General features: G+C 28.2%; 1 protein-coding gene across 4 annotated transcripts; it reads right to left on the bottom strand.

Moving 5' to 3' along the window:
* Nucleotides 1–1831: 1831 nt before the first annotated feature.
* LOC129962617 (hepatocyte nuclear factor 4-gamma-like) lies at nt 1832–101075 on the bottom strand. Of its 4 annotated transcripts, none has more exons than XM_056076445.1 (7): nt 100782–101075; nt 12864–13166; nt 12585–12700; nt 8871–9017; nt 7709–7949; nt 3651–3887; nt 1832–2331 (listed from the first exon to the last, which is right to left on the bottom strand). In XM_056076445.1, the coding sequence occupies exons 1-7, from the start codon at nt 100933–100935 to the stop codon at nt 2090–2092; spliced, it is 1440 nt and encodes a 479-aa protein (XP_055932420.1). In that variant the 5' UTR covers nt 100936–101075; the 3' UTR covers nt 1832–2089. The 4 variants fall into 4 exon arrangements, with proteins under 4 accessions (XP_055932420.1, XP_055932419.1, XP_055932421.1 ...); XM_056076444.1 differs by lacking the exon at nt 100782–101075 and adding an exon at nt 41407–41845; XM_056076446.1 differs by lacking the exon at nt 100782–101075 and adding an exon at nt 30288–30538.
* Nucleotides 101076–105187: the final 4112 nt, after the last annotated feature.

Below are 105187 nucleotides of genomic sequence, written 5' to 3'. Positions count from 1 at the left end.
AAATAAGAGAAGGGACAATTATACTAGACAATATATGAATACCAACATTATATTTCATAAAATGTATTTTCTTTCAAATTAGCTTAGTTGGCCACAGGTTAATAATATTCTTTTATTTGGCCTGCAATCCCTTTCCTCGGTCACACGAACTCATGGAGTTGCACAGTCGAAAATCCACCATTGATACCAATAAGCTAACCAGCATAGCTAATGCGAAGAAGCGGCATAGTAATCAACTTCAAGAGTTACATATGAGTATACTTGTCATGGAAACAAAAATACCAGCAATGGAATGTAGAATTACATATTAAATGGTATTTTCAAATAATCAATTCTTCTGCATGCAAAATTTCATTTCTCTAGTATTTATCTTTAATGAACCATATTAAACTGTGCATTGCTTTTCCATCTACTCAAATTTTTTATTTGAATTATTTTCTATTTTTTAATTTATAAATTACTATTATAAATTTTATAGAATTTTGATTGAACTCAATTTGTTTATAAATTAAATATTAGGAAGTGTCATGATTATAGAGAATCAAATTGTAATCAAATTAATTGACCATTTATAATTAAATTTCTGAAAACATTAAATTAGAATATTGCTATCGAAAACAATCAACGAAATTTCAAAACTTTAGCATATCTGTACGTGAATCAAAAATTAATTTCGAAATTCAATCTTTACATACATGAAAGATCAAATAAAAAGTATGTAAAATTTCTACGTTTACAATTCAATTTGTCGAATTTTTTGATAATAGCTCAGAAAAAAATTTATATGCAGATATAAAAATATAAGAAGAGGGAATAATCGAAGAGTTAATTTAATTGCTTGATAAAAGGAATATAAAGAGTTTAAAAATCATTGCAAGGTAAAAAGTGTGTTGAAAGATACTCATATTTTGTAGTGCTCCTGCAATAGTTTTTGAGAACATGAAACAAATAAATGCACTTATAAGACTTCACATAGCGAAGTCACAAAAGTGCATTTATTCTTTTCAAAATACTCTTAATTTCTATAGAATGAAAATTTATTTTAGCTGCAAAGGGAAAAGTCCCGAGATAAAATACAGGGTGTCCCAAAAAATGTATACACACTTTAAATAATTGTAAATTTGGGGTTTATTATAATTCGAATAATTTTCAACATGTAAAAGATTCAACAAATATCATTCTATTGTCTTGTTATCGCATGTTCTCAAACTGTTATCCGTTCTGCTCCAGACACTGCTGACAACGCGAAGAGATGGAATAGCACACATGATGGAACAATTCCCTTGGGATATTCGTACATTCATGTTCAATGGTGCCCTCAATTTAACAACTGTTGCAGGTTTATGGACGTCCTGAACAGTTCCATCAGCTTCAAACTTATCTCTAATTCGAGTGATGGTAACTCGTGTAGGTGGTTCTTTGTTAAACTCCCTCTTAAATTGTCTTTGCACTTCTACTGCATTTTCATACTTCCAGTAGCATTTTAGAATAAATTTCCTTTCTTCAAATTCAAGTCTGTCTGCCATCACTCGGTTCAATGGGTTCAGTCCGTAAAGAAAGAAGAAATAACTTAGTTATCAGCTGCTAAAATGTGTATACATTTTTTTGGGACACCCTGTATAGAGTAACAATTAACTGCTAATGAATTATTATTGAAATTATATGATTTCTATTACTTAAAATATATAAATAAATTTCATCGAATGGTTTTCACATTAAAAAAAAAGAAAATAATAAAATATTAATGAAAATTATGTTTTCACAACAATTTTCTTCTTAAAAATGCTCTTTCAAAAAAAATCAACTTTTTTTTTTTAAAGTACAGACCCGGTAAAGAAAATGAAAAGGTCTTTATTTCCATGATTACATAAACAACTGATCTTTTACAATAAAACACTTTCCTTCCAAAAATCAAATAGCTTTAAGAATCAAGGTGATTATGTATGGCACGGAGCTTTACTTTTCAGGTGGATAAAATATCACTCACATAACAGCACTTGAAGTATAATCTCCTGGAATGAAAGACTCACTTATGATTTAAAAAGAGAAAATAGTTGAGTATTATCTGTGATTAAAAATAATTATGCTGCTAGTAACTTTCAGGTTCCGTTTTAAAACCTTGATTAACTATGGACGGAATTTTTACAAAAGCTTCTGTTGGAGATGGAATGGGGGTTTCGGGATGACCGTTTCCGATGTGGTCCGATAAATGACCGTTGGTCAGAGGGTCTGCTGGAGCCTGGACAACGGCATGCTGTATGGATGCGGTATCGCTGGCAGTTTCGTTGGAGCTTGTTGAATTATTCGAGGCGGAAGATTCGGCAGATGCACCTACAAAATAAAGCATCAAGAAGCATTGAAAAATTTCATTGGTACGAATGATAATATTGGATATTGTATAAGTTCATTTACATTTTAAGCTTTAGAAATTCAGATTCCAAACAGCAAATAAACTCTTAAACAGTAAACCAAGACATTCATTATTCACCTTCCTTACGATATACATTGAAAATGATTGAACTGTTCCCAAATTTAATACAAAAATGACAAATTTAAGTAAACTGTTGTGGGAAAAAATTGTGCAGTAGGTATAATATATTTTGCTTGTCATTCAAAAAAAAAAGTCGCAAATATATAGGGTATTGGGCATTATTTTTAGTTTAAGTATCACATTATATTCATTATTTGTTTATATGGATTGATTCTTGAAATCCGGCTGAAGTTTTTATTGGTACCACATTTTTTTATGACGAGAAAATTTTTTTTATCAAATGCAGATCTCTCAAATTAAATTCTAAATATAATGTAAAAAGTTTCATCCACTATTTCTTCATCGTTAAGGTTAGTGTTGAATTAGTAATACCCCAAAATAAAAATAACCAATTAAGAAACTATGAATGCTATAACTTCTTTTGTATAGAAAAAAATTAGTATAATCAAATATTGCTCTTATAATACAAAACTCAACTAAATCTAATATAAGGAAATAAATTCTTAATCACTTTTATAACATCAGCAAATAAATAATCTAAAGCACTTAATTACAATAAAATTCCGCACTGAAACATATTTGTTTTTACTCTCACTGTAAGCCTCAAGTACCATCAAGCCAAACCAAATAAATTCTAAAAAGACGAAATTAACATTTGTTGACTTTAATTCTTACTGATTAAAATATAATAGCATGCCATCTCTTCAAATTTGTGAATATTTATTGCTTGAAGTTGCATTTCATTAAATGATTGATATGTGAATTTCAGGAGATGAAAGAATATCAAATTTCAGGCCGAATTAGATATTCTCTGTCTTCATAAAAAGGATTGGATTTTTAGAAAACTTATTATTTGACTTATTATTGAACTTATTATTTGACTTATTATTAAAACTTGAAAATTTCACTTTGAAATTATTGTTTTTATCCCTAGAATTAAAAAGAATTGGTTCTTGGCTGAAATAGTATTGTAGCATAGATAAAATAATTATAAATCAGATAATACATATAGTTCTGTACAACCAGTATATTATAAATTCAACAAGGAAACAGAAATCCTTGGTTCAAAACAATCATGAATAATCTTTAAAAAACAATACAAGAAGTTTTAAATTGCTATTAAATGACGAATAATCATTTACGTCTCATTTGTACCCACCTCCAAGTAGCATTTCTTGTAAAAGATTGTCTATCTTCGCCATTCCGAACAGTTTCGCGAACTGGATCTGCTCTATCATCTGCCATGTGATACTTTGAAGGGCTGGTAATAGCAGTAAAATATCACCAAATCTGCCTCGAGATTCATATTGGCGATCGTTAATGTAATCTTCGAGACTGGTCTGAATCTGATCTCGAAGAGCCTTGATTCGAGCCGAGTCGCCTAATCCTTTGGCATCTGGAACAGAAAAAGAAAAGAAAAATCATCTTTATACAAGAAATATTTTTGATAAGACAAAAATATTGTTAACTGTTTAGGTATTTTATGTCATGTATTTTCATCAAAACAGGAGTGCACTGAGTTAAAAGATTGAGAGCCTCAGTTATTGACAAAAGCCGGACAAGCATATGCACAAGAAAGAGCAGCAATAAAATCGTTTACTATACCTTGGTGCTTCCTTAGGTAGAATGTATGTATTAGTACTACATTAATCGACACATCTTAGACAAACAAAAAAATCAACAAAGGTGTATGGTTAAAACTATTAACCCTGTAATGGTAGCATGGAATCACTTCGAATCCTTCTCGTACTAGTACTAAAATCCTGCCATTTCACTTTTCTCAAACATTGCTGTATAGACTTGGGAGATAGTTGATGTGTAGGTACCTTCGGTATACTAGCTGCTATTTCAGTAGGTATCTTTTAGAATGCTATGAGTTAAATTGCTTCCTTATATGCAACAGAGGATGAAAGGTGTAGACAATTTGATACCTCGTTTCTATTCAATGTATATATAAAAGGAATCAGTTCGATTTTTCATCTCCATTTTGTTCCCTTTGGATTTCTTATAGTTTTACATGGAATTATAAAATTTACTAATTATATATATGTAGTAACGAACGCCTGATGACGAGCGCCATCTGCTGGCCAACAGGTGTTGATGCTTGTTAGACGGAGTACAGACGAGACGGGTCTGAACGAAAGTAAAGACGTGTGACATCAGACGGATCTCTGAACGAAAGACGCGACGTAGTTCTGGACGAGAAATGCCAGACGATGAATGCAGCTGACGAATATTGCCATGCAATGACTGCGATATTAACATGTGAATTAATCCTGCGACGTATTCGACGAAATCTGTTTAATCTTCATTTCCTTTATATTAATGTAATTGTCCGTCCTAAATGTAATTAAATGTGCGTGATTCTAAAATGGTCGTGATTCCTGAGTCCTACATATATATTTACGAAATAGTGAAATGTATATTACAAAAGTTCTAATTCTTCCTCAAAAAAAGTGACAAGAAGAAAACATGGGGCTTTTACAACTAGAAGAGTTGCTATCTTTTGACTAGATAACTCTTTAATGATTAAGAGGATAACAATTAAATAATGATAATGATTATTTGCGGCTGTTTTTCATAAATTACTTTTAAATATAAAATAGCCATCTCTTATAGATATGTATATAATTTACTTTCGCCAACATAAGACAGTGCCTTTTAAAAAATTTAAAAAAAAAATTATATTTGGTCATTAAAAAAACCAAAAGTTTTTTTTTCATGTGAATTTCATTTATTTTCATTTACATAAAACTTAATATTGTATTTCTTTTTATTTTGACACTTTATTACACGTAATATAAAGTGATAACGATACCTGCCTATCCTTCCCTAATATTTTGTTTCATTCATTACCGAATACTACTTTCTTTAATGTTTATAAAGGTCATTTTTAAGTCTTTTAAGGTGTTTTTTAGGAAGTACAAATATAAAATCTATTTTTATTCTTTCGCATACGAAGAGAAACTATCAAAATCGTCAAAAAATTCGAATTGAGATTTTGAATGAAATACCACGGTTCAGACCATCCCAAAAAGCACCAACTCGAAACCGCTATAAGGTAGATTAATGACATTTGTATATCATCTTAACATTGAATTTGTCTATTTCTATCAAATTTTGGACGGAAAGCATGGAGAAGTCCATCTGTATGGCTGTCCACATGTAACATAATACGTAAAGAGCTAAATAGGTAAAATCTGGGACACAAGTTCAGCATCCAAAATGCATATGCTGAATAAATTTTGAACCAAATCTGTCAAAGGGTTGACCATCTATCGGTTCGTATTTCGTATCTATCGAATTTGAAAGATAATTACAATTTTTGTCACACATTTTAATTACAAAATGTAAACGCGATAGTTAAAAAAAAAAGCAATGACTTAAATGAATGAAATTTAGAATAAAATCAATGCCATTACAATTGTAGTTCTGGTTCAAATTCCGGTCTCAATGGGTCGAAAAAAGAATTCCAATACATAATAGGCTTCCTGGTACTTGCATATTTGCATGCCAGCGATAAATCGTCAAAATAAATAAGTAAAATAAAATACCCGAAGGTCGAAGGCTTAATACGCTTTTTCATGACGTTTACAGTTAATATACAAATACTTTCTCTTCATACTATATGAAGAAGCATAATATTTTCATGTGCAGCACTCAAATGATAACGATTTGAGCACTGATGACGTTCCACAATTTTATGCAAGGGATAAAGATAAGGCTTTTATTAGACAGTATGCAAGAAAATTTCTTGCAGACCACTAGCGGCTATTTAATTTACACCGTTTAAATTAATTATAGAAATTTATTAATTATAAACGCTTTTGTTTTATTAATATTTAGTTTTAGTTTAAAATGCATTACGTATATTTGCTTCTGTTTCAAAAAATGGCCAGTTCATCTCTGTTTTACCTAATATACCATTATAGAACCGAAAATGCTGTTCTTTAAAAATCTTGTATTTTTAAAACATTACTATACATTTTGGGCTCTCAAATTTGTATTGAAAATGAGATTAGCTCAACATGTTATTTATGTACTGACTAGTCAGCATGTTTTAATAAATGCAAGTCCTTTTTTAATTAAATTCAGCAATACTTCAAAATAGACTGTAGGAGTGAAATTTGGATGACGGTACCATTCCAGGGTTAATTGTACTTACTTAAAGCTGAATGTTAGTTAAAACATATTACGGTATTAGATAAGGAGTTCTATATCAGGCCAAAGCATTACGGAAAGTATTCAACACTTACCTTTTAGTCATATTTAATTAATGATTTGTGTAAATGCTTTATACATTATATGCACATTTTCATACAAGAATAAAATCTTAGATCATAACTAAATTACATAAAATAACTTTATCCATTTAAAAAAAATAACATTTCAAAAAAGACATTCAAATTAAATTGCTAAAATCCCCGATGATCCAGGAAGAGAGGCTGAAAATTATATTCTGAAAAAAAAGCTTATATTTTCTTGCAAAGTTTATATTAATAATTAGAGTCCCTAAATCGAGTTTAGAAACTTTTTAAATTTTAGCTTATTCCCGTTTCATTTTAACCTTAATTCATAAATACTCTGTTATAAAAAAAATCTGATATTTATTTATTCAATATATATCAAACTAATAAGATACGTACCCATTTATAATTGCCATAGTAGTGGCATATCAAAGAATTTTCAAGGGGAGGAATATTGATCTAATTTAAGAAAAACGAGCTTCGCACAGACAAATGCGCCAGCATGCGTTTCACCTTTTCAAAAGCAAAATTTGTAGAAGGAACAAGAAATTTTTAAGTCCTTGGCAACATTGAACACGCTATATAACGTAATTATATTTTTAATGCTTACATAGTTTTCGAATATGATCCGTGAAGATGGAAGGTTGTTTGGGGCTTAAAAAAAAAACCTACCCAGGAATTTCTAAAAACTAATTTAGATCAATAATGTAATGATATTTAAAAAGACCAGAACAGAATAACCTTTTTTTCGTTATTTTTTTTTTTTTTCTTTCCTTTCCGAGTCCAGGTCTAACACAAAAAGTCCAGCATAGCAAAGAACAAGCTTACAATAAAAACACATAACACATACAGAGAGAGAGACAAAAAGAATGGCTTTACAACAAAAGACTGGCACAGAAGAAACAACTTGAAATCATGCAATGTTCGTACCATAGAAACTGATTTCATTCACAGAAAATCTGAAGCTTACATGGATCGAAAAACACAATAGCTTTAAGGCAGGCAAACTCTGTGTCGTCGACGTGAGCTTCCCGAAGAGTAGTGGTCAGTTCGTCCATTATCCGGCATCCGATGCGACTGATTTCTATTTCTTGAGATTGTCGGGGAATTACAAAATCGTTACCTAATAGAAGAGTGTCTTTGAGATGCATAGAACGTCTTGCCAGACCTAATAGTAAATGCTCTCCGGCATGAGCACGTAACAGAGCTACCTGAAAATGAACGAATTCCTTTGATGAGAATAGGTATGGAATCATCCTGCTTTTGAACAGAAAGATAACAAATGAAATTTGAATAACATTAGAATGCAAAGAGAATAAGGTATTTCCCAGTTTTATAAAACAATATTCAAAGAGAACTGAAGCCCCAAAAAATCAGTTAATAATGTTATGGACGAAATAATCGTCAATAATTACCTATTTACAATTAAAGTTAAGGCAGTTGAAAAAAAGGCAATTTCTCAACAAAAATACCAAAAAGTTAATACTTTATAAGTAGAAGTATCAGGAGAAAATTTTGAAAATATGACTTTTGTAATAATGAAATATGAATTTGCAATCTGAAAGTATCTCATGCACTTTCTATTAATCGGATCTTTTTTCTAAAATGAGAAGTTAAAAAATAATAGGAACAAAATTTGAATTACAAACATGAATTATTAAATTGTATTTCATTATAATAACTGTTTAAAACCGTGTTAAGTTCAATTCATTATAAAAATTCTTCAAAATGATAGTCTTTTATTTTGAAATAAGTCTAAATCAGTTTAAAATACTGTTTGTTTCAAGATCCAGCGGCTAGAACTATTCGATGATTGTACTTTGCTCAGGGGTGATATGCATAAAGATGAGCGGTTATTACGCCTCCTAATTCCACGAATAGTCTAAGTTTGCCTTATTGATAAATGCAAACATTTTTTTCTTTCATCTCAGCTCTCACTGTTTTTAACGAAATAAATGCCTCCTGACGCATGCGCAAAAACGCAAAGTGCTTCCGAAACCGAGAATAAACAGTATTCCATTTTTTTTTTTTATCATGAAAGCCGGAAGCCATTCAAAATGCTTTTTTTTATTACAATGAAGCTACAGAATTAATTTCGTGAAAATATTAAACCGAAAGGATTAGAGCCTTACCTGATCATCCAGAGGTAGGTCACAAAACTGAGGAATGTACTTTGCCCAATCAACAAGTATTAGCAGTTGTTGTTTCATCGACTCGCACACATCCGAGATATTTGCTACTTTCTTCGACGAAATGTCTCCGTCTCCTGATGGAGTCATCTGGAATGATTTAAAAACGCTAATCCCACAAACGCTTCATTGAATCCACAGAATGTATGCATTTGAAATGAGAATCAGCGTTAAAGAAATGCTCCCTCATTTGTTCTTCAGAAGATTCTGTTTTCGTTGTTTAACATATAATAGAACTTAATGACAGATTTTTAAAAAAGGAAAAGCCTTTAAACTATGTAATATATCAAACAAAGGAATGATGTAATAATCTAGATAGTAAAAAAGTTGATTTTTAATGCAAGGTAACATAAAAGAGTACAAGGAAATTAATTGTACGTTGTACCATTGATAACAAATTTTTCAATTATTACTAATAATCCAGTAACGTTAGTAAAAAATGGGTGTTTCTACAGGAAAATTTTAAACCAAGATTATTGTTGTTGTTGTTTTTTCACAGAAATCTAATTTATGTCATTATAAATGAAATCTCAAAAGTTCCTAACAACAGCATTTTAATAATCCGGGCAGAGGCTAATGATTGCAGAGAATAAATTTGGGAATAATTATTTAATTTAGTTAGATATAAGTTTTCTTCTGGCGAAATAAACATAGTCTAGTTGGTAGTAGGACAAAAAGTGAAGTGTATTTTCATTTATTCCTACATTATTATAAAACAAACTTTCAAACCTAAAATGATACACATAAAAGTAATAGACCATAAAATTCTAAGTAAATTGAATGCTAACATTATACATTTTGTTTCAGAAGCCTGAATACAAGCTTTATTAAAAATTATGATGTTTTTTCTAATTTTTTTTAAATCGTGTTTATAAGTATAAGGTTAAAGCATAAGCGGAAATAAATATTCATGCGAAAATAATGATTTTTGCATGCATATAAATATATTGGTACACCAGTACCAGACGCTAGTGTGGTGCAAAGTTTGGAGAAGGCGTTCTGACATTTCACCTTATTCCTGTAAATCTGGAAGCCCTTTTCTACAGGGTTGTTCTCATTCAGTGGGTATTATAATTGCATATTAAGTAGGAACAAAGAAAGTAAATATGAGAAAAATAAGATTAATATAATTCAAAGCTTAAAAAAATAAGAAAACAATTGTTTTTTTATTATTAATTCAACCACGCAACATTAACGATAATATACCATTACGTTTCATTACTACAGCATCGTCTAGTCTTTCATCTTCCTCAATCAGCTGCAGTATTCTTTCACTGATATGAACATCATCTCTAGTAATAATTTCTACAACAGTTGGAGGCATTAGTGAATGAATGCCTTTTGCAATTCGCATAAATCGGTGAGTCATTGAATCCCGATTTTGTATGACTAAAAGTACAGGTGGTAGCTTCTTGATACATTTGCAGAGTATAGTTCTCAAAGGAAAAATTGGACAGACCATATCTGGTAATTTACCAAACTCAGTTCATCTCTTTACCTAAACAGATTTGTACATGTCAAGATACTCAATGTTGGGTACAGCTTTCAATGTTGTAGGTAGTATAGAACAAATTGAAATTTACTTTGACAAGTGTTTTACTAAACAAGTGAAATTTTAAATTCTTCAAGGTGTCATCTTCTTTCTTTCATAGAGAACTACCATGAAATTTTGCCTTGCATACATGACATTGTTCGTAGATGTTTTATTCACGAAAACACAAGGGATTTGTGAAGGTGTTTCATTACAAAAAAAAAAACAATTTAACATTTATGAAAGTGTTTCATTTAAAAAAAATCAATTTAACAATCTGCCTCTTCCTTTGCCTGTAAACTGAATAGGTTTTAATATAATCACTGATAGCAAGAAGAAATGGATGAACGTCCTTCATGCATTGAGAATGTTTGGAACTTGTGATAGAAAAATTCGGTGAATAACCTTTTCCTAATTTCAAGAAAAAGCGTTTACAAATAAAAATAATGATCAATAAGTACGCCTATAAGATGTACCGTTGAAAATAAAAAACAGCAACAGTGTTCCCTTAATTATTAACTTTTTTAATGGATATTTATCTAAAACTGCAGAAAAAATACCAACAATTGCTTCCATATTATACGGTATAGGTAATACCACTAAACGGACTTTACTGGATATTGGATAATCACTAAAACCAAACTTAATTTTTTTTTTCTTATACCCTAATTATTGAAGAGTGATAATGGATAAAGCGCTTGTTCATGCACAAAATATTCCTGTAATCATTATGTGACTTCTTCTAGAAGGCGATCCTGCAGAAACACTTTTCCAGATTCACAAACATTTCTTCATTTCTGATTTTCACATTGGATTTGAATACTTAGAGCAACGACACCTACTTATTTTTTCTTACATGTATTGAATTTATTTTGTATATTCAAATAAAATACCTAATGTAGACAAAGTTTTATGCATAGTAACTTTATATTCTCTCCTGCCTTTACTTATTTTTATTTAAGTTGAAAAACAGTTAGTAAGTTTCCAACATATGATCCAACAGTTGATACATATGGTAATTTTATTTAATACCATAAGTATATTTAGACTAAAGTCCCATTAGAACGTACAAAAAAGATATTTTGCTATGAACCTTAAAATTTTGAACCATGATCAATTAAATGGGGTCGAATCTTAGCTGGAACGTTATTTCCAAATTTTCACACTATATTCACCTAGATCTTTGGTACAGTTGTATACGTACATATTTATAAGCTTACAAAAATAAATATTTTGTATTGAATATTACATACAAATATAAATATTTTTGTATATAATATTAATTTACGTCAATCATTAGGTTCTGTATGTGTCCTCTTTTGGAAAAAATAAGACTTTTTTTGAAAATTGGGAAAAATACTTAATTTTAATAAATTTTAGTACTTATACTTCTGCAGCAAAATATATGATATTATTATTCATTTTAAGCAAAATTTGCTGCTCTTTAATTAAACTTTTAATTAAAGGTGCGGTTTTAGTCGTTTCAATTTATAATTGGAGGTACCTTTTTTAAAGTTCTAGGCGTCATTTCCGAGCAATTCTAGAGAAAAAACCTCAAATAAAAATCTCATTCCAATTCACATTTTTATTTTGATCAAATTTACTTCTCCGAACGGGTAAAACATGGGCTAGTCATACTGGATTTTAACTATATTGATTAAATCAATCAAATTTAGCCATAATTTTTCCCGATTTAAATTCTCCTACCAGTGGCCTATCTTCAGTTTGCTAAAATGCAACTTCTGCCCCTCCCCCACCTTCCGCCCCCCCAAAAAAACCATGAGATGCATTCCAAAAATGTGGGGGAAATTTGAGTTTCATTTTATAACAACATAAATGAGGCTTCTATAAAGGGGAAAAGCCTTAGTTAAAAAATTTCTGAAGTAAAATACAAGTTTACTGTATTATAAACTAAATGGGATAAAATTTCGCACATCATATCCTTTTATTAATGTATTTCAAGAAAAGCAATTTTTTTTTTTTCACAAATTCGCTGCATAATATTTAACAGAAAATTAATCTAGAAGCTGTTATATGAAATTCCTTACAGAAAAATCTTTAAGAAATTCGTAATTTAAATATAAATTTTAAAAAAGTATTAAAAAAATGTAAAAAACAAAAACTACCTGTCTAGAATACATTTCTGCATTAAGAAGTGCTGTTAAACTTATGCCAGAATTATTTGTGGCTTCATCGTAGCTTGGCCGCCGACAGCTGATTCTGTCTCTTTCATTTTGTACAGCTACGAGTACAAAAACAACATTAGGGAAATAAATAATAATATTATCAAATTCGCTTATTATGGCACGTCGAAGTATCACTACTATCTCAGAATGAAAAAAAATATATATGTTCTAATATTTTAGAATGTTTGAATAAAAAAATTTATAGCAAACTCTGATTACCTTCTTTTTTCATTCCCGCTCTAAAACATTTCTTTAATCTGCAGTACCGACATTGGTTTCTTTTGTCTTTGTCCATTACGCAGCTCCTTGTGAAACGGCACGTATACACGTGATTCTTCCGAACACTTCTTCGGAAAAAACCTTTGCAGCCATCGCAGCTGGAAGCCCCGTAATGTTTGCCAGTGGCTCGATCTCCACAGATAGCACATAATTGATTCAGGCCATTGATCGAGTTATTTGCTGCAGCTGCAACTCTGTTGAGTTGGTTGTTAGTAACTTGCTGCAAACTGATCTTGGAGTCCCCTGCAAAATTAACAAGAAATTGTTAAATTAACAAGTAAGGCAAAATAACAGCTAGAAATAATACAAAAATTAAAATACTGTTATTTTAAAAATATTTTTAAATAAACATAATGTTATTCCCTTTCCCTCTCAAACGTATTTGATAAATGTTCGTCGATATGTAGGTGTGGTTTTATTTTAGTTAAGCATAGGGGATGGCATAAAAGTGCCACAACAATGAGACACTTACCTATTAAAGAAAATGTCATCTGTTCTTCGGATTTCCGACTTTCATAACAAAATTTAAAATGCAGGTTGCGTTTAAATCTCACTGTAAGCGTATTACTAAACATATAAATACATTTAAATGCATACACATATATTTAATGAATACTTTAAAATGCAAGTTAATAAGCATTATAGAAAATTTTCTTTTTCCTAGAATTTAAACATTTTATGCACCAACTACTTTGATAATATTGTTTTTAACGAAGACTTGATAATTAATCTTACAAAACACAGCGAGCATCCAGAGTTGTTGCGCCAGATGGCCCTCGAGGGCATTAGTGATATCCCCGATCAAGCCTTGAAAATCTACATTGAGGGAAGAAAAAGGAAGTCTGGGAGAACTGGAAGTGGCATATTTTTAAAATCAAGTAGAGGGGAATTAAGGCATTGTTTTATAAACTCAGACCATGATTCAGTTTTTCGATCTGCACTTCTTGCTATTAACAGAACTTTGGACCCCGCCTTGGAGACTGATAATTCCCAAATTTGGATCCTCTCAGACAGCAAGAGCTCAATACAATACTTAAAGAACTGGTCACACATTCTTGACAAGTTGAACCAAGACATTATCTCCAAATTAACTAAATTCGCAAGGACCGGGTCAGTAGCATACAGTGGATCCATTCTCATGTAGGCATCCACGGAAATAAAATTGCAGATGCTTTGGCCAAGGAAGGAAGCATATTGCCCTAAGTTCCAATACCCACTCTTCTAGAACTACAGGCCACGGAGATCCACGCCTTGTTTAAACTAAGAACTAAAACGAAATGGAGGATTCCCCCACAGCATGATTGCTATGCCAGTAGGTGTCCAGGCTTGTTTCTGGCGTGCACCAGTCCAAGGGGTATTCAGACGCTCTCATCTAGTCTAAGGTCAGGCCATATAAAAAGTCTTATCTTCATCAGAGGCCAAACGATGTAATCCCCTTGCCACTGCACGCTTTCCCCCCCCCTCATATCATTAACTGTATTGACGCCTCTGTGAGGCAGTTAGTAAATGAGGGTGAGTCAGTTCACAATCTTGTGCGAATCGATCTCTTGGACTTGGTTTGAAATGGTGTTCAATCCAAGGGAGATAAGCCCCAACAACAACAAACTTTTATTGGACAAGGAAACCATCCTCACTTGGTTTTCTTTGTCTCGGACGCATGAATATTTCTCTGTCTCAGACCTAGCTATCCTTGCAACAGTTCTATTGGTGGCAAGAATAAATGGAAAGCATAAAAAAAAGGTGATGTTTACTTTATTTAAAGTTTTCTAGTCTACTTTATCATCAGCCGGCGTCCGAGCCCAGGAGTAGTGCGTCTTCCCCGTGATCTGGGCGTCCCGCGTTCGAGTCCTGCTTCGGGCATGGTTGTTCTTTCTGCGAGGTGTGTGAATGATACCCCCTGTAAAAAGGGGTTGTGCAAGCCGTTGTATGTGTGTGTAAGTGTCATCTTCATATGAGCTAGAAGTCAGACTTCTGCCTTCGGGTGCTCAGGGGTCTTTACCCTCAGAAGCAACTGCACCCTTCTTTCCTTTGTAACACATTATCGTCTTCATCATACACAACTCAGCATCGTGCGCTTTATCTTCTTTAATGCTGTGAAAACTGTATTTAAATTTTCAATGCCTTTCTATCCAACAACTAGGTTCAAATTTTAATAAGGGTGCGCAATGCTGATGACATGACCACACGCCACATTTTATTTGTCTAAGTTGTTACACTTTCGGATTAACTCATTCACATACTCTCAAACACAGAAATCTACAGATGACCAACCCTTTGATCTGACAACCCTTTCAAAATCTGGTATAAATTTACAATTCCAATGAAAACGCTAACATGCTTAATTTCACATGTCAAGCTATTTGCGTTTTTAAACTATCACAGTCACTTGGACATGGACAGACGAACAATCAGAGAGCCTTTGTCCTAAATTTAATAGATATTAGTAAATATGGCGGGAAGATCGCACACCAAATTTCATGCCTGTTGCACAAGGTGTTTTTAGTTATCAGATTCACAGACTAGCAAATAAACAGACATAATTTTGGAAAAATGATTTTCAAATGCAAGAGGTATAAAATGTGAAGATTCTGGAAAAAGATTTAAAAACTGGAAGCTGATTTTTTTTCCTCCTTTTTGCTTTTGAAACACTAGTATATAAGAAAAGAAAAAAAATCCTCAGTTCTACCCTATTTTAATTTTGATCACATAATTTCTAAATAAATGTGTATAAATCCTTTTTGAACAAAAAATGAAGTCATTATAGAATAAATCTGCTGTATATTATAAAAATCTGCTGTATATGCTATATATATATAATGTCATGTTTGAAGTGTATATTGAATTATCTGCACTACACTATAAAGTTATAAAAAAACATGCCATATATTTTAACATTTAAGTTATCATTTACGCTAAAGAGAAATGGTGCACACATCTTGAGTTATATTCATATTTACTAGGGATTGCAATACCGGTACACCGGGATACCGAATACCGGTATTTTGAGCCATTTGTACAATTTTGTAATACCGGTATTCACAAGTTTAAATACCGGTTTTTCGGTATTTACTAGAAATTTTTAAAAATGTTTCCACTGTATGTTCAGGTATCGCGAACATAGCAAAATAGTATACGTTTTTGTTTTTATGTCTCCCTAACGGGCGAAATTAAATAGATAATTAATGGCTTAATTAATTGCTTAAATCTAAATTAGCAAAACATGGATTATCCCTGAAAGAAAATATTGTATCCATAACGAATGATGGAGCCACAATTATGAAAAAAGTTGGAAAGTTGATTGGTTCAAATCAGCAGTTGTGCTATGCACATGGAATTCAATTAGAAGTAATAAATGTATTATACCAAAAAAATAAAGAACAGTAGAATCCAAATACTGTGGATATAGAAACTTCGGATTCCAACTTTGAAAAGAGTAAGAGTAAGAGTGAGAGTGATATTGACAATGAAGATAATGACAATGTAATTGTTGAAGAAGATATTGCTAATGAGGCTGAAATATTAACCCATCAAGACTTGCTTCCTATAAAGTTCGAAAAATTGTTAAGATATTTAAATGTTCCCCTATAAAAAGGATATATTACTAAAATATATATACTAACTGAAAATAAAACAGAATATATGTTAATATTAGATTCTAAAACTCGTTGGAACAGTTTAATCCAAATGATGAAACAGTTTTTGAAACTGAGAAATCCAATCCAAAAAGCAATAATCGACTTAAACCTGCAAATTAATTTTTCAGATAGTGAATTCGACTTAATATCCAGAACTCTATCAGCTCTACTTCCAATAAAACAGACTATTGGAGGTATTATGTCGGAGAGATTCTAATTTAATAACAGCTTATGCAACAATAAATTTCATGTTGCAGTCACTGAAAGAACAGCACACATCACTATCTGAAGAATTATTAATTGCATTGAAAAATCGCACAGAAGAAAGGCATATCGAAATAGAAAATGTCTTAGGGTGTTTACATAATTATAATGATTTTAAAAATTAAAATGAAAAAGAAGAAAATAACCAATTCAAATCTGATTAAGTTTAGAGTAAATTTTCTTAAAATGTTTTACCCACAAACCTATCCACATTCAGAAGAATTCGGTTCAGTTATCGAAGATTATGATGATACTAACGTCGATAGTGAAAAGGAATTGTCTCTTGAAGAAAAATTAGAATTAGCGATAAATAAAAAAAATTTCAACGAACCAAAATAATATACAGAAATCAGCTATATCCAAAACCATCCGACGAGAAATCGATTTATTTGAAGATGAGGGATTTAGAGGTAAATACTTGGAAAAAGTATATCGCGCATTGCTAACAGTATCACAAACTAGCGTAGATGCCGAAAGAGCGTTTTCGACAGATGGTCATTTTTATATAAAATTACTTTTCAGGCTTAATGATAGTACAATTGATGTATTATGTTTTTTGAAATCCCATTTCAAAAATTTGTAATAGTACCACAAACTAAATAGATATTTACATTTTTTTTTTTTTTTTTTTTTTTTGCGATTTAAATAAATAAGATGTTTCTTTACTTTTTTGTGATTATATACTGTTATCATTTATAAGTTACAAATTATTTTTTGTGATATTTACTCTAACAAAACTGGCATAATAAAACAAAGATACACCTGTGTTTTCTTTCTTTTTCTAAAATTTCTAATACCGGTATTAAAACCGGTATCCCGGTATTAAGATTTAAAAAATACCGAAAACCGGTATTGAAATTTTGGTCCGGTACTGCAATCCCTAATATTTACACAACCTCGTTGTCAATTCATTTCCTGAAAATTTTAAATACATTTACTTGCCTGTGTTCAAAATGACATTACTAAACGGATATTTCCCCGCCCCTCACCCTTTTTTTTCACTTTAAAGTAACATATTTTTTCCTTTATTAATAATGTTTGAAGTTATGGCCACTATGACATCAAAATAACAAAATCGGAGGGAAGTCAGCCATCTAACTCTCTGACCCGCCACGAAGGCACACGGATTTAAACCATAAAACTGAATGACCGGACCGCCGCAACAGCAACATTGGCGGGAACTGTGGTTGAGTCCTAAGGGCCGTCACCGGCCACGGTACAACCCTCCCCGAAGGAAGTACGTCCCGTCATCGATGGGAGGAGTCAGATCCCCCACCTATTAGACGGGGAAAATTGGAGGAAAATACAACTATAAACTACTCTTTCTGCAATAACTTTGAATTATTTTTTAATTTAGTGAAAAAAAAATTTGCAGCGGTAAAATGGTTTTCTCACACACTGTGACATTTTAGTGTAAAAATATCCTATAACAGAACTCTTCCTATTTTTAATTTGAAACAATGAATCTAAGCAACAAATATATCTAGAAAGGAAATATTTTTTCTTTGTTAATAATTAAAATGTCTTCTTTAACTAAACATCAACATTTTATTGCCCATTAGCAAAAGATAACTACTTCTATTCTGAAACAATTAAATTGTATCTTCAGAGTTATTTCAGTAAGTGTTTGATTGCAAAAAATATATATTTATGTACATGCATTTAATTTCACTATTGTGTGGGTAAATTCAACTCCATTTTTAAAATGTATTTGTAATTTTAGCAAATTTTTTAAGGGTATCTTTAATATAAACATTTTTAAAAATGTGTTTGCTTAATAAGCGTCTGCAATATGCCAGCAACAACTTGAATCAAATGTAACTAAGCAAATCTTTAGTTTATTGACTTGCTATTTGTATAAGGAACGTCTGTAGATAAAATTGCGATATCATATCAAAATCTTAGGTTTTCCAACCTGATATTTATATGCTACTTCATTTCTTTTGTGCTGTAGGAGATAATTTAGTTCTTTTAAGTTATTAATGCTTTAAACAACTTTTAAAACAAATAAAATATTCCAAATGTGTAAAAGAAATTTAAGAAATTTTATTTAAATATACGAGAATATTACTCGACATTTTTAAAACTGCAGTTTATTATGGATGTACTATTTTTTCTTTGGGTATAAAACGATCACTTAAAAATGTGTACACCTTCTATGAATATAAAAATATTTTCAATATATACATATATGAAAAAAGTATCTTAAATAACAATTTTAGAAACTTGTTCCTCAACAACTTCTTAATCTATCTAATTTTATATTCTTAAATTAAAGTAAATACTTCTATCTATTAATTAAAAAGTATGTTATTGATAAAATGATTCACTTTCCGGTAATATATAATAAAAATATTTTATGCATTGCGTTATAAAGATATTCTAAATACTTGAAGATGCACTATTCTTAAAATTCTACCTCCCTATTTTGCTCATCAATGAATTATTTAATTATTTAAATGTTAGGTTCTAACAGAAACACACCTCACTTTGAAAATATGTCAGATTTCATAAGATGGATTATACATTTAAACATTATTTTTTAGCGACAAGGATTATAAAGATTGACATAGAATAAATTCGATGAGTTTTCTGTTGGACTGTGTTAAAACTCGAATATAAATTGCTTTATAAAAAGAGCAAAAAAAAAAAAAAAGAAAAGAAAAAGGGAAAAGCATGCATAATTTTAAAAAAATCAAACAGAAGAAACATGTGATCTGTTTAGTAGCCCCACTGATAAAAACAATAAGTGTTCGTCCATTTATTATAAAAATGGATTATGTAAGAATGGATTATTAATGGATATTTATATACAAGAAATTTGAGTATGGTCATTTTCTCTGAGAACAGAAACAGCTTAAAATTATAAAGAAATTCATCCACAACACGCTTATTTTTGCATCTTATTTTTTCTCCAATCCCACAAACCGATAATTCATTTTCAAATGTTATTCTGAATATTAAGTTTACAAATAATTTCCAATACGGACTCATAAAACATATTTAATCAGTTCATTTCTAACAGCTTTGAAAACAATTAATAAAACCGAAATCATTTTGAATGTGAAACATTTCAACATTTTATATGATTAAAATATGGAACCTTCATAAAAAGGAAACGAGTACCAAATACCATGAAGGACATAGAACATTAATAAATGAATTCACAGTTAAAATTATCAAAATAAACAAAAAAAGATACTTAAAACAATAATATACGCAAACATAATCACTTACACATTTCCATTGTATGATTACGTTTTCCACAAAATTTGAATTCATTCTTAAATTAGAACTAGTTATTGTAAAAGAAGTCAGGGGAAAATTGCAGTTTATCTCTGAGGTTTTTATCTTACAAAATATTAACCAATAGAATGTTTTATTTTCAATCATCGCTGAAAAATTAGATTTTATGAGAGGAAAGAAATTCGGCAGTCAAAGTCCAATCTAAAAAAATATCGTTATCAATTTCTTCAACACTACTTAAGTTTTATCATTAGAGTATGTATTTAGAATTGTTGATAATCTTAAGTTTAATTCGGCTTTCTGATTCGTTGATTCGTTCATATTTTCTATGCCATTCATTTTTATCAGTTCAGAACAACCTAAAAATAGCTTGTGTAAGTTACAACGTGATTTTTATGATACGTTTATCCATTCATTGTATGACGATTCTCAAATAAATAACTTAGTGTAAAAGAATGTAGCAAAAAAAAAATCACTAATACAATTAAATTTTCCAATTTCTATAAAGTATTTGAAAAAAAATTAATTAAAACATAAGCTCAATTTTTTAATATAGAAATTGAAAAAAAAAACCGCTATACTGAAAATACATGTAAGCCGTAAGAATTTTTGAAAATGCTGTTTATCTAAGGGATCCATCAACAACATTTCGTGGATTAGTATTAGGTGCAAACAAAATATTAAAAAAGTATTATCATCATAAATTGATTTTAAAAATATCCAGCAAGTTCGTATATCAACTACTTTCAAGTATAAAACACAATATTTAAAAAATGCGCAGCTATTTCATGATATAACAAATAAAATCAATTAAATGGAAAGTACATTTATGTTCTAAGGTTTAATTCATTATTCATAAAGCATACACCTATACCTTTTACAGAGATTTTTAGATTACAGAGGACATGTTCAAATCTATTTTTCTGTCACAATACATGGGTTAACTTTATCGTATTTTGATTTTGCTATGTAACCGATTATTAGTTAATATTTAGAATACTAATTATTTCATAAAATAGTGAATATCTTATAATAGATAATGAACAATTGCTGTACGAGAATATACGATTCTCAGTGTGTGATATTTAATGTTCACTTTTCTTCTTTATCATCTTTCTGAATATATATTGAAAAATCTTTATTTGTGGATGACAGTTAAGATTTTTTAACGAAAGTTTATATTTCAAGTGATCTCACATTATAACCCTTTATTATTAAAATTATTAATGGTTAAATATTTTTTTAAAAATTCTCAGAACTAAAAAAAAATTATTGATTATTAAAAATTTTATACACGTTTTTTCGGCAACATTTTATATTTCTATGTAATCAGTAATTATATAAATTAATGACAATACTGCTAACAATTAAATTTGAAATGCGGTATTGGCAACCAACAGAAATAAGTTGAAGATTATTTACTATAATATAAGAGATTGAACTTATGGAATCTTAAAAATAAAATAAATGTTTTATAATGTTCTAAATTGATAAATTGATTTATAATCACTCTAGTTAGCAAATGGATGCTAACATAAAAATACTTTTTTAATGAATACAAAATTTGCTTACCAAACCTATATTTTTCAGTAACATTAATGCATTTTATAAAAGTTATTTCACAACACAATCATTTTTAACTATTTCCAAATTCATATTCTATCTGCCGTCAACAAATTTAAAATGACATCTAAACGTTTCCGTTCGACGTTTATAACGACATTCAAGTCTTTATTCAAATACAAATATTTAACTACATTTTCAAAATTGCAGACATTCCAGTATAATTATTTAAATTTTATTCTATTTGTAGAGCAATAAAGCTAAATTTATCTAAAAACTATTACAGCAAATTAATCAACTCTATAAAATTTCTTTAACTTTTTTAACAGGCAAATTCTTCAAAGATCTTACTTCTACTTTTGCAGTAATAGCATTTTAATAAAAACTAGAATGAAATTTAAAACTATTTTTTTTATAAAAAGTAGCCGACTCTATACTATAAAAACTGTTTTATAAAACAAGAAATTAGTAATCAAGCGAGTAAGGAAGCCTTAGTCTCTTGATATATCACATAAACACTTCAAGAACCTGTAGTTTTAATTATAACAATCTATAATAATTAACTGAAATCTTGGCCAAATTTTTCTAAATAGAATAATATTAAACAAAATAAGTTATTGAATGTGAAAGTCTATTCAAACAACCATAGTTAAATTGCGCAAGTTTCATTATTTTATCGTTTTCGGTAAAGGTGAATTTCCAGATAGTTAGATTTCTGTTACATTTTATTGTTATCCGAAATATTTTACATTCATAGAATAAATAGCTCGATAAAAAAAAAGACAGTGGTATCTTAAAAAAATGTTTTAACTTAAAAAAATTTTCAGCGAACATTTTCGTGAAAACTATTTTGATAAGTGGAAAGATTTTTGAAAAATTTACTACAATCTGTTATATTTATGTCTATTCTATAACAGTTATCTCCAATGTTGTTAATTGTGTCCCATTAGATTCGCAAAATTTTCCATTGTTCATCTTATCATTTCGTCAGTTTCTGGCTTTCAAAGCTTAAAATCACATACACACGCACGCACGCAGGCACGCACACAACAACAACAACAATAACAACAACAAAACATTGGTATTGAGAACATTTATACAGTCATTCCCAAACACTGCGCTATGGCATAGTTAATAAGTTAAATTATTATTTCATCACGACTTTAAATGTCTCCATTATTTCATAAAATAACTAAAAGCCTAGAATATATTTTATCAAAAAAAATTGGAATTATACACCTCAACACTTATACAGATAAGTAATAAGTAATGAACTAATCTCGACTGTTTTCAAGCTAGAATAATCGAACAAGTCCACAAATCTTTTCTAAAAGTTTTTTAAAGAATAATATTAAAATATGATCGCTTACTAAATTTTACTGCAGCTTAAGATTTTACTTACTTACGATATTTTATAATTCTCTGAATTATAATACATCAAATCTATAACATGTATATACATTGAATTATTAAAATCATTATTAAATATATTAAGGAATAATTAATTATTTATTTATAGTGTTTCTAGATATCAATTTTTCATTGAACAGATTATATTATAATCTACTTGCCATGTTCTGCAAAATATTAATTTTTAATACAATATTTGTTAGAAGTTTAATATTTGGTTGTAATTTATTAATTCGTCACATCATTTAATGGTTTCGTTTGTAAGAATTCATTAAAAATAATCAATAAAATAATTAATTTTTTGAGTTTTATAACCTTAGTTATTTTTTCATAATATACATATCACAAAAATAGATTTTGAAAAAAAAAATACATCTTTATAAATTTATAAAATAAAATTTTTGATTGAAATAAATCTTTAGCATATTGAATTTTTAAAAAAATTGTTAAAATGCAAGATTAAATTGATTAAAGAAGAGCCTCATATTGTACACTGTTTGGGGTCCATAAATGCCTAAATCCACCACTAAAGGGGAGGGGAGACAGAAACAATTGAAAATAACTTCCACAAACAAAACCTCCACATTTCCACACAAAATGACCATACACTACGCACATTTGAAACAATGGAAGAATATTTTAAATTGAGTCACTCGGAATTTATTCATTTATGTATTTTTCAGATATCATATCAGCTAAATATGGTTTAGGATAGTTATGCCCAATTTACTATGGGATCCAAAAAGATCTGCATTTGGCAAGTATTCAATTTATACTATTATAAAGAATTTTTATTTATATATATATATTTAACTTTTCTAAGCATTAGTAAAATTGTGATGCGAAAGAAATCCTCGTTTCTCTAGTAAACAATTAATTTTCATTTGCATATTTTTTCAAACAAACAAAAATTGCGCTACGGCTTATCAGAAGAAAAACAAGTGTTTGTCGATTTGTCACGCGCCTTGAAAAATGAGAATACTAAAAAAAATTGATTTCAAACTAGAGAAAAATATAATACAACTGAATTATTTTCGATTTATATAATTTATTAAATCATCTAAAAATATCTTAATTCCTTCAAGTATGGTGGTCTATTTCCTGAATTACTTTTATCAAAATATTTGAAGCATGGGAATCCATTAATATATATTTTTAATATTTATTTTAACTTTCAAAATATTACATTTTTAATTTACTTTTTTCATTAATATTTTTTGAACTGATCACCATGCATGAAATACTTTGAAATAAGTGGTTCAGGATAAAAACGTCATCAATAACTTGAGAGAATTAAAATATTGTTCTACGCATCAAAATTTTAAAAATTGAAATTTAAAAGTTGAATTACCAATTCTTACAAATTAATTAATACGTTAATAATAAGTTAAAATAGCGCAAATTGAATACATTTAACTGAATTAAATTTAATAGAATTTAATTAAAGTAATTAAATTGAATATATTTTGAATTCATGTTTTACAATTTTACATAACCTAATTCCTCAATTATTTGAAACTTCATTTTGAACTTGTTATGTTTTTCTCTGATATGCAATATTTTATGCTGAACGTAATGAAAGAAGCTGCATCATTATGGATCAAACTTGATTCGTATCTGTAATCATTATTAAAATAATAGGGCTTATTAGATGTTTAATTATTAGAAGTTACATATGATCCTTGAAGTTACATATAGTAATAGAGGTTACATCTATATTTCGGGAAACAGCAATAGAAATGCACAGCTGTATAAAATGCATAGCAAATGAAATATCAAACAGAAGACATATTTATAAAGAAACATTAATACTTGTATAAAAATTACATTTTTTATTTATACTAAGAATATGATTAGATAGGAAGAGAAAAAAAATTTTTTAGTTATAAAGGAAATTTTTGTTCACATTTACAAAGGAGAAAAAGTATTTCATTAATTTTTTTTAAATATTGATTGAATAAAAGAGTTCAGATTTTTTTTTTCTTATAACAAGTATAAGAAAAATTTGTTTATTTGTTCAAATTAAACACAAACTTTATCAATTAATTTATATTTATACTAAGAATACGATCAGATAAGAAGAGAACAAAAATTTTTATAGTTATAAAGGAAATTTTTGTTCACATTTACAAAGAAGGAAAGTATTTCATTAATTTTTTTAAATATGGATTGAATAAAAGATTTAAGAATTATTTTTTTGCTTATAACAACTATAGGAAGAATTTTTTTTATTTGTTCAAATTAAACACAAACTTTATCAATTAATTTTTATATATACTAAAAATACGATCAGATAGGAAGAGAATACAATTTTTTATAGTTATAAAGGAAATTTCTGTTCACATTTACAAAGGAGAAAAAGTATTTCATTTATTTTTTTATATATTGTTTGAATAAAAGAGTTCAAAATTATTATTATTATTATTTTTTGCTTGTAACAAGTATAGGAAGAATTTGTTTATTTGTTCAAATTAAACACAAACTTTATCAATTTCGCTCACTTTTAAATATTTCTGTAGTGTCATCATACCCTTTCAAAAGTATGAACTGTCCCCTTCTAAATCATCATCTTGTAGAACAGCTATATATGAATATTTAATTTCCTTTCGTTTTTTAGCAATTCGACTAATAAATAATTTCCTTTTTTCATTTTAACAACCATGACAACATTGTACTGACTGGAAACAACTTTACCTCCTTCAGCCTTATTTCAATAATGAAAAAAGATATCTAAATTCACTTCTTGCATCATATCATCTTGGAGTGTTGAATTTTACATATATTTTTTAATGTCAATTTCTTTAAACGTGAAAACAGGAGTTTCATTCATTCTGCTTACCTTAAGCACAGCTCAAAATTATATATTAGGGCAATCGTAGTTTTGAAGTTGTTATTAAGTGAATTTTTGTGAGTGTTTTTAGAGATGTTATATTCCGGAGGAAAGCTTAACAGATTAAATCTTTATCCTTTTCCCTCAATCCAAAATACTTTTATATTAGTGTTCTTAGGAGGATCTTCATAAAACTGGAAAACATGTTTCATCCTAACCAAGGGCTATAAGCGTGTCTGCTTTTCTTTTAAAAATAGCTCTTATTCCCTTTGTTGAATCTTTACCATCACTGTCTAAAAAATCATACCTGTGTAAAGCTTAAGTAAATAGCTGATTAATTAATTAATTAATTAATTGTTTCTACCGATATTGGATGTTTGGATCCTGCGAAACGAAATGTATAGTTTTAGCTTGATCATTTTAAAATAAGGATTCAAGCGTGCCTATATTGCTGAACAGTCACGTTTATGTCTTTATCCCACTAAGGATATTTGTGAGGTTTTATTATACAGTATAGGGATGAAAGAATAAAAATAAGAATAGAATTTTTTCCAAAATAAAAGCTGAATTTCTTCATTCATTTTATACGAAAAATTAAAAAAAAAATCATTATGTATCTCTTTCTCTATGCTCCTCATTTTATCACGACAATTTTAGTAAGCAAGATATTATATAGAAAACATGGTGATAAAATTGGTTAAGTTGTAAATGCAATTTTTCATGCATTTTTCAATTGAATCATGTTGCAAATCCTTTTCATCATTTTTTTTTATTTTGTATTTCACTGACATTCTTTATTCAAATTTACACTATCTAAGCAATATCGTAAATGCCATTGCTTATTCAATGCAATTTTATTTCTTTAAAATTTAAGAATTGCTTATATGTGCATTCTCTGTTTTCTGTAATGCAAGTTATAAAAATTATTATTTCATCCATATTTCATTTTTCCTTCGCTGCGATTTTATTAATGCCAGTAGTTGAGTAAAATTTTTAAATTCTGGCTTCTTGAGACTCAACGCTTTGTTATTTCTTTGAATTTTTAAGTAGTATTGTTATATTGACGAAATTTAATTTTTTAATTTGCTACATCAAAAAAATTTTATAGTTCATTCTTCAGCAAATATAGAACAAAGTATATAGATCTAATAAAAGTAAAACTTCTATTACTCTAATATGATTGTTTGCCACAAAATCATGTTTACACATATTACATATTAATAATATTATTTTTATATGCAGTAAAAATAGTAAGAATAAATGAGTGAAATACATTTTAAATGCTATCATCTAGAGTTTTATTTAAAATTGAAATAACAGATTTATTAAAACACACATACCTGAAACTCAGAACATTTTGCCTCAATACCATACTATGTGAATATATGTATAATAAAATGACTATGATTCGTTTTTTTACTTAACTGTAAGTATTTAAAACAAATATTGCCCTCTAATCGCCTGAATATTCAACATAAGTTTTTAAAAATATATTGATGTAACTCATGTTAAAAATTTCTTCTTTACACTTCGAAATTTAATTTCAAAATAAAAAATAAACATAATATATAAAGAATACCACTATCTTATTCAATAAGCAATAAAGAGAATAAAAACATTTTAAAATACAAAATGCTTTGAAATTAGTAGCATTTTGTAATAGGACTCCCTGAAAACAATAGCATAGTTAAATGGAACATCTTGTTTACATAGGGAGAAAAAAAAATCCGACATAAACAAACAAAAAAAAATTAATTCCACGTGTTTTGGTTGTTAGATTATATATTTTTATTCCATCTACAAATTGAAATAAAAATAATGTGCATATAAATTTCATGTATATATATTTGTATACAAATATATATACAAAACAAAGATCGATGTTTGTATATATATTTGCAAATATGTTTCGGTGTATCGTAGCGTGATAATGTACACAATCAGTTCCACAACATAATTTGGAATAATAACTTAAAATTTATGGTTTGTAAAAAAACTAATTTAATTGAAAATATTTTGATAAGAGCGTAAAGCTCTAAAGTCGGATGGATTTCATGTAATTTTTTGGATGGATTTAATGTTATTACGTTATTAGTGCTTTTTTATGGTAAGACTGATTTTAATAGTTTTTGGCTATTTTAAAATGGTTGAAAATTTCTCAAATTTCATCGTAACTTTAAAAAAAATCGTATCTATCGAGATTCAAAATCGGGAAAATTTTAATCCTCCAGATTCGCAACGGTGCGTTTGATTCTTTGTCTTTAAGATGAGAAATTGATATAAAAATTATCAAATGCAGCTTTAGGTATCTTTTTGGTATTGAAAACCGCAGGATTATATGCCAGACACATATATATATATATATAAATATCAACAAGAACATGCTTTTTTTTCATAAGTATACGATATAGAAAAGTAAGTCTTGCATTTTTAAGTTTTCTCTAATTGAAGTCATAGTATTAACATGTCCCAAAAGATTAAAAAGCATTCGAAAATTTTCTTACGGTGCAAATATTGTGGTCTCTGTTTTCAAAAATAAACAAATAAATATTAATACAGTTATTTTCCCAACGCTCAATAAAATTCAAAATTCTTCAGGACTATGTTTAAAAAAAGATATAGGTTTAGGAAACATATAGGAAAATATAAATACATAGTACATACATATAGGAAAAACATAAACGTTTAAAAAAACAGATTTCATGAACTATTTCGTTAATTCATTAAATTTGCATACTAAAACTCATATTGCAAATTTCGTCAATATTCTTAGTGTAACATTTAAAAACCGGGTGATACGTTAAGAAAATACTTAAGAATTTTGGTGAGAAATTTGGGGCAGTTTTTTTTTCTTTCATTCTATATTTAAAATGTTGAATATAATGGATTAAAAGTAATTAAACTGATAAATTGATAAATAATAATAATCCTGATAATAAGAATATTTATGAAAGAGACAAATTCAAAGAACATATCCAAGCCAAGATAATCTATTAAGATAATATATAGTGTTATTTAAGCCTGTTTCACCTAAGAAAAAACAATTTCGTGGATTACAAATGTCATGCTCGAAGATAAATCTGGATTGACTTTAATATTTATAACTTAAAAAAATAATAATACTTTACAGTAAAAATATTTATAGAAATTAAATGAAAATTCATATACATAATAGCAAAATAACTTAATCATAAACTGACAAAAAAAAGAGAATATAACTAAATCATTGATATCATTCACAAATTTTGATATATTAGGAGAAAATGTATCTAAAGTAAATATAAATCATTATAAGCAACTAAAAATGAAAATCCGAAAGATCAAATTATTTGCAAATTACTCGATGTTATTCAAATTAGTAAACGTCTTTTTATATAAATATTTCAATTATAAGATTTGATTTTTAAATCCATTAAATGATCATTAAAATATCAGAAAGAAAAAAATTAATTGCTTCGAATTGTCTGAATAATTCTATTTTAATAATGGTAGCATCTTAAAAGAATAGAATTAAGCATAAAATAAATTAAATCACTTATCAGAAAATATTTAGAATCGCTTCTTTTCTTCCTGTTTAGAAATATCTCTAAACAGGAAGAAAAGAAGGACAAGAAATTATATATTCTTTAATTAAAAAATAATAAATAATAAAATTCACCTTATAAGTCTCTTTTACTATTGAGAAACACGCGAAAATTTACAAACACTTGTAGGTTTAGAATACACATCTTTAAAACTACTTCTAAAATTCTTTTCCGATGGAGAAGTTAAAAAAAATTAATTTATTTAATTAATTTAAAAGAATGGATAATTCTGAAAAGAACGTCATAAGTACAGTAAAAACTCCAATTATGAAACATATTCCGACTTATCTGTGGTTAGAACCCACAAACTGAAAATAACTGACATGCTATACTTTCCCTTCGAATCATTACCACAATGAACTTTATCACAAAGAAAAGGGTCAATCTTTAAACATGACGTCAAAGGAACTTTCATCCTAAACAAAAAAGATTCTAAACATCAATGAAGTAATAAGGTGGTTTAAGGTATCATGGCATAACCAGACAGCGTAGCAAAGATAATGAATAATTATTGATCTTTGGATTTTGCACGCCCTAACTATCGGAAGCGTGAAATAATCCAGAGAGGAAAACAGTTAGTCTTCAGAGCTGTTCCTGAAGCAGAGAAAACAAGTCAACTTTCCGGAAACTTCCCGATTATCTAAAATAACCATATACATATGCTTTTCATTAACTCAGGTGAGATATTAAATTTTTAAATAATTGGGTGTTAGTTTCGAAGGCGCGAATTAAATTTAATATTCGTTATCTATTATCTCATTCATTATCTGATGATAGGGAAAATATGACCACCATAATGCAGTTCCCGAGGCAAAGAAATGTAACAGTTTACCTGGCAATATATACTCCCAATCCATGATCTTCATTTCTTTGTAAATTCATTCAACAAAGTTCGTTCTGCGTCACTAAATGAAATAAATATGATAGGAAACATCAAATATGAACCTGATCTCCACTGAATAACAACGTAGTTTACCAATTACTAATCAATATTTCGCGAAGCACAGATTTTTTTCTGCCATCATGGTGGCAAAAAAGATGTTCACGTCTTGAGCACGTGAAGGCAAAAGAGCTACTTTGATGGCATAGAGATCGTCTCTGGTGGCTCACGAGATTACCACGTGACGAAATCGCTTTCTGATAAAAGTTCTGTTTTCTTCGGCTTATCTCCGTCATGGGAACTTTCATTTACTTTAAAGCGGTCATGATGACCCCAAACGTTGTTAGAGGTTAAAGGTGCAATTATTCACAAGTTTAGTTTAGGAAAGCAAAATTGTGTCCACAAACATAAAAGTAAACTTGTCAACAGTCACATTTGATTTTTGATAGCTCCATGTAGACAATTATCGTACGCCAGATGCTGTAATCGTTCTATAAAGAACCTGGTTCTTAACAGAAGCAACCAGAACGAAGAAAGTCAAGCTGAGTATTAAAAGAGTTTTGTGTCACGACACTACAATCGAGTATTAGCATCTATTTAAAGTGGGGATCAAAGCCCGATAATGAATGAAACCTCTGCCGACAAACTCTCTCCAAACATCCACTACACAATAGTAGGTTAACGATTGACACACATAGGATTAAGTAGGCATCAAGTCAATATATATAGGGTATTTTCCATGTAACAAGAGTTTTGAATACAAACTTGTCGCTAGGCGATTCCAGACTAGAATTAATACTTGATTTAAATGGCAATTTATTTTTTCTTGGGGATAACTAAAATACTCATTTATTGCGACCACATAAGATAATGTATTGGGAACTGATATAAAAAACAAATATAAAAAAACTAACAGATAAAATCAACATCTTATGTGCCCTTACTAATTATAGCTATTCAATAACTGAAATGAGGCATTAACTCAATCATGCACTTATATGAATATGTGCTATATTTTTTTAATGCGGAAATAACAGAACTTCACCGATGCAGAATAAAATATTTTGTTTATATTTCAGGAACTTTCTTGTTAATATTTTACTATACTTATTTACTATACTAATACCATACTTAGGTGAAATTTAGGTTTCACTTTCAGAATTTTTTTTATCCAACAAGATTTAAAAATTTCGTTTCAAATTAATTTAGACCTGTTGATTCATTCTTTGTATAATGGTATAATCTGTAAAATATCTACTTACTTTTAAAATTATTGCAGAAGTTTTCAAATCGCAATTTTTTCATAGTAAGCTATTCAAACTTAAAATGCAATCTTACCCAAGGTGTTCAGTTATGACAAGTGCGAAAGTTTCCTATTTATTTTTAATCTGCATATCAATTGACTAATCATTTGCTGTCAAAGCAGAGCCTGAACACACAGATTTAGATGAGATGTATCAATATAATACCTACTACTGTCATAATACTGGATAATTCCAGGCAATATTTCAATGAATTAACAAATGGTACAGTTCTCAGTCATGAAACTTTTTCTCCATACTTTTATTACATATAATAGAGTGTCATTATATGTGATAAAGCATCAAATTCATCAGAATAAATACTTGAGCAAATAAAATAATAATTAAAACTTGTTTAATTGTCTTCTAGCTTACGATAGAAACAAAAATTTTATGTTACCAACATTCACTTCACAAAATATTTCGATAAATTGTGTTTTAAATAAAAAGTTCAGTACCCCATGGAATTATCAAAATTAAGCAATATAAAGAACATCATATTTCTGAAGTTGCTAAAATATTTAAATATCTTTTTCGGGAATAAAATCGCGGATTATTTTTTTTTTTCCCTTCTTTACATTCTGTATTTTTTCATTGAAAATAGCCGCATCACCCAATTCACTAGTATTATAAAATACATGATTTTTCTCTACTTTCGAAATACAATATTACAGTATTTGTTGCTTGCATTAGTACATTTTTAACGACAAACAGACGGTGAAGTCATATTTCCTACTAATTGAAACATGCAGCAATTGAAGGACAAGCATACTGATTTTACGAGTCAATTTTAAAATCTTTGTTAAATACTATGTTCTGAAATTAAAGAATATAAACAACAAGTAATTTTTAAATATACACTTCTATTTAAACAATCTACTCTATTCTCTGAATCTACACACTAGTGCATTTTTTTTTTCTTTCATCATTATGAAAAACGTACTATTAATATAATACAATAACTCTTAAATACGCATTTTAAACTTTAAAAGGTATTCCTATAGAAACAATTTATTATTATCACATTTTAAAATATTCTAAATTAATTTCTTTCATAAATTATTCAATTAAAAAAATTAATAATTTACAGAAGAAAAAGTTTTAGAAAATATTTCGAATAGTTTTAAAATTTTATATTTTGCAAAGAAAATTTTATAATTTTTTAATTGGTAGGTATAACTATTTTAAAATTGATATCCTATAATTTTAAATTAATTTAATGAATTAATAAAAATGATATACAAAATACAGGATTATGCCGAGAATTTTATAAGATACAACATGTTTAATTTTTATCTGCGTTTCGCATTAACTGCCGGACAACTCTTCCTACTGACGAAATGATATCATTTTTAAAAAAAATCCCAGCTCTTTTAAATGTAATTGTGTGCGTGCGTGTGTTTGAATGAAATAGCTTGATTTCTCTAGTTGATGGATTAATGTAAATAACAAATAAATTATTAAGTTCATATTTGTAGATATTAGTAGGGGAAACCGGGGCAAGTTGGCACTCGGCTAATAACGCTGTTAAAAGCCACTAAATGGCAGTAGAAGTGAGAACATAATGTGCAGGAAGTATGACTTCATACGCTCAGAAATTGTCAGTCAGTTTCATAGGAATCTGCAGACACTAGAGGTCAAATTGTTATTTTTTGTTTGAAAAGCAATTATTTACCACTCACTTGTTTTCTTCTAGAGTATACTATATTAGCAATGAAGTTTACTGCGTGATACATTTAGTATTTTGAAAATTCATGAGCGTATTCATGAGAATATGTCTTTTATTTAATTCAGTATTTCTTTTTAAAAAATGGAATCAAAATAAAAATGGCATGACGGGGCATGTTGGCACGAGACCGGGCGGGGCAAGTTGGCCTTGTGTTTTGAATGATGTCGACGACTAATATTTTTTTTTCAGGGTCATGGTTAGAAACAGAAAGAGCACGACAAATTGCGCTTCGACTCTCGGGAGGCCATTTGTGAAGCAATGATAGAGATATCTCATAAAGAATTGTATTCAAAGGCTGCTAAAAGTATGGGATACCTTTGCTTTCCCTAAAACGCTACAGTCAAAAAGCTTCAAAAGACGGGAGTGCCTATCAGAGACCTGCCAACACGAGATTTTTCCACCTGTCAGGAGGAGAATATGTAAAACAAACCTCAGATGTTTATTTTAGTCTCAGTCCGAAAAAAGACCACAAATATACTTACCAGTTTGCTCTTTTATTAAAACGGGAAATGTTTGATTCATGGAAGTTTAGTTATATTAGGTCCCGTTTGAAAGCAACACTAAAGCTATTTGTGTACGGATCTCGTAATTTTGAACCGCAGTCAGATGACAAGGACGACCCTTGAGCTGGCACTCCTTCCTCTCCAAACTTCAACAACACACGAGAAGGAGGAGGTTTGGACCGATGGATTTAACGTCACCAGACCCACTTACATCGGGTCTTGAACTTGAACCCTCCGGTTCCAAAACCGAGACCTTACCACGAAGCCACCAGGACGAGGAATAAGAAAAGGATAAAGGAAGAGGCAGGCTACTATTCTGACAGATACCTCCGTGAAAGAAGCACTTCAAACAAAATAAAACAAACTGTTATGATAAAAGGATTAAAAACAACTGTGAAAATCAAGACAGAAGTCTACACAATAAAAAAAAATTGAAGGCAAGTTAAAAAATAGGAAAGTGGGAAAAAATGAAATGCAGAGAAAGAAAATGAAATTCAGGAGACAAATCTTTCATTCTGAATGGTGAAGAAGAATGTGCGTCTCCCGATGAAGACGATTTTGATATTAACTGTGATTTGATTGAGGGCTCGGATTATTTGAATTTAGAAAAATATCCAGGGATTAATAATTTTATATTAGTGAAACAGTTAGCTGAAGATAAAAAAAAAATTCAAAATGTTCGTGGCTAAAATTTTGAACCGAAAGTGTCTCCAAGAATGGAAGGTGAGTTTCCTCAAAAAAAAAAAAAAAAAAAAAAGCTCTAAAATGGCAAATGCATTTATTTTTCCCAGTAACGCTGAAATATCAGTTGTCTCAAGGTGTGATTTAAAGATGTTTCTGCCACTGCCTTTGAACACTGAATCAACAAAGATGTACAAATATGTTTGCAATTTGAAGTCGATCTCAATTCGTTATATCTTGATTAAATGTTTCTAAATTCGGGAAATAAAAGTGCAACTTTTGGTTAAATTCAATTATTTAAATTTTAGTTTGATAAAAATTCTTAGTTAAAACATTTTTTAAAATTTTCTTTTTAGATAAATACCTACAGTATAATTAAAAAAAGTGCAAATATATAATGCCAACCTGCCCCGCGTATGCTGTCAGCGTACCTCGTCCCAGGGGCACTTTCACACCGATGGAATTAGCTCATTCAACTTGATATTGTTCACTTATTTTTTAACCCAATTGTTATTAATTCCGTTTTGTACTAGCCAAAGAATGTAAGAATGGGTTGGGATATATATCAGCTATTTAATCATTACCAAAAAAAAAAAAAAAAAAATTCGGCCAACTTTTGACTGATTCTCTTTAATATATTTCGGGTATGCTGAAAACAGGCTTACATTAAATTAACTTGGTAGAAAAAAAAATTTCGAAATAAGAGTCTAAGAAGACCCTATTAGCAATTTATGATGTCATTTTAGCATAGAATTGAAAAATTTGGTGGTTTAGTTTAAGTCATTCAAACAATGCTTAATTCAGAAAGCAGGAAATATCAGTATTCACGGAAAAGTAAAAACTCTAAGACTTCGCAAGATATCAGCTGTTATCAGAGACAGATTGCATAATTTATTATCTTTCTACAAATGTGAAAGAGTGATCATTCTGAGAATGAAATAATTTTCAAAAATTAAAAAAAAATAATGTTTGTAAACCAATTAAATGAAATATAATTCTTAATATATATATATATATATATATATATTACCCACGCAAGCGTTTTCGGGAATCTGATTGCATTGTTTTGAATATAAATCATTAGATATACGGAAATGGCCCTGCCGTTAAAGGTCTGTGAAAAGGTTGCTATTAGAATCTAAATAAAAATACCATTAATAAAATTAGAATTATAAAGAAAAGGCAAACATTTGTATTTAAAAATGTTTAACGATAATTTAGTTCAAATACCTGATAGAAAAACTTTACGACAGTAAAATCCCGATTTAACATGGTTTTAATTTAGAGGAAAATGAAAAAAGGTACAAAAACTATAAATAATAGTGAAAATAACATTGCTAAATAATATAAAACATTAAGACAGATTTTGTACAAAAATTCTTCCTTGAAAATAAAAATTAAAAAAAAACCCTCAGAAATTTTGATTTTATTTATAAATATATTGATAGAATTTTAAAATCAGCTCACAAACTGTTCCTCCGCTTCATTCTATAATGTATATAATTACATAGTTCAGCATGAGATTATAAATGCTAGGCGATATTAAAGTTTTAAATGTAGTGTTGGACCTTTTTATAGTGTGGCAATTTCACTCCAGTTCCTTTATTAAAACATCACTCAAAATAAAATGCCTATGAGATTTTTACTTGTGGTTAAATAATAGCATTCATGTGTAGAAATATATAAAAAATAAAATAAAATAATAAATGATTGATACTTATACTCTTTTTTTTTTTCAAAAATGAAGGCGACTGCCAGACTCTAGAATATCACTGTTATCACTTATATGATAATAAAACCTGTTGCGATAATTTTTTAGTATGAATTTCAAACATGTTCTCTACAAACAAGTGTTCTTAAAACTTATCTATTACAACTGTAGCATAGCCTTGGCTGATAAATGAGCTTGCAATCTCACTTTTATCTCTTTTCTTTAACACCCCCTTTCTACGTTGTATTTGTTCTTCCTTTGCAAAACTAGAAGATAACAATCATCCGCTTTTTCTTCGTTTTCATGCCCTAATACTGTTATCTGACACCCTCACTCCCGAGACGGTATATGTCACTCACTGGCAAATAGACCAATCACTTTAATACCTACTTTAAGAAAATACACATACATTACACACACAATGTAACAGTAATACTCTTCATTTCCACCAAACATAACTCAAGATACAGAAAACCAGCATCCGAGGTAAAAATGAACCGCATGAAGTTAAAACTTACAAACGAAACAACACACACAGAATAATGGAATCTTTTGAAACAAAATAACAACCAAATAAATTTTGAGTGATTCTAATTTTTAATAAAAAATGAAGTGTCTCATAAAGTTACCAAAACAAAAACAAAAAATTTTATAGAATTAAAATTTAATTGTCATTTACCCATTTAGGAACATATTTCTAGAAGTGAAAAGTAAATCATCTTAAAACTTATTTTCAGAATTTGAGTTTTGAAATATATATTTTTCAAAATAACGAAAATTTCACTATATATATAGATATATATCCAAATCGAGTTTAATTATCTCTAAGTAATCAAAACAAATTTTCTTCAAAGGATGATTAATTAAAGAAGTTTGGCAGATAAAAATACTCCCTTCTTCCTATATGAATGGTGTGCGCCATTCTTTGAATCATACAATAAAGAGAAATAAAATTCTTAACAATTATTAGTTTAAAAGCATCAACACAATTTTGTTAAAGTAAATCTCACGATGAATTCATGAAAGATTATTTTTACTTTAAATTTTGGTTAAAACTCTACAAGAATAAAATAGAAACGGATATCATTTTTGGAAATTCCTAATGAAAAATTATTCGTTACAAACGATTAATTTGCAACTTAATGTAGGCCTCGAACAAAACAAAATTGAATGATGTCACCATATGAATCATAGAAATTCACAAATGACTTTAATGATTGCATAAATGTTTACTCAACATGAGAGCCATCTTAAAAATATTTGAACGCGCTGCACAAGAATAATTTCATTCGTCATTAGAAAAAAAAACAAGAAATTTCAGCGCCTATAACCCAAAAAATTATTCTTATTGATTAAAATACTTGAAAAGCAAAAGAAAAAAACTTTTACTCAGAATTTGTGTTTGTGGGTGCGTGTCTGTGTGCTAGCACTCTATAAATGAGATCGTTTGAACCAGAGCTACCACAAACTTGGTATTTATACTTTGGAGGGTGGAAATGTGCACTTCTATGAAATTTTTTGAAATTTTGTTAAAATTAAGCAAATTGTGTCGTTTTTTCCGCAATAACTTCCAAAAATATAACAGTTAAAAATGAATTTTACATCATCTTAAAATTCAAAAAATTATCTTTTCAGCAATACGAATTTTTCCGTATTATCTTTTTCTATATTTAATCAATTTTTAAAAATATTTTAAACTATATTACAAGAATAATTCTAAACAAATATTACACATTCCATGAATGTTAATAAAAAAAAGATTTTTGGAAGAATACCAAAGTTATTGATAAAAGTCACTATTAAAGTTGCAGATATTTTTCATTTTTGTTTTACAAGCCGAATTACTATCAATATTAATACAAAAATAATGAAAAACATGCAAATTATAAAATTCAACTTCTATCCTTAATACAAGTCATTATTAGCAAAGAAAGCGAATGGGAAGAAAGCAATATATTTACTTAATTCTGTAAAAATTTGTAAAAGATTTAAATTTATATTTAAAATGCTATTAATTTAAAGAAAAAAGCTAAAGTTTGCATCTTTTTTGGTTAGAAATTAGGTTACATTGTTAAGACTAGAAATTGGTGAATGTATCCTTTTTTTTTTTTTTTTTTTTACAAATCTTAGGGAAGTTAACAGAAGAAAAAAAATACATAATAAAAAATTCAGAACGACGCAAGGCTTCTAAAACAGTATAGATTAAATATCTATCAAAAGTTGAAGCTTAAAAATATTTTGCTATTAAGACCAAGTTACACATAAAATACTTAATTGAAAGTTTTAGAAGGCGTTAATCCAAGCGAACCAGCAACTAGTCTAAGACGTCTAACAATATATGTCAGAGACAGATTTTCTGTACGAAGCAAAACACCTTTATATTTAATTTGGAATACATGTATTTGGTCAACGGAAAAAAGTTCAGTTACATAAAACAAACAGAAGTTATCTTGAAAATGAATGACATGAGGACAAAGGAGAATATAATAAGGAGCCTGCAGTACTCTTTCCTATGGGACTGATACGAGAATATGATAATTAATCAGTAAGTAATTGAAAAATCTAATTTAATGTCTTATTTTGTTTGTAAAATCGAAAGGAATATAAAGTATTAAATTTACGTATAAAAGTAAGTGCTTAATCAAATAAAGTATATTTTCAGACGCTTCACGTTTTATGTAATTCTCTGTTGCACTAAATAGAAAATATGTATCTTAAGTCATTTTCTTGCTTGTGAACTTTGAAAAGAAGTATAAAGTATTGTATAAAAAGCAGTTGTGTTGTTCTTAATTGTTTTCAATGAAGCATCTTTTCACTTGCTGACACTTGTAAATTATTCACGTGCAAAAATAGTTCCTTCTAGTTTTAATAAGACAAAAAATGAATGCTTTTAATATATTATTAATAGAATGCCAAAATTCTGCGCATTGAAAATAAACTAAAAATCAACGCTGCACAAAAAAATGAAAATAATTTTAAGCAGACAATTTTAAACACAATAGATTTTTTATGGACTGACTACTCAGTTATCAGCCATAGACATTTCGTAACAAGATGAAATACAACTTGCGTAATTCATTTTCGGTCGTTAGATAAACTTACATCAACAAGAAACATAAAATATAACTTTTCATTCTGTTAGTTAATAGCTCTATTCCTCCTCTTTAAATATGAGCAAAACATAAAATTAGATTACTTTTTAACGAAAGCAATCCAAATTAAAAAAAAAAAGATTATTACAATTTAACTATAGACCCTCTCGATATTTTTTTATACCTAACGACCTGTTTTCTTGCAATTATGAATAAATAATTGACGCAAAAACACAAAAAAATTCTAATTATAGAAAAAAAATCGCTTTAGAATAAAATTATTTTTTGCCGACAATCATTAAAATAAAACAAGTAAATTCCCTCTTCATTTTTAATAATACTTTCTTTTCTGATTTGCAAAAAAAAAACTTTTAGAGTAACTATAAACTGTATGGAGTATATCCAGTGACGAATTTAAAATGCAGCGGCCGTAAGCGTTACATATGTTAAGGACCTTTCTTTCATAAACTGATGAACTTACTTTCACATTTCAGCACATTCTTAACTCACATTTTAACGATTTATTTGAGATTAATTTTTAATAACTTTATAAATGTTTTTAAACATTTCGAAATCGATAATCGAACTTTAATTTTCGATTTATCTATTTATGTATAATTGCTTAGCATTTAAGTTTGTATCCAATATTATTAAAGCAGATATTTAATGTTAATAAATATTACAATAATTAAGTGAATTTAATGAAACAGAGAGGAGCCTTATCTAATACGCTTAATAAAATATTAAAATATTTTTTAAGTCATAAAATTTGCATTTTTTACAAACTTCTTTATTTGACAAGTCTAATAATATTTCTTAGCCAATTTTTTCTTTCCATTCTCATATCAAAACCACTGAGTTTATCATGATCCTTAATTTAATACTGAAATAATGTGAATACTACCGAGAAACCTGGAAAATGCATTGCATACATAGCAAGTTCTGTAACTGATATGGTCAGGGGCCATTCATAAATAAGCAGTGGCAGAAAATACATTATAAAGAGAAAGTCATTTTAATTCCTATGAACTGATAATCAAATATAATGGCAGAAAATTAACTTTCAGCAATTAGTAGCCCAACGTACGCTAGATCTTTTTATCTTCTCTGTTCCTAATGAATGAATATTCTTCAAAATAGGTTTATCTTCATTCTTGAAAAGTGATGACTTTTATCCAAATTACTTATAAAAAAAAACTAAAAGGAAATACAAATAATTCATTCATTCTAATAATGAAACAAAACGATTTAAACGAACAGAGAATTTATAGAATATAATATATATCAATATAGAAAACATAGAGAATTTAAAAGAACGAAAAGAAAATACCAGAATGAGATTGGCAGAGAGCCAATTCTTTATTTACTCCATGATTAGAGAGTAATTAAGATTCTTTAATTAAGTCAGGCATCAATTTTAAAATTTGGATTTTTTACATTAAACACATGTTATACAGGAGTAACCTAAACCTAATTCCAAAAATAGTTTAAAAGTATGAAAATTAATGAATAAACAAGATAAAAATGATATGATAAACTGGACATTCACATGGACAAGAAATTAAGAAACAATACACATGTTCTTAGAAACTATACTCAGATTTTTCTACAAACGATCTCATACTATTTACAATATTGAACACTTTCTTTCCTTGTCAGATATCATACGTTGTCGTAACATCTTTCTCTGTTTAGATAATTCATGTTTAAATTTTGCCAGCTGCAACGATATTCATTATCTGTTTACCATTTAGAGAATAAGAAGTCTCACAGGCAGTCTGAAATATTTTTTCTCTTTTCGCTTCACAGATTTTTTTAAAGCTATTCTTGAATTAATGAATTAACTGAATAACTTTTAAAAGTCTTTAAAAGTAAATTATTATCAAATTCTTCTTTCTTTAAAATTATTTCAAAAAATCACTTGGAAAAGAAACACGGATTTGCTTAACAATACCACGTGACTTTCCTGTAGGTAGATCAAATTAATAATCCTAATTCGTATATCACACAAAAATATAAGAAATATTGAATTAATTTCTGAAATAATACCTTACCATTTAGAGAAGTAGAATTAAAGATAAATTTTTGACGTGAACTAAAAGGTTTCTTTAAGTATTCGGCATACAAGCAATCAGTTGTCGGGAGTTCATAGTTCCAAAATTCTAATATCGATACTTCACGATGTTGGTCAAGGCTGTTTTCTGGCAAGTTCAAAGTAGAAGACACAGGGTATATTCGCTCACAGTTTCTAGAGGAGAAGGTACACGTAGATACATCCATGATAAACAGAATTACGTCCCTTTTTTTCTATGCTACAACTTCAGATTTCAATCCTTAAAATCCTTTTACAGATCCGATAACTACATGATTAATGGCAAACAATCATCGCGAAAATGAATTGAAGAGTATAAGTTAAAATGTTTTCGAAATTCTCCTATCACCCTTTCAAATAAAGCACATGGCGCGGTTTAGCCGCCAAAACATCTAAGCGATCGGACGAATGTCAATGAGTTATGGAGAAGTTGAAGGCATAAATGTTTTTCTCCTTTTTGTTTCCCCTTTCTCTTTCACCCACTCTGCTTTCCCGTCTCTCCATTGGCTGCGGTTTCGTATCAATCCAAGAAGGTTCATTTGAACGAGATGTTTTCTTTTTCCGCCTCTACAAATTATGCAAAGTACCGTAAAACCAAATTCTTTGATATATGAATACTTAGTTAAATAAAAAAGGTTGAAGGCAGTAAAAAATAGTGCATTAATAAAAAAGTGAAATCTACAAATTATCTCAACTTTTAATGTTACTTTTCCTATGAAACTAACTCTGTTAGCTTACTTATTCTCTAAAGCTTGCAAAACTGAAGAGATTTTTCTCAGAATAAATGAATGAAAATAAGTAGAAAATGGTATATCAATTTCTGTTGTAACTCTAAAGGCAATCAAATTTATTCTCCCACTTGATGCGATAAGGTACTCTTTCTTGTTTTATCATTTTATTTTTTCAAAATGAATCACCTGTTTGATTAACAACCTAATTCTTAGTTTAATACTAAGCTTTTCGTTATTTTTCACTTTTATAAATTGTCTGGAACTAATAGCACTTGAAGTTGACAAATTGTTCTATCCGCCAAGAATCTAGTAGAATGATTTAAAAATGCATTATAAGATAAAAATAAATGTTAATTTAACAAGCATAAATCATGTTTTATTAAGTAGCTATTTGTCTCTAGTTTGAAGATAACGGCTTAGAGAATCTAATTCTTGGCTGTTTTAATCTAATTCTTCAATTATCAGTCATTTCTGTTATTGTAATTAATTCTTAAAAAATCATTTGTTTATTAATTTACAGTCATTTTTCTTTTATTTCGCTTTGATTATTTTCTTGATAAGTAATTTCATACTGCATCGAATTGACTTATTTTTAAACTTGATAAAAGAAAACTTGTAATAGCTATTGAAATAGTATGTCATAAGTATGAAATTGTAATTATAAGTGTGTCACTGCTCTCAAAATATCTTGGTACTACATGTTATCATTATTATTATTATATTGCTGATTATCATGAATTTAAAAAAAACTCAGAATTCATTCTTCTAAAAAACTCTTGGTCACATAATCATGTATTGAGAATATTTTATTCGTAATTAGTGTATCAATAATTATTTTTAGACTGTCAATTTAAAAAAGCAAAGCTTGAATTAATTATGCATGAATTTACTAGAATTTTTTAATAAATATGTTTGATAGTATTTTTCCAATGTAAATAAACAGATTATAATAAAAAAAACATGTCTTAAATTCTAGTGCCAGAAAAAAAATCACCTCTAATTCTTGCCTGTCAGCATTTAGTTGTGATTTGAAATATATATTATTACGGAAAATCAACAACGTCACAAAAACATCCTAAGAGAATGCAACTATTCTCTCTCTCTCTCTCTCTCGACTACTACAGCTCAGTCTTGTAGCTTTTTATAATTCCTTGATGGAGCAAATAAGATTCTGGAAAGATATCGTATCTTTTCTCCTAATGGAGGTATCACCAAAATTCTTCTTCATTTTAGTCGTCAAATTCATCACTAAAGTCGTCAGACGGTCGCAAGACCGGAAGTTATTGATCCGGCATCCATTCAGCATTTGCGTTAGAACTGGATGAATATATATATATATATAACCATAATTTTTGAAGAAAAATCGTGGCCGAAGACGGAGATACATTTTCGAATTTTAAACTCGCTTTATTTCCCTCCCGGAAGGCATGGTTTATGTACAAGCAGCACGGATAAAACATGTCCGTTCACAACGCGGCACAAGTGCACAAGACAGCAAAAAAGGGCAAGAGAGAGACAATGTTTTTCTCCCAGTGCTTATATACTATGAGATTTTGATAGGGATTTCTTTACACATATCGAATTAGGCAAGGAAATCATAGGGATCTTTTAAAAAGAATTCGCTTGGTTCACAATTTTTTATCCCTTTACTCGGAGCGTGTGAACCGCCGACCTCAACATTTTTACAAAACTTCAGGTGAATTAATTAAATAGAAAGAGTAGAATGGGATTAGGGAATAAGAGAATATTTTTAGAATGAATTTAATATGGCCTAAATTAATCTAAAAACTAGGATATTAATTGTTTAAATTGGATATATATATATATATATATATATATATATATATATATAATGTAAGCACATATTTTGTGAAACAGATGGCAGGTGCGACAAGCAGTGAAGGCACTTTGCATTTTTAAGTTCTCTCTAATCCATCCAGGGAGGGCATAATTTATTTACCAAGAAGGCGCGGACAAGGCACGTCCGCTCACAGCAACAGATTAGGCAAGAAGAGGGGAAGAGAGCGATAAGTAAATTATCCCTAGTCTTATATAACATGAGATATTGATATCGAAAATATTTTTTCACAGTGCTAATATATTATTAAGATTCTGATAGGGACTTCTGACGCATGTCAATCACAAGTAAAGGAAACACAGGGATCTTTTAAAAAGAATGTCTTACTGGACATTCTTCTATCCCGTCACGCTGAGCGCGTGAATTGCCGACCTAAGCAGTTTACAAAGCTTCTCTTGAATTAATTAAATAGAAAAAGTGAAAAAGTGAAATACGATCAGGAAATAAGAGAATATTTTAGAATGAAGTTATTGTGGGCTAAATTAAGATAAAACCTTGGAAATTAATTAAATTGAAAATTAGAGTTTAAAATATCATTACGTGTGTGTGTGTGTGTGTGTGTGTGTGTGTGTGTGTGTGTGTGTGTGTGTGTGTGTGTGTGTGTGTGTGGACGAAATGAAGGTACACTTGGAATCAACTTCAATTTTTTCCATGGTAAAGTATTCGTACAAGAGGAAAACAAATGAAACGCGTCTGTTTTCAGAGCGATACAATAAATTCGTATTTTAAAATTTTTCCGTTTGGGCTTTTACTACCAGATTCTGGTAGGGATTTCTTTGATATGAAAGTGAATCTTAAGTATCTTTAAAAAATGCCCTAGAGTTAGGGATCCATTTGTTTGAGTGTAGGAAGTTTTTTTAGAGCGCATATTAGAAATAATTAAATAAAAAAGTGATATTTGGAACAGGAAGTACGAGAAAATTTTAGAATAAATTAACATGGGCTAATTCAAGGTTAAAATAGGAAATTAATTAAGATATAAATTAGATTATGAGATACTATTACATATATGAATAAGAATTTGTTTTCCAAATATATCCATTTCTGATTTTTTCAAAATATATGCATCTTTTATAAATACAAATTAAAAATATTATACGTACATATGAAATGGTCACATTTTGTAAAAAAGTCTCAAATCAAACAGCATGATCGTGGTTTCAAATTACTACCGTTCATTTACAAAATGCATACTAAAATTGCTGCAAACAAAAATGGAGGCACAGTTCATTTTTTTATTCAATAAAGTAGGAAAATTTTTTTCAAACTGCATGAACTAATGTAGAAAACCAGCAATAATCTTCTAACCAGCAATACGATTACTATTTTTAAAATTAAATATATTTCTTCTAATAAAAATGAATGCATGTGTTTGTTGGCGTTCTACAGATCAGACACTTTGACATACAGCTACCAAATTTGGATTTACCTGTCATATTTCCTTTGGAGAGTGGAAATGAGTATCTAGGAGCCATTTATTTAAAATTTTATTTAATTAAAAATTAACCAAAATTTTGGCGTTTTCCGAAAACTTCCAAAAATATTACAACACAAATTTCATCTTTACTTCATTTTCAAATTTAAAAAAGAAACTTTTCAATATTAATTTTTTGCCATTTTTTTTTCTATTTTTAATGAATTTTCAAAAAATATTTTAAACATATTTTCTATCAATACATTTCACATTTTTTAAAAAGTTATTAAGCTGTACGAGCACGTTACACGAGCATAAGAGAAATGAGCTTTAATCAAATATGTTGCCATAATGTAGACAAAATCTTAAATTAAAAGATTAAGTTCACTCTCACTATAAACTAAACCTAGAAAACTTTAATTTTCAGCACAAATCTATATGAAATGAAATAAATATGAACATATTATTTTTCATAAAAAAATAAGCGCAGCTAAAAGTTTTCTGCACCCTTTTAAGATATCTATATTATTTATTTAATTATTTTGCATTATTTAAGACACACATGGTTTATTGCTGTCTTAAGCTGTTGGGTCCATTGCAACCACGACCCAATTGCTCTTAACCATTAGTAACAGGGATATACATCCAATAAGAAAAAATTGTCTAAATTAAGTATAGAATACTATCTTATGTACTTTGTGTGAATAAATATTCGATTGAATTAAGAGGTTTAAACTTTTGTACAAATCCTCGGTCCTATGAATTAGATTTAATAAAATATTCCTAAATCACTAATATTTTAAATATAAAAGAAAGATCCACTTTATTATTTTTTTAAAACTGAGTGAGTTATGAAAACTTGAATGCTGCTATCTTATAATGGAGAGCAATTTTATACCATTCCATTGATCGTCTCAAAAAAAAAATCCAACCAATCAGCGTCCAGAGTTTTCTCAAGACTAATTGGTCTAAAATTATGAAATTTTTGATTGTCCTAAAATAATGATATTAAAAATTTCCTAACTCATTCAGGTTTCGTAACATAAGATAAAAAGTTTTTTTTTTTAATTTAAAAGTTTGTATGTCTAGAATAATTCACTTAATATGAGACCAAAAGACTGCTTAAAACCTAGAATTCATAATTTTTTCAGAAGTATTAAATCAAACTAAATGTTATTATTTACGTCATTTGAGTGCTTTTGAAAATAAATCTGAAAAGTGAATTTCAGATTGTATCAGAGAAATTTTTGTTGAATAATTCTTTGAGATATTACATAAACTATAAAAATATATATATATATTCTGCAGTACATAAAATTTCAAAGCTAAAATTTTCCATTTTCTGTACTCAAAATTTCAAAAAGCATATTTGCTTTTAGTAAAAAAAAGTTATATGACTTTTAACTTCATCAGTCCCACTTAAAATTCAAATCTTAGGGAAGATGACGGAAAATTAGAGAAAAAAAAATTATACAATAAAAAATATACGGTGTACGGTTTTTAAACCAGTAGGAATTATACGAACATCTGAAACTTACAAACATTTTACTGGAGAAATCACTAAAATGATGCAACGACACTAAATGCTTTATAAAATAACTAATCGAAAATTCCAGTAACAATTAATCCTCTCAAACCATCAAGTCGCAGAAGTCGACCAGTTATACATATGTTGACAGAAAAAAATATGCAGCTTTCTTTATGTATGATTGGAGTGTCAATAGAATGAATTTTTAAAAATAAAAAAAAGTAATTACAATAATTGTAGCATTTTAAAATGCTTTTTTTTCTGTAATTATAGTAAATGTAGAATTTTAAAATACAACTTTAATTACAAAAACATTATTACGACACTGAATAAATTATATTAAAAATTAGAAATTTCTTTGCTTATAGGTATGTTTTTCTTCTTATTAATAATCCTTTTTATTGAATTATATTTGAATGCGTATACTTGAATCGAATATTGAAGATTACGTGAAATTTATAAACATTTTAAATCGTCTGAAAAATAATTCCGTGAATAGAAATCAAATTCATCTACTTCTATTGAAATTATTGTTTAAAAGGGAAAATCTCATGTATTCAGGTAATTTTTTATAAATATATAAATCAGAGTAATACTGCACTAAATTTTACGCAAATTATTGAAATTCTCTATTTTATCAAATTTTAAATGCAAAACTTAAAAATACAGCCTTTTATGTTTTCCTTAAATAATATTCGCGAATCATTTAAGATATGCAAGTTTTTATCTCAATTCATGAGCATAAAATTCATCTAAAATTATTCTTTATATTAACTACTTAGCTTGTTAAAGCTTAGAACACAAACTAGAACGATGGGAATTAGAATAGTTAAGAGGAAAATAACAAATAATTAAGCATGCTTAAGAAAACTCAACATATAATTAAATATCGTCAAAGTAGGAGGAAAAATAAAGAAAATTAACTTCCACTTAAAGAAGAGCTTTATTTCTTATCATTTTACCCATAAGAAACCTCTATTATTACCTGTCAACACGTCACGATAGTATAAACATGAAGATATCAGGAAAATAAATTGTCGAACGAATCTAGACAACCAGTTTCATGAAAGGATTCTCTGTCATCAAAATAATGAGAAAAAAGACTGAAAAACTATCAGCTTTTTTTAAAAAAAATTTCCCCACCCTGATTTCTTTCCTCCGAATGTGGCGACATCTTAAACAATGTTAACTATCTTTATCCAGAACGAATTCTCTTATCAGACGAGCGTTATCAAGAATTGTTAAATCTTTCCTTAACGTTTACTCTCCTTTCGGTCAATAAGAGGGGTGGGCATTTTATCGCCACTTCTTCCACAAGTTCCGCCCCTTAAGTTTTGTCCTCAGTAATACAGCAAACCTGTGTCAATATTTACCGCAACCATGAGCCACACTCAGTCCCTACCCAGGATTCGACTGCACACCAACTCCCTGTGAACAAACTCTAGGACTTGTCGCCCATGTTTACTACTTTTTATTTACGAGCTAGAACGTTGCTGTTAATGTTTTCTATTGTATAACTAAGTTTTAAAAAAAGGAAGAAAGAAACTGGATGAAACTTGTCCGATAAGAAATATTGTGGACAAATCTTGTAGGAGATAAAACTACGAGAAAAATGATTTAAATTCTGCATTATCTACCTTTATGTTTTTGAACCACTATAAATTTCAGAAATGAATAGATGGTAAAAATGTTGCGTCTGTGAATGAAATTGAAAGTTTAGAAGCGAATGAAAAGAAAATTAACAACAAAAGTAAAAAAATAATACGTTACATTTTACCAGAATTAATAACTGCAAGTTTTTTTTTTTTTTTTCTTCAGTGAAATAAAAGAATAGTAGATGGACAATTTAAAATGCTTCTAAACATTTTCAAGTATACGTTACTCCACTATTCGCTTGTTTTCATGCAATGAAAATTTAATCTACTAAATGTTTGTTGTATGAATTAACAAGAAAATGTTCAATTTAAAAAAGAAAAAAGAAGCCAGGAAATTTTGCAGTGTTGAATTTCTACTTCTATTACTCAACCAGTAACAGAAAACATTTCTTCTCATTACATATAACAAGAAAATCTTTCCATTGTAATAATTTAAATTATTCTATGTAGACCAAAGAATATGAATAAGAAATTATTAATATTTAATCAAGAAAGAATATATTTATGTTGTGTTTTTTCTTAACTAAGTATAATAAATCCAGAATTCTTCACAAAGGAAGCTCGCGATTTATATAAAGAAGAAAGGAAAATATTTTGAAAATTTGTTTGAAAAATGCATCTCCATTTTTCTATTTCATCAAAAGTAGATCATCCGAAATATGTAATAAATTTTCAGTAACGTTTATCAAAACCAAATAAATGATTAAATTTTCTCACTCTATAGAAATTGTACATTTTTTTACAAAAAAAAAACTATAATTGAGTAATTAACAGTCTACGTTATTTCCGCGAATTCTAATTTTCATAAATTCACTTATAAAATGCTAAAGATTATAATTACCATTGAAACAGAAATGATCAATTCCTCCAGAAAAATATTTTGTATTTATTCAAGGCTTTCATATTCATGTATTCTTCATTTATAAGTCGTATAAAGAAATGGAATTCATATTTTTCGCTCAGTTAGCAATTTTTTTTTCTTCTTAATGGTAATCATTGAGGTCATACTTCGTAGAGTAACGCGACCCCACTGAGAGTTTTCAAAACATTTCCCACAAGCTCGCAGCAGACATAACATTTCCGAACTTGACGCTATTAATTAGGAATTTTCTGCATAGCTGTATCATCAGAAAATTTATGCGTACGCCTTTTCGTGTTTGGAACGTTGAACTACATTTTGATTGACAGGTGCAAGTGTGAGGGTTTGAAATGAAGGAACAAGTACAAGTAGTCGAGGATTTTAAACTAGGCAACTGCCTAGGTCCGGTGGATTGAAAGGAGATTGCAAGCAGGTAGATTAAAAAAAAATGTTATTAGTCAAATAAATAAATTTCCAAAAAATACAAATACTATGTTACAAAACATTGTGATTACAAAATTAATGTGAATATTTGTTATGTATATACCATTAAGTCCGAATAAATATCATTCTGTACAAATAAGAATGCTGATCAGTTATGAATCATAATAAATAAACAGAAGCATATATATTTTTATAAAGTTACTGAAATTAAAACAAGAATCATTAAAAATGTTAATTTACATTAAAAATGTATTAAAATGTGAAACTAAATCTACTGGTTTATTAAAAGGATCTCATTATGCGAATTGTCCAGGACCGCAAATTACCTAAATACACCACTAAGTACAAGCAATTGTATATACAATATCAATGATATTTTTTTTAATTACGTTGTTTCTTTTATTGTTTTGTTATCTTAAAGGTGAAAAAAAAGCAGATGGTGATTATATCATTTTCTCACAAACAGTTAAATCATCTAATGCAAAAAAATCATATGTGATAAACTGGTGATACCATATTTGATCATCTATATAATTCTATATTTTTATCTATATTTTTAATGCTTAAATCTATATAATTTTTCCAACTTTTTGGACATATTACACATATTTTCCAGTCGATTTGAGAAGAAAAAAAAGCTTGCACAATGTATTTTATCGATATTCTGGCAATTTTTAAAAGCATGAAATGTATTTTTCCGAAATCAATCCTTTTTTAAAGATTACTAATCCCGAAGTATCGTTGAAGAAAATGGGGGAAATGTGTGAAATTTTGAATGGTAGTTGTGACGAAATTCGTAAGAAGCTGGAAAGTGGAGTGGTGGGTCTCAGGATTGTTTGCTATCTTGTATTGTTTTTTGCTTATTTATTTCTTTTGGTCTCAACCCCTGATGGCTTTTTTATGTGAAGAACTTTATTTGTTAATATTTTTACATTGTTCTTCACAATGTTTATTTTACTTACCTAAGTGAATGTGGGTGTATATTTTGTTACATTTGCCATGGTTGAAATCTTTAATTGTCCCTTTTCTTTGTATAAATTACTTGTATGTCTTACTTGTATGCCGGGCTTTAAATTCTTGTTTGAATATTTATGTAATTTTATTCTTCGATTGGTGGTGGCGGTTTATTTTAGGATATTTGGGATTATATTAGGAAATATTATTTATATTAGGAAATTTGTCTAATTATTCCTTTATCTTATAAAATTGATTGTATTTTAAATAATAATATTTTGCCGTTTGATATTAATGTGCAATGCACTATTTTTTCCGTCCGTTGTGATTTTATTCCTCTGCGTATACGTGCTTTCAGCTTTTTTTTGCAAGACTTTTATATTATTTGACTCTACAGTAAACATTTTTATTAAGTAATTTAGTTATTTTATTTTTATTGTAATTACCTACGGTATTCCAGCGATAATTGTAAGCTTTCCGTTGAATAAATAATAATTCTCTCCGTGGTGGCTTTCAGTCTTAACCCTTTCAGATGCATGGATCCTCATGGTGTTGACCAAGCTTAAAATTCTTGATGGATAAGTTGCTAGAGTAATGATCAACATAATGGTTTTGATAGCATTTACTGGCAATTAAGAATTTCAGACGATTCAAACGAAATTCGTTACAATTGTTAAGTAATCTTTTCTAGGAGACAGATGCCGCTGAGTTTGCAAATAATTTTTGCAGCGAGAAGTAAGCCATCTAGCGTTTTAATATAAACAATTTACTGGTTAATAAAAATGACAGCAATTCAGGACATTTTATTAAACTGGGACATATAATCGAAATTTTCAACTGTCGTGACTAATTTGTAACGCCTGATCCCTTTTATTAAATCTGCTAACTTTAAAAACTTTCAATAAATTCTACACACTTTGTATAAAATTTCAGTTCTATAGAAGAACTGCCAAATTTATAGTTTCATTGAAGTTTCAGAAAAATACGTGATGTACTTTTTCTGTAGGAAATTAAGTAAAATGATTTAATTAATTTCTCACGAAGAAAAAAATATGGTACGGAATGGTATGGAAGTCTGAAGTTCGAGATTCGACTTCTGAAAATTATTGTTTATTTATGATTGATTCCTTATCATGGTGAACTGGCGTATGTACGCTCCTATGTTTCGTTATATTTTCATAAGTATGTACATACAAAGTAATTTAACAAATTAAAATTTTTATTAAAAAATTATTAATTGCATGCGCATGCAGACCATCTTATTTGAAAATGCTAAGCTATGAAATATGTAATGTTTAAATTGATGTCTTATGGAAATTCGGATAAAAAAATCGTGCCGGTAATTGCAAATTCTTTGAAAGCATTTGCTTTCTAAAACGTTAACCTTAAAAACGAATTCATTCTAATTATATTCAATTCGAAATAACTAATTATATTCAGTTCAAAATATTAGTAAAATGTTTTCATAAAAGAATAAATTATTAATTATATTTTATATATTGATAAACAAAATCCACTGAAGATTTTTGTAGATTCTCCACTCCTCCCTCTCCCTTACCTTACTTTTTCTCATTTAAAGTGAAAAAAAGATAATTATAGAAATATTGATTTTTTATTCACTTATTGCGTTTTTCAAAATAACACAATGTATAAATCTTATTTCATTAAAATGGAAAGATGTACAAATCTCAATAAGAATAACATATTCAGTTTAACTCTATAGAGTTCGAAAGGTAATTATCATTTATATATAAATGTAAAATTCAGTTTAATGTATGAGAGTTTAAATTTCAAACGAATAATTAAGTCAATTTCTTAAGAAATAAATTTATAACTTCTTTAAGATGGACAATTTTCATAATGCTCGAAAACTCTACCAAGCATTTCTAGTGTATTCATTTCTTATTATGATTAGGATTAGCAGCATATTGTGACATATTCAAAAGCTTTCTATCTTTGGAGACAATATTTGTGACATTGCTTTTAATATCATGTTAGTCTAAAGATATTACTTAGAAAAATATTTATGTTTCGATAAAGGAGAAAAAAAATGGCACATTTTTAAAATTCAAAGAGAATATATTTATACGAAAATCAAATCCTATAAGTCATGAAATGGAAAGAGAATTGCTTCATAATTAATAAGATATTTTAAGATACTTCAAAATACTGCTATGATATTGACCTTCCGTATGTCGTAATGATTATTTAAAATGAAAATTCTGTTAAAAGAGCTCCATGAAATGAAAGAGCTTGTCTGAAATTGATATCGTCACATGTCATGTGTGCTTTAAATTTAAGATAATATGATTTCATCGATTCAAAATCACAGAAGTCCTGATGAATTGATGTATTCAATATGGAAAATAGTTGGACGGTTTTTATTCTGTGCTTTTTGTTAAAATAAATAAGCATTCATTAGAAATGGCAATGTTGTAATTTATTTATCATAATATATAAATTTGATATAATTGCATTCATGACTATTCCTAGGACTGATATAATTGCATTCATGACTATTCTTTTCTAAAAAATTCATTAAAATAGGAATATTAATGACAATACTTTATAATCAAGTTAATTTAATTGTAAATAAGACAATCCTTCGCTTTCTAAAACAATAAACACACAATATACATTAACCAACACTTTTCATCTATATTGCTATATATAGTTGGATTTTCATGCTTCGTAATTTTAAAAATAAAATTAAAATTAATAGTGATTTTTTTCAAAATATAATAAAAATAATTGTAATGTATAATGCTTTAATCTTTTTAAGCTTCATTTAGGCATGTTTCAGCTATTGAAAGATGTATATATAATCCAAAGCCATCACTGTATTGGCTAATCCGAAATGCTTGGCGACATTGCCTTTGTTATTAATGGTTATTTGAGCCTATATCCAAATTAAAAGAAAAAGATTTATAGGAATTACAATGCTGCATTAATATTCAGAAATTATACTATATAAATATGGAAACCAGTTTCAGAGCAAATAATTAATGAGCGCCAACTCGACAACTTGAGATGAGATTCTTCACAACTCTCCTTAAAAGTAAATCTCAAAGCCTAATATTGAACTGCACAAGTTTAGAAACCCATAGTTAAAAAAAGACATTTTTGGAAAATCAACGTTAAGCGTAGAGTGTTTTCAACGCTCACTTGTTTATTCACGATTTGCTACATTGTTATGTTGACAAATGGGCATTATGTCCGAAATGGGCAATTAGTTGTGATTTCGAGTGTTCAATATTCAATATACATCTCCATTCAAACATAGTGCACATCTCAACTCCCAGAAGAGACTCACACAGTATATTTGTTTAGCAATACGTATTGTATACACTGGCTCAAGCATCAGTGGCATCGATGGTGTAGCAAACTTGTTACATAGGATTGTTTCACACTTGTGTTCATTGAAGTAGCTCCATAAGAAGATATTTAATGCTGTGAGATTCATTGTGTGCTTAAAACTTTCTATATAACATCGTTTTTCTATTTCCATGCATCAAACAGGTTTCGCGAGCATATGCACATCACAAAAAAATAAACATATTCCTAATTATTGTACTATCAAGACTTTCCTATCGAAAGCGAAAGGTGATATTATTTCCTTTGTGTTATGCTTTATCGTAAAACATTGTAGAAAATCTTGATAAAAGCCGTAACTTTGTAACTGAACTTTTATTTCCAATCTCTAATGACTTTTCTAATACGACCTAACTCTACACTTTACAACTATGTGGAGCTGCAATGCTTTATATAATCCATCGTATAACAATTATTGTACTTAGATTCCACATTTGTTGAAGTAGCTAGGATGTGGAGTTTCCGAAATAGATAAATTAATTATACTTTGCTAATAAATCTTATTTTATTAGAACTTCTATTAAATTGAATTTTAAAAATTACATGCAGTTAACTTACTTAAATAAAAAGAACATAGAACTCTGTATAACGTAGTCTGCAGAAAAAAATATCGGTAGAAAAATGTTTTTTAAATATCTAGAAACGATATTTTTTTTATTTTGTGAAGAATATGTCAATATGTTTTTATTCTATAAAGTATATTTACATTTACTTGGTTTTTGATTCTATATATTTATTCATTCCTTTTTTTTAAAGTACGGGTACAAATTTTCTTTTCTTATCTTAAAATCAAAATATTTATTGGGTTATTTCTTAAAACAAGATAACTTTCCACGGGACATATTTCAAAAATCTCTCAAAAAATATTTTTTTACGCCATAAGCAGATTTATATCAAGATTGCTATAAATAACCGTGTTATCTGTATTTTATGTAAACCTTCACAGAAATTTATAGATTAAGTTCCAATTTTAGCTTACAACCAAGTTTTACGAAACTCATCATCTCCTTTATCGAGGGCCAATGTTCACTGCGATAGGATAATTTATATCATTTTAATTTTCATTTTTTTTTTAAGATTCTTTCTTTTTTATTTATCTTGAGCTGTATTCTAGACTTCCTTAACTCTTAAGAAACTGTTTCATGTTAAAAGTTATTGTTAATTGCCTACCATAAATAAAACAGGTACATACCAGCGAATAAAAGAATTTTTAGTAAATGCCTAATTTTACAAATGTCGATTAAATAATTCTATAAATCTGACTAAAATGTGGAGTTTCCGAAATAGATAAATTAATTATACTTTGCTAATAAATCTTATTTTATTAGAACTTCTATTAAATTGAATTTTAAAAATTACATGCAGCTAAATAAATTTTAATATTTTTGAAGAACTCCATGCTTTGCCTAATTTTAGACAATTGTGGAAATCGGAATCAAATGTCAATAAAAAATATTAAAATGAAGTACACTAAAAATAATCAAATATATTTAATGAAACATAAATTTAACCTATCCCCAAAGAAAAGAAGCTCAATATATATACTTTATGGTTAATTACATTAAAGTGATAAAAAGATAATATTTAAACTTTGAATCATGAATATGTTTCAGGCAATTTGGCTTATGAGATAAAATGAAATAGTTTCCATTTCATTGATTAATTCATAATGGCATACAAACACAGAAAACAAAATCATGACTAGAAAGTAAAAAGATAAAAGTTTGCCGAGGCAGTCCTTTTGAGAATTTAATTTCATTTTAAAAAATTTCAAATGTGTTCATGTTGGAATAAAATATCCTAACTTCTGATTATAAATAAACATCTAACATTTAAAAAATTGAAAACTAAGTATCAATGAAATTTAATTTAAAAAATAATATCTGGGTAATTTTTCGTCTTTACTTTTACTACATTAGAAGGTGATCAACTTATTATAATCTAATGTAAGAAGGAGGAGATGATTCAGTTTGAAAACAATTATAATTAAGCGTTGTTTTATCGTTTCTTTGTTTTTTTTGTTTTTTCTTCTTATTTCTTTCTTCTTTCTCTTCTTCTTACCTCAATAATTTAAGCTTTTTCGCTACTTTTTTCATTTTTATTTTATCAATTTTCTTCTTTCTCTCTTTTGGGGCTCCGGTTCCTAAAATGTCCAGGTTTGAAGTTTAAAAATCTAGTCATATTAATTTCATCCAAACTAATATATCCAAAGGAATTGAAAGAGAAAAAAATTACCCTTTCAGTAATTGCTTTTAATTTACATAAAAAAATTTTTAAAAATTAATATCCTATAGACATAAATAAAATATCTGAACTTATTCGGCGAAATCTTTTCGACTTATTTCAAAGGACTTTTTAAACCCAAGAAGGAATTAGAACAATTTAATTTCAAAAAATGGGTACTTAGACAAGAGAGGAAGGAAAAGAACTAGCCCAACTGAGTAAGAAAAGCAAAAGAACAGGCATCAAAGTTTTAATATATTTTTATAATTAATCAATTTTGCACCATAATTAGATCTGCACCAAGATTGATTACCATGTATAATTTTTGTAATTAGCAATATTTTCTAATTAAAAAAATTATTATTACGTACATTATTTTTAATAGATTTAGAGTTTCAACAGTAAAAACAAGTTTTAAAATAATTTTAATATTAAAAAATATAACTAATGAAATATTCTAAAAATATAATAAGATATATTAAAAAATGTTACCAGAATATATGTGTTAGTAAAAAGAATAATCCACACATATGAAACTTTCAAAATAAAATCCCGATCTAAAGGATAAAGCACGAATTGATTCCTATTAGGGATTGCAATACTGGTTTACCGGGATACCTAATACCGGTATTTTGAGCCATTTTACAATTTCGTAATACCGGTATTCACAAGTTTAGATACCGGTTTTTCGGTATTTACTAGAAATATTTTAAATTGTCTCCACAGGGATCGCCAACATAGCAAAATAGTATACGTTTTTGTTTTTATGTCTCCCCAACTGGCGAAATTAATTAGCTAATTAATGGCTTAATTAATTGCTTAAATCTAAATTAGCGAAACATGGATTATCCCTGGAAGAAGATATTGTATCTATAACGACTCATAGAGCAACAGTTATGAAAAAATTTGGAAAGTTGATTGGTGCAAATCAGCAATTGTGCTTTGCTCATGGATTTCAATTAGGAGTAAATACCAAATATACCAAAAAAATAAAGAATAGAAGAATCCAAATATTGTGGATATAGAAACTTCGGATTCCGACATTGAAGAGAGTAAGAGTGAGAGTGATATTGACAATGAAGATAATGACAATGTAATTGTGGAAGAAGATATTGCTAATGAGGATGAAATATTAACCCATCAAGAATTGCTTCCTATAATTTATAAAGTTCGAAAAATAGTTAAAATATTGAAACGTTCCCCTATAAAAAGGATATATTACTAAAATATATACTAACTGAAAATAAAATAGAATATATGTTAATATTAGATTCTAAAATACGTTGGAAGAGTTTACTCCTAAGGATGGAACGATTTTTGAAACTGGGAAATCCAATCCAAAAAGCAATAATTGACTTAAACCTGCAAATTAATTTTTTCAGACAGTGAATTCGTCTTAATATCCAGAACTATACCAGTTCTACTTCCAATAAAACTGACTATAGAGGCATTATGTCGGAGAGATTTTAATTTATTAACAGCTAATGCAACAATAAATTTCATGTTGCAATCATGAAAGAACAGCACAAATCACTATCTGAAGAACGTAGACGTAGATGCCGAAAGAGCGTTTACGACAGCTGGTAATTTTTACACAAAATTACTTTTCAGCTTTAATGACAGTACAACTGATGCATTATGTTTTTTAAGATCATATTTCAAAAATTTGTATTAGTACCACAGACTGAATAGTGATATTTACAATTTTTTTTGTGATTTAAATAAATAAGTTGTTTCTTTACTTTTTTTGTGATTCTTTATATACTGTTATAATTTATAAGTTCCATATTATTTTTTGTGATAATACACTCTTTTATAAAACTGGCTAATAAAACAAAAAAACACCTTGTTTTCTTACTTTTTCTAAAATTTCTAATACCGGTATTAAAACCGGTATCCCGGTATTAAGATCTATAAAATACCGAATACCGGTATTGAAATTTTGGTCCGGTATTGCAATCCCTAATTCCTATAGATAAATATTATATTCGGAGTAGGCATTTTTGCGAATTTAAATTTCATTTTCGCAGTAGACATTTCTGAAATAGAATTATTATTATTTCTGTATAAAAAGAAACATAATTATCTGAATATAAGTATGAGGTGTTCTATAGCCTAAAAATATTTGCTACCTTAAATATTTTTTTAAAAAAGAGAATTGAGAAGACTTGTACTGTCATTTACTCTTAAAATTAAAATAATTTTCAGAGTAAATGTAAAATTCTGTAGATAAGGTTAATTAAATTTTGTTTGCAGAAGCATAATAGAGAAACAAATTTCATTATTAATTCGTCATTTTAGAATGTTTGAAATTTGAAAATTACATATGAATTTAGAAATTTAATTTTTTGAAAAAAGAAAATTTTCTAAAAAAATATCCTTATTGTTCAGTAATTATTTTTTTTATTGTTATTCAATACTTGAAGGATATTATTTTAACTGAATTGTGGTTAATTTCAGAATGATTTGTCCTGCATCAGCAGATATCATACAGGATGCGGTAAAAGTGAGATTGCAAAATCCATTTACAGACACACTACTATATCTCTGTAAGTTCATGATAAGAAATTAATTGCTTCGAAGATGGAAGGAGGATAGAAAGAGATTAGCAATTTCTGAGTGAAAAAAATTCTGATTATGTAAAGAATGGATAACAATTAGTGTGCTGCTGCCATCTGTTGACAAATTTAAAATCAACATGAACGTTTGGGCATTTTAAATATTTTCATCTTTAATCTTTTTTTAAAAAAGGGTTTTCTTATATGACAAATCAGTTGTTACAATCATATCAATGTTTATAATCATATCTTCCAATTTCTTCCGCCTTTGCTTCTGAATCTTCTGTACTTCATTTCGTATTAAATAAAGTTGGTAATTCAAAAGTAAAAAAATTATGTATTGAAAAATTATAGAAGAATCTAAAACAAATTACTACGCTAATTCCATTTTTATGAATCGTTTTATCAAGCGCATTAAATATCTTGCTCTTATATTTCACCAGACGATTTTTTTTTTTGTATCCAATATATTTTTATTAAAATTAAGTATGTTAACTAATTTATACAAGTAGTTTAAACTTATTAATCATCCGAAATAAATAGAATTTAAACTACAAAGTATTTAAAGTAAAATTAATCTTAAACATCTTACCTGAACATGTTTTGAATAATCGTTCTAATATCGTCACGTTGGGAAAAAATTAAACTAGATTCTACTTTACAAGAATTATGTTTCGTTCTCTAAACAATTCGTTGTGATTTCCTTCATTACATTACAAATAAAGTTGCGACCTTTAAAAAGTGATATTTTTAAATATTAATAAAATGAAAATATAGAATTAAAAATTACACTAAACAACATTAGTCGAAATATAATTCCGATTCCAACTGATTTTGAAAATGCGATTAAACGAAAAGTTTTATTCATGATGTTGCCACACAATAGAGAGAAACAGTGCAACTTGCCTTAAATAACTTATTTTCAAAATTATTTCTATTAGAAAAATAATCTATTAACGAAGTTATTTAAATATATATTTATTTATTTTAATTAATTAACTAAGATTCAAAGAGAATATTGTAATAAATGAAGTATGAAATAAAAATTGTGGTGAAACAGTTATTTATGACTTGCAAACTGTTTTTGAAAACGGAAGTATTAATTTTTAATACAGAACAGTAAAAAAAAAAAATATATATCGATTCTTATATCAAAACTTTTTTAAATCTGCTTATAAAATTCGAAATTATTTTCTTATAACAATTTTGGAAAATACTTATATACATTTTCACTTACATCATATTCTAATTTCTCATTTCAACCTTATTGATTGAGTTTAATTGATAAAGAAAAAAAAATTCTTGTGTTTTTAAGCAGCTGTCTTACTAGATTTTGTAGTAAAAAAAGAAAGAAAATTTTCAAATAAAAGTTGGGAGAGGTCTCGTCAAAACTTTCTCGCATATTCTCTAATAAAGTTGTGATCACAGAGAACACCTTGCTTGACGCTGGCATACAATAAGTACAAAAATATTACCCTTTGGAATGAATTTAGCATTTTTACTGAAGCCACTGTGTGATCCTTGACGAGTATTTTTGCGGTTAATCCCTCGCATGTGGTTAATAGTATTGAAAAATCGAATATGTGTTTTAGAGCATTTTTCCCGACCGATTGAAACCAAAATATGTCACAAAATTACGCTTGTAGTCACAAGATCCTAAATGAAATTGGATGTATCTAAGTCATTGCAGCTTTGAGTTATTGCAGTTACATGCTTCTGAAAGTACAGACCAACAAGACAGACCTCCATGACATATTAAATAAAGAGAAAGAAATTTGTACTTTCTGGATCAATGCGTAGTTAATATTTTTATTTCCTTTCTTAGTTACAACGAATTTTATATTCATAACATTCAATATCATGTTTAAAACTTTACACCACATTTGAGCATTTTATAAAATCTCATAAGAAGGTATGAGTTAAATTCATTGATATAATATAAAGAACAGCAATAACATTTCTGGGGTATAAATAATCCGTATATAATTCCAATTAGAAACTAGAGAGAAAAATTCTTTTTTTAACTAATTAAAATTTTATTTTTAATCTTTAAAATTTATAAAATGCATTCGTTTGGAATTAATCCGTTAAGAAATTAAAGAAAAGTATTTTTAGGCTGGTTTCAAGTCTTGTTTTATCCATTTTTCCTAGTACAAGTATTATTTTACCAATATTTGTTCCTAAATGAACGCTCATTGATTCAAAGAAGCATTGAAGTCTAACATTACAAATAAGTCAGTGCAATATACATTATGAGTGCCATGAAATGTTTTTAATCTATTTGTAATGTTTTTCTCTGTGACTGTTTAATCTCTACTAATAATAAAGATGTACGAATGTGTGTGTTGTTATTCTAAAAGCCAACTGCAGTAATGAAATTTGACTCATACATATCTTAGAGGGTGAAAATGTACATCACTGAATTTTGTTTTTTAAATTTTAATTAGAATTTCAATTAGGTAAAAATTAAGTTCAATTTTAGAGTTGATAAAAATGATAAATACAGGATATAAAGAAGCCATATAACTACTATCAATATTTTTTTAAAAAGAGGAACCGAAACATAATTTTTCTTCTGTACTGTTCATTTTATACTTTTCCACATCATATTGCATCAATATTTATCACTAATATATGCATACGATTTTTTAACCCCAAACTTGCATAAAAACTTTTAAAATAAAAATCTATTTTTTCGAATATGATCTTTTGATAATTCAATTAGTAATAATAATAATAAAGGAAACGATTTGATTATTTTTTAAATATTAATTTTCAAAAGCATTTTAAAATATATTTATTTGGACAAGTCAGATATTTGACATTTACTGTTTACTTCACAGAGTGGACTGCGTATCATTTGTTCGCTTATCTTTCCAGACTGTTATCTAAGCGGTGATATCAAATATGCTGCGAAAGCTTAAGTTTGCAGCCATTGGCTGATTTCGTGATCTCGAGACTGAAAGAAATACTTTCAGATGCGTGAAAGCTGATTTTACATCTACTTTCAATACAATTTATGTCAAGTGCCTAATTTGATGCGCAGTATAATATGCACTTCTTACAACGCAATAATTTCCTGACGTAGGTCTTCTAATACGTAGGGCTGTTTTAAATGCGCAAAACCAGAGAGCACGAAAGTAGCAACGTGATATATTAAATGAGCATAAAAAGCCAAAACATACAGAGATACATTTACAATCGCAAGGAAATTTGACGCGCTATGCATCATTTTGATATTGTTCATGCCATTGACATTATTCATCATATTTGCAAATAAAAAAATACTGTCTAAAAAAAAAAGAAATATGGCCTGCTGAAAGTTTTGCGTTAATCCTTAAGATCTTCACTGATCTCAAAATTTCGATAATAATCCTTATAGGTATCAAAATCCAGAAACTTTGAAATTTATCATTTCAGGACCATTTGTTAAATGATCGTATTGTGTGTGTGAGAGAGAGACAGAGAGAGAGAGAGAAAGTGTGTGTGTGTGTGAGAGAGAGAGAGACAGAGAGAGAGAGAGAAAGTGTGTGTGTGTGTGTGTGCGTGCGTGCGTGCGTGCGTGCGTGTGTGTGTGTTAGCGCTCTATCGGCTGTAAAAGACCATTTGATTTAAAATTGCCGAATTTGAAAGGAAAATAACTCGAAAATGCGCAGCTTCGAGTAATATTTTGAAATTTTCATTAATTAAAAATTAAGAGAGATTTAGGAGTTTTTCTATGATAATTCTTGAAAATATTATAGCAGAAATAAAATTTTCAAGCAATTTTGACATTAAAATTTTTTTTCATGATATCAGTTTAATATGCATGTAATTTTTTTCTTGAATTTTGACAATTTAAAAACATTTTCTGCGTCAATTTCAACTACCGATTTCGTTTTTGTAATGAAATGCAAGCTGTTTTCTTTCTTTCATCAAATATACGCTATTTTTCATTATTTCAGCGCAATTTTCTTCCTTTCTTTAAAGTTAAGGATGAAAGATTATGTTAATTATGTGATCAATGAACATGAGGAATTAAAAAGAGAAATTACATTCTCACAAAAGATAACGTATAATTTAAAATGGATTATCCAGACACATGGAATTCGATTCCGCATGAAAAGTTGATGTGCACAGTAAATAGAGCTGTGTAAAACAATTAAAATATCATCTCTTTAGTGTCTACGCAATTTCATATTTTGTTGAGAGAATTATGAACAGGAAGTTATACATAAAAAATGTAATTGAAATTAAATATAACCAATATGTTTGGCGAATCAACTGAACATAATAGGCGGCTAGTCCTTAATAACTATCATATTTAGAACACTTCATCTGATGGGTAATTATATTGTACGTTTTTAAAAAAGAGCAAACAAACCAATAAAAAATGAAGCTATTTCAAAGCGGTTTCTTATTCTTTAAGTTATTTCCTTTTTAAATTTCTTATCGAATCATGCTTTGTGAAATATCTGACATAAATTGATCGGATGAAGCAATCTAAAATTGTTCTGCTGGGAAGCTAGAATCGTAGAGCTATTTGGCATGTATGGTGATTCGTAGCAACTGGAGTTCTCAAGTTTAATTGCAATATAATGCAAATTATTCAACAATATAATTCAGAAGATTATAATTGTGTCACTAACAATTAATTAATGCTTCAAATCATAATTTACACATGGTTAGATTTTATGAATTACTGTACAGTAGTACAGATAGTAGTAGCAATTTGTACATTGTAACCACGAAGGAATTGTGATTTGATTCATGTTGCGCAGTTATATTTTTCGATATAACTTAAATTTTGCCAATTAATTTTGAATAATTCTGCTATCAGTAATTAAAAATAACAAGAGGATTTTCTACTTGATATAAATAAATTTTAACAAAGAAATAACAAATTTTTATTAAAAATAAATTTTAAAAATAATTAACAACTTAAAGAAATTTCTTATTGTTATTATTATTATTATTATTGTATTCCTTACTCTTGTTTTTGCTCAACAACTGCTGAAACAAAGCAAGAAACTTTAAGATTAAAATATACACACATGTACTGATGTTAATTTCGTAAATTAACATCAGTAACTAACTTTAACACTAAAAAATTCAATAATAACACTATTTTTTATTTAATTTTGTTTATTAATAATTGTACTTTCTTATTGTATCTATAATAAGAAAAAAAAATGAAAATAATAAATAATTGTTTGTGGGGCAATACTTTCCTCCCATAACAAACTATGGAGTGAGACTAATGTTCTTATTTACATATATTCACAGCAGTAGAAGTCGGTATTTTGTGGAAGATTACTTTTTTCAAAGAAAGGCATACCATTTTTTAATACATTTCCCCTGAATACTGAAACTTCTAAAGGAAATCCTGTTACATTTTCCTTGATTGTTAACGGAATTATATATAGAGTTAAATAAATTAACCCAGAGAAAAATTTGAAGGGCATTTGAATGTGCCACTCCTGATAGACAATAATAGCTTATATAATACCGTTGCAAATATTCAGCACTAACACAATGGATTCAAAAGTATAAATTTTATCTATTCATAACATTCGTTAAATTTTCTGTTTTGAAAACTAAATAATAATATATATAAAGAAATTCAGTTCACTTGTTCAAATTAGTTTTTATAAGAGTAAGAAGATCAATTCCCCCCTTTCCCCAAGGAATATCATTTGCAGTAAAAATAAAAAACATGTTTAGACTTGCAAAAATTTTAGTTCGAAATTTAAGCAAGATTGCTTAGTGCATATGGCAAATTGGTGTAAACAAAAAAGGAAAAAAAAAACAAAAACATTTTAGCACTTCTTGAACCAGCAAAGGAATTGGCATTTTTAACCAAAGATCGGTAGCTGTTTAAAGACACTCAATTGCTTGTTTGTTTTAACCCATTTTTCTCTTCTAGTTTTCTTCTAATTCTTTTTCTTTTCATTATTTGTACCATTTCGTTAATTATTCTGGTGTAAAAAAATATTTGCAACTTAGTTATATTATTTTATATCGAATTTCTTTCTTTCTTGTGGGTGAATTCTTCAGATGAAAGAATTAATTTATTAAGGAAACTCAAGTCAGAATCCTTATAAAGAATATTTTTTGTTAATAAATAATTAAATATAATAATAAAAATTTACTAAAATAAGTGATTAAAACCCCTTTCAAAATTTTTATCTCTAAATAAAGATTTTCATCATTACGTATAATACAGTAGTCCGCAGCTGAGACATCATTGGTAAAAGAGTATGCATTGTATGCGTAACATATATAAGAAAAACTTGGCAAATGTTAAAACATGATTGGTTATTTACTTTCTTAAAATAGCAAATCACATCATTTTATGAATTCGACACTAAAAGAATCATAACAAAAAATTATCACTTCTTAATTAAGTCTTATTTATGCAATTATAAAAATTGCAATTTATTTTTTCTGGTTTTTTTTTTTTTTTTTTTTTGCTGTGAAATTTGATTCTTTACGACAAACTTAATGAATATTCTTTACACTTTCCAGTCACTTTCATACAGGTTTGAAAATGGAACTTTATCTTATTATCTGTCTTTGACGTCACTATATATAAGAAATTTTTGTCGGATTTGTAAGGATAGCATGTATGAAACTTCGCTTATTTAAGCTGGCAGAAGGATTTAAATCGAGAAATATTGTTCTAAATTCTTCTCCACACACAAAATGGAACCCCTTTATTTTCAGTTAATTAATATCATTTCTATGAAGCTAAACAAAACGCATCTTAAATTAACCTCCATTATGTCTCATGAACAGAGCTTGCTACTTTATATATTAAAAAAATAAAGTGGAAACGAACGCAACAGAATCTGAATGGGCGGGTAAATATCAAATATATACGTAAAAAAAGTAATCAATAATCCGTAGAGAACTTTCTACAAAATTGCCACAGAGTTAGTGTTATCTATTCTAAATCTTTCTCTTGATATAGATAAATTGTAATCATTTAAGAGGTTAATGATCGTATCTTCGATGCAGCAAGCTATGAGCTTAATTTCTCACGAATCTAAGCGCAATTCTTGGCTATACCTTGTGCAGTTTATTTATATGCTTTATTTATAATGTAAATTTATTTATATGGGTTATTTACATTGCAAATTTCTTTATATGGATTATTTATATTGCAAATTTTTTTATATGTCTTATGTGTTCTTCGACAAGTAGGAATTCATATGTCTACTTTTTTCTAAGTAGGAGTTTCTTTAATTAAAAAGACAGTTGTATATTAGATAAAAAAATATATTAACAATTTAACTATTATTCTAATTAACCCTATAACTATTTTTACTTTTTTCATCATCTAATTATATGACAGCTTCCGTTTCAGGTATGGGCCATCATATTGATCCAATTAAAAATCAACAGGATACTTCAAATGTTTAGGGATTATATGTAATTATTTTAACGAATTATAGCATATATGAATTTCAGATTATATATTTTAAAAGCAGCAGTTCAGTTCGATGCCCATGTGATGCAAGGCCACGATTATTAAGAGGTTAAAGCCATAGTTTGAAAGTCAAAATCTGGGATTAAAAGCAAGATGTTTTATGAAAAATTATGATCACAAAATCTTCAATTACCGATATAAGTGATCAATTAAAGAAATTTGAGCCTTTCTATGTTTTGTTTTCTATTTTTATTATACTAATATAATTTATTTATGAAAAATATGCTAATAATTTAAACTGAATGAATATTATGAATCTCTTTTTTTTTCAGGATGCCTGTTTATTTCACCTTTTACTCTTTCCTATCATAGCAAATTACAAAAACTGAAAAGAATTGAGAAAAGGCCAAAATTGATAATATAACATATATTTTGAGAACAAGGACTGATATATTTAAAACCCCATTAATATGAAATAAAAGGAAATTTTAATTCAAATTATATTTGTAAGCAAATATATTCATTATGGCCAGGCTTTAAAACGACAAGTTGATTACTAAAAGAAATATATTTTTGTGTGTTTTGTCTTATTTGAAAGGATATTATATCTGCAATCAACAACTCGATTAAGATTTTTCGTCCAATAATTTGATAAAATCGTGATACGGATGTCTTATACAGTGGGAAGAAATTTTATAAATAAGTATATTCTTGGAACTAGATAAAAAAAATTATCTCGGGTCAGAGTTCATGTTCAAAGTTCACTGCTTACGTAAACTAGCCTTACTATGTGAGAGGTTAGTATTTTTCTCAGCTTACTCCAAGTGATGGTAGTAGTGGCAAATAATTACTTTCCTTGCATTTTAGAGGAGTACTTCTAACAGTAAGATTCTTGTTTAAGCTAAAGAATATTTATATAAAAAATGGTCTAAGTATCTTCAAAGTTAAAAGGATTTTTTAAAGAAATTAAAAAATTTAAAAAATTTTGAAAAACTAAATGTCTGTTCTGTATTTGTTTGTACTGCCTATGCAATTTTTTTTTCGTTTCATATTTAAAAAGAAAAGAAATGAAATAATCTTTATTGTTCTTACTTTGTTATTTACTGTTGATATTTGAATTCCTCTATAGATTTAAAGTGGGAAGCATCAAAAAATTTGAGCACGCAGCATTAAAATCAGATTTTTTCAGAGCGTAGATCTTTGTGAGAAACAGAATCAGTCAATCTATCTATTTTGTAAAATGATAAAGTCACAATGTCCGGACTGTTTTAATCCCCATTTTGTAACAATTAAATAAAAAGATGTTTTCAAATTAGGTCCGTTTTATATGGATTGTGTCTCAGATCATTTAAATGTAAGCACTGGGAAATACAAGATTACAATTGGCGATTAAAGAAAAATTGAAGCAACTTGAAAGGAAAAAAAAAATATGTATTATAGTTGTAACAATCTTTACACATAATAAGGTTTCTAGCAACGAAATCAATCCTGTGTGCCAACTATAGTTCTCGGTAAATTTGAACATCTTCCAACGCAATAAATTTTTTCACAGAAATTTTATGAATAAAATTAAATACAGAAAATCTCAGAAAGCATGTACTGGAACATTTGACAATAATCCTTATATATACATGTGTGTGTGTGTGTGCGCGCGAGTGTGTGCGTGTGTGTGTGCGCGCACGCGAGTATGTGTGTGTGTGTGTGTGCGAATAATTTCAATATATTCGTATTCTAGAAAACAATATTTCTTAATTACTCGAGCACCGGTCACTTTCATTTAAACTTCTAAATTGCATGGATTATTATTTTTCTACAGAACCAAACCGCTGTGTCTGCAAATTCTTTTCTGAAACTATTTGAGCTCAAAATGCTTTCTCACGCTCTCTCTCATTTTTTTCTGACCCCGATCCTCCTGTTCGGTACGCTACACATCGCTCTTCATGGCTGTGGCAAAAAATCTTGATATTAGGTAAAAAATTTGGATCATTTCTTTAAAATTCCTAAAAAAAGTAAAAAACTTACTTAAAGAATTCCACTATTTCTTCAAAGAATGTTTTGATTATCGTCCTATACTCATGCACACAATATTTAATGTTTCTTACCAAATATTCATTTTTAATCGTCTTTTGGTAGTCAACATCTTATTGTGTTTTTCACATGTAACCAAAGGCCGAATCCTCTCCACTTTTTTTCGTATACTAACATAACTTTCGTATACTTCTTGTCTTTTGAATTTATTATAATGAAGAGAAAAGCAAGGAAGTGATCTCCTCCATCTCGCATATTTTCAGGTAAAGGTACTATCCCTCCCCACCCCACCCCCATATAAAATTGTGAACTTTGGATAAGGTCACGAATACATTACATAGCAAAAAATAGTTTCGAAATATTGAACTTTGGTGTAAATTAAACACTTTTTCTGAAACTATCGTGAGTTCCTTGGCAATTTTTTGGCGATTAATCCTTAAAATCCGTTTAACAGTACCCGAGAATCGAATTTGTATTTTAGACGAGTTTTTCCCAATCATTTGTACCCGGAATTGGACAAAGAAATACCATTGTAAAAACTTTTGGTGATTTGTTTGGCGATTAATTTCTGATAATCACTAAATGGACACAGAACTGCCATTATAAGAATTTTTGGCGATTAATCCCTAATATGTGGTAAATAGCACCTGTATATCAAATTTGTGTTTTAGTCGCGTCTTTTATAACCTAGTGAAGTCAAAATCTACACAGAACAATAATTGCAATCACAAAATCGCGTATCAAATTTGATATATTTAAATAATTGCGTTTGTGTGCGTATGAAAGTACAGCCCGAGAGACGATCAACCCCTTTGACGGATTTGGTTCCAAATTTGTATCTATCGTCTACACTTCAGACGTTATCTACACTTCACACGTTAAATCTGTGTATCAAATTTGATCCATATAGCTCTCTGTATTTTGAAGCTATCATTTTAACTTACATTCGGTCAGCTGGGCTGACAGATTTCTTATTAATGAATTTCGTTTAAAATTTGATAGAATTCTATAAATTTGGTGTGGAAGTCATATGCTAAATTACACCCATTTAGTTTAATGCATTTTTTTTGTTATCACGTTCACATATTCATTCACAGACAGACACAATGCCAAAAATGTATTTTTAGAACACAGGATGGTTTGAAACGCGAAGATTCGTCAAAATCTCGAAATAGATTTTTACAACAATTGCAATACTTTCTCTATATTTCGTATACGGAAAGTAAAAATGGGCTTTAAAGGTAATTTCTACCTATTCGTATCAACCTTTAGCATAGAAATATATACATAGTGTAAAGAAGTACATGTTAATTTTTTTATTTAAATCATTGCACTTTTCAAGTGTCTGTATTCATATACAAGCAGGTGTGGAGATCGATAAAAAAGAAGACGGGTCTGAAACAAAATTTGATGCTTGTTTGCAATTCGTATGATAAATCCTTATTAAAATTTCATTTATCTGATTTTTCAGGGGCTTTTTGTTGTTTCGTCCACATGTGCAAGAACTACCTATTAGCCTTCATCTAAAATTTGATACAAAATTACAATTTTGATACAAAGAACATATACCACAGTTTATCAGTCAAATTCTTTGCTTTTTTGTTCCCTTGTGCACAGTGAGATACAATTCCAAAAACTTATCTTTGGGACACAAAGAGATATAAAACGTGAAAAATTCATCAAAAGGTCGAATGAATTTTTTAATGGTTACAATATTTTCTTTTTGTATATCTCCGTATACAATAAAAAGGAGAATTTCCACTCAAATTTAAAGGAAGAAGTCATATTGCATTAAAACATATATCGAATGCCCATTGACACAAAAAAGGGTTCGAATCAATTATCAAAAGGGAATGAAAAATATATAGTGCAGAGAAATTCTCCGATAAGTATTTACTACATGTTAACAAAGATAATCTAAAACAAATATTAACTATTTTATTATTGAAGCACCGCCCAATGCTTATAAATATTCATTTAGTGTACATTTGCAATTTCCAGGAACATAGGTAAGAGGTGTTTATAATATAACCAAACCTTCATGTTTGATGAATCAGAATTGCCTTTCCTATTGCAACTGATATTAAAAGAAATATGCGTCAGTGTTTGACCTCGAATAAATTAAAACATGCCTGAAATGGGAGTCAGATGGTCATGCTTTTTTCATTCATACTGTATGCTATTGAAAACAAAATCTAAACGCATCTTGTTACACCGCTTTTATTAACTACTGCGTTAAAATTCTAATCAAAGACAGATTAACTAAAATTTTGTTACGTTATTCTTGTTTTGAGTGTTTAAATAATATATATTCTGCATACTTAATATTTAATAAAAATTTTATTGTGCAGAATCAAATAAGATCAAAAGATAAAAATAAAAATAAAAATTTAAATAATTTTTAACTATAGTTTCTATTACAGCTTTTAATTTTAATTTTTGGTTTGAAATTTTTTATTTGCCTTGTGTATAGAAAATTACTGTAGTAAAGTACGATGGAGTAAACAATATTCAAAAGTATATAATATACAGTATTTGTGCAAATTCAATGAAAATTTTTGAAAATTCGAATGCTAAAATTCTTGGTTTATTTTCACTGACAAAAAGAAATCACCTTTAGCATTTACAGGTTTTACCGAAGCCAGTTTACAAATTTAAAATCTCCGAATAAGACAGATCAAGGAAATATGAAGAAACCTTATAGTTTCAAATAAAATGTGTATATTAAATTTTCTCATAAAAATCATTTTGTGTGTTAGAAACAAATAAAAATTATGCTTTATCACAGAAAAAATTTTCAGTAAGAAAAAAAATTGTCACTCTTTTTATTTTATTTTTTTGTTTTGCAATCGAGTAACTCAAGAATCATTTACCCAGCATGATGCATATGCAACATGCATTTTCTTTTGGAAGATTTGTGGAAGTTGACTTCAGAAGAAAAGTGAAGCCAAATATTTTCTTTTTAAGCTTCTTACATAACGAATTGAACGAATACGAATACGAACATTACGAATTATAAATAATGCATGATTCCAGCAACAACTTAGATTTACATAAAATTTTGGAGATGCTAATTAAAACTTAATTTGAGAAATATGAAGAAATCTTATAGTTTCAAATAAAATGTGTATATTAAATTTTCTCATAAAAATCATTTTGTGTGTTAGAAACAAATAAAAATTATGCTTTATCACAGAAAAAATTTTCAGTAAGAAAAAAATCGTCACTCTTTTTATTTTATTTTTTTATTTTACAATCGAGTAACTCAAGAATCATTTACCCAGCATGATGCATATGCAACATGCATTTTCTTTTGGAAGATTTGTGGAAGTTGACTTCAGAAGAAATGTGAAGCAAAATATTTTCTTTTTAAGCTTCTTACATAACGAATTGAACGAATACGAATACGAACATTACGAATTATAAATAATGCATGATTCCAGCAACAACTTCTATTTACACAAACTTTTTGAGAAGCTAATTAAAACTTAATTTGAGTAAATTTTTCATTCTATCTACCTTTACATACGAATTATATCAAAAGATTAGTATGGTATATTGCTCATAATTATTAAAATTATTTGTTAATTATCAGAATGAGGGATTGAGCTGTGGTTGGTTGGGTATATCTGGTTGCATACCATATATTACAACAGTCAGTTTAATCTGGCATGCAATTACATTTAAGCTCAGTTCCTCAACGAATATCCAGTGAGATCACCAAGATTTACAAAATTTGCTGTTTAAATAATTAGTGTTGCCACCATATGTGAAATTAAATATATGTATTCGTTACATCTATAAAAAATAAGACGAAACCTATAACATTTATGAAAAGTATTCTTAATTAACTTATTTTAAATCCAACACTTATATGGTATACTGCTAGATTATTTTAAATTGAATTCATTTAGAAGTTCAAAATTCCACTGCATTTGAAAGTATGAGCTAAAATTGCCATAATATAATAATTTTTGCGTTTCTCATCCACAGATGGCAGCACAACTGTAATTATAACGTGTTTCTTAATTTTGATTATTTTCAGTTGAATTATTAATTTTATTACATCATCCTGCTTTCAGATTCATTTATTGATGTATTATCACTTCATATTGAGATAGTATATGATTAAATAATATACTTAAATGTTGATATTAGATATACTTATGATCATAGTCCCTGATTCTATTCCTTACTTTTTATTTTTATTTATTTATTTATTGACTTAAAATGCGTTTGAATAGAAGCGATCGAAAAAACGCAGTCGCTCTATGTGAAACTAGCTTCATAGCTGTTTTTTTTTTAAATCACAGTCTACAAAATAATTGAACTCATTATAATGAATTTAACTCATTATAATGCTCATTTAAATGAATTTCGTGTATGAAAGCATGTTAATCTAGCAGATCTCAAATAGTTCAAAGTATATACAGTGGTGGCCAAAATTGTGGACTCTTTCGGAAATTTTTATGTTTTCAAACTTTGTATGCTTACAGAAAATATAACTTTTCACAAAATGCAAACTCTTATTTATCACTTTAAAGAGAATTTAATGCTGATTTCAATACAAAAAGCAAAATTCAAATATTTGCAATAAAAAAAAGTTGATTGGCAATAATTATCGACATACATTAGACGCTGATGACTACAGTGAGTTATCAGTATTTAGTAGGGTAGCCTTTATTTTTTATTACAGCTTCAATTTGATATTTCATTGAACTGACTAGAGTTTTAAGTTCTTCCTTTGTTATTGCCAGGAAACAATTACAGCCTCAAATAATTTTCATTTATTTGACGAACGCTTCATATGTACAAGGGTGTTCAAACGGTGCCATAAGTTCTCAATAATTTTGAAGTCATGACTGTTTCCTGCCCATGATAACAATTCAATGCTCTTTGTACTAAAGCACTCTTTCGATATTTTTGCTGTATAGCAAGGAGTTGAATCCTGCTGAAAAATAAATGGTGCGTTGTTGGGAAATAGATCACTGATGGGAGGTGTAAATTTTGATTCTAGAATTGTATCAATGTATTTTCTTGAATTTAATGTCCCATCGATAACACGAAGGAGACCAATATCGTCTACTGACATGAATGACCAAATCATAACACTAACTGAATTCTTCATAGTTACCTGAATGAAGTTAGGATGTAGTTCTACGCCTATTCTACGTCTTACATATTTTCACCATCTCTACCGAATAACAATATGTTTGTTTCCTCACTCCGAATAACTTGTAATTACTGATCATCTGCCCAATTAAAGCGTTCCTTTCATCCACTGTAATCTGCTTAAATTGAGATAAGGATTTTATTCTTTCAATTCTGCCTCTTAATCCAACATCTAACAATTTTCTCCTGGTTGTTCTTGAACTGACATAAATGCCAACATTATTCAATTGACTACTGATGGCCGCTGATGACATTGTTCTATCTTGGAGACATAGTCTTTTTATTTTTCTGTCATCAACAGATGTGGTTCACCTTTTTCTTTGTGGTTCACCTTGCTTTATTGAATTTATCCCCTGATATCGTAAATAAAATTTTCGAACTCCAGATGTAGTCACTGAACTACCCACCTGTCTTGCAATTATATCATAGGGAAGACCACATTCATGTAACACAATAATCTTAGTTCTCTTTTTAGGTGTCTAATCTATTCTTTTATTTGATGTCATTGTTTCTTGACTAAATATTAGAAATATTTACATAAGTTCCAACTGTGTATTAAAAAGTGTTACAAAACTTCTAATTTGCAATTTAATTACATAAAAAACAGTCATACTCCTACAGAAAAAGCACAATAATGGTTTGTTCAAACTTTAAACATGATGTCAGCTTCTGCTAGCCGTTAATAACATTTGATTGGTTCCCAGAACAAGAACAGTGATTTGCCAGGAAAGTTAGAAATTACAAGCCACTTCATCACTTTGTTTGTTATTCATATTAAAGTAAGAATAACTTTTTTTGTATTGCAAATATTTGAATTTTGATTTTTGTATTGAAATCAGCATTTAATTCTCTTTAAAATGATATGTAAGAGTTTACAATTTGTGGAATGTAACATTTTCTATAAGCATACAATGTTAGAAAACATAACAATTTTCAAAGGTGTCCACAATTTTGGCCACCACTGTATCTTACCTATTCTGCTTATTTTACCAGTACAACAGTTTAGTTTAAGTTTCGACTGTCACTTTCAAGATTTCTAACTATAAAAAGTAAATATTAATCGAATTCAGGTGAAAATATATGATATTAAAAAATATCAAACATCCCCAAAAGAGATTCCTCAAAATCTTGTGGTCGAATCTTTTGAATATTACAATGCTTTCTTATTGTATGCTTCGTATAAAATAAAAATATTTTTTTAAAATAAATTAGGTATTTATTTTGTTATTTTATGGCATCAAAACGCACCAAAAATACGCCAAGATTATTTTACAAAGCAATCAATTTATAAATTAACTTTTTTTAATTAAAAATCCAATCTCATTTTTATGCCATTTATGATTTGAGTATGATATCATTGTGTGTGAAGAAAATTATCGAGTCATCAAGAAAACATTAAGAGTTTGGAATAAAAATATAGAACTCTACATCACGGTCATGGAGTACACCGAACCAGTTAATTATATTATCAGCAAAATACAACACAATATCATAAAAGTATCGAATGAGTCCATCGCATTTTAGAAAGAAAAAAAAAGAACATAAATCATGAAATAATAGTGGCTTGTAAAAAAAAAAAAGCATTTTTCTTTTTTTAAACAAGTGACGCAAAGCTCGACCGATAAGCTGATAACGATTATAGCTGTTCTTTCAGTTAGACTAGACCTGACTTTTTCCCTGTCGTCATGGCGATAAGCGATATTTAGAAGCAGGTCCCGAATAGTGTAGATTTTTGAAAAGTAAGTTCGGCTGTCTGACATTAAATTGAGCATGCAAAAAGTTTAAGCTCACTAAAAAGAAGAAAAAAATGCTTTGTTTGCAATAATTTTATTTCTCAAAAAAAAAAAAAAACGATCTTAGTGACAATGAGAATTTTAGTAACAGTATAACTTTTATAACAATACTTAAAATAAATAATTAAGCTTGCCCGAGTTTAGTAATTTCAATGTTTATTATGAAAAGTAGTGGCTTACATTGAAACCGTAGAGGTGTTGTTGTAAGGATCTTTTGTAGGATATGTTGTAAGGATCTTTTGTAGGATATGTTGTAAGGATCTTTTGTAAGGATATGTTGTAGTAATCTTTTATGCATTTCCTCATTACAAATTTTGACCTTCTTAATTAATTTTGAATAATTTAATAATTAGTTAATAAAAAATAATTAGATTTTTGAGTTGATGTAGTTCAAGTTTTAATAAATGTATCTAAGCAATTGCTAATTTTGCGTTAATTTGAATTAAAAAATTAAAGTTTTCGAACATTTTTCTAGCATTCCTCCTTTTTAACATTCATTTAACTGGGTTTGAAAAATAAAAAAAGTCATGAAACTGTAAAGTTAAAAAGAACTTAATCTTACTTTCATATTTATTTATGAAAAAATTTGATAGTTTAAAATTATTTAGTTAATTTTTGTTCATCAGTAAGAATAAATCAATTAAAAGAATTTTATAGTTCAGATTTCAGGTTCGCAAAAAATATTTCTGGTATAAAAAAAAGTTTACATCTCTGAAATCTGTACAATGTCCTGTATCTCCGATAGTAACTTCTTCCTTTCACAGACTATACGACAGTGCGAGTGTATTTCGTTACAGCGCATGCGCATGGGGATAAATTAGTGTTGAGTTAAATCGCAGTATTATGTAAGATTTCTTCTCTACAAAAATTATGACACAGAAATTTCAGTAAAAGATATATAAATGAATTCATTGTTTAAGTCTGTTTCGGACAGTATTTAATTTAATAATGGTTTAGTTTGAAAATGCAAAATTTGTCACAGAACTACATTTTTAGTCACAAAATCACATAACAAATTTGATATATTTAAGTCATTGCATTTTAAAATTATCGTTTTTAGACGTTTCTGAAAGTACAGACGATCAATCCTAGAATTTGGCACAAAATTTAATAGTGTCTATGTCATAGATGTTAAATCTGTGTACCGAATTTTATCAATCTAGCTCTCTTCGTTTTGTAGTTATTGTGTTAACTTATTTTAGAATTAGCTGTACAGGCAGACTTCCTCTGAACAGATTTTGCTTCAAATTTCATAGAAACTTACAATTTGGTGTAAAGACCATATACCAAATTTCAACTTTCTCGCTCAAAGCGTTTTGCTGTTATATTTGTCACATACAGACATACGGGCAAATCATCAAACATTTGTTTTCGAACTCAGGGTGGTCAGAAACATGGAGATTTTTCAAATTTTTGGACGATTATAATACCTTCTCTATTCGTCTTATACGAGAAAGTAAAAATACATGTTTTACAAATTGTCAGTCTCCAGCATTTAAAATTATTTTTGGTTGCAAAGGCGACGACAACTTATTTCTGGTCGCTGTTTCCTGATGTTTGGCTTTGTTATCGGCATTTAAATCAACGAATTCTGTATAGTCCGTATTAAATTTGTCTTCATGATTCAAACTATCTCGAATCTTTTAGAGAATTCTATGCTTCATCTCCTCGCAATTATTTAAAAGTCTTTTCCATTCTTTTTTTCGTAATATTTACCGACTACTCGTAACAGACTTTCCTATTATCTTAGGAATTAAAGATGAAAATAATTTATTAAAGACACCCGAAATATGTTAGCAAAGAAGAGATATCAATCCGCGATATGCTAATTTTTCAAATTGTCAGAATGCGTCAAGACATTGCATTCAAAAATATTCAAAATATAGCTTTATGCTTAAAGCAATGAATACGTAAAGTAGCATATAATTAAGAGGAAAATACAATTTCTTGTAATCTTATCGAGTATTTTTTTTAACATTTTAATGTTTACAGGCTGACATATTAACTGTAAGCTGCGATGTGCATGATATAAAAATTATCCGAAACACTGTACAGAGCAGATCATTCGTTGTAGAGCTTACACTTTTAATGATTTTTTTATTTTATTTTTAATTACAATTTTTTAATTAAAAATTAACTAAAATGTTAGTTTTTTTGCTTTTTAAATAACATTTTAATAGCACTTTAAAAGTAATATTACCTTTCCATGATACTAATTTTATTTCTATGAAAAATTCTTTTATTTTTCGCAAATTTTATTTAAAAAATACTTCTAAGTATATTTTACAATAATATTTTTCATTGTTTTGATTATTAGATTTATATGTAATATTGAGTGGCACCACAATATTACATTTTAACATGTACATTATCAATGCCATAATTAAGAATAAATTTTAAAAATAAAATAGACAAATCAAATAAAACAGTATCATGTTACTATGCTTCGATTTATAATTCGAATATCTTTTATTTTTAAAAGAACATCTTTTGCTTTTTTCGTAGCGAAATTCAAAGAGCAAACCCTTAAAGAAGCTATTGCTACTTTCCTATTGTAACCCTTTATTCTTCTATCTCAGTCATGTAAAAACGTAGACTTAATTAAATTAATTTCTTGGATCTTAGAAATGTTACATTTTAATCTCACCTCTAAACAAATGCTTAAATTTGGTTTTAAGACGTAGTTATTTCTTTATAAGTCGATGCTGATCCACGGTTTTTATGCTGCTCAAGTGCGACTTCAATTCATCCAAAAAAATCGTCTGCATAGTAAATTTATGAATAAAAGATGGCATCTCGCGTTATATTCTTAAATTTACAAAAGAATTTTGATACATTTAACAATTTTTCAAAGAATTCTGCTGCGTAATTTTCTTTTTATATGAATTATTATTTTAATTCTTTTCATAATTAATGAGCCATTATTTCTAATCCATGATAATAAATCTAATAGAATTTTAATCTAAATATTCTTATGGATTCCTTTAAAGTAAAAACTTGTAAGAACTGAAAATCTGAAAACTAAGTGAATATCTCTCATTATATTCGGAATATTCAGAAACTAATTCTATTCTGTGAGCAGTATCTGAAATAAATGTGGACGGAAACTCAGGAATTGGTGAAAACATAAACCAGTGAACTCCGGTAAGTTTCAGTCTTTGAAATTAATTTTTTTTACATCTTTCCGTATAAAAATGTTTTAAATGAATTTTTTTTAATATTGTAAATAATTTTAATTGCAATTTTTAATATTACAATTAATTTTAATTGCAATTTTTAATATTACAATTAATTTTAATTGCAATTTTTAATATTACAATTAATTTTAATTGCAATTTTTAATATTACAATTAATTTTTTAAACAAAAAAAATTAATATTACAATTTTTTGATTAAGTTTGTAATTAGGTGGCTAAAATAAATCTGCCAGCATTAATTAATTCAACTTCTCTCTATAAAATCGATTTTTAATTACAAAAATGGAACCAGGAAACATATTATGATTTATTTCTTATAGTTTTATGTAAAATTCTTTTGTAATGTATAAATTTTGAGAAATCAATTTTTTATAATTATTTTCAATTTTTATTTTCACTATATATTTGAAAATTTGATGAATGATACCACAATAATGATCGATGGTTTCTTATACATGATAAAGTTTATAAGCTGTATATTTTCTATGAATTGCGAAATACATAGTAAAAAAAAATCACTTAGAACGCTCTCTACGGCAGAACCGGGCTCAAAACCATCACATTTATGGCTTCTGACTCCATGGTAATAGAGGTTCATTAGAAAAAGTTTTCGAAACCTCTAATTCGATTTTTAACTAACAATTGATCAAAAGTTTGACATTTTTCTTCACTTACTTCAGAGCAAATTGTTGCACAAGAATTTTAAAATTTGAAGAATACTAATTTCAGTGATATTAGTTTTATATGAGTACATTTTTTTCTCTAATTTTTAAATAATTTGTTATAAATATTTAAAAATAAATTTTGCAGCAAAGTTTCTCATTATTTTAGGTCATAGATTTACACTCAAAAGCATTGTGATAATATTAAATACAATTTTTGTGTGAACCCTATTGCTACTATATCGCTGAAAAAAATTAAAAAATAAAATTAAGATGGCTGAATCAAGCCTAAAATGTTTAAACATTTACAACGCTGTTCAATTTTAAAGAGACCAGGTTATGTGAATTTCAAGCTGGGTGCTTTAGAAGCCGTGTGCCGCGGAGAGAACGGTAATAAATAAATGAAATAAAAAATACACAGATTATGAAAAAAAAGTTAAACAATCTTTAAAAAAAAAAAGAAGAAGAGACAGATAGAGAAATAAAATATTTTGCAATTATTTTTTTCTATTTTTCCCCCCTTTCCCTTTTCTCCAGGAGTGGCTCTTCTTTGAAGTAGAGAAGAAGAATATATCAGAGGCTAATATTTAAAAAAGTAAAATTTAGTTTTAAAATATTTAAAAAATAACTATGAATAAAAAATAGAAAGTATGTGTAAGCGGGGTTATTAGTGATAGTTAATTCGAAATCAAGACTAACTTTCAATGGCGGATTAAGGTATTTTACGGACTTACTCAGTGCATATTAAGACACCCCACTTTCAACAGGATGATCAATTTAGCTTCATATTTCGGAACATTTTTAATTTGTTAAAGATTTACTTTTGGTTAAACATTTTTTTTTTACTTTATTAATTTTTTGAAATTATATATTAATCTTTGTTATGGTTCCAAATTCCCCGCATCCACATTCGAATTAGTATTGAAGTTGAAGTTTGGGGTTTATAACTATTCAAATAACTAAGTGAACGTAATGAAACATTTAGGAACCTGACCCATTATATTTGATTATGTGTTAATATTATCCTGATATTCATTATTTTACATTAATATTCATTATGGTTCCAAATTTCCCGCATCCACATTCGAATTAGTACTGAAGTTGTTTGAGGTTTATAAATATTCAAATAACTAAGTGAACGTAATGAAACATTTAGGAACCTGGCCCATTATATTTGATTTTGTGTTAATATTATCCTGATGTTCATTATTTTACATTAATACTCATTATGGTTCCAAATTTCCCGCATCCACATTCGAATTATTAGTGAAGTTGATGTTTGGTGTTTATAAATATTCAAATAACTAAGTGAACGTAATGAAACATTTAGGAACCTGACCTATTATATTTGATTATGTGTTAAAATTATCCTGATATTCATTATTTTTACATAATATATACTTTTTACACCCTTATCTATTTGGCAACCAGGAAAAGAATTTTTTCAATCGAAATGCTTGCAGTGCTATCTCATTCTAGGCTGCTGCCTAGAAATCCGCCACTACTAATTCTAGACACTTCTATCTAGGTAAGAGAAATGAGAATCGAAAGCCATCTCATTTAATCCAAATTGTAGGATCACTTTTTTTTTTTTTTTTTTTTTTTAGTAGAAGACCCGTTGCTGTAATTCAGTGTTGCATAACTTTCTGGAGACTGGATGACAATTAAATTGCATTTCCGTTATATAATCAGGATTTAAAATAGTAAAATCATCTTTAATAGTCTTTGCATGGCTTCAAAGTGAAAAGTTTTGTAACAGATCAATTAAATATTAATCTAGTGTCCATTGCGTTCGATTTTAATTTGTGAGTGAGAAAAATTTATTTATTTTCAAAATTATGTCAAACATTGAAAAAAATTATAGGTATTTTTTTTTTCTTTTTAAAGACAATCACTTTTTACAGAGGGGGGGGGGGGAGCTCTTTCACACACCTCACAGATAGAACGTAGAGGAGGAATAGCCATGCCCGCACCAGGACTCGAAACTGGGACGCCCAGATCATGGGGAAGACCCCTAGGCCAGGAAGCCGGCTTTATTTCAGATATAACGTTTAAATGCATTTTATGAAAATTTTGCTTAAAAGTGCAATTTTTTAACCCCAAATCTTTTAAACATCATAAAAATTGTCTCATGATGAGTTTTTTTAAAGTCTAAATGCATTTTTATTAAATTTCATAGTTCAGAATCATTTTTCTCTAAGTTGAACTCGTTTTACTTTTATAGCCTGTTATTGTAGTAAGACAGAGTAAAAGCTCCATGATAATGCCTTTCGCTTGCGAAATTATTAGGTAATGTTACGTAATAATATTTTTACGGGAGAAATTCATGTATGCAACAAAAAAAGAGATAATTTAACATTATCGTTCTAAGAACTTATATTCGAGATGCTGATAAAAAGGGGAAAAAGCATAAGTACAAAATTATCGTTTATAACAAGATAAAGATTACCGCTATATTTGTCGAGATAAAGAACCAGCAAGGCCGCAGCAACAAAATGAAGTTGCAAAATTACTCTAGAAAAATTTACTCTCATATGCTTCAGACACTACGAGATAGCACTATTACACATAGGCCATAAAAAATTCAAAATGAAATTTCACGAAAACATAAGAGATTCTGGTCATAAATAACCTTCAAAAAATCATTTTGAAACAGTTCCTGTTTAGAATATTTATTTATTTATTTATCTGAAATAATTATTCCCGCAAATCTTGGTAAGTTGTTTCTTATCGACAGTAAATTCGAAATTTCATTTCAAAGTAAATAACATTTAATTCTTATTTTAAAATTAATCATTAAATTAAACATTTAGGCTGTTCAGATAAATTTTAGTAATATCATGAAAATATACGTTAAAAATTTGGATATTCGCAGTGGTTTGAACTATTTTTTGAGACTATAGAATTTTAGAGATTGCGCTGTTTTTACCCGCACCAATAAAACAAGGCTTAAAAAAACCTACTGTTTCAAAGGAAAGATGATTTTTTTTTTTTAGTGCTTTACGCATTGAAAACTGAACATTATTAATTATCGATCTTTCAGACTTATTCTGATGTATTTCTGAACTACATTAAAAAAAGAATAAATAAAATTAAAAACTTCCAATAGAATTTTCATGGCCTTTAAAAGTGTAGAGAATTAAAATATATTTTCTTCTAAAATATATTTTCAGGAACATTAAAATTTATAAAATTTCATATTGTTCAGTTATTTGTTGTTTTGAAAGTTTCTTAATATTTAATACTAATTGTGATGATTTTGTAGCCATATCTCTTTCTGTTAAAAAGTTGTTTTGTTAATTTTAATTTGGGAAAACATTAACTGTATTCCTTTATCACTTGCTTTTATTTCATTGATTTGAATATCGTGAAATTAATTTGAATTTTACGTCGATATTCTCAATTTTATAAGTTCAAATATTATGTGTATTAAAAAAAATATGCAATAGTGTAGACCCCGCCCAAAGCCGAGGATTTCAGCTAATTTGTAATAAAGTGTGATTACGTAACGTTTTTCATTGGGAAATTCATATTTCGCTGTAAATTATTCAGTTTCAGATCATGATGCAGTTAAATAACAGTGATGCAGTTAAATATACATATTTTTTTTAATAAAGTCCACCAATATCTATTCCTAACCGAACAGGAGGTCACATGAACTTTAGAAACGGAGGTGTGGTCTTAACGTGTAAAATGTTAAGTGTAATTAGATTAATTTATACTGTGGAGGAAAAAAATTAAATGCAAACATTTTTTTAGAATTTTAATGTTTTAAGGATATTATTGCATTGTGCTAATAATTAATATGTAAAGATAAAAATTCGCCACATTTTAACACTTTTTAATGACACGCGCAATATGATCACATTATTAAAATTTTTCAAGGTAAAAATGTTTTCTCCTGAAAATTTATACATTTTAATGTTTGCTCGTTTTAAAAATCAAATAAGGTCTTAAATAATAATAATTTATAATAAAAATGAAATTAAGTGGTCGTACTTCCTAAAATACCTGATTTAGTAACGATTTTCTATTCTTTGCCTCGGATATATCGCGAATTTAAATCAATTGTTCTAAATCATTGTAATTTCATTTTTCAGGAAAAAAAGGGGCTAACTATATTTAAATTGCGAAATGTTAAATTTTGGAAAACTCTAATTCCAGTTTTACCCTACTAATAGAGAATGGTAATCCCATTATGACCAAAATAAACGTATCAGATAAAGGGAGGGAAAAGCAAAATTTATTACTGAAATTTGCTTACCTCCTCTTATTTTTTCTTGTGTTTTTTTTAAATTTCATTAATAATCTATTCCATTGTTTCTTAAGTACTTCCTTTTGTTTAATTTTTAGATACTGTTCAATATGCCTTCCTCCCGCGTTACTCAAATGCACTCTCCCACTATTCGCGATTAGACTTCCGATTTATGGTAAAAAATTTTGATCACATTTATAAATCTAAATGGACACTATGAAATCGTGTTCCTATTTTTAAAAACAACTTTGCACGCAAATAGAGTGTTCTCTCTTATCTCGACCCAAAAGTTCGTTTTCACTTTCTAAACTATTAAAAGCAAGCATAAATTTTCAATTTGAAATATGCTTAAAATAGCGAAAATAATTATATTTTGTGTTGTTTCAGTTAATAAATTCACTGCTAAAGAAATTTGCAAGGCGCAAACTTATGCATAGTTTCCTCAATTTGATTAATCTTCTATTTTAATAATAAAGATAAATATGTATGTTTGTGTATATTGGCGCTCAACAGGCCAAACATTTTGACCTACAGCTACCAAATTCAATACATGTATATAATGTAGTGCGGAACTGGGAATCTCACAGCGGATTTTTTAAATACTATTTAGAATTTTAATTATTTGAAAGATTAAGGGAATTTTTGAGTTATTCTATGATAACTTCCAAAAATATTATTGCACAAAAATAAATTTTACACCTTTTCAAATTGTGTTTTAACATGTCTCCTGTCAAACTGTCTTTCACACCTGTCAAAAAATAGTCATATCAATTTAATAGTTGTGAGAATGTTGGCCATTTTTTAAAAATATTTTTTTCTTCTTGATTTCGAGCAATAGATTGCATTGTTGCATTGAAATTGAAGCATTTTCATTGTTTCATCTAGCACTTAATCGTGCGATTTTCTTCCATTGTTGAAAGGTAAAAAAGAAAGATTCCGTTTAATATCTCTGTGTAGTTCACGTGACAAATAAAAAAGTTTACAATTATTGCGAAATTAAGAAGATAGAGGAACCGGATATTTACGTTTTTAATAGCTCGATAATGTTATGGACAATCAACATTAGATAGTTACATGTACATGATAAACAGAATTAAGATTATTAAAATGATTCGGCGTTAATATCAGACAATTTGATACAATCATGAGCATGAAATTATAAAAGATGATTTATCCGAAATAAATATGATCAATATTACTGGTAAACCATCTAGTCGCCGGAGGCGATTAGTAATTATTAAAATATTCTTAGAAAATTATCCTTTTAAAGAAAAAATTCCACTCCTCTGCGACCAAAATTGAACGAATTATACACTTCTGAATATTGCTGCTTTAGATTACATTAAAACTTTTCAACGACTGCCTCAAGTAAAATCATCCAAGCAACGGACACTGTGGTCTCGAGACAGACATTGTTGGTCTAAAATAGAGAAAATTAAAAATTCCATATCTCAGTCAGTTGATTGCAGAAAAATAGAACTTTTTTCTAATAATATTTGTAAGCCAAGAACATTTCATTAAAGACTAATAAGAATCCGGGAACTGTATAAGAATTTAGATTTCGTAATTTTTCAACATTACATTCATTAACTGAAACAATATGAATTAACAACTGAAACTATAATTCTTCATGGAGTTCAAAACAATTTTTTTCCGATTCGAACTATACAAATATATTCAATAGTTTAAAAATTAACAATTGGACCGCGATTAGAAAAAAACTGTCTGTATATTTAAAATTAGAAACGCAATGAAATAAGAATTGCATAGAGCTTATTGTACAGATAAAAGGCTGTAGAATACTAAGAACTTCGCAAAATTTCTTATCCGCAGAAAACGGAAAATAAAAATGCCCATTTACTATCGTATTGTGCAAGCACGTGAAATAGTTTTAAACGAAACGTATCAAAGGCCTGATAATAAAAAGTTATATTTTTCTCCTAAAAGGCAATTATCTTAACTAGAAGTGAAAGTGAACTGTACATAGAATCTAGATGACAGAAATATCAAACAATTCCATCTGGAATTCGCTTTATCTCGAAATTCGAAGCTATGATCCCATATTATTATGCTTAGTAAAATTTAGATGATGTATTTAGAAATAACAACCATGAAAAAATTACTCCGAACGGTATTGAAGTTACAAGAAAAATATTTAGATAATTAAAAAAAATTATTATTTAAGCATATGAATTTTTATATACATTTATATATGCAATTAACTCTGGATGAACTAAATGATCCAACAATCAAATTTCCAATGATTGTAGCAATTTTTTAAAAATAAAAATCTGAATATGACAACTTGTAAAGCTGTTTGTAGAAATCAGGATAAGTTGTCTAAAATTTTCTTGCCTTTTTGCAGTCAGTTTTTTTCTTCTCACTATTACGATATTTATAGGCTAATATCTACAAATTGAGTTTTGTGAATTACATGATGAGTCGTTCAAAACATTTTATAAAACGGTGTTAGAGTTACAAATTTAGCAAGTAGGTACTCATAGCAGATATAATATGGGTTTATTTAAAAATGATTTTTCAAAATTTTAAATAAATTTTTCATTAAAAAATAAATAAAAAATCCAAACAATTTTTTCAGTAATTTCGGAATATATTATTGCACTAACACTATTTTTAAAAAATTTTAAATTCAAAAAATAAGTTTTTCAGTATTATTCCGCGCAATTTTTTCTCTAATTTTAATAAATAATAAAAATTATTTTTAAGTTCATTTTTAAAAATACTTTTAATTGTTTTAATTTAGAGGTTTATATTAACATGTGCTATGGATGCATTTTTTATGTATACGTTATCGCTGTTATATCGTTAAGAACACATTTTAAGAATAAAATAAAGATTAAGGATTCAAGCCTATATCCCCACAATATTTATGAATAGAAATTCGTATCTAATGCTAACTTCTTTTTATTACAGTGTTTTCTCGAGAAATGGAAACATCTTAAAAATTATTTTCTATAGTTATAAAAATATATATCTTTTTTTTTTTTATTTTAGTTATTAAATTAAGGTAAAATTATTAAATTAATAAGATTTTTAATAATAAAAAGTAAGATGCTTAAAATCAAAACTATACTGCATAAAATTCTTATATACTTCTTATAAAATTCTTATAACTGCAAAAAATTCTTTTAATCGATTTAATAAAACATCTCAAATTTTCCACTTTTTCATTTGTAAGAAAATAATTAATAATAAAGAATAAATGTTGTTATTTATACATCTGCAGAAATTATATTATCTCGTGTGAATGATATTTGAATAAATAAAAAAACTCAGCTGGATTCCAAAACCTCAAAATTACCAAGATTAATTGCGATTTAATATTGCAGTTTATTTTATCTATTTAAGTTAATAATGAAAGATCCTCGGAAAAAATTTAGAAAAGAAAATAATTATATCAGCAAATGTTAAAGCAGTTAAATTAAAATATATATAAGATGATAATTTTTTAATTGACAAAGAATTGCTTAGCATTTCAAATTTTCTTGATTTGGCACCGTCTTTATTTTATAGAATGATTATCTTTCTATTTGTCAAATCTTCTGAATCCTACACATGCCATATTCCTGTTACATTCATTAAGATCCACCTGTGACCATAGTACAAGAAGAACATACAGAAACCAACTTAGTGGCAGCAAGAATGCTGCGAAAACGAAGAAATTCCTGTTTAGATGGAAAGAATACTGAGTTGTTATATCTGTTAATTCAAGAGATTCTCGAGTTCGCAATATGAATTCCTACCAAGGCTCAGATGATAGACATAGTTAAAAATATCAAATCAAATCGAATACGTTTCAGCGAGGGAAGGGGGAATTCGTTCATTGTTTTAGAGAAAAATTCTATCTTTTTTTTTTCTTCTGTTTTCAGAAAATTTCTTTTTTCGGAACTCTATACTTCCAAAATTAGTATGCATGAAATTTAGAAAATTAGATTTTTTTTTGTACTATTATACGCATAATGATGATGAGAAACAATTGCTCTTACTGATCGAGGGAGAGATATCGAATAAACAATATGTAAGCGTATTCCTTTTCACCGTAAATTGATTTCCATTTCATTTACTATTTATATAGTTGAAATTCTTAAGCAGTTTACCGGATTGTGATGTTTTGGTGAGTGCGTCTTGCCTTAGCAGTGGGATGATAGTGCGTTCTTGACTGTGTTCACAGGTCATCTGCCGTGTTTATAGATCCAATACACGTCAAATTTGTCATCATTTGCAAAATATTTCCCTTTTTTCATAGGCTATGGAAGCTTACCATGGTTAGAAGCGAGGTACGTGCTTCATCTAAATGATTCAAATTTTGAAGTTGGTCCTTAATAGCTCTCATGTAATTTCACAGGCAGAATATTAATCGAACAAACCAATCAAATCAAATTAATAACATCCGGAAGAATTCTACATAAAACGATTAGAAATTTTATATTGATAAAAAATTCTTTTAATTATTTAAAACTAGCCGCCTTTGGCGACCAGCCGGTTCGCCAATCTTAATGTTCGTTAAAATTTTAATAATTAAATATTTTATGCAATTTCTACTTTAATAGCTTCTTCATCAAAATATTTTAAAACTTCAAATTTTGATTATCATAGAATTCATTCATAATATTATAAAGGCCTTCAGTCATAACGTAATATGTATCTCTCTCATTTTCTGTTAGCACCCGTAGAATTTATGCTTTAAATTAAAATGGAAAGAATTTATCTTCAATTAATATAATAATATTTTTTACTGAAACAAAGCATTTTTTTATAATCTGATTACTGAAAATAGAGTCACTCAGCGTTTAAACTTTATGGGCACTAAAGAATACCTTTTTTAATTTATGTAATATCTCAAGAGTTGGTCAACAAAATTTTCTTAGATTCATTATGAGCAGATCGATTAATTAACAATGTTTAAATTTAAATGCATCAAACACTAAGAAAATAAAATGAATCGTTTAAAATAAACGGTTGAAAACAGGTTTTAAAAAAACTACTTAAAAAACGATGTACTTAAACTATAAGCATATACAAAAAATATATAACTAACATAAATACAATTTACTTACAAAAGCATGCAACTAACCCAAAAATAATTTAAATCATCCATTGATAACGTTGTCATGGCAACAATCAGAACAGAATGCGCATGCGTGAATTTTCTTCGCCGGTTACGTAACGCAAATACGTGATTTTTTCTACGCCAGTTGGGGTAACGCTATGCGGATTAGAAATTTTTAATTTCCTTTATTCTGTTTTATTTTAATTCAAAAGTACTTCAGAATGAATCTGAAAGATCGATTCATTAACAATGTTTAATTTCAAATGCATCAAACATTAAGAAAATAAACAGAACCGATTGAAATAATCCGCCGAAAAATTTTAACCCTAGCCTTATTACTGTTGGGAGAAAAAAAAAACTGAAGCCTTTCTGCGCTGGGGATAATGGAAGATTTTTTTGGCGGAAAAGTTGGCGGTGGGGAAAATGGAAAATTATTTTGGCAGGAAAGTTAGTTTTTAATTAATAATTAAAATTCTAATTAAAAATTCGCAAAAAGAAACCCCAGGTGCACATTCCCAACCTCCAAGGTATACATGTACCAAATTTGGTAGATGTATGTCAAACGGTCTGGCCTGTAGAGCGCCAACACACACACACACACACACACACACACACACACACATTGAGCTTTATTATAAGTATAGAAGACTTTAAAATTACGAATTAAAAGTTGTTATATCAGAATTCTAAGGATTTTAAATTTAGAAAATCTAATAACTAACTTTCAGAGATTTTAATGGTCAGTAATTTATTTAGTAGGAAATGTACTTTAAAAAAATTCTTATTCCGCATATTTAATGAATTTAATGAAATGAAGTAAAAAAATCGCAGAGTTCATGTTAAATTTAGATAAAATATATTTTAGTAATAATATATAAATAGCTAAATGTATGGTTAACTTAGCAAAAATATATTCTCTATCCATACATTTTTTTGAAATAAATAAATCTGAGATTTCTTTACGTATTTTTCTAAATACTTAATGTGATAATATGAATTTTTTTTTAAAAATTGTTTTTTCTTAGGCATATTAAAGATTTCTGAAATAAGATCACTTCCTTCTGAGATAACGTCCTTGAGACATACTTAAAAGAGAAAAAATCAAAGGGCCAATAGAAGGATGGAAACTCTCTAAAAGTTTCCAAATTTCGAAAACCTAAATAATTATCAAACCAAAGCGATACACAGCAGTTAAAACATAAAAATATTAAAAAGAGTAAAAGCAGCTATCATAATAAATATAATTTAGTTTATAATTCAGTTGACATAATCTTTCACTACTTTTCGACAATAGTGAAAAATGTAAAACACACACAAAAAAATTTATCTTTGACATTATCTCTACATTTCTGACATAAATTTACATCGTGATATCAGAAAGTTAAGAGGATGACTTTCTGTAAAACTACCAAAGAGGGCTATCAAAGTTTCGCAAACTGTCTGCATTTATCATCGCTGTGAAACATTTAACAATCTCAACAAATCTTTCATCATTAAAAATAAATATTTTTTAGAATATAAACATATTCTTTACTTTTTTTGTCATTTGAAAAAACTGGTTAAGACAAACAATTCAATAAAATAAGACGACATTACGAATATTTGAAAATTTTCAATCCTGAACATGAGATAATGTTAATTCATAATTAAATAAAACGAGCAATTTATTAAAAATATAATTAATAAAGCTATGGGATAGCTATACATTTTTCAATAAAAAGAAAACAAAAGAATTAAGGATTGTCTCACAAGAAAGGCTTCAGAAATAAAAGCATTTTATAACTTTTTGATTGAAATTTTAATTTCAATCAGCATTTTAACAGAAATTTATTATATGAAGTCAGATTCATTTTTCGCCATCCCTGCTAACAATTTATAAAAAAAAGGCAATAAAATGTTTGAAGGTTTCTTTTTATTCTAAATTCATGAGTTCTTCTCAGTATAATTAATATCTGAATGTTAATTATGTTTAATTTTAAAAAGCATCGATAAACTTTCTCGCCATCCTTTCCAAGCACAAAAACTTTCCAAACAAATAAGAAAAGAATGTATAATACAATGATAAATGAAAAAAGCACTATTTTGAATCATTATATGGAATCATACGACATCAATCAATGATTGATCATCAATACGACTTTTTGTCATATACTATATGCTTTTAAGTAAGGTTTACAGCAAATTTTGCTTATAAATCATATAAAAGCATCTATAAAAAACAAGAAGTTTCCTCGACCTTGTATGATCTATATTTAAGAAGCTTTTTTCTAATATGAAATATGTCACTTAACTTTCCGTTCCGAACTGTTACATGAGGGCTGATTTATGTCAACAATATGGGAATTATTTATAAATTATTATTAAATTTTACGTAAATTTTCATATTTTAAATATTTTAAATTTTTTAAACTTGATTAAAACCACCTTTGTTTCATTTATCATATTCATTTATGTATAGTAACTGGTTTCATTAATTTCAAATGTAGAGTTAGCAATCGATCAATAACAATAGAGTTGAGTATCATTATCGATCTCGGGAAGCCTATAGTATTTTTTTTCTTTTCGTACAATACAAGTGGCAGTCAAAATAATGAAAACATTACAAACGAATACAAGAACCTTTATTAATAAGATGCATCTTTGGCATCTAATATAGCTTATATTCACCTGGGAATCGAATCATACTGGTGCTAAATAGTGTTCAGAGGAATATTGTACCATTTTTCATAGATATATTGTGAAAGTTCCAGTAGAAGATATCGATTCCGGATTGAATGCTCTAAAATAGACTATACCGATTCAATTATATTGAAGTCAGGGGACTGTGGGGTCAAGATAGGTGTTTCACTGCATTCTCATGTTCATCAAACCACAATTGGACAAGTCCCACTACATGAATAGAAGCATTGTCATCGTGGCAAATTCAGTTTCCGGCAGGGAACAAAGTTTGCATCATAGGATGGTTAAAACTTCTCTACACTTCTCCCCATAGATGCTTTCTTTCAGGGTTATGATTGGACCAGCAGAAAACCATGACACTGCTGCCCATAACATGACAGATCCATTTCCAAACCTGATAGCTAGAAAGAAACAATCACGATCATATGTTTGTGCAAGTATCCTCCAAATGTGTACCCGTTCTATTGTAGGGAAAAGTATGAAACATGATTCTTCTGACCATATAACTATCTTCCATTTATCAATCGATCGGTTTTTGTTGTAATTGTACCACTGTAGACGATGTTTGGCACTGACACTTATGACAAGTGGATTGGGAATTACTGCTCTGCCGTAAATGTTCTGTTTATGAAAGTCTCTCCTGACTGTAATTATTGATGCTGGAGAATATAGATACTGATTGAGCTCTGCGGTCATTTCACTACTGTTCTTTTTCTTTTAAGACAATGCACTCCTCTTCAATATCCGGCGGTCTCTTTCACTGAGTTTCTCCTTCCGTCCATTATTTTGCTTTACCGAGTTTTTCTAACCACACTGTGCGTACGCTGTCATGACTTTAGGCATCTGACTTAGATATGACTTTTTACCTTTTTGACAAAAATCCAAGAAATATACAACTTCACTAAAACTACCCCGTAATACCATTATATATACTTTTTATATTAAAAGAATGGTAGGTAGAATTATATTTCTGGCTTACGAAGCACATTCTTGAATGTCACTTTATTTGCAGGTGTTTCCATTATTTTTATAACTACCTTTAAAGTTTTACAAACAAATTATCTATGCACTCAATAATAACCGGGATAAAATAGCTATTAAATAAAATGCAAAAATCCGATATGGAAATTCTGTGCATGTTTTTTTCTCCTACTGCTTATTTGTAGTTTTCCGATTTACCATTTTACTTGTCAAAAGTCAAGAATTCGATTTTTTTAATCGAGAAATTCATTATTTATCTATTTTAAAATGTACAGAAAAATATAAAATTAACTTCATCATTCACTTATGCTTGATAATAAGACTAACAATTAAATGCAACTGTCGTACTTATTATTTCTAATGCCGAGTTCAGTTTTACATCTTCAAAACATCCAACTTTTTAATTCTAGATCCATAGAATAGACGGCATTTTCCGGTTACAAAAATATATTATATGTATAGGTTTGAAAAGCCGAAAGATCACACATTAACTTTAAAAAAAATTAGTTAATAGAAATCTCTGTGATAAAAAGATACGGTATTTTTCAATTTTTTCAAAGCAAGTTTGTTTCAAATTTCGGTAAGCACATATAAAATTCTTTTTATTCCATCTATAAACAATATTCACAAATATTATGCATTTGTTAAACCTATTTTTATCTATTTCTGCGTATTAATGTATTTTTAAACTGCTATTTATTAAGAGAAATACTAAGCATTTTTCGGATTTTCAAGTTAGGTGCATTTACATTTTTACATTTAACATTTTTTAAAAATACGTTAAAGCGAATATAAATTAACTTTAATTATTTAATTTATATATGCTGATTTTGGAATGATTTTATGCAGAATCTTTAAATCTTTTTTACCAATTTGTAGTTACGAATTAGAAGATTATCGTATCAGTTTCAATTTGTTATTAAAAATATTTTAAGAAACAAATATATTTATGTTGCTTTTTAATGACAAATGCTCATTCTTTTTATATATAATAAATTTTACATCAGATATAATATTAACTTAGAAAAAAGAAATCCTCTCTAACTGGAACTCAAATTTTGACGATTTTCATTATGATAACATCCCATTTCTCTGAAACAAATTGTCAGTTTGCCTTTTGCCGTATAGGGTAAACGGTAATTGCAATTAATTTTAATGAAAAGGCAAAAGATTCATCCATCGGCATTTTTTTTTCTTTTATTTCTACCTACTTTTTTATAGTTTGCTCAAGAGCAAATAAATAAACTTGTAAATAAATATGTACGAGAAGTATGATAACAAAATAGAATTTGGAGACCTAATTTGTCAACCGAATATGTTACAGTTGCAGACACATACATTTAAAAAATATGTAATCAACTACCCAAACGAAGTTTTTCGAAATTCGAAAGTTCTTTTCTTAGTTCGGAGTAAACAAAATTAATAAAATAATAATAACTGAGATTTAACAGTATTAATATGGATTAGTCAACGATTACCTTTATACTATTAACTTCAATGAACATTACGAATCAAAATTATGCTCATGATAGTAAATTTGCATCGGTACTGTAGACTAAGCATTAGAAATGATAAAATGTCTTGCTTCTAATCTTTTAGGTTAAAGTGATACATTGTTTGCACATTCTTACAACCATTTGACAAATCAAGAATGAAAATGTCATTGAACCACTGATTAAATGCGTTGCTTTATTTTGAAAGCTTCAATGAATTCCAGTAGAATATCTTATTCAGCGACATAGAGTACGAAAATACAGAAATCGAAATTAGACTCCCGAAAATTTTAAACGTTTTGTCCTTGTCATTTGAAACGTCAGGGATTCAGCTTTTCATTCGAAAAAATTATTTGAATCTCTTTTTAATATTTTTTTACTGCAGTTGTGTAACTTTTCCTAAAAATTTTGGAATTTAAAACATTTAGTACAGAACCGCATTTTTATTACGTTCATATTATTTATTTTCAATGTTTGAGTTTTATTTTTTGCATAAATAAAAAATAAAACTTTTCTTTAAATTTTATTCACAGGGTATTTCTATTTGAAACAGTTTTTGCGCGAGAGATTAAATATAATTTATTTCAACAATTTTTTTTAATATTCAGAACTGTTTGTAAGAAATGAAAATAAAAATATAAAATATAAAGTTAGTGTCTTATTTTTAAAAAAGAATTTATCTTACTTCATTTTTTAAATTCATGTAAATGTAAACAAATTAATCGGTTTTGGAAGAGCGTTTATCGTTAAATATTTTAAAGAGAGGTTAAAATAGGCACTTAATTAAAAATTTATGTCTGATTTTAAAAATATTATTAATAAATTAAACTTTATCAACCGTTTAATATTTTAGAATGTGAATGCAACGTAAAAATGAGTGCTATTAATGCTGTAATTAAAAATTTATATTTTATTAGAGTTTATTTTTGAAATTTTTAGTAGCATTATATATATCAAAAATTAAAGGAGATTCGAACTTCTAGCCCAAAATAGTGCAAAATGACATTGTTTTGGCTTGGTTTGTCTATTTTATTTTTAAAATTTACTTTTAATAATAGAATTAATAATGCACGTACAAAAATTCTGTAATATCATCACAACATACATGGGCATAGATCTAATAATCAAAACAATGAAAAGTATTATACGATGTAGAATGTACTTAAAAATATTTTTAATAATTTATTAAAAATAATTGAAAAATTTGTATAGAAATAAAATTAGTATCGTGGGAAAAATACTAATTAGTATCCAATTTATTAAATTTAAAAATAATTAAATTTAAAATTAGTATCTAATTTCTTAAATTTAAAGTGGTATTAAAATACTATTTGTGCAATTTTATGTTCCGATGTTATCAAAAAAAGGTAAAAATTTTGATTAATTTTTAAATAAGAAAATCAAATCAGAAATGAAAAATCCATGCTTAGTGCTCATCTTCTGCTAACAAAATAACTATCTGCCAATTTTGGTAGCTTTAGATCCAGTATCCTACTGTATAAAAATATTTCGTATGGTGTTTGCATCGCTCAGTTTATAGACAGTATGCAGGCTGAAAATATTATCCTGTTGGAATTTTAAAGAAAGGAACAAAAATTCATATAAAAAAGATCAAAGATTTTGAATTTTGTTTCCTAATATTATTGGAACTAGGTTGAATAATTAGTTCTTTAATTTCCTTTCCGAGGAAAATTCCCGATAAAAGCAATAGAAAATCGTGATGGTAGAGAAAAATGTTTAGCAAACACCTAATCATAACAATCCAAATACACATGAGCCATTTCAGTGGGAATTTAAATTTTAAAATACTAAGATTAAAATTCCTAAGTTAAAATTTACTTAAGAAAAAACATCATTAAGTTAATTTTAATTTTAATTAGTATCTTTAAATCCAGAGAAAAAACAACGACATGACAAACGTAACTGTGGGATCCTATGGCATGGTGTGACATCAAGCTATTTTATTTTTTGTGAGATATACAGTGGATTTCAGAATTAAATTGGCATCACGTGCTTGGCATGTGTCAATCGAGTATTAATTAAGTCCATTGCCAAATACTATATCATCTTCCAAATCAAAGACCATGGAATTAGGCGCAATCCTAATTCATTAAAACAATTAATTCTAACTCTGTAGCTTAGTCAGCAAGCAAACTGTTACCAATTGATAGGTCGCGAGTAGCCGGTTTCTCCTGTTTAATAACAAAGAAATACTTCAAAAGCAAATATACTACTTTTCTTCAAAAATAAAATTCTAATACCAGCAAGGCATTGTTTAAGCATTTAAATTTATAAATTACTTTTCCTTTTATTCTCTCAAAAGTAAAGTTTAAACGCTGTAATAAGTGAGTTTTGAGTTTCCCTGAGATAAATGTACAATGAATTGATCACCTTGTGTTTCCCATCTGTAGTAAATAGTGTGACTAAATAAAGCCCTGAAAGAAATGTTAGTTAACGGTATATAAATTGACTCAAAGGAACTCAATTATATTAACGGTATATAAATTGACTCAATTATATTAAAGGCATCTAAAAATATGCATCTGAAAGAGTAAACCTTGAAAAACATAGATAGTAAGATTGACAAGGAAAGATTTTTCTTTGATAAGTTCACAGGAAGACTAGATTAAAATATCAGAAAGAAAATCGGTTAATTTAGAAAACAACGATAAAAGCACAAAATATGAGTCGGTGGAGAACATTCGAACATTCACAAGATTCTGGGATTATACTTCGCTGGCAATTAGAAACCAGTTATTGAATTATGGCTTGTGTTCCAAACATCTAATGACAGATATACCAATTACTCATTCAAAGTGCAAAAGCTGTCTTTAATAACGATTTGATAAACTCCATGGAATTCCGAATGCATGGTAACAATGTAGGTAGACATTTCTAACAATGAACAGTTTTATGGTAAGAAAGCGCCGTCACAAAGTGGCCTTGCTCTCATACTTTCAGATGCAGCCTGTTATTCCACAGTATTAATGTTTAAGGAAGGTTTGGTATTCAGAAAACATCAAACAAGTTAATGCAAATCTATATCAGAATGATGATACAACTCTCTATGACGCTGTTCGTAAAGGATTAATTGGAGAATTGTTCCAATATAAAAATACTTAACCTCCTATTATAATTGCACTTCAACATGCTCTTAGAGATATCAATACTCTACCATGGTCACTGCAATCAGTAAATCTTTCATCGATTAAAAATGAGTTTAGATATATTTGAATGTTATCTTAGTCTTTGTCACTATCCCACAACAAGCATTATTAATTTTAATGAACAAGAATATCCATAACTACCTCTGAGAATGATATTACATTTTGTTACATTTCAAAAGTTATTACTTATGCATATCATCATGATGCATATAATAACATTCTCTTGATATTATAATCCTTTTTATACTTTACAGTAAATATACTGCCTAATTTTTGCAATGATTTCAAGTAATTTTTCTTCTGATGTTATGCATTGAGATGCACTCTAAAGAAAGTTTGTAGGCAGTTTTACTTTTAAAAAATTACCTTAAATTATTTTACGCTTTTCATGCTTGCTGGTGCCTTAACATGCTCTTTAGCAATTTTTCTTGAATAATTAAAACTAAAGAAGCATTCTTAACGTTTTTGAACTCACAGAATTTGCTTTTCTTTTAGAATAGCGCCTTACATCTAAACTACGTATTAGAAATACTTGATATAAAATTCTGCGCAAATGAATCTCTCTTTTCTCTTAATTAAGAGACTTGTTACTAAAGTAAAACATTATAGCTCAAAGAACGAATATTTTCTTTGTAAGTAAATAATCAAAACAAATTTACTTACAAAACATATGACAATAAATTAAATCAATTAAAATGCTTTTTAAAAAGAAACATTTGTATATACATGTGATTGAATATGCATTTGATAAAGAATATATTTAGGAATTTAATATTTATTTTTCTACAATTATAGCAAAACTCAGAGACAGTCTACAATTCATGAACATGATGCATCATTTTTTTGCTTTATAAACAAACCGCAATGAATATTCAGTCACATTGCCATGACTTTGCTTTCAGGAAGTTTAAGGTATTTGTCACCACATAATTCATTTGCAAAAATGCATATATTTAAATCAAATTAAATCTAAACGAAATCATTTACAGGAATTTTAAAGTAACCTCTCCTTTTGCATTTCTAACTGATAAATTGAAAATTATCAAACTGAGAAAATAGAAAAACATATTACAAAATAAAATTTAAGACATATTTAAAATAAAACATCTAAAAAATAATTTAGCTGAGATTTTAAAACAGAATAACTCAACTCGCTATTTCTGTCTAATAGGTAAAATGAAATATACTTTTTAGAACTTTTCAAGGGAAATACTGAAAAAAATTTATTATTTTTATATTTTATATTTTTATAAAATAATTATTACATTTTAAAATGCATTTCTAATTCATTAGTTTTATTTATATTCATGTTTTAAATTAAGCATCGAATAAACGTAATATAATAATAATATTTTGATATAATAATTATATTTTAATATTATTTACTTAATAATATTTTCATTTATATGTATTTTTTTGACATCAATTATTCCCTAAGAATATCTATTTAATAATCGTTATTTTTTTGTAATTTTTTAAATTCTTTATGAAACATGTCTAGCAATCATATAACATTTTCTTAATTTTTTTGGTGATTATTAAGAGAAAAGAGCTGTATAAACTAATTTTATTTCATACATAACATATTTAAAATCTAGCACATCTTTAAATTCAGTGCTTATTTTATGCCCAAATTCTGCTTATTTCTTATGCAACATACTTAACAATACTTGTATATAATTTAACGCCGTACTTTATTTAACTATTCTTTTAAATGTCTAATTGACAAAGAAAATATCAGTTTTGTCTTTATGTAAAATACTTCATCCGGCTCAGACTATTTGACATTGTTGAGATTTAAAGGGAAGGGCACCATTAAATTGTAGAATATGGGTATATTTTTTTACAAATTTTGATTTAAGCTATATATTGTATTTAATAAAAATCTTTGCTCTAAATAAGCAATAATTTAAAAGCATTTTTAACATTTACATTTTTTGACTAATTAAAATTATCTATCAAATTCACTAGAAACCAAATGAAAATCAAATAAATAACAAAGCTTTCACTAAGTATTGTTAGCTGGATATGGAATCGAAAATAACTATCATCAAAAGAATTATATTACAAGATACAAATCAATTTTCCAAATAATCACTGAAAATTACACAGAAATGACAGTGCTTATGAGCATATTGCCATAATTTTTATGTTTAAAAGTGAGTTGCTCTATTTCATTGCGGAATAAAATAATTTCTTCAAGAATGAAGAAAATGACGGATAAAACTCATGTCAAACCAAATAATTCGAGTCATTTCTTATATACATAGCAATATACAAATGTTATCAACAGAAGTAAACCGTACTAAATTTTTTCCATGTGATAATGTAATGCACCATGATAACACGTGTAAAAGAATGAATCATTCGCTGTAGTATTTGCTGTACGATAACAGCTTCTTCCAAATGCTCAATGTTTCACATAACAGAATTTTAATTTTGGTGTTAAAAATTCACTAGCCCAAAATATAGCCTATACTATAGGGATCGATAAATAGGGATAGTAATAGAATGGAACATATCAATTGATAGTAAGTGACTGCAAAATTTCCACTTAACGTTATTAAATCTCTAAACTCTTAATGCTCAAATTTTTGCGGCAATCTTTCCAAATTTACATTAAATTCTTCTCCTGTTTTCATTCTTATTTTAAAAATTAATGCTTTATAAAAGTGAATCGAAAAGAAACACTTTCTATTTCCGATAACTTTTAATATAAAATCGGTTGTTATAAATGGGACTTATTTCTTAATTCATATTTCTTAAAACACTGAATTGCAAATTACTCTTCGATTATATTATATTAACAGCAATACAATTGAAATATATTTATAAATAATAGGCAGGCATTTATGTAAGATAAGCATTAATATTGGAAAAGAAGCATTATTAACTTCAACATTTTTTCCCTCTAAAAAGTGATAAATTCAAAAATATTTTGGTACTTTAAAAGTTGCACTGCAAACATCAATTCCTTTTAAAACTCGTTGTACTGAAAAGCATGTGTAAATGAATGAAATTTAAAATTGTTTATGAGTAATTTTAAAAGAATCTGTATTTCAATTGTATATTTTTGAAGTTGACATACATACCTACAGTTTGACTAAAAAGTAAAAGCAAAATGGAGAAAAAAACATCAGACATTTAATGCTTTGATGAATAATGCTTCTTTCATATTATTTCTGTAACTGGCAAAGTTACTAGAAAGAATTTTCTCTCTTTTCCCGTGTTCACAGCCTTTAATTTTAATTTTCATGAAAAGAGAATTTTATTAAAATTTTACTTTTATTAGAAATGTATTCTGAAATTAAACAAAAAAATTTTAAAGTAAGAATAGTATTTGGACATTTAATTATGAGGAAGTGGCAAATATTGGAAGAACCAATGCAATTTCTGAAACTCTTAATTGGCTTTCCAATAGACACATTATATCTGTGAATTAAATTCTAATATTAATAACAAAACTTATAAATCTATATACAACATATTTAAATTATCATTGAAAAATAATATACTTTCAATATTTGAAAAACAATTAATTTCTTTAAATATATGCACAAGCTACTTGTTCTAAAAATTGGAGCGTGGAATTAAATCACTTCATATTAGAATATGAAAACAAACAACTTACACAAACACAAACATTCAACTTACATAATCACCCCTAAGGTGTTTGATAAAGTGTTAGAACAGTGATAGTGTGGCTGGGGGGTGTGGTTGGTAAAGAACAGCGTGTTTAGATCTTACTTTTTTCGACATCGCTTCACCGCGATATCTTTTTTTCTATATTTGGCATTTCTTTCTTTTGTGTTTAAATAAATGAAAATCTCACCTCCCCCTCCTACTATTGAGTTGAGAGCTGCCAGCGAGGTGGCTTGCACGATGACACTGTTTCCCAGCGGGTGACCAGTGACCACCGCGTGCCCCTGTGGTCCCACCAACACGCCAGAAGTAACGAGCTGTTGGTGATGTTCTTGTTGGTTCATGATGCCCACACAATCTCATCAGTCAGCTGGAGGCCCGTAGAAAAGAGAAACCAAACTTTCTACTACAATGCTTGCTGCTGCAGGGTTCAAATTTCACGCAAAGGTTGAAAGTTCGAGTCTTCACTGAAATCGCAGTCGAGTCCACGGATTCAGAGGCGAGTCTTGTCGGATTGAGATCAGACACGAAGCGATATCGCTCTGCGGTTTCTCGAAAAAAGGAGGCGCCACCGGCTGGAAACCTGATAACGGCGATGATTGTGATCGGTTTGGAATTTTTCGACTGGACTACTACTTCCATAAGGCGTTGTAAAGCATTAATTAACCTGAATCGGTAAGTAGACGAGTGTATGCAGAGGATGAGATGATAAAATACAGCGACACTTTTCGGCTTCTGTCTACGGAATCCCACTGTTAAGACAGATCTACTTAATACTATTAATGATGTCAGATTTTTGCTACATTTTCAAATTAATTATCAATATTAAAAAAGATGTGTTACATTAATTCAAAATTAATAACTTTTAAATCCCAATATCTTTTGTACTGCAATCGTTTTCTTACTTCCAAATGAATTCTAAGAGAAAGAATGAAGCATTAATTAAACTAATTCGATAAGTAGCTAAGCACGATCCAAGATTGGATTGAAGGTAGATAACAATTCTATGCAATTTTGCTGTTTTTGATTAGGATAATTTATTTAAATTTTAGCTTTTCTTATTATGACGATTGTTGAAATTTTCTCATTTTAGCTGTTCGAAATTGATTGTAATTACCTTTTAGAAGAATGATTCAACTATTTTTTACCTAAAACTAATACATTTTAATTCGTGTATGTTATATTTTGCAATTTCAAACTTTTCTTTGATGTGAAAATTCCACAATTATTATATAATATAATAATGGTAGTTTTCTTATCTTTCTGTTAGGTCCAGTATTTCTATACAGTTTTTATAATCCATTAAAACATTTCTGTTATCCTGATTCGATAAGCAGATGAATGCATTAGCTGATTTTATAATCCTTTAAAATATTTGGAACAAACAATTTTTATAATCCATTAAAATATTTCTGTTATCCTGAACCGATAAGTGGACGAGTGCATCAGGTGATTGGGATGAAAACACTGACCCATGATGACCATTTTTCGATTGCTGAAACTCATTCTTATTGCATTTACTTAGTTTTATTTTCAGTTGCTTACTGTTACAGATAAAATTTTACTAATCTGTGAAGTCCTTTATTTACTCCTTTAAAGTAAAAAATACATTTCATAAAATCAATATAGAATCATTTTAACTAATTATTCATGCATTTGATTCCAAAAAAAAAAAATGCTTCATGCAAAAATAATTTCGAAATATACCTACAAACATGTGCCATTTTAGTTTCTGATTAAAATACTTTTCCCAGAAGTTGTGATATTACTTTTTTCGGTTGAATGAGATCTAAAATGTCTTATTATAGTCGTTTGACAATTTTGTGAAGTTTTAAATATAATTTGCCTTTCGAAAAATGTTTACTGTATCAAGTTTCTCTAACTATGCGATCTCTTCTACATATATAGGATCGTAAAAATTAACAATGTGATTCAGTGAGATTTTTTACTTAAGTTTAAAGGAAGATTATGTTGATATGAAAAATTTCATTTAAATTCGTAAATAGCTGTATTAATCAAATTTGTTTGTTTATAGCATATTTTATTTTCCGATATACATACACTTTGGATCAGAAGAAGTTTCCATTTTGATAAAGAATCACTAACCTTTTTCTGACCGATGAATCTAGCTTTAAAAAGTTTAAAAGCCTAATATTACACAAATTTCTATTTGATAAATAATTGCTAATTTTTTTTATTTATTTACCTGAAGTAAGAGAGTTTTCTTTGCAGTAAATTAAAGAAGAAAATTTATAATTGATAAAGGGGGGGAAATGTCTTGTAACGGATTTCGATACCTTTATGAGAGAGTTATTCTTTAAGTATCTGTAAAATAACTAAATAGTCGAACGTAATATAATATGTATATATGAGATTTCAGCGTTATCGAATGATTCGATGATTGATAACTATGAAGTCAAGTGGCAATATAGTAATATTTGATATAACCCGACACAAAAATCTCTTTTCTTATCACGAAAAATATTCGAAGATTTGGTTCATAATATCAAGCATTCATTTCTTTGCCATGTGAGTGATAATTCAAAAGCTTAGATTAAGGGGCAAAAATACGTCAAATCATTCGGCTTGGTGTCATCTTTCAGAAAGAACCAAATATATATATATATTTCAATTAATATTATGTTTCTATTAATATGCTTGAATTCTTTGTCCTCTAGTCAATGTTCTATGGATTTCCTAAATTTTCTCAAATTGAACGTCTGCTATATATAAACCTTTAATATTTAGCAGAAAATGAGTTGTTAAATAGACAGAGAAAAAACGCTAAGTATTTTTTATATCTGCAGTTTTATGTATTTTTCAGAAGGATCAATGGACTAGTTAATCCAGTTTTTATTGCTTATAATATAGGCAAAATAGTTTTCTCCTTTATAATTTATCCTTGCTCGGTTATCAGCTCCTCTATTAACTTTGTTGCCTACCATCCTTCTTGTTTTTATATTCACTGAAAGTTCTCTTAATCGGCTTGCTATCTTAATCTCGGATAGCATCGAATTGATTTCCATTTTTATAGTTATTCACAAAGTCTTGACCATTGGCAAAATCCCATTTTTGCAATTAATAATTTTGTACATGCATATTCAAAAAGTGAAATGAGATTAATTCTACCGGTTTTATTTACTAAATTGAACTCGACAATAGTATATATGTGCATATACGTTAATCCTATTGCTCGGAATACAGCCCACCCTAATTTTTTTTCTTTCCTTATATAAGCATGCGTAAAAACATGCATATAAACATTTCTTCTAAGCTATTTTTTTACTTGCGAATCTTCGCGCTTTGTAATATATGCATCTTTTGCGGCTGGCTTCAACTGTTGCATTTCTTGCCTATTATTTGTTTTCTTACTAAGTTGTTTCTCCCAAGATTATGCTTTCTTCAAAGTGGTAAATGTATGCTTCTCTAGCCACCAATCGATTCTTAAAAGACGGTGACAACCCATCATTTCTGAGACTGCCCATCACCGCCAAATATTATGGTTTGATAAACACAGATACGACGGGATCCTTGTTGCTTGAATGCGCTCATCCGGAGAAGCTACCAGATTAGAGTTTTGAGATATTGCTCCATTCTATCAAAAATACAGAGTGATTCTAAAATCACGTGACAAAATTTAAGAATAAGAAGGCATGTAGAAACCTTTAGTTGAGGCATGTACAGGAGCTTGCTTTGAAAATTGAAAAAATTACAGCTACAAGGGTTTCTGTCAGTGAATTTGAACAGGAAAGGCTACACCAGACAAAAATTTTAAACATAAAATTTAATGGAATACAAATTTGTAATACTATAAGAAGAAGAATATATAACGTTGGTGCATGAACAAAACGTGTGAAGCGGGTATATCTCCAGATTGTAATTCCTTCGAACTTACTTTAATATTTTCGTTGCCATGAATCATGTTGATTCGGACTATTATCTAATAAGATGTTTACTTCTTTACTATCTCTTAACTGCTGTAGAGAAAAGAATATTTCTTTAGATAGAAGGTGTGAATCACAGGCGATTCACACAATGAATAACGGGATAAAACAAGGAAATTTAACATGTTCATTAACCAAGCTGAAAATTGGAATTTCGTTTCATTTCGCATGATTGCTAATAAACGTGCTAAGTACTCCAAATGTTTGCTGCTGGTATTGAATCCCATTAACAACTGTATCAGTCATGCTGGGTACGTCTTGTTATGATGTTATTTGTACAACTATATTGTTATACTACTGTAAATTTGTATTACATTTAAATCTGCGTTTTTATTTTGTCTGGTGTATGTGCTCCTTTCATTTAACTCATTTACAAAGAACCCCTGTAGATGTCCTTCTTCTGGTTTGCAACTTCGTGTACCATTATAAAAATGTCTTGTTTCTATAAACTATATTTATCTTTCAAAATTTACCGCATTGTTTTTAGAATAGCCTATTTGAAAACCATATACACAATAGGATCTTTATTGTTTGGAAAAAGAGACCAAATGAACCATTATCTTTACTTTATTACTTTAAGCTAGTCTTTCATGAACATTCTATGCCATGCAAATTCGACCTCTCCATGTAAAAACTGAGCATGAATAAGCGA

The sequence above is a fragment of the Argiope bruennichi genome, chromosome 3, assembly GCF_947563725.1.
Source record: "Argiope bruennichi chromosome 3, qqArgBrue1.1, whole genome shotgun sequence".
Taxonomy (NCBI): domain Eukaryota; kingdom Metazoa; phylum Arthropoda; class Arachnida; order Araneae; family Araneidae; genus Argiope; species Argiope bruennichi.
Note: the sequence above shows the minus strand (reverse complement) of the source record. Positions and strands in the feature narration are given on the sequence as shown.

Bases quoted from the DNA above. Each gene is read 5' to 3' on its own strand.
- LOC129962617 (XM_056076444.1), bottom strand. From the start codon at position 41,632: ATGGATGTATCTACGTGTACCTTCTCCTCTAGAAACTGTGAGCGAATA. The intron at 12,701-12,863 runs GTAATCAGAGTT...TTGTACTCGTAG, and splicing joins AGCGGGAATGAAAAAAGAAG to CTGTACAAAATGAAAGAGAC. The intron at 2,332-3,650 runs GTGGGTACAAAT...TTTATTTTGTAG, and splicing joins ACAAGAAATGCTACTTGGAG to GTGCATCTGCCGAATCTTCC.